This window comes from Anopheles ziemanni, chromosome 3, assembly GCF_943734765.1.
Source record: "Anopheles ziemanni chromosome 3, idAnoZiCoDA_A2_x.2, whole genome shotgun sequence".
NCBI lineage: Eukaryota > Metazoa > Arthropoda > Insecta > Diptera > Culicidae > Anopheles > Anopheles ziemanni.
In genome coordinates this window covers 31,170,959-31,307,041 of record NC_080706.1, presented here as the reverse complement: position 1 = coordinate 31,307,041, position 136,083 = coordinate 31,170,959, and the positions used below count along the sequence as shown (strand labels likewise).

The window sequence follows — 136,083 nt, the reverse complement described above, 5'->3', positions numbered from 1 at the left end:
TGTGGCCATGGTTGCATCGGCTCCAGTGCAGGGTAAGTGTTTGGTTCCGTAATGATCTATCGGAAGGTGTCCTTTCGGTCTTGCAAGAACTAACATCGGAACATCGATTTTCTCTAATACAGAGGGTGAAAGCCGTGTCGCACGGCAGGTGTCCGGCTCTGCGGCCAACGCCGGTGCGCAGTCCTTCAACCAAGGATTCGGATTCCCGGGACACGGCGGACACGGTGGACACGGTGGATTCACCGGATCGGCCGCTTCGGCAGGTAGCCAGTCGTTCAGTCAGGGTGCAGGCCATGGCTTCGGTGGATTCACCGGTTCGGCCTCCTCCGCCGGTGCTCAGTCGTTCTCGCAGGGTGCTGGTGGCTTCCCGGGCTTCGGTGGCGCAACTGGATCGGCCGCCGGCGCCGGCAGCCAGTCGTTCGGAGGATAAATCGTTCTCGCGGTGTCACATCTGACCGGTTTTCGGTCAACAGTGACCTAGTATTACATGCCCAGACAACAGCCAACGGTGAGCAAGTTACCGTTTGGCATCGCTTTTGATATTGGACCACGCACAACCAGCTTTATCGCCATAAAACCAGCTTCGTTTAAAATGTCTTCCATCAGGGGAAAAAAATAAAAAATTTGTAAAAAACTTCCTTCCTGCGATTGGCAATTTTCTTCACGATGACAACGTAATTACGTAGCTTCGGAAGGGAAACATGTGCGAAGCGACATCTGACCCAACAATAGCCGTGTGAGTGATAAGCGGAATGTAGTATGGGAATGGCACATCATCCGTTGCACAAGAGCTCCGAACGAATTGGTATGAAAAAATCACCCTAGAGAAAAGAACTGTAAAAGGATCCCAAATCTAGTTTGGCTTTCCAAAACGATGTCTCTCCACCTTTTCATCAGCCAGAAAATTAAACAGTTGTATGTTGTCAACCCTACGTTTGCATGAATAAGAAAAGTATTGCATGTAGAAAAAAGTTTCCTTTCTTGATGTAGCATTTCCAAAAGCGATACGTGGGGTCATTAAATTCCAATAAAGGGATAACCTAGCCCTGGGTGTTTACATCATGCGAATAAGTAATCTTCCCAGATTGCACAACCGAATCACAGCACAGGTTGGGTTGACTGCAGTCATATGACTGCATAAGCCAGCCGACTTGCCCCATAATCAGAGTGTCCACTGCAACAATGGAATAATAAAAATAAAGAAACATTGAGTAGGTATGTTGCAACAAAAGATGGTTAAAGCAGTTGTGAATATGCTAGTAGAACAAAAGAAAAGTTAAGTTTTAACAAGTTAACAAGTTAAAGGTGAGCACGTGCATCATCATTCTCGATGTTACTTACACAATTTTAACACATTTTAAAGTTTGTTTGTAATTACAATAAAATAAAAAGAAAGCCTAAATAAATAATATAGAAGATAAACAAGGGGAAAAAAGTTAAATTAGAACATCTCGAAAATAATGGGTAACCATTGCGAATCATATATGTTATCACTGTTGGGAGTGCAATATCTTGAAAGACTACTTTGTTATCACATACAATGGTAACTAAATAATATATACTAATAGGTAAAGATGCTGATAAACAAACAGACAATGTGAACACTCAATTTATGCTAATGATCATTATTCGAATAGGGATTTTTATGCTTCAAATGTTGTGCACAACATCAGGTTGCAAGGAAAGTTGCATGGTAGACTGAATACAAGTTGCTTACTACACAGAGTTTTTTTATCCAATAATATATCAGGATTACCTAAAAGATTCGTTTTTCGTTTCAAGAATTCAACAACGCATTTCAGAACATTTTTTTAAATTTGAACGAAATTTAGAGAATTTTTTTTTTATTATTGCAGAACAATTTTATTTAGAAAAAAAGTTTTTGTAATACGAGTTAGTCTGAAAAATACTGTACTTTTTTGACAGCTCTACATTGCAATGTTTACATACAAATTCGACCGCGACCGACAATCTTCTCCTTTTCTTACACAATTCATCCAACACACGAGTTCGTGCCTCTGGCAAGAACCTTTAGCATATTCTCATCTTCAGCTCTGTGTACCGCCTCGCACTACATTCGTTCCGGAAATAGACATCAACCGAAGTTCATATCAACATCTGGCGTCGCTACCCGATTCATCCCGCATCGTACACTCCGGGAACCGCGATCGTCACGCAAACACACACGCAAACGCTTCATTTTAAAGCACCACAAGCTGGAATCTCTCGATCAATCTGCGCCGGCCGCGAAGAGTGAGGATTGTACGTCGCGGACAAAACCGCCGACTGATGCATTTTTTACTTTGCTACACGACCGCTCGTACCAGCGGTGACTATTTCATTCCGTCATGAACTGTCCACCCGGTCGGTTCTCGCGGTAATTGAAGTGTCGGTTAGATCTTGGCTTTAGAGAATATTGTTTGAAAACGTGTTTCCGGAGTCCAGCATATTGTGTAGGAAGTTCTTGTGAAAATTGTCGAGAACTAAAGAAGTTTGGTCAGGAATTTGACGGTGTACGGAAAAAAGTTAAATAAGTGCAGGATGGTACCATCAATTTGGAGAAGTTCTAGCCGAAGTTGGCTACCAATTTTGGCGATAGTTTCTCTGGTTTGCCTCAGCGCTGCGACGGACGATGGTAAGTAGTTTTGAAATTAGACAAATTCTAACCACTAACCCTCGCGGCCAACAACTTACAAAGATGCGTCGCCGAAGCATCCGTGCCGTGGGGTCAACTGATAAGCGCGGAAGCAGATACGAAGAAGTTGGGGCTCGTGGAACGACAAATACAATCTTGCACAAGCATTTACTCCTGTAACTAACCCGCGTACTTCCGGACCCACGCACCCGGCAGCTGTGGTCGTATTGCTTCTGGAAGAAGATAACTATTTGTGATGCCGGAGCAACCATGGAAAGCAATGCTGTTTTCAGACACACAAAAAATCCTCACACGCGCTTGGTGGAGGAAATCCGTTTTTCTTCTTTTCCCCATTGACCGTTCGGCGGTTCCGCTGCACACCAAGCAAAACAGAGCAGTCACGTAGACCATGCCGCGTCTGACCGATCGTTTTGTGACCCCTCCACGAGGGATGAGATCATATGCACACCAACGCCTACTGCTACAAGGCCCGTTCGAAAGCGTGAAATAATAAACGTACGTCCACATTTCCATCAGCATGCCGCCGCCAGAGGGTTGCCGGTCTTCACATCCCTCGTGTAGCGGTTGCGAGTTGAATTACACACCATATGCACAGTGATGGTATGGCAGGGTTCATTCCCTTCCTCATATTCCTGCGGTTGTGACGGAGATGCAGTACAATGTTTATGCTATGATGTGAAAACCGGCAGCCCCAGAAATACAGCACCAGCTTTCATTAGCTACGTCTGCTCAATGAATTAAGACTGCGTGTATCATTCTACATGGTTTTGCTTGCTCAATGAGGATCGCGATTTCGCGATCGCGATCGCGAGTTGATGTCGGGGCAATTTCGAGATCACTTTTTCTCTAAAAAAAACCAGGAAGCGAATAAGTTTTATAGTTCAGCTCTTTTCAGAACCTTAAGGTACATTATAAAAAATGGTATAATTTTACCATAACGACCACAACTTACTGGTTTGTCTTAATCAGAGTTGGGAAAATTAAATTTGATGTAATTTTTATATTTTACCGCGAAGTTGATGGCTAAATAAGTATGAGTAATGGGAATATAATGTAAATTTGATTTATGGAATATAAATGTGCCTAGATTTTTTAATTTTTTTTTTTTTTTTTTTGGTTTGTCGACCTAGAACTATTATCATTAATTCGGGCTCAACCAAATTATGGATTGTTTTGTGTTTTTTTTTGTGATATGTTGATATATAAGTATCTATATGATTGTTTTTCAATTGATGCTTTTCCAGTAACCGCAAAGGAACCCCTCATTTTTACCGTGGCCAGCAATGAAACGGAAGGATACGTACGCTTCCTCCGGTCGGCGAAACATTACGAGCTGGCGGTAACGACCCTTGGCATGGGTAAACCGTGGCTGGGAGGAAACATGAAATCGGTTGGTGGTGGCTACAAAATAAATCTCCTACGGGAAGCTCTCAAACCGTACCGTGACGAACAGGATCGCGTGGTACTGTTCACCGACAGCTACGACGTGGTGTTCCTTGCCTCGTGGGAACGAATCCTGGAGAAATTTACAAGCTTCGAGGCGTCTATTGTGTTCGGTGCAGAGCCATTCTGCTGGCCGGACGAATCGCTCAAGACTAAGTATCCGCCACTGGAGGGCCGCGGAATGCGCTTTTTGAACTCTGGCTTGTTCATGGGCTACGCTGATAAGGTGTACAAAATGTTGAAAACACCCTCGAAGGATACGGAAGACGACCAGCTGTACTACACCAAGGTGTACTTGGACAAGGAGTTGCGCGAGGAGCTGAACATCAAGCTCGACCATATGGCTTCGTTGTTTCAGAATCTGAATGGGGTCGAGGAGCAGGTAGTACTGTCGCTGGAACCGACGGAGAAGGAAGCCACGCTAGCGAATACCGAGTATAGCACCAAGCCTGCGATCGTGCACGGTAACGGTCCGAGCAAGCTGGCCCTGAATAGCTATGCAAACTATCTTGCCGGTGCCTTCGTCGATGGAGAATGTAAGACGGTACATGAGAACCGCTTGACCCTTCCGGAGGATGCGGCAAAGCTCCCGCTGGTGACGATGGCCCTATTTGTAGAGAAGCCTACCCCATTCTTGGAGGAGTGGTTCGATAGGATCACCAAGCTAAATTATCCTGGCGATCGGTTGGATGTGCTCGTACACTCGAGTGTGGCCTATCATGCGGCAACGGTGAAAGCTTTCCTCGATCGACAGGAGGGACAGTACCGGTCACTGAAAGCGATTCATCCTGCGGACGACTTTACCGAGCCTGCTGCACGAACCCTAGCTGCCAAGCACTGCGAGCAGCGCGGCTGTGACTACCTGTTCGTCGTCGACTCCGAGGGCCACCTGGACAATCCGGATGTACTGCGGGCGCTACTGGAAGCGAATCGAAACGTAATTTCACCGGTCCTCACGCGTCCCGAGAAGATATGGAGCAACTTTTGGGGTGCCCTAAGCAACCAAGGATTTTACGCGCGCTCGAATGACTATATGGACATTGTGTCACGGAAACTGCTCGGCCTGTGGAATGTACCGTTTATTTCGATTGCGTACCTGGTGAAGCGGGCGATCATACCAGACGTTAGCTACGAACTGCAGGAAACCGATCCGGACATGGCCATGTGCTGGCACTTCCGCTCGAAGGGTATCTTCATGCACGTGATCAACGTCGAGCAGTACGGGCATTTGGTAGACACCGAGTACTTCGACATGACCCGTACGCATCCGGACTTTTACCAGCTGTTCAACAACCGACACGACTGGGAGCAGCGCTACCTAGCGGCGGAGTACAAGCAACAGCTGGAGGCCGACTTCGTGCCCAAGCAACCGTGCCCGGACGTGTACTGGCTTGCGATCGGTACCGAGCGATTTTGTGATGATTTACGAGAAATCGTAGAGGCCTTCGGTGAGTGGTCCGATGGTTCGCATTCGGACAAACGACTCCAGGGTGGCTACGAGGCCGTGCCCACGCGCGATATACACATGAACCAGGTTGGGCTGGAGCAAGTTTGGCTGAAGTTTTTGCAACTTTACGTGCGCCCTTTGCAGGAGAAAGTGTTCATAGGGTACTTCCACGATGTAAGTTTCTTGTACTTACGAATTCATAACCATTGCTTCGAGTTAATTTCTGGCTTCTTGTCCAAATTCCTTTTTCTAGCCACCGAGATCACTGATGAACTTTGTCGTACGCTACCGCCCGGATGAGCAACCGTCACTGCGGCCCCATCACGACTCGTCCACCTACACGATCAACATCGCCCTAAACTCGCTCGGTACCGATTACGAAGGCGGCGGCTGTCGCTTCCTGCGGTACAACTGTTCTGTGGTTGAAACACGCAAAGGCTGGATGCTGCTACATCCGGGCCGACTGACGCACTTCCACGAGGGTCTGGTAACGACGAAGGGAACCCGCTATATTATGATTTCTTTTGTGGACCCGTAAGCAGGGAGTAAGAAGATGATCGCAGTGTGACAACGCTGGCTCCATCAAGTGACTCGCCGGCCGTTTGCCCATCTCCTAAACATTCATTCGTTGTGCATTGCAAGCAGGCCATACCCTTTTCCAGTATAATCTTTTCTAGGCGGAAGAGAGCAGCATTGACTGTAGGTATTGTATAGCGTTAAGGAAGTGTGTTCATTATGTGTCTGTTTTGTTTTTGGATATTTAGCTGTGCCATGAGATTTATTTTTTTTCTCTCATCCTCTATGGAGTCAAGTGTCGATCAAACTAGGTTACAGAATAAATAAATATAATCATTTCTATTGGTATTTTGTTGCTCAACTGTTCTGAAAGAATCATCATAAAATGTTGTGAGGCTGGAAAAAATAGCTTTAGGTAATTGACAACCATATATCTTCGATTCCCTAGCTTTAAAAAAAACAACAGATCGTGTTCACAAAGTGAAGAAAAAATAGACAAATCAATTGGCATTTTCTTCATTGATTGCATAAATACATTTTTACATTATTTTAGAACATCATAAGCGTTAAAAATTGACCAATATTACATTAAACTCTAAGCAATTCCTTTTTAATAAAACTACACTTTTAATATGTAAATGCTTTGGTTATTCATATGTTATATTTTTCTTTAAATTCTCTGCTGCTTCTAAAATATTGATCGAAACGTACCATCATGGTTACAACCTTCATTGCCTTGATGAAGGATATCTGCTCGTCTGTAACTAACTCCCCGAGCCAACACTACTCCAACGTCGGTTGCGTAATGCTCCCACAGGAATGCCCTCCCACCAGCAGCTTCCTTCAGTCTCCAGACAAAACAGGATTGGTGGGAAAACGTGTCGCCTTTGCCTTTACATACATTGGCTCCGAGTAAAGTGGACGGAAATAGCTGCGTTCGAAAAATCTCATTTCTACTATGAGAATATTGACCATGTTTTCATGTTGATTCGAAAAAATGTGTCAAACATGTGTGCCCAAGGTGGTCGACTAAACCCATGGGCTATGGGCCCCAGTTACAGCCGTTCCTTGCCATTGCCGTTGGTCGAAACCTATCAAATGCATCTTCCCAGAGTGAATGCGCCAGTAGGACACAGCCGAAGGAAACCGTCGAACTAATCCTTCACAATGCACGGATACACACGCAACTATAGTATTGGCGCTGGCCGATGTGGTCTACACAGCGCGAAAACACCGAACGCGGTCCAGGTGGAGAAAGCCGGACCGATGAAATTCAATTAGTGTATAGTCGCGTTTACGTGCCCCCTCAGGGGCCAGTCCGACTCGCGACCGTTTATTGGCGGTTGGCACTGGCCAGGAAAGTTAGTTCTCGTTGGTACATCGCTGAGGGTAGTAGCCTAGAAGCAAAACGGGGCCTCACACCGGCGCGTAAAGATCGTGAAAAACTGCATGTGCTAAGTGTTGTAAGTGGTGCGAGGAACGTGTGCAACTGATCGGTGCAGTTCAAGTTCATCATCATGCCACCCAAAGATGATCCAGAGGTTTCGGCATTGAAGAAGGAAATCAATGATATGATAGCCAAGTTCCAGGTACTCCACACTCCAGATACGGTTATTCGTCACAACGGTTTAAAGATGATCAGAAGATCGATTCGTTCAAGTTTGAGGAAATTGCATTTAAAAATTTATGAGTTTTTTTTTTTTTGCTTTGCCTATACTGTGAGAGGAACATTCTTTTTATTTGCACAGAGATAGGAAATAGATGAAGTTAGTACAGATTGAACACCGTAAATATAAAGACTTTAAAAGCCTGAGAGAAACATTATGCAATTTCATAAGTTCCGATCTACTTTGCTTGATTGGTAAGGAAATGAGTGTATCTTAGTTTTTTTTTTTTAATTAGAGCTCGCTTTATTCAATTAGTCTCGAATAGTTTCTCTTTCTCTCTGTGATTCGATACTGGATAACTGACAACACGTGCACCTTGGCTAGAAACTGAATCGTACTGTCAATCTAATTAGTACCAGCCAAGGTTGAACTTTTTGGAGCAAAAAAATGTAACCAATTTTCTTCGCCCTAAACAGGAGGAACAGAAAAAGGCGGCCGACTGCACGCTGTTCGAGAAATGCGCTGACCTAGGTGACGCCCCGAAGGTACGCATCAGCACGAAAAAGTTCCTCAAGGGTCACATCAACAAGGTGAACTCGGTGCACTTTGCCGGCGACTCGCGTCACTGCGTGACCGGCTCGCTCGACGGCAAGCTGATCATATGGGACACGTGGACCGGCAACAAGGTGCAGGTCATCCCGCTCCGGTCGGCCTGGGTGATGAGCGTAGCGTACGCCGACTCCGGGAACTTCGTAGCCTGCGGCGGCATGGACAACATGTGCACCGTGTACGATCTGAACAATCGTGACGCGCAGGGTAACGCGAAGATCGTCCGCGAGCTGATGGGATACGAGGGCTTCCTGAGTTCGTGCCGCTTCCTGGACGATACTCACATTCTCACCGGTTCGGGTGATATGAAAATGTAATACCACTTATTCACACCCCCGCAGAGTGGCCTGGTAGAGTGACGACGAGTCTCGTTCTTTCGTTGGCACAGATGCATCTGGGATCTGCAGGTCGGTAAGAAGACGTCGGAATTCGATGCTCACGCTGGCGATGTCGTCTCTATCTCGATGAGCCCGGACAAAAACACCTACGTTACCGGTTCGGTAGATCGCACCTGTAAGCTGTGGGACGTCCGAGAGGACTCCCCTAAACAGACATTCTTCGGACATGAGGCGGACGTGAACAGTGTTTGCGTATGTTCGCTATCCTACCAGGATGGGGTTTTGTTCACTATCGTTATAGCCTTCTGTTTCCCTTTCAGTACCATCCGAGTGGATTCGGTTTTGCTACAGGATCGGAGGATAAGACGGCGCGCTTGTTCGACTTCCGATCGGACCAACAGATCGGACACTACGTGCCACCGAACAAAAACAGTGGTTTCACATCATGCGGTAAGATTTCGCACATCATTTTAGAGAACCCATATCGAATTTATTTACAATCTTGCAGCACTGTCGCTGAGTGGCCGATACATACTTTGTGGTTCGGACGATAACAACATTCACATTTGGGATACGATGAAAGGACAACACAATGGTAAGCTGGCAACTCGATTAAGACGATAGCAGGATCAAATATACTCAGCGTCTACTATCGTCTTCCCGTACAGGTACTCTGAGTGGCCACGAAAATCGTATAACTTCGCTCAGCATGGCACCGAACGGAATGGCGCTGGCTTCTTGCAGCTGGGATCAACACGTTCGCATTTGGGTTTAGATGAGATGAACATTTCAAAATATGCCCCCGAGTATTCTATTTGGCTCCGAAAAAAGTGATCTTGTTCGAGTTCCACAGAAGGACACCCAATCAGCGACGATTTCATACCAGAATTTCTTCCTTCCAACATTATGGCTCGTTTAAGACGTTCGACCTACCGTGTTATTCTTGTAAACTTATCTAATGGCCACGAAACACGTTATCGAAAATACACAGCTTGCTCTGTTATAAATATGTATACACGATTTAGGGTATTATTTATTCTACAATCAGCCGAAATTGTTAACTTTACTTGTTCCCACGCATAAAAGTATGATAAAAAAAATCATACATCACGTGAAACTCAAACGGTCACTATGAAGGATAATAAAGGTGCCAATGGGTAGTAATCTAATCGAAAGCGATAGAAAAATCGGTCTTAAAACTTCGCCGATCGATCGAGTACATGTTATCGGCTGTACACTCGTACACACCAGCGTCCATCTGGGTGGCCGGATCGATTTCAATCTTCGATTTTACCTTGTCCTTTCCAATGTTCCACTCGTGGACCTACAAAATCGATATACGTTTAGTAAAACCACATATAAGAAAAAATAAACGAGCAATCGCGCGACTACTTACATGCAGGTACAGGTGGCTGAAAATCTCGACGCCATCCTTGAACCAGGTTATCGTTGGCCGCGGTGTACCACGTGCTACGCATAGAAAAGCAATTTTGTGCCCAAGTACGTATTCATAGTCGAAGTGTGAGGCGAGGGTAATTTTTGCGCCCTAAAAGTTATCCACAAGAGTATGCAACGCAAGTTAGTTCTTGACAAGGGAAAAAATATTGGTTTTCTTACATTGTTGTTGTTGTAGTACTGATCTGACTCTGGATCACGGTATTTGCCAGTTATTGGGAGACCAATTTGCATCTGAAAACAAAGAAAAATTATCAGTTTTAGATGGCGCATACCCTAGTAAATGTATCTTTCGTACGACCTTACCCTGGATTTGGTACGACCTCTGGCACGACCACGTCTGGCTGCAGCGTCATCAATTGCGATGGACACCAGAATGAGAATCATGAGGCAGACACATGCTGAAGTATTTGCTGACTGACTTTTGCGATACATTTTTACCATTTCTCGAACCCTTAAAGAGAGGAAACATAGTAAATAATAAAGCTTGAGGCGTGTTTCATGAATGAACAGACATTTACCTTCTTTCTATACATCGAAAGATGTTTTATGATATAAAATATGATACAATTTTCGATTAACAATTGTCTCTTCCTCTTTCTTTCATCTTAAAGAAAACTAGGAATTTAATAAAATTACTATTTTCTATTTCGATAAATGGCATATGAAGTAAAACGATCTCACTATTGCCCGTTCGAGTTCATGGCACAGTGTTAGGTTCGGTTCTTTCTCTTAAACAAGAACATTGTTTTTGTGCTCGATGTTTCTGATTATCACTATTCGCGCATGTCGTGTATTCGAGAGTCAATCATTGTGGAGCGACAAGTTGATACTTTGGTATGGTAAGCAAAACCTTGCTTGAGTATTAAAGCGCACAAAAGGCCCACCAGTGGCGGACGCTCGTTATAGCTTAGTGAGCAGCTTGTACGCCCGGGAATCGTTGTTGAACAACGATTTCACCATAAACACCTGCAGCATGCCGACGCCGATCATAACCAGTATCTGGAAAAACGACCACACGTTCACTTTGAAGTAATTTTCCTCGGCTACATTACGATCGCGGGCCTCGTGCGAACGCAGTACGTCCTGCAGCTGGCGCGCCTTGGTGAGGTGATTGCGTACACGCTTGATCGCATCCTCCATATCCTGCACCTTCATCTCGTAGAACTCTTCCGGCGTAAGGCCCTCGAGGAGATCGATATCCGCCCACCCTGCGTCCTCCTGTTCGCCCTCCCGCTCGATAATGAGCTCGAAGAACACCGTCTTGCTGTTGGCCCGGCTAAAGCCATTGTCGAAACAAAACTTGTACTCCCCATCGTACGGCACCGGGAACCGGTGAATGTTGTCAGACTTTTTGTAATCGGCAAAAATCGTCCGGCCCGTCAGTTCAGCCAGCTCGAAGCTAATGTCTAGATCGCCATGACCACCGTCGATCACTTGATACTCGATGTCGATTATTTGCCCGGCTTTGGCTTCCTCGAAGAAACAATCCACCTTCCCCGGTGCGACACTGATGGTCATTTCTTTTTGTAGTGCCGCAACGGGTACCAATAGTTGTTGGCAGAGACAAAGGAATACTGCCGGGAACACGGCCGATGCGAGCGGAACTTTAAGATGTTTTCCAAATAGTCCCTAAAAAGTTTTGCATACGATAAATCTTCCCCGAAACAAACAACCATTCCTTTGTTTACTAACCATGGTCAAAATGGGAGTCGATGTACAGCTTCTAACTAAACAAACACTCAAACGCCGGATTCAAAAATCTATATCGCACTTTAAATATATAGCCACTTTTTCAGACGATTCTAATAAAACAAGGTGGCTTGGTTATTCTATTTTACGCTACGGAACACTTTTTTTCGTTTCTCGCAAACTGTCATCGGAAGTGGTTCTTTCATGCGTTCTAGCTACTCTTGCATCCTGCCTTCCACTAGCTCTTCAACCCCTTTCACAAGCAAAACACAGAACTGTCAAACCGTCGGAACCGCAATCACAACCTCACTTTTGGTAACGAAATTTGAACCCCAACACGCGCCGAGATTCGATGGGCATCAAGGACACGATTTAACGAACGATTTAAATTGAGCTGATGGTTGGGAATTTAAAAAAAAAAAACAGCCAAAGCCCAACACTTGAAAAGCTGCTCAATTTTGTGTATATTGTGAATTATATCCTGATTTAGAAAAAACATCCCAAATCATGAATTTAATAAATTGTTTAAAAAAAAGTTACTGCTATTTAGCGATGGAACACATATATAGTATATTCATAATAGTAGAACATTGTTCACTCCAGTCCTTGTTTCAAGTAAGTTGCTAACAAAATTGAAATAATATTCAATACCTTTCACCACATAAACACAAACGATGACTTTATCTGTTCCCAAAATCGGTTTTGAACGTAGTCCTCAGAATGGTCAACTGCAGAAATTGTGGATATCCAGCGCGTCCAACAGTTGTCTGTAAACTAAACGAACGGACACAAGAATTCTAGACCCTTAAGGCAGAAATGTTACGTTTCTGTTCAAACTTTCCACTCTACTCGCTCCATGGTCGATAACAAATTGAATCAGTGTGGGATTATTTTCATTCCATTATCCAATTGACGGTAATCGAATGCGCCACAACCAGTGTTTGGTGCCGGCGTCAACCTAAAAATCGTCGGCGTAGTGCTACTCGCAGCCATATATTACGGGCTAGTGCACTGGCGAACGATCCCGACTCTCTGCGATCAAGCGCGATCTCATTGAGGTAGGAATCGATTTGGTTTATTTTAGACCGGATGATAAGGAACACGCGTGTTAAATCGATTCTTAACTGAAATAGAATGACCTCACATAATCGTGGCGATATATAAGCTTGGGGAAATTCGTTTATTAAACTCTTCCTTATCGTTTACAACTTGCCGAAATAAATATCCCAATTCATTACAAAAAAAAAAAAAATCTAAAAGCCACCAAAAACTAAAGTTTTTGTAAAAGTTTGTTTACAACTGGTAAACCTCGACAAACTATTGCACACCTAATCCTTTGTGGTAACTGCGCGTAAAGTCTACAATCGCCCATCAGTTTTAACAGGTTGGAATGACTTTTGATTGTAAATCTTCTTGAAGACGGTTTATTAAATTCTAAAAAAAAAGACCATTAGTGGATAGTGGACACACACAAAACAACTTTTTAACTTACGCAATTTTCCCGCTTTCAATGCTACTGCATCAATAGTAGAGATGTCCCGGCTAGCATACTTTGGATTTACTGTAGGAATCCAATTGCCAACGAGCACCATTGAGTAGATGTCGGTAAAAAGATCCGTTAAAACCCATAGAGCACCGATGACCGCGGGACACCTGGCGGCATTATAGTACTGGTGTGTCCCGGTCATCTCCGTGAACAGGCCGTTCGAATAGAGCCGAACTGAAGCACAGCCAAAGAGAAATGTGACACAGTTTATATCACACTGCAGTAACGATTCTCCGTTTACAAACTGTAACCCACTACCGTGTCCGTTGTAGCTAAAAGTAAGGGGAAAAAACAATAACCGTTAAGCTACTTAAGAGTTTTGTACAAATCTACAATTGGCATCTTACATTACAACATCCGACCGGTTCAGCATATCACTATACTCAGCCTCGGTTGGTGGTTGATCGACGAGCAGCTGAAATTCAGGATACCATTCTTTGTAAAACAATTGCAAGCGAGCGCTCATTTTTTCCAGGTTTTTGTCTGTAATTTACAGATAATCAGATCCGATGTTTGTTATATATTTTAATGTTTCAATAGAGCACATACCTGGGTTGATAATTGCATAACATTTTTTTGCATTTATTGTAAGGTAACCATTCTGGATCCGTTTTTGATGCACACGATATAGCTCCATCAATACCCTGAAGCTTGAGAAACGACAAATCTCGCTAGTTGGATGTATCATCTCCCATGGCATGCTGTCGAGTAGCTCATCCACCACGACCAGCACCGGAAGAGAGTCGATTCTATCCGAAACGTTGATGAATTTACGTTTCTTGAAATCGACAAGGAATTTGTACAGTGCAACACACCGAGCGTTATCCAAATTGAGCTGCTCGCTGCTGCATAATTCGTAGATATGAATATCCTGTAATAGATCCAATCTTCGGGCCACCAGTGACACCAATCGCTGCACAATGTGCCCTATCCGATGTTCGATGCAAAACTCCTCTACTTGATTGTAAACATCTGCCTCAAGCTGAAGCATTGCCGGCGTACGAAACTTCCCTACGAAAAGGTTTGACCAAGGTCCCAGCCAGTCGCGGACTCGTTCTACAGCCAAGCTTATCAGCTGCTCTACTGCCTCGAGCCTATCGGATTGTGACTCGCTCGATGTTGTAGTCGCTGTCGATTCGTTGTTAGTGATTGCGATTCGTACCTCGGTCGGTATCGATGAGATATGTTCGAAGATATTGGGATATTTGCAGCTGGTATCGTCGGCTGGCGGGTCTAGCACCAGGAGGATCGGCTCTGCCCTTTTCCCTTCCATAGGGTCACTACAACGGTATATGGTCAGCCAGATGCGCGTTGGTTCTTTTAGTTGTTCCTCGTGCGTTAGGCAGGGGGCTAGAGGCGTGAACTCTTTGGAAACTTGCATCACGGTCCACTCGTCGGGTAGTTCGAGGCATTGTTTACAAAGTTCGGCGTACCCAGATTTTGCAGACCGTAATTCACCGCACGGCTTTGAAATGTCACAATCGCTAACCTGTTTTATGATATCAACTAAAGTGTACAATATAAATAAGGGATAAATACATCGTTACCCAATAAAAGGCCTCTCAATACCTAGATTAGTGCAGCGACGCGAACTCTCAGAATATTTCTGGCGTTTTGATTCACCAAGCGCAAGAGTTTGAAAAAAAATTGCCGAGCGATGGTCAGCGACGGCGAATGCGCTTTGAGCTCGCAGTTTACAGTCGACTGGAAAGTAACAATAGTTTATTATCACAGTAAACGTCTCAGCTAGTCTACTTACGATTTACGAGTCCGGTGTTGTGTTTAATTTGTAGCGCGTCCATTGCGAAGCCCACTATTATTGATGTGCTACGAAACCACCGTAAACAAACTTGAATGAGAAGGCAAGCAACAGTCAACGACTATTTGGAATTTTAAAGGATGCTTCTCTTTCTGTTTTTTGACACAAGGACACTTTTAGTTTATGATACTTTCTCAACTACTCCACCGCGTCGAGCAGGTCGGTCTGCTATTTCATATTTTTAATCGCAGGGGAGTAAATTCATTTTATTCTTCTTTATGAAAACTACTACTCTCATTATTTTTCACATTGCTCGTCAGATGATGCAAATTAGGTTTACTTCCAGGCAAGAATTTGCGACGATTACGAGCACTATTTCTAGAATAATCTCGACAGAAATCAAGGATTCGAGCAGTTTTGTGCCGCCCTTGGCGTTTCAGTCAATTCCATGAACCACTGTCAATTTGGTCCTCGTGCTGATCGGAGGTTATCTGTAGAGATTTTGCAAGTTGCCGGTGATTTGCGGCTAATAATTGAAGCTGTACGATAATCTGGTGTGACTGCAGATTATTTGTGTAACTCAAGAGCTACGGCAGCATTTCAACTAGTATCATCACAGTAAAATGGTAAGTGAATTTGGTTGAGTAGAACTTGCCTGCGAACGCGGCCTGTTCCAGAGGAAACTACGCTGGAGTTAGTTGTTTTATTGCAACAAGATATTATCGATTGCTGTGTCTATATATTGTACACTTTTGCCTTAGAACATCGTTATTAATTTTATAAGAAAGATTTGTATATGCTTCAGCACTAGAATAGTGCGTTCGTTACTGGAAGTTTCGTGTGGCTGTGTGGTCGGGTTTGGCTTACGTAATCTCATCTCCTGTCAGACTCGAAGCACATCTTCCGGCCCAGATAGTTTTGTTGTTCTTTTAATACTTGATAGCAATATTTAACCATGTTTTTTTTCTACTAATCTAGGCCACCAAGCGTCTATTGCCCCTTTTGGACCGTGTGCTGATTCAGCGTGCGGAAGCGCTTACCAAAACGAAGGGTGGAATCGTCATCCCGGAGAAAGCCCAGTCGAAGGTGCTCGAGGGAACAGTGGTGGCCGTTGGACCCGGTGCCCGCAATACCCAGACCGGTGAACATGTGCCATTGGGGGTGAAGGTTGGCGAGAAGGTTCTGCTGCCAGAGTACGGTGGCACCAAGGTGGAGCTGGGTGACAGCAAAGAGTACCACCTCTTCCGGGAAGCGGATATTCTGGCGAAGGTCGAATAAGATTCGGCTGGGACCACCGTCTCGGTGTGTGTGCTGCAGGACAAACCGCATCTCCCACATGCTTGCGCGCGCTTACAAGGAGTAAAGAGGAAAAACAACAGACCCAGTGACTAATCGAGATTGTCCGTTAATGCTCGTGCGCGTTAAGCGTGCGATGCAAAGCGGCCTTCAACCAAAAAGGACGAGGATGGAGAGGAAATCTACCGGTTGTTAAGACAAAAGTTCAAGATGTTCGATCGTTCGTTATGACCTAGCAACAGGTGATGGCAAAGTTGAGGTCTCTGAGATGTTTCCCCGATCGGATCGTGTCATGGACCACCAAAGACATCGAAAATTTCTTTGCTGCTCCTGCTACACGATCCGATCCTGATGGACCATCCACCACTTTCCCGTTCGTTCGAATGCTTCCTTTGGTTTTCAAGTTCAATTTGCTAGGACACTTGTTGACTAAACGCTGCAGGCGTGGAACGGTGAAATGACGGGGAAAACGTCGAGTTAGGGATGAGTGAAACGTGTATGATTTCTACAACCCTTAATAAAGTAGAGGACTATTCGAATACCGTATTCGGCTGAGTTATGGTTTCTAAAGAAATTGGAGATTATGATACGGAATCTAGTTCAAACTATTTATTTCATACATATGTCATGCTAGCGTACTGAAATGATTCTAAGTGAAAAATTTACAGAATCATCTTATGCATTGGCTTCCCCTTTACCTGTAGCCCAGTAATATTGAACAAAGCTCCAGCAGGAGCTGGTTTATCTACATAAAATGCAGACGTGACAAACAACTCGTCCAGTAAAGGGCCACCGAAAGCTACGGAAGTGATCCTTTCGACTGGCAGTTTGAATTCTTGCGAAACCTTTTGGGTGCTGTAATTTAAAAAAAGGGAAAAAAAGTGTCACAAAATAAGCAAACAAATTCGACAAATCTACTTACATTTTATCCACCTTCAGAACCTGCCAGCCACCCCAGGTGGCTACGTAAAGGTTACCGTCGACGTCAGAAGTCATACCATCGGGAACGTAACCTGGAGCAGTACCGTTGAGTCGAAAGTCGACGAACACGGTCTCGTTCTTCAAATCACCTTCCCCGTCAACATCGAACGACTTCACCTCCAGCGTTGGTGAGTCAATGTAGTACATCCGCAACGGATTGGTCGGTTCGTCCCAAGTGATACCGTTCGAAATGCCAATGTTAGCCTTCAGTGGCACCATTGTGCCATTGTCATAGCGGTAGAATTGTCCTTCACTCTGGGTAAATGCATCGCCAAATGCTCCGCGCAGCATCGTGCCGGTATACAGACGACCGGACGGATCGACCTTTCCATCGTTGAAACGAACATTGCGGTGGGACTCGCCCAGATCAGCAAGCGTCCTAACGTGACTGGCTTGTTCCGATCGACCGTCCCAGTGGATCAACAACACCCGATTGCTTTCGCCGATGACAAAGTGCTCCGGCTTTCCAGCGACGAGCACAATGAACGAAATAGTTACAGCGCCATCTGATCGTGTATACGTTGATAGTATAGTTGTAAGTCCTATTAAAGCATAATATGCTATTATAATTACCCAGTTTGGCGCTGTACGTGCGCTTTTCCTTGTAATCGTAACGCAGAATGGTGGGTGTTAAAATATCCACATAGTAGAGGCTCTGGGTATCGATATCCCAAACTGGTCCCTCACCCAACTTCGCTAGGGGACTTGGTAGCTGGGTCACCTGGTACGCCATTAAACCGTTTTTTAACAGGTTTGTACGGTGAAATAATAGAAATCAACTATATTATATAACAACGAATAATTTGCAGTTAACTGAAACACCTAAAAACTAGAAAAACACAAATAATCCACGACGCAACGTGACCAACTCTATAGGACAGACGACTCCAAATTGAATCTGATTGAATGAATTGACATGCTGCGATAAGAACTAACCAACCCACTAGCATGCCTTTGTTTGATGCTCAAGGTTGAGCTTATCAAACGATAGGGTTTCTAAATTTAATCTGTAGTGGTTTTAAATTTGAGACATAATTTAGTTTGCTTAACGCTACTCGGTACTTGGTTTATTTCACATTAAAGTTATGATCGTGTTTTATAATGACTGTGCCTGGTTTATAAAACCATCTTGTGCATAGGTTTTCCCTTTACACCCAGACCTGTAACTTTAAACAAGGCTCCAGCGGGAGCTGGTTTATCGCCTTGCAGCGAGGAAGTGACAAACAACTCGTCCAGCAGAGGACCGCCAAATGCTACGGACGTAACTTGTTCAGCTGGTATTTTGATTTCCTGTAGAACTTTCCGAGTCCTGCAAGAAAAAACAGACAGAAAATGATTATAAATCATAAAACAGACAGACTCTATTATAAACTTACTTCTTATCAACCTTCAGCACCTTCCAGCCACCCCAGGTGGCTACGTATAAGTTACCGTTGGCATCGGAAGTCATACCATCGGGTACGTAACCTGGAGCAGTACCGTTGACTCGTAAGTCGAAAAACACGGTCTCGTTCTTCAAATCACCTTCCCCGTCAACATCGAACGCCTTCACCTCTAGCGTTGGTGAGTCAATGTAGTACATCCGCAACGGATTGGTCGGTTCGTCCCATGTTAGCCCGTTCGAGATGCTAACATTTCTCTTCAGTGGCACCATTGTGCCATTGTCGTAGCGAAAGAATTGTCCGTCTTTCTGGATATTTGGATCACCAACCGATTCTAGTAGCATCGTGCCGGCATACAGACGACCCGACGGATCAACCTTTCCATCGTTGAAACGTACATGGCTTTGTGTTGTTCCTAGATCAGCAAGCGTGCTAATGTGGCTGGCTTTTTCCGACCGGCCATCCCAGTGGATCAACATAACTCGGTGGTTTTCGCCGATCACAAAATGATCAGGTTTCCCAGCAACGAGCACAAGAAACGAGATTGAATCTGCGCCATCTGATTAACATGTTTAGAAAATGTATGTAAATGCACTATTCCCATTTCTGTAACATTAAAATATTTTATTATAGTTACCCAGTTTAGCGCTGTACGTTCGGTTTTCCTTATAATCGTAACGCAGAACGGCGGGAGTGGAGATGTCCACATAGTAGAGGCTCTGGGTATCGATATCCCAAACTGGTCCCTCACCCAACTTCGCTAGGGGACTTGGTAGCTGGGTCACCTGATAAGCCATCGTAACTGTTTCCTGTTCGGAGTTACGTTCCAACAGAATGAAAGCATAATGAATATAAACATAAACGCAAATGACCTTTAATTCTTATTGAAAATTAAATTAAACTTTAATTTTTAATAAATTTTTTTAATAAACTTTAACACACCAATGAAGTTTCTTTCACTGAACTGTATGCACATTTGGATTTCGTCAAACTATAACCATGGGCACGAAACATTGCCTTCGCACTTACCTCTAGCGGCTGTCCTTGAGCAAATGCATGGAATGCACCACACCACAGCAAAACAAAGAATGCACTGAATTGCATAGAGCTCATGATTGGCGTGCACTTGAAGCGACGGTTACGCGATCGAGTGATCGTAGTTTGAATTCTAGTTAACTGCATTGTATAAAGAGCCCACGACCAAATTTAAACACTAATAGTCTGAAAATTTTGAAAAGTTTATCTTCGTTAAACGAAGTTGTCTTGAGCGTGCTTCGCTATCGAATGATTTCGGATGAATGGCCCCTTAGTCACTTCTAGCCGCGATCAAGGCCACGCGATGTGTGATCGTTTCCCACCGATTTTTTGTATTGAAACCTTCACCTCTGAATTCCGTTACTTCCTATTTTAATTGTATCTTGGTTAATGCATCCATCACCTCTAATTCTCTCTCCAAGTCATATTTTGTAAAGCAGCTAGAGCAATTCAGCTAAGCTGGACGCACTTTATTTTTTAAGATAAATGTTACTAAATCAGGGCAAACGATTATATACAAGCAGGCAAACCAGTTTTAAAATGAGACATACACTTTTTTGTGATAAGGAAAAACAAATTTCCATCATATTTACCTGTTTTAAAATAAGAGAATTAGATTTCGGTCTGAACCAAATAATTACACCGCAAAAGTAAGTTCTACCCACAGAGCGAATGATCTTTATGTGATTATAGGAAACTAGATTACTTAAAATTTTACAATTCTAAATTTTTTTAATATTAACAGACTTAAATTGAAAATGAATTGTACTGGTCGGATAAAACCAATCAATCCAGCTCTGACCTCACACCTCTACGAGTCGAAATGAGTTTTTGATGACAGTTTCCATATGACATCTGTCATTTGAGAATGCTGGTAATAGTAGGGTTGGGTATAGGTTGTGATTCCTTTTGCTCCAATCCACAGTAAAGTAGTACTGCTATATATTTCTTCCTTTCTCAAAATAAGAAGATTTCAGAAGCATTTAAGTAATATTAATTATAAAACTAAAAATATTTGCCTAGTAAAAATAGTTTCTTTTAGCATTTGATCTACCGTTGATCCGAAAAGAGAGAGTTGTTTGAAAATGAATCTAACTTCGAGCACACACCTCCAACCCGTTAAGCATTCGTTGCATTGATGAAGCAGGAATGTTTCTAGGATAACAACAAATACGTGATCGATTTGCTTTGCATCGTTTTTATCTGCAAGGTTTTGAATCACATTTGTAGTGTCGAATATCGCCGTGCTTATGGACTTGTCGGTCGTGAGGACGGTACCATGTTGTGCATTTTGTGTCCATCCGTTCGTGCGGGGGCAGAAATCTACTGGAGAATGTAGCGATTTCTAGTGCAAAACTCGCACTTTCCCGGACCCTTTTTTACCCTTGTACCAAATTTCTGCGCGCAAAAAAGGAGCAGTTGTACTTCGGTTGTCGGATGAACGAGAAATTATTGCGATTATATAATTTACTGTGTGCTCGCATCGTCCTTCCAGTGCTTTCCTCGCAGTCGTTTATAACCGTCCACCGAAACACGTAATCTTATCGTTTCGAGTCCCCGTGAGTCTCTCAAACTATCGTATGAATCGGGTGCATCAGCTGTGCTACTTCGACGCGGCACGATGGAACAATTTTCACACGATCTGACTCTGGCGCTCGAGGAAACATCCCGTACCAACTCCAGCAAGGTTCGATGGGGTGTACGGCGGCGAACCCGATCCACAGGAAATCTTCGTAAGTGCGAAACGATTGTAAATTAATTTCGCACGGTTGGCTACTATTGGACACTATTTCTATCGTTTCTGCAGCCTGTGCTCCCCAGCCTACCGAGGATAGTTCAAGCAGCCCAACGGATCCACCGGTCCACAATGTGGTGATGAACCAGGCCGACTCGCCCTGTCTCAGTGGCAGCAACAATCTCATCCAGAGTGACTCAGATGATCGACATTCCGTGGCGTTCGCGTTCAAGCTACGCCAAACACCACTCGGGGGAAATTTCGAGTCGGATTCGCTAAATGAAAACTTCAGTCCTGCCAGGTAGGAGCAAAGATAAATTTGAAGCTGAATAGTAGCGCGCAGTAATGTTGTGGAACGAACATTCACTAAACAATTTCCTCAATCTCACCAGACCCAACATGCGACGAAAGCGAAAGTATAAACGTATGGCCGTCGAGTACGAAACCACACCTTCAACGCCGCACATCAGTGGAAGCGGCAGTGCCATTTTTCCCGTAGCTGGAACGGTGAAGAAGCGCGTCTTCAAGCATTCAGCATGCCCAGACAGCTTTCGGTGCGTTTACGCCCAAACGGGTGACTTTCCTTACCATTACCAAGCCTAATTTCATCTTCTTCCTTAGGAGTACCATGTTTTTCTGTGGTAAACGTAAACGAGGACAGCGAGACCGTGGTGGCTTGGATTACGATTTTTGCAAGCAACATTCCAGTAGTGTACCGCGCCAGCGGGAATTCTTCGGCCCGAAAGTGGCTTCCTACAGTGAGTACAAGAGTCGCAACCGGGCGGCCTCCTTTTCCGCTAGCATGATGAAGTGCGAACGCATCCTGCCGCTGAACAAGACCGTCGTTTCGAAAATCGAACGCATATCGGCCGACCGCGATCGAGAACGATTGGCCCTGTTGGAGGTTTCGCGTTCAGCCGGACCAATCCCTTCACTTCCGGTAGCCGTACCGGGGGCTGGAGAGTTCAATTTCTCCATTCCTTTGCAACTCCGACCGGGAGAGACACCGGGAAATACCCTTCCGTCGGGATCGATGTTGCTTGGTGGTGGGTCGCCAGTTGTTGGTCCTCTCGGAATCCGGGGTCAGTCGTCGGGTGAAACTCATCAAGACAATGTGGGCCTACAGCAGTTTCTGCCGTTGGGTGGGAATGGAAGCAGTATCACAAACATAGCATTAAATCAACCAATGACGTCTGCAGCGACAGGAGCAGCACCCCAGTTACCTGAAGGCCGTATAAACCCCCTTCAGCAGCTTGCAGCATCTGCTGCATCGTTGGCGACGATCGGAAGACCAACACCGAGTGGACTAGGGCCAACGCCGGCGATACCGATGGCTCGGCAAACATCGTCCGATCTTCTTAAGCCATTGGTCATGCAGCCTTTCGGTCGAGCAGGTCTGGATGGCCAGCTGCCGTTTCATCCGGCACTCAGGCCCTTGATGGCGCTTGCCACAACTTCTGCCGAACCGATGCCATCGAAAGCAACAGGAAGTGCTTACCCGAAGGAAAAGCATCGACATCGTAAGTCGAAGTACATTCGCAAGAAGCAAATGCTTATGATGTCGTGCCCGGAAGGGCAGAGTCAGCTGATGGACTGCGGTGGGCAAGTGAACGACTTCCTTAGCTCCAGTTCACTCAGCTCAAGTGACTCGGAGGCGGTTCTGGCGAACGAAACCGATCACGAGGGTGACGACGAACTAACGGATTGGCCTGGAAACGAGGCCATGATCACGTTCGCCTCAAAGCATGACTTTCGCAAGGCGTACCACGGCACCCGGTCGACGGTGGGTGCTACGTCCTCTTCTACGCTCGGACGGCCAGTGCTACCCTTGATTATTGGACAGGACGACCAGGATCTTCCGGACGACGATACGCTCATGTCGTCCGATGAGTTGCTACCGACGAATACCTCCACGACGATCCCTCCAACGATGGCCGGTGGCGTTCCGTTGGGTATATCGACGGTAAACCAACGACCGCTCCAGGAGGCCCCCGCGATGACGGGTGATCATAGCATTTTCAATACACTCGACCCGAGTCTGTCGGTCGCGCCCGAAATTCCCGGCATGCCACATTCGGCCCCCTTTCTAGTCAACAACGTTGGACCGGGGATGCCGCTAGCCAATGAGATCCGCGAGATACGCGCCGGTTGTCGAAGGATTCGTGAGGAACGACCCGGATTTTCCATCATCTCGAGCGTCAACGAACTACTGTCGCGGTTAGTCATTCCCAACACTTATCTGCCGGGTGGATGTTCTAACAATATATTATTTCCTTCTCGTTTCGAATATGCTTTTAGATTCCTTCAGGACGACCAGCAACGTGAACTCACACTACACGATGTCGATGAGGCCGAGCATGATAAACTGCAAGATCTGTGCAAGTTATACTCGTTAAACGCACAACAGATCGGAGACAGTGGTGGCGTATTGGTGTTGAGCAAAACCAGGTAGATGAGACCAGCGCTTGTCCGTTAAATTTCCCGCTAAAACGTGTTGTGTTTCCTTTCACAGCAATACGATGCAATCGGTCCGAATCGATCAGTCTAACCTGCCGAAACGATTGGGTGACTTCAAACGGCGCTGCTACGGTACCGCGGATACGCTGCAATTCCACGATGGCACTGCAAGCTAAATTTTCTATCCGATCATATCCTCACAATCGCTCTGGGGGATGATGTTTGTTTTCCACTTATGAGTTTTATATTTGTTATTTTTTTTTTATCAATTGTGTTTTTTTGTTTTCACTTTGTTTAGCTAGTAGGCCTTAAGTTGAGCCATGTTTCTATCATTTTTGATCGATAGTGGATCGAAAGTGGGTCGGCAGTTTAGACGATCGACGAATGTAAAATGTTTTTAAAAATAATAAGGTTAAAACTTGGGTCATATTGCGCCCGAAAATAAGGTCACATAATACATGTTTTCGTACACGACCCGACGCGGTTGAATGAATACCTACGGACGGTGTATTTGATCGTTCGGGACATCAAACAAAGTAGCCTAATTTCAGTGCCGGTTGCCTTCCATTCTCGTACTTATTTAATGCGAGATGGGGCAAGTGAGGGAATTTTGAAGATAAGACGCCAAGATGTACAGTTTATGTATTTCTGATTAGTTTTAAGCAAAATCTACTAAAACTCAGACACACCTACACACACACATCAAGTAGGTATTAGGGGAGATGAGATGATATTATAAATTTGATTTCTGCCCACAATTCTGCTGCTCTTGCCTAGTGAAAGACATCCGCTTCTGCACGTTATGGAATAGCATTTGTTAACGAACGATATTCTTATAATATTCCTGGTAGTGCCGGGCAGGGCAGCGAGGAAACCGAGAAAGGTATGTGGGCACAAGAATGCAATGTTTTCTAAAGCAACAAGACAAAGGTATGAATAAAGCAGAACACTCTTATGCAATAAAATAAACAGCTTCGGGTGGGTTGAATTTAGTTCGAACAAGGATGACAACTTTACCTTTCGGATTGTTAATGACACTTATGATTTCTTCTGTTTTATTAAAACCAAGCCCTAACTGGACAATCGTTTCCATTCTACTTAATCGTAACAGCTGTCTTTATTCACTTCGTTTTCATTTGTACAGTATAGAGAGTGTATAGGCTGAGGAAGATAACCACTAGGGGAAAGTAGTCTCTGTAAAACGAGTGCCCGAACAGTACGTTGAATAATTTAATCTTATCTAGTAATTGTAAAAAGTAACTGAATAGTCCATAGGCCACAGGAACGCGACCACAGTTTCGTCCGTCAGTTGTATCCTGTGTTTGTTTGATCTTTGGAGCCCTTTCCATTCGTTTTACTTCCTAAGGCTATTCGACCAGTGCTGCTGCAACGCGGAGGCGAATTCGAGTGTCCTGTAGCAAACAAAAAACAACCCCCCTCCCCTGTAAAATGTTTCTTTGAGTTTAATTCGCGTTGCAGACGGTTAAAACTAAACTAGTTTGGCATCGTGAATGTTTTGACACGGACTGTGTGCGATAGAGGAGTTCGATACACGGTCGCAAGCCGTTTGGTATATGGCGTGGTTTCCGTCTATGGCCACCGGGGTTTTCCCCCTGCGTTCAAGCGTTCAGTTTTCTCGTCCGTTTGGTGAGTTTGGTCCTCGATCCATTTTGGTGTATGCTTATTTGACTGTATGTGTCGCTTTCTTGCATCTGTGGGATCCTTCTTCTTGTAACGTAAGGAATAGCGGATTTTATTCAACCGCTTGCCGCTACCACGTTGTTAACCACTGGTCATACTTTTCAGTTCGTCCACGTTGTTGCGTGCGGTCTAGCTATCTTGAATGGCGACTAAATGTTGCGGGTGTGGCGAATCTGTAAGAAAAGGAAGCCAGATTGTAGTGTATTGATTGGATTTTTTTAGTTGTTGCTCACTACAGGCAAAAGCTTTCAATTGATAAGGCGGGTTCAAGCAAAGCACTATGAATTTAGTAAAAAGGTGCTATATCAAACCAATTATATGAGAATTATGTAAGGATTTCTGAGTTTGTAAAATCAATTTCTTATAAAAGTTGTTGGGAAAACATGTTTTCAAATCGATTAATGGTACAAAATGCAATCAAAACTAAAATCATAGGATGTCTCTATACTAAAATATGTGCAAACGTGAGCATATGAGAATGCAATGAAATCTGGATGTTTCAACTAATGCGTGATGCTAATGCGAATGATAAGCTGCGAGTATCCAAATATTTTGCCGAGAAATGGGACAGAATTCGGGTCGTAACCAGAAGTAACTAGCATTTATCTGACACTACTAGAAAGATAGAAAACGACCGTTATCAACGACCGAAGAAGACAGAACATTCCGAAAGATGCAAGTACCAAGCAAAAAGAAAGTATAGAATTATGAGTTGCTGCTGCCATCGTTGATGCTGATGGTTGGTTAAGTTTTCGCCGGTCCTCCGATTACCTTGGCGCAGTCGGTTGGATTGGGGAAGGTACGGCGACTCTGGTTCGGCTATTGAGACTTGGGACACCATGGTACGACTGTGGTTGTAGCTGTACCCTGTGTCTTTCCATTTCTCTAAATAAAATGTACAGAAGCATAAACGAAAACGGGATCTAAGTGAGGATGTCTTGAGGGAGAAGTCCTAAGCTATGTGCGCTAGCTGATCCGGTATCGATGGACCGGGACGTATTGGATCAACTTTAATGTCTTTGAGAGATTGTTTCAACGTGCATTGCACGTAATTCCGTGTTGACACGTTCTTCACCGATTGAAAGCGTTATGCACGCCTTCGGAGCATTTTCCTAGCGCCAACAAGACAAGACAGGGCGACAGACACGATGACCCCTTCGAAGGTCGATCAATACGGAGGGCGATTCATTGACACGTTGACTTCAGCTATCCACCCTCCGCGTGCTCACCGAGGTTCTATCGGTGACGAGATAATTGAGCAATAAAACTGTCTTCCTAATGGAACAATGTAGAACTTTTTGTACCGACTACCACGGAACTCGGGTAAAGTAAGACCCGGTTGGTAATCAACTGAGCAAAACGGGTGGGCATGAAGGACGATGGGTGATACAGACGATAGTGCCTGGAGACTTTTTTCTCTCTAGGGCATGTAAAGCAAATGCAGTTGCACGCTGTGTCCTTCAATTGATCGTCGATCATGGCATTAAAAATTGTGAATAAATAAAACATTATTCATAGCCATTGCAAAAGGAGCAATAAACATTTCCTGGTAGAATGCTGAATGAATTTCTTCTTAATGACATTTAAAAAAAAAACTTCTCGTGACAAACAGCAGCTAGCCGCATGACAGCAACCATATCTCCGCGATAAATTTTTAAATTCTCTTACCTCCGACGCTGCTACCACCGTGCGTGAATCCCAGCAGACGACCCGGCTTGCAGAAGAGCAATATCTTGTACGCCTGCCTGTACTGTTTGTTCATGATCACGTAGATGATCGGGTTGATGCACGCGGACAGGTACAGCATAATGTAGCCGATGATGTGCAGCACTGTTACCGGGTACGAATGGGACACGGAGAATTGGCAAAGATTAGACCAAAAAGGATTACATAAGGAGCTTACACCCGCTCGCCCCCACTTACCCGGCACCGACACATTCTTATCGACGATCTTCGATATCGTGATCGGCAGGTAGCACATAACGAACGACAGGAAGATTGCCAGGACCATCTTGGTGATGCGCCATTCGTTGCGTTTCGCCTTCGCGTCCCGGGTGTCGTTGGCGGAGGTAGTGGTGGTGGTGGTACCAGCCCGACCACCTGCTACCTTCACCGCCGAGGAGCTGGCCGTGTAGCTGATGGAGTTGTTGTTGGCCGAGCTGGAGCTGGCGGACGATAGCGGGGCGGCCGGATCGACCGCCGATCGCAGGTTGTTCGGAATGCTGCATTGCGATTTGGAATGATTTTTCATACGCTTTTCCGACCTAGCAATGGTTGGGAAACGGAACCAATTATAGGAAGGCTGCTCCGAGTAGCTCAAGTATATTTCGTCTGAATTGGCACTTACGCGTGAACGACCCAGAAAATACGACTGTAGCATATTATGATGATGATGCATGGAATGAGGAAGGCAATGATGAACATTGCCGTTTTGCTGCTCCGCCCATGTTCGTCCGGCAGAATAGAGCACGTCCCAAGCTGCTTGTTGTAGCCGAACCTTCCTGAAAAACGGAGAACAAATCCCTCGTAATTACCAACCGTCTATGGGACGAGCTGAGGGATCTAGGATCTTCGTCCACTCCTTACCCCACACCCCGAATAGCGTTGGCAGCTGGAAGCCATAGGAAAACAACCAACAGGTGACGATCATTACGGCGATCCAGGTGGTTTTGTACACCTTCGCATAAATGTTGTAGTGTGCGATCATGATGTACCTGTTCCGGAAAGTTGTCAAAACATTTTTCAGCTTGAGAGTTCGTCGATTTCCAAGTCAAACGGCTTACCTATTGATGGTGATCATCGTGATGCAGAGCAACGATACGCCGACGCTGCCATACTGGATGAAGGTTATCAGCGTGCACCACAGGCTTTGTTCGCCGTGCAACAACGTCCCGCGAATAAATCGAATTGCGTTAAACGGCAGCACAATCAGACAGAAACTGCAATCGGCGATGCATAAGCTACCAGAAGTAGTTAAAAGGGATAAAAAATTAGAGCAAAATAGTATCGTCAACGATTTGGAAAAAAAGAGCTTAGAATTGGAACGTGACTTCTGGAGATAGAAGAGTATACGCCCTTTCTGCAAAAGTACTACGAGCGTCCATGGTGAATTACTATCTCTGATATATTCTATGGTTTTTATTTTCCACGTCGACATTCTTTAACGGAAACGGGCAGCGTTCTAGTCGGGCTGGGTTGGGTGTCACGTACTACTTACCTCACGATGAAGATTGCCGCCACGTTCCGCATTTTGGGGTACTTTAAGAGCGCTACGATGGTCAGCAGGTTGCCGACGATGCCCGTTATCATGATGAGTATTGTGGCCGTGGCAGCGAACGTGAGGAGTGCCCGGGAAAACCTAGTAACGGAGGGTCGAACCATAAATTGTTTAAACAAATAAAGTTTGTATGGCTTATTATCGTTAAATATCCCATCCAGTTTAAGTCTTCCTATCCCCTTCAGCTCTCATGTTTCAATAAAAAATTAGGTTAGATTCTAGAAGTTGAAAAGCCGTATGGAGTTTGAATGTAAGTTGACATGAGTAAATGGATAGCCTGACATAGCTCTTCCATGTCAGGAAGTTCGATGAGGGAAGATAAGCTACTCGCTTGAGTAGTGAAGACCTACACATACATCCGGGAATTTCCGAATGCCAAGGATCATATGGCAGCCGGCGGAGAGCCGACCCACCGAAAATCGTTCCCATCGAGACCCGGGAAACACGACACCGAATCAATAAACGATTGTTTTATTTACTCCCTTCAAGACGGCCGCAGTCTAAAGCAGTCCAAATTGACATGAACCACAAACATACAAACTTAGCGTGTCCAACGGCTGGGACTGACGAGAGTACGCTAAAGAACCACGTGGTGAAGCGCGGGTGATCCTCCGGGAGGATCGTAGCGAATGGGTTACGCTGTCGGCTCGAATCCACACATACCATCCATTGATCGGTTGTAGGGAGAAGAACAAGAAACAGGGATGCGTCTCGAAGTAACGGACTAAGGCGGTGGTAGGTCGGGTTTATTTATAAACAGAAAACTCGCGTCCAACGTACTCGCGATCAAGCCCAAGGAGTGTTGGTGGGCGGAAGGAAATGAAAATTGTGGGAGGTATTATGTACAGGCGGGCGTACAATGTGTTTCTCAGACGGTTTGGCTTGTGCTGCAGTTTATGCTGCGGACGGATGGACGATGTCGAGGGAAGACACTTGCATTTCCAGGATGATGAGTTGTCCATATTTTGCAGTTTTTCTCGTGTCTAACGAAAGGGAAATCGAGATGATGGGTTGGAGGACAACGGAAACTTATAAACTACAAATTATGTCAAAACAACTTGATCCGGATTGTGTAGAAAAATAAAACGGAGTTTATTTTCGGTAAAACTTGATTTTTTAGGCGCGCTAGGCAGCCCATAGTTAATTTGAAGAACGCGCGGGGGTTTTCTCGTAGCAAACATTGGCCAATCAGATACTAATTGATGAAAAGTAATTCGGAATTCAAATAGGAGAAATATGAAATTAGCTATCGATTTAGAGCCACAATATTCGAACTGAATCTTGAACATGGATGGAATTGTTTGATACATAAGTTGAATTTTACAAACGACAATAACCATAAACTCGCACACGGTTCTTTCTTATTTATGAATAATAACCTGGTGGACCCTGGTGTTCAAACAGATCTTTTCTACGGGAGAAATGTCATTGTCAAGCAAAGCTCTTTGCAGAGGCCGGAAGTTTCCTAACATGGATCAAATTAGATCCGACCGCATGGCATATCCGATTACCCATGCCACCGTTGCACATTTCAGCGTGCCCCGTGGACGGAGGCTGATAGTTACTTGCCGTTTTGTTTTCCAGCCGGATGTAACCGCATCCGAACCGACGTTTCAGCTTGAGAAGAACTGCACACTCCCGCATACATGCTGCCGAGTGCGAAACGTTTATACGGCCACTTGCTTTCCAAATGACGCAGACTCGCTGAACGGAACTAATCTCTTGCTTTCCTCACCTTTATGGGCGAGGGCCGAGGTTACTCCGTCTGCCCCTTTTTGTCATCCCTAGTCGTGAGAGCTAGAGTCGATTCTGAGTAGTCTTGTTATGGCATCATCAGTATTTTTGTACGCTTGAGGTAGCCAACATTTGTAAAGCCCCTTTCACTAGTTCATAGATTAAATTAAGTTAAACCGGCCCTCAAATGAAAACTTTTTTTTTTTTAACAAAACGTTCACAACACTTTGGGTGACAGGATCGACTGTATCGAAATGCAATCGAAAACTGACTAATTTCAAAAATGATGCTCTACGAAGTCCTTTATACTGATGCCACTGCAACGCTTTTGATTGTTGTGTCAGATAGTAAGGAAAGAATATTATTAGTCTTTGTTATCCACGAAATGCTTCGGTTATCACAGAATGTTACTTTTAGTTCCATTTACCATACCATTTACCACCTCCGATTAAAAGAGATAAGGATGAGTATACAAACAAAGTTTAACTACATCAAATCAGATTCTTGTTAGCGTCAACAACGTAAATTCAAAATCCGCGTCAATTCAGAAACCCGCAATACCACAAGGAACACACTCCAAACTAAGAGCTATGATCGGCAAACGGTGACGACGCCGTGGCCACGCTGTGAGTCACCTTCGGCCTGTAGGCTTTCGGTAAGAGATCACTTCAGCGTGATCGCGGAGAAGGAAATTCCGTGTGTTTGCCGTGTATGGTGGTGCGGTGAAGTTTGTCATCGCCGAGTTCCGCTGAAAACTGTACACAATCATCTGTATGATGATTAAGCAACGTGAGACTATCATCCGGTCGTCTAGCGCCAATCGGCAATTAACAAGCGCTTGGTGTTTTCGGTGCTTTTTCCGATTAGTTTCTTATGTACATTTGGCTGTTACATTTGTGGTTTGTTTGTTTGTTTGAGTTACGCAGCAAAAACATTTAATTGCCGTGTATCAAACCAATTGTGGTGCGAGGACTTTTTTATTGCTTTATAGCATTTCAGCACACTTAAACACAAATCATTTCACAAAGTCCATTGTTTTTTGTACCCGCTAATCGCGACTAGATTGAAGTTGTGTTTGGGTAGAAAATAATCTCCACCAAAGTTTCACCAACGTCGTAAGCAATCGTTACAATGAATTAATTATTATGCAAATGTACTACTGGCTCGTTCTCTCTCTCGGATATTGGCAGCGTTAATTCGAACGATGATATTAATATTCGCCCAACTTAGCATCCAATATATGCACTACACCTAATTGGACGTGGGAGACCAAAGTAGAACTCATACTGGTTGCACAAACGGTCCGAGGCCATGCTGACGTTGTAGGAAGAGTTAAAAAGTGAGGTTATAGGGCAAACCAGGGCAAGTATCGTAAACGGCCGTTCGTCCCCTTCGGGGTGGGAAGCCTGTCCTCCCACCATACACTCTCGTAAGTTAATTCGTCAATTCGGTTCAATGAGTGGCCTCCCCTTGTCGAGGCGCTGCATTGCATCGTTGGAAATTGGCGGGTCCCCTGCCTATATTAGCTGAGTTTAAAATGGACCGTTTTTGTTTTTGTTTTCTATTAGCCACAAAACTGTACCGCGCCGGGGCCAGTGGTTAGCATGGATTTGTACAACCACATCACATACACCGGGCCGGCCGCCGGAGCACAGGAAGTTCCATAAAGTTCCGCGCGCTATTCCCCTCCGTACGGATTTGTGCACAAAGTTTCATTGCTTATTTCCTTTTTTAATTCGGGACTCTCGATCGCACCGTGACGACGACGATGATGATGACGATGATGATCACGCACGTACACACGTACCACGAAGGGTGTTTTTAATGTTTAGGGTTTTTTTGTGTGTTCCGTATGCCTCATTTTATTTATTTTACCCATAAAGAATTGCCTTTCGTATGGGGTACCGTTTTCCCTTCTAGGTTTTTTTTTGCGGCGCCCCCAAAAGGTGTTTGCGTCGACGTGATTTTCCCGTTTTGGTACGCACATCAGACACGAGGGTTATTATGTATGTTGCAATATTATCTTTTCCGCTTGGTTTAGTTCTGCATTTTTTTCAAACAGGACCGCGGATGCTCGGCTAGATTCTAGACGTAAACAGTAAGTTACATCTGCAAGCGATTGGTTGTAGAATACATTCCTTGCTTAATATTTATCAATTTTGTTGAGCCATTTGTGTTTAATATTGTACTATGCTTCTTGGTCCCATAATGGTCTAATTATTTTTGTTTCATTTTGAATTGAAATGACAACATTTTAGAGAATGACTTATTTACACCTAAGTTAGTAGCGTGAACAATATTATTGTTAATATTTTCATAGCTAAATATGCACCATGTAGTATGCTATGTATTATGGTCGAAAAAGGATTTTAAAAACACACCGCAATCGCGGCAAAACTGGAACACCACTGTCGTGACCGATTTCCGTTCGCTAGCGAGCAATAAACTCGTCACTTTTGGCACTTTCCGATGCGTGCGGTTTCCATCAAAAGTTCCCCAAGACTCTTTCCGTCAGGCCGCGGCCATCGGCTACCTACCGGCTGGTTTCGTCCGGGAAGGTGCTGTACGCATCCTCCAAGCCATCGTCACCGACCGCCCCGGATGACGTTGGCAGAACGGAAGTAGCGTTTGGCCAGCCCCGTCCCTCGTCGACCGACGTCCCCGTGAGCGTTCCGTTGATGAGTTCGTTCATGGCTTCGCAAGTTTGGCGGCACTACGACTGGATGCTGAAAGGGGAAGAAAAGAGAGAGAGAGAAAAAAGAAGCCAAAGCAGCATTAGAAAGTGCAGTATCGGGAAATGGAAAATGCGGAAAACATGTGGTTGCTCATCAGCTTTTTTCTTTTGTTTTCGAAAAAAGGGAAGATGAGGAAAACGTATAGTCCAAATAAACAAATCCCAACACTGGAAACTCTGCGGCTAAGGGTGAATGAATGTGGGTTTGTTTTTCTCCTGTCCGCTCCTATGAACGTGCCGGGTTTTGGAGTGTATTTCCAGTACACATTTTCCGGAATCTGCCGGTTCCGAAGTGTAACTCGTCTGCGGAAGGCAAATGACCAGAACAATGTTTTATCGAGTGTAATTTCGTTTCTGTTTTACAACAAACACAATTTTACAAGAAGAAAATTATGCGTATCATAAACTCAATAGATAACATTGTAAAAACATTTGTTAAAGTTAATTTGGATTTTTTTTTATTGAAGTTACCAATTTTATGGGTAGACCAATTTAACCAATAAATGAAAATCATCTTCCAAACGTACCACTGTCATATATATGTCCCGATTAACCTGGACAAAGAAAACTTCAAATCGTTTGAAACTTATCAACAAACTTGTAATATTTCGCTCGCATTTCGCGTAATCAGTAGAGCCCGTGGTTTTTACACATTGAAAAAGGCTCGTTCTTTGCCGGCGTTCTCCATAAAGCGTACCGCTGCACGTAGTGAAACAGGCATACAAATGGGGCGATAAGAAAGCGAAAGGCGTGTGTGACAACTGCTGCACCACAAAGCATGTGCATTTGTGCAATGGGGCAGTGCAGTAGCCTTATCGAGCATATAGATACGAAAGACACGCGGTGATGCAACGGGTCGCAGCGGGAGATTGGACCTTTCTTTTAATGTACATTGTTTAATTTATTGGACAGCTCAGTGACGCGTTTTCCAGAGGACACAGTGTCTTGCCTCTGCCACAATGGGTGTTTGTCTTGACGGAAAAGGAGAAAAACTATGCAGAATGGTAAACAATCTATCTTTGTTGGAATGGAACTTAATGTACTCCTAATATTCATGATCCAAAACCACCACTCATGGTCGTTCGAGTACTACAAAATAGCAATACACTTGTTGAGGAGCAACATTCGTCAGTAAACTTTTCCAAGCAACAAGCAGGAGTTCAAAGATTAGCTCAACTGTAGCCACAGTGGCATTTCTTTGTTCTGAAAGTCCCTTTGGAAGTCGCAGGGCTTCGTCAAGGCAATATTCAGTTAACACATATTAAATTATCGGACACCCAGTCCCTGTGCTGGTGGCTTATAATGAAACAGAAAGTGAACGTAGCTTTGAAGGAGTGGAGAGCCATTCATGTCTTGTCTACCCTGACCGTGTACGGTACCGTGGAACATCAATGTAAGATACTCTTAATATCCAACATCAATATAAAACAGTAACACGGGTAACGGGAAACGGGGAAACAATACATATAACGCCCGCCTGATTCCTAGTGGTCGATAAGAGATCTCCGGTCGGAGTCGGACTATCAGCAAGACGTTCGTAAAGGCGCGTTTTTTCTTTGACTCGCCAGTTGACTGTTGGGTGTATCGAGATCGCTAGCTGACTCCTTTGGCCCCTTTGCCACAGTAGGTCCGCCAAACATTCGATCAACGAAATTAAATGCAATTAACACCAATTAAAAAAAGGTCACCAATGACTGCAGCAATGCGCGCAATGCGCAGTGGCCGCTGAAATGGGTGTATCCAGTAATTTCAAACCCAAGAGTAAAAATGGACTCCCATCGATCGAGCCGGATGGAAGTCGGGAGAAGCGACGCCGAAACACATCATAAACGGTAATTTTCAGATGTCGACTGATCTCTCGAGTGAGCATTATTACTTTTATTTCTGAAAATTTTATTGGCTTAGTTTTAAGGCTGACTTTCGAACAAGTTTCATTTAGAAATAGAAAGAGACCCTTTTTTCTGACACACAACAAAACAGAGTTCTCTATGACAAGGCGGTACCGTTAATGTGCCGTCTCTTTACTTGGTGACTCATATATCAGACAAAGTGCCATTTTCTCAAGGTGCATTTGGCACGTCTTTAAGGCAAACACCCGGTCCGTGTGGTGGTTGTGCGAGCTTTACGGCCTTCACATTGTACACGAAGTAATCGATGAGTCAAACGGATGAATTCCCTACCATACGACTCATGTCAAGCGTCACTTCGTTTCAAACAATTGTATGTGCCACACACAGTTGTCGTATCTGCAATAGGTTATTGACGGAAGCGCACTTAAAAACACATAAGTGTACGCAGAAAAAACACACTTTTTGGAGTTGTGTCACGTAATATAAAGAACTGAATTCAAATAATGATAGATCAGCTTTTAAAACATCTCCTCCTGCGACCTGTTTACAGGCATTCGATGACGCAGCCAACACTCGTTTGCGTTTCAATAACCACGTGGTGAAACCTGGTGTTTTGGTGGCGTTGACTTTCGGTACCGATTTCTAACAAACCCAGCGTACCAAGGGGTTTTTGGTGCAATTAATCGTGCAGTGGAACCCATAAAAAGTGAAAAGAAATAAAAACAATATACCAATGAATCAGTGCTTTCCGATCACTGCTCGACCGGGTAAGATGCTCACATATTTAATTTTCTTTACGCTTCAACTACCATCGGTGCGCATTTCTTGATGGAAGGGTTTTACTATCAACTTCCACCCCTTGGGCTAAGTGTCCTTTGGAGTAAAAAAGGCCAAGGGAATAGAAAATAAAAAAAAAGGTCAAGGGTCGCTGGGGGAAACAAAACCAAAACGGTCGTGAGTTTATGCTTGCCGCGCAAAGTCGCGTAACATGAAAAGTGTAGATAAGGAAGAGCGAGTTTTAATTACCTTGTCAATACACCGTTAACGTTTTTGATGGTGCTTTGCGGGTTAATTAAATTACTTTGGAATACAAATCTAAGTTCTAATTTCTTATTAGTGTCTTCTTCTTCTTGGCGTAACGACCTCTTGGTCATGCCTGCCCATTAAGGGCTTACGAGACTTGTTTCCCTGTTGTCGTACGTGGATAGTCAGTCCTCTCGTACAGGGGAGGGTCCGGTCTCGGTTGGGATTCGAACCCACGCCTTCGAGGTGGTGAGCACAGGCGCTCATGGGCCGATTTTCTAACCGGCGCTACCGCTCGGCTGTCGCGGACCCCCAAATTAGTGTATTTTTACATTTATTTCCAAAAGTCGTTCTTTAAAAAGTTGCATAACATTTTTCAAATCTAGTAAGTATTGCAAGAGATGAAACTTACCCTTCTTAGAAATATAACAAACAACAATCGGGACAACAACTCTATTACACTACAGGATGCAACTGTTACTCATTACCAACACCGTTGGTGGTTCCGCTGGATTGCTCTAGTGTTGGTAATAATTTATTTTTCGTCACGTTCAATCTCAAACGATGTGATAAAGCAATCTTTATCATTGCATTGATAGTAGAGAATTCCTTCACTTTACATTACACTTTTATGATTGACCGAAGAATTTGATCTAGAGGTTTAAAAATGTTAAGGCCACTGCAATTTTAGCATAACCAAAGGACAGTCGTTGCTGTAATGCCACTGTTTTTCTTCTGGCCGAGCCACGCACGAACAAACAGTTAACTCACGTGCGCACACTTTGATTGCTGTTGTATTTTGCGCCCTTTTTTCGCCCGGCGACTTTTATTGTTTTCCACTCTTCCCTTCCTTTATGTGCGATCGTTTCCGGTCGTGTAACCACCACCACCACTACATCCACCACGTGTGTCTTCTGACCGTGGCTTAGTTTGCACCGTCTTCTTCTCCAGTGCTGGCTAACTTTTGCAGCAGCATTTGGCCAACCTTGAGGCAGGTAAAGTACACCACGGTTAGCACGATCAGACGATAGCTGAAGACACTCATTGCGCCGTCGAAGGGCAGTTGCGTATAGCAAAAAGCAGGACTCTTGCCAAAAAAAAAACAAACAGCTAATGAATGCTAAACCCTACAGGACCAACAATCAATCCATCGTATCCGTTCTAGAACACACCTTATCTATCGCTTCGTCGTTTGTCGTTTGTCAAATTTTTCAAACTCACACACAAAAGCCCCCGGGGCAAACGAACTTCACTCGAGACGATAACAAATCGACCATCGACGGGACAGATTGTAGAGCAGAGTGAGGCTTTTTATTCCAAAACCCTCGTGAACTGCCTTTTTTAACCGATCAAATATTTGTCTTGTCAACGCGCATACACAACAGCCACATGTGCACGACGACGATGACGACGGCGGCTCCGCAAGCACTCAAACCGTAACGATCACTGTTTAAATCTTGGCCTCCGGGGGTTTGCGGGCCGTTCGATTTCTTATCACCTATCGGGCCCGAATCGGTCGCCTGGCGCAATTATACACACACTGCACGGAAACATACACGCTGCTCCCGGGGCCGGCAGACAACTTCTTGTGAAAATATAAACAACGAGCACGAAAAAAAAATTATGAAACCATCCGCGTGCTCTCGACTCCTTATCGTTGTCGTCGCACTGATTGCGACTGCCACTACCCCACCACCGCACTGTTGCTCACTCGTCACCGCAATGGTCGCTCTAATGCCGGTTCATCTATCTCACCTCTAATGCAAACCCCGAACGTTTGTCCGACCGTTCACGTCGGCCGCTGGAAGGCAACTAATCATAACGCGGTCATGATTCAGGCCGCAGACTGCGCGCTGCGCTTTCGGCCGCCGGCATTGCGCGGTTCGGTCCGTAGAGCGATGTTCACGGTCGCCATCGAGAGCCGGCAATTGCATACCGCACCCGCGGGTTTCACCGCTTCCAGGATGCGACCACCACCAACCGTCTCCCTCTGCGAATTCCCACTTCCCTTAACAGCCTCGGATGATCACATGTGCTGGAGACAAGAAAAAAAAGAGTAAATCACAACATACCGCGCGGGCAAAGCCTGCGCACACACACATACATAAAAGCATTTGAAGGGCTAGGCGCACCTTTCTTCCTTGGTTGGGGGTTCACACACATTCCTTCGATTCCGTACACGCTGAACAGGGCGAATATCAAGATGCTCTCTCCCTTGATCCTTTTTGGGAAAAAGCTGTACCCCTAGAGGAGCAACGTTAAGAAGGAACAGGAGTATCGTCAAAAACGATAGAAAGCGAACTCGAGAGAAGGAATCCGAGGGCAAGATGGAAAATGCAGGCGTAAATATGGGAGCACATTATGGGTTTTCCTTCCCTTCAACATGCTACCTCTGGTTGCCTGTGCGTATTATGAGTATGAGCTGGACATATTTGGAAGCTAAAGGATTTTAACTGTATAAGCGGAATGATTCAAGATCCGATAAGACCGTCCATGAAACTCAAATAAAGTAAAATGAAACAACATACACCCTTTGGGCAGGGCAACTTACAGCAGTACCTAGTAAAGCGCTGCAAGTTTTCTGAGTTTAAATTACGCACATCTCTCGGATTGTACTTTAACGCTATAATTACATTATGTTATACTAAACAATACTTTTTTTTTACTTTTTTACTAATAGCGTGCGCAGCGAGCGGACTGCGCTAGGTCTACCGAAAAAGGGAGTTTGTTATAAATTTGTGAAATAAGGGGGGCCCGTGGGCCCCCCTCATACCGCACCCCTAGGTTGATGGCGTAGCCGAATTTTGATACACTCATGTAAGTAATGCATGAGGGAGTTTATGTTGTACATCCTTTCCAGTATAATCATCATCTTTAATTTAACGAGAATTCAATTCAAACGGTTCACACAACGGCATTTGTTTCACCAATTGCATACCTTTAAGGTGCATCCGCTCACAAATGGTGTAGCCACAACAGCGATTTCGGCTGGGGGGGCTTCATTTGGGATTTTACCATCGATACTACTGCAATCCATCCATTTATGATCCGTAAAGTCGATTCGTCCTAGACATAAGGGTTAAGCAAAAGGACAATGCCCCTGTTCTATATGCAATCTAATTTACATGTGTGTTCAATGTGGGATACAAGCGCCTAAGGATATGCAATTTACACGACATGGTTGCACGTCGGTTACATTTTTGAAATGCGTCGATGTCGTTCGTATGGTTTGATGTTACAGTCAAACCTCTTTCTTGTGAGTTTCGAGTGTCGGATAGGTTTTCAAATATTTGAAATACTCAATAAAAACGGGGTTTAATGAAGTAGTTGACAGTGCATCGAGGGGTGCTGAAAACTACATAATATTTTGTATGATATTTAAACACATGCTGCTCGTTTTGATTTGAACATCGACTCATTGATCAAAGCATTGATTGCTAAAATAACATGCAGTAGTTATGCATCTACTATGAACAAGAATCCAACATTAAACACAAACACACACGAATGCATCGTTGGGCCACTCTCTGGACTAGGTTCTTCCCAGGATTCGCACAGTGCGGCAACAAAAAGGCACCACTCGAAACTTCAACTTAATTATCTAACCAGTTCCACACCTTCGGCACGCTTCCCTTTCCTTTTGCGCGAGGATCTACGTCCGTTTGGCCATTAAACAAAACAAGGAATTTCCTTTTCGTCCAGCCGTTTTGCGTCCCCAGCTGTCCGATGCCATCCGCCCCTCCTACTCCAATCAGCAACCCTCACACGTCTCTTCCACCATTGAAAACCACCACCTGCCCACCCACCAACGCGTACGCTACCATCGTTCCGGAGCGAAGTGTTTCTTCATCCTACGGCCGGCTAAATTAGTTTACATTACAAAATAAAGTAAACAATGGAACTGCATGCGTGCGTGTGCGTGTACCTGTGTGGGTGTACCGTGGTCGCATGTGTGTATGCTTGTTTGTACGTGTGCCCTATTTTAGTAGCATCCATTTACCAGGTCAGCCTTGCCGGACCGAGACGGACACAGGGCGGTCAGTGCGTTGTTGCGCTGCATTTGTCGGAGTGCGCGCCGTCGAGAATCCGGGCACGGTATTCTGAGCTGCGGTTCCAGTATCGCTGCTCCTTCGGTCACACAGCGAACCACCGTTTGGAGCGTTCGCCAGTGGCAAACCGGACCGCGATCCGATACGAACGATCCCGGGCGAGCGCAGCGTTCCACGCGGCTACTCGAAGGAGCTTCCGACTCGCGTTCTCGCGTTTAAATTGTATTTCATCTCGGCCGGACAAGATTTCGGCCCATTTTCATTTCGGACCTTTTTTTCTTCTTCGTTTCGGTTTGTTTGGTGTTTATGTGCCGTTTTGTGTGTAGCAGAAAAATTTGGGAAAATAATCACCCCTGCAAAAGAAAGAAAAAAAGAAAGGAAGGAAAAAACATAAACCGCGCTGTAACCAACCCCGCGACCGGACCGTTGTGCGCATAAATTGATTCTATTTTTATATGCACACTGTTTGGCTATTTGTTGCCGTTGTTGCCGTTTTTCTCACACAACTCCCACCGGCATCTCATCCCTTCGTTTCCTTCCAGCAGCCGGCCAGTGTAGTAGCATCAAGTATCCCGGTCGGTCGATCCCTTCGTCGGTTCGTACTCCAACGTGGCGAACGGTGCTCTGCCCCCTTCTCCCCACGCCTTAGTGCACCCTTTCTTTCTCTCAACCCATTCTGGAGTACTGTAAATACCGTACCTCCTTGCTGCTCCCGGTCACTTGAAATAAGGCAGGAGAGCGGTTACGGGAGCCCTGATACAACCCGTCACTGCGGGACGCCGGAAGGGTAGCGGACATGGAACGGTCGCTGATGAGAATGTGGTGTGCCGCGACCGGTGGGCCAACAACGTTGTCAGACTCAATTCGTCTATACACACCGCCAATCGAACCAATTGGACGGTGTTAGCTCAATCCGGAGGTCATGTGTTTGTGTGGAGTTAAATCAAGCGATTAGAGTCCAGAATTATTTAGTGCGAAAAAAGACCTACTCAAAAGCCATCAATCTAAGTGAAGGGTAGGTTTTCGAAGATATGTCCTGTTAGTGATATAACTTCTGCAAACAATTGCTCAAGAAAACACGTGCACCGAAAGCATGGCGTTTGCAAGCCTCTGAAGCATCATAGTAAGCCTGTCGATTTTTTACTTGCACTAATAATTTCAGTACCGTTTGAACCGCTAGGAAACGAGGTTGGTTGGACAAGGATACGCTGAAGTTCCGAAGATGGATCTGTTCGAAACGGGAGAGAATAGTGTCGAGACCAACCCTCATAGTTATCCACACCATCATAATCTCACCAACAATGGTAAAACACCTGTCCGTTTGTGTATGTCCATTTGATTGCGTGTTTGTGTGTGTATGTGTGCTTATGTTTGTGGGTAAGGTGATAAATGCATCCTTCCCTTTCCACCATGTGTTCCTTTGATCAACAGGATCCATCAACGGCATACCACTCTACACCGGATACCCCCGCCTGCTTCTCAACATTGCAACGATGACGTGCATTGCGTACATGGTGGTTGGAGTCCCGGGCAACCTGCTGACAATAGTGGCCTTGGTAAAGAGTAAGAAAGTACGTACTAGCGGAGAAGATCGCACCGTGGATTGAGGAGGCGGTGAAAGATTGTTTAGAAGCCGTTATCCGTTAAGGAACTGCCCGGGAAGTGTTATAAACCAGATGTAGTCACTTAAATCAGGCCAGTGATATGAAATATTCCAAAGGGCTTCGTACCCGCAATCACCACCAGCCAAGTGCTGAGTAAAAGTAGAAACAATTAGATAGCATCGAGTTTACGGCAATAATAGAGAATCGACTAGATGTTTAGCATGGAGAGTTCCAAAACAAGCTCAACCGTTTTTCCTTCCTCTAGACGCGCAACGCAACGGCCGTTTTCATTATGAATTTATCGTTTTCCGATCTGCTGTTCTGCTGCTTCAACCTGCCGCTGGCTGCGAGCACCTTCTGGCACCAGGCCTGGCTGTACGGCGATCTCTTCTGCCGGCTGCTACCGATGATGCGGTATGGTCTGTTGGCCGTCTCGTTGTTTACCATACTGGCTATCACGATCAATCGTTACATTATGATCGGCCATCAGCGGTTATATCAAAGGTACGTATCGAGTTTCGAACTCGAAATATAAAAATCTTTAGACGGTTGCCAGCCGTACGGAGAGTTTCCTGAACTTTCTCTTTTCTGATCCTTTTTCGTAGAATATATCGTACGAGACATCTATGCCTGATGGTTGCCTTTACGTGGATCCTAGGATTTGGCTCACTGCTACCGACCTGGCATGAGAAATGGGGTAAATTCGGGCTGGATGTCGTCATTCACTCTTGTTCCATACTGCCGGACAGTCAACGTAAGCAGCTGAAGCTAGCGCGGGATCCAGTGATCCAGTTCTAATCAATTTTCCTCCTTTACAGGCCATTCCCCGAAGCAGTTTCTGTTTCTAATCGCCTTTGCCCTGCCCTGTCTATGTATAATTATTTGCTACGCACGAATATTCTACATCGTTCGAAGTACCGCCCTGCGTACCAAAGACCAACCAGGCGAGCATGGTGAGGATAGTTTAGAGGACGTATCGAGCGTCGTAAGCAATCAACATTTACCGGATGTTCCGGGAGCCGTCGCAGGGTGCGCATATGTGTCGCCGAAAAAAGATAGCAGAGCTGGGTCACTGACGAACGAATGCTCGAATCCATCACCTCTGTCTTGCAGCAACTTTAGTCAACACTTGGATTGGCATTTTATCGATTCAAGTACAGATAATGAGATATTTTACGATGGAACCGTAAGGGAGGTGACTCAAAAGGAGACTTCGAGCATTGCAACACAACGGGCCACATTTATCGATCGAGGAGATTGTAACATATCAATGGTGATAATAGCTTCATTTGAACTTCACTTTTCATAGCAATGGCAATGTAACGCTTATTTCATACTTTGTTTTAGGATCCTCCTCAAACTAGTGGCAATATGGCAGAAAGTACTATCAAACCACGCAATCAGAGATACGCCAATGCTTCAGGACCGGGCGTAAGACGGAATGCGAGTAATGCTGCAAACGCAAGAAAGCGCAAAAAACATATCAACACCTCCGGAGCCTCAATCATGAGCGCAGGCAAAATGTCCGCCAAGGACCGCAAGCTGCTGCAGATGATTCTGGTGATATTCCTTGCCTTTCTGGTGTGCTACCTACCGATCACGATGGTGAAGTTGTTCCGTCCCAACATGCAGGTGTTGAATGTAGTATCCTACCTGCTGATCTATTTAACGACTTGCATCAATCCTATTATCTACGTCGTTATGTCCAGAGAATATCGTCGCGCGTATTCTGATCTTGTGCTGTGCCGGACGTTTGGGATTACGAAAACTACATGTAAACAGCAGAAAGCTGCCAACGCGCTCCGGTTTGCTCCGAAACGTTAGTCGAATTCAGCTAACAGTTTACTTTTTAGGAACTACTATATAATTTCAACGCTGCAAACTTAGAAGTAGAAAGTATGCACAATACACTAGTGGTTCGAAAACTGTTACTTTTACCCAAATTTAAATCATCGCGTCATAAGATAGTTAACATTTTATGTAAACAATCTAGTCATCGCTGTAAGTGGTGATGAAGAGGAAAAAATACTTACCATAGTTATGATATCAGTATTCGACAACAACTCTAGTCAAAAGACGTCTATCGAACCAAATGTTTAGATACCAGCGGTGCTACTCAGGGCCATGCTTTCGAAAGATTAAAATTTACATTATTTCATCACAAGGAAGGTGTTGTTTATTTATTAACTCAGATGTATCATAAGATAGAATCCACCAACGTTCTATTCATACGATTAAGCACTTTGCTTCATGACGCACTGATTTGGAATCCAACAAGGAAGAAATGTTAATTTCGATCATTACCGTTAACAATTAACGATTTCACTTTGAATTGTCTCACTATAGTGATAGCACGTATAACAGTGGCTATGATTCTCACGTAGTATAACAGATTTAAAAAATATGGTTTCATTAAGCTTTTCGCATAGTAAAAGCTACAATATGTATTTTGTGGGGCATAACTGGAGATATGTTTTTGATGTGGTCAATACTATGGAGAATATTTCCAATAAATCATTTGATCAGTTTAATTTATGAAGAAATGTTATAAAATACGATAGATTAAATAAAGCCAAGGTGGCTTCAGTGAAGTAATACAGCATAGCTTTGTAAGAATAATCTTATTGAGGCATGACAGCTGTCAAAACCTAGGTTATTTTATTTTTTTTCCTCACAATTAAATTTCTCAAAACTAGAAAAGACGGAAAAATCTTTTGTTAGACAAAGGTGTGTGTTTTGAAAAGACCTTTTATTGAAGGGCTGAACACTCTGCGCCCACAGAAACTGATCTGTAAATATACGCGTTTTTTAGAAGTGAAATAGCGTTGAAAAGTGACTGGATTGTATGCTTCCAAGACACTATCCGTCCGTCGTGCGTGCGTCGTTTGCGTCAATTGTTATTGTGCTTATTGTGTTATCGTACGTTGGCCGGTAAGGACTCCCGATCTGTTAGTGGTAAAGTGAAGTTCGTCGCGTATTATTGTCGTGAGTCACTTGAAGAACCGTGCTCCGCGAGCTTGATGCGCAACGGGGGTCTGTGGGTCGAAGTGGTTTTGCGAAGTCGGAGTCGTCTGATAGGCCTACCGTGGGGTAGGGGGAAGCGGTTTGCGAGGGGACACGAAACCGGGCACCGCGCTGCAGTTAACCGTTGCAGCAAAATTGCAGTCAGCAGCACAAATGGAGGAGAAAAAAAAGATAAAAACGCTGCAAAGAGAAATTTCGCACATCGACCTCTTTATTCGCGCGATCGAAATGATGCCGCGGTTTGTTCTGTACAGAAAAAAATGCGTGCTTGATCAACATTGTGTCTGTGTGTTGCATTTATTCTTCGTCTGGAATTGCTTTGTTTTTGGCATATCCCCCCGCCAAACAAACGCTGCCCGTTTCCCTAATTGCCCAGACAGGCGGCGTCGCATATTTTGTTTTGAAAATGCCTACGCAACGAAACCGACAACACAAACATCGTCAACGCAGATGTCGGGTGGCAAATTATAAATAAAATGAAAAAGCACCACTATTTCAAGCGCCACCACAAGAAATTCTGCCAACTTTGATGCAAAGGAAGCGCGAATGTTCTGGCGAAAATTTTCGCGACCGCGTTTTGCATTTTGATCGAGGTTGACGCCATTTGCTGATGCCATATCGGTCATTTGTTCCTGCGCGTTCTAGCGACGTGCCACGACTACCCGGTATGGATTGTTTTGATAGAAATACGCAAATTTTTGCACGACACTCTTCTGCTGTGGGGGTTTTTAAGGCCACTTTCCCCTACCCATTCCAAGCCGTCTAACGGTTCACTGAATTGGTTCAGCTGCAAGTTTATAAATTAAATCAACAAAGAAAGAGAAAAAGATTGGAATCACACACATTGGGACTGGGTTGGCTGCATCTCGATACGACGATCTCCCACCTCAACTAGTCGATCCTGTTAGCTTTACATTCCGTGTCGTTTCTTCCGGTACCGGTTTATCACTCCGCTAGACGTACGCGACAGGTTTCAGGTTCGTCGTTCTTCATAGCGGTCGTATTTCCCCTTTCTAATGCTTTCTCCCTTCTCCTCCACCCACTGCCTTCGCCGTGTTTATCCTGCTACCCAATGGGGCGAAAATCCCGTGGGATAGGGGTTCGATGGGGTGCTATGTGCAATGTGTTTTCTTACAGTTTTGTTCAAACCCCAAACCCCACGCATAACTCGATGCCAAAGGATTGCCATCGTTTCTGACTTTCCAATCCACAACAAAATATTTACCTTTTGGCCACAAAGTACATGAACCACCTTGCAATGGACATGGTATTTTTGAAGAAACAAATAGTTAGCTAGTTGAAATGTTCCTAGAATATGACACAGAGTAGTAGTAAAGGTGCTTTTGAATTCGATTCGTGAATATTTTTTATTCTAATTGTTGGAAGAGGAGTGTTATTTAAACTCATTCAAAATGTTTTTTATACACTTTTCTCGTCACGCACTTAACATTCATCTCGCCGGTTGTCCATAGGACCGCGTTGGAAAAACCAAGTGCAGGATGGGTGGGCGGATGGACGATTTGCCTTGAAAAAGACCCCTTGCCTTGTTCGCCCAGCGGATAGCTTTCGGTGCCAGATTGTTTAGTTGGTGGTTGTTTTTATTTTTGTTTGGTTTGGGCGTAGTTTTTTTCGGCTCCCCCTACTGTTGCTCAACATTTTTCATTCGCGGTCGTTTGCTTGCGTACATACATACGTTGATGATGCGCGGGTCCCGCAACCGTGTCCTATAAATAATCCCATAAAGTATCCACCGTGAGAAGATGTTCTATTTTTGCGAACCAGTAAAGAAAGAAATCAGTGCCTAAAAATAGTGCATTAAAAGTGGTGTGCTAGGGTTGCCGGCGTTGGGGAGCGTTTTTGGGGATTTTTCGTCCCTCCCCAATCTAGAGTTCCATAGCATGAATTCATAATTTTTCAACCGTCCAAAAAGTCGGATTTGGGGGAAGGTAAGGTAGGACGACACATCTGTCCGAACATCAACGGCTGTGCTCTCAACTGTAGAGGGTACTGTTATGTGATCATTTATGTTTGGAGAAATTTAATCCACTTCGATCAGCGTGATCGATGACAGGATTTGCGAAGGACACAGAAAAAAAGGAACGCTTCAAAATGGACACATCTAGGCACTTGCTCCGTCCATGATTCCACCAACCCGGTACGGTGGGACAAAATTATGACAAGAACCGTTGGAGGACACACGCCTCACGATAGCGACCGACTGATCATTTCGAGATCTATTTTTATCTGTCCCAATCCATATGTCCATCGGGTGTGGCACCACATACTACCTCTGCTCGGCGTTGCAGCTTTGCCTTAACCGTTGCTTAATCTTGCCGACCACGGCCCAACCAACACCACTATCAGCCCGTTGGCAAATAGTTGGCAGTGCGAAACACATCGCCGGTCGCACATGTCCTCGAAAAGTGGCCCAGATAAAAATAAAGAAAAAGGGAGAGAAAAATATGTATGAAAACACATTTCAGAAAAAGTATATTTTTACACCGGTTCTGATTTGCTGTTTTGTTTTGTTTTTGTGTGTTTGTAATTTTTCTGCCAAAGGGAACCGTTTTTCCGTTCGCGATATTTTCTCTCACGGACTCGCTGACGGAGAAAATGTTCGAGCCAGAAGCGTCCTACGTTTCCAAGACATTGAGGGTCATCAATGGGCGACTAGGGGGCGTACGGTATCGCTTCAGCGATCCTTGAGCAAGTGACCTCAAATGAAGCCGTTGATTAGTCATACACTTGCCATGTTACACAGTGTGTTATTTCTTCTTTGTATGTTATCGGAATTTAGAATGCAGCTGACGGCGGAAAACAAAAAGAATTATATCCGATCCAGTCATACCTTTTCCCCGTCAACAGGCGGAATGTCAAGTGGCCCTTACACACGAACGGATTGGGTGGTCTTATCTAATCCTTCGGTTGGCTAATTTCTTAATAATGCAGCGCAATAAACAACATTACGAACGATGCAATCTGTGTAGTCGTAAGTGTGTTTGGCGTTCTCCGAACACGAAATGCTTGGCGCTTGGCACCGTATTCAGCTTGAACGAGTTTCCGTTTCCGGTGAATGAATCATTTGCATATGAACTTGTATTCAAATATGAGCCACACGATGGTTTTGCACTTGACATACGATTTATGGTCATTATCTTATGGGCATTTGCGTCCAGGTTGAGATTTTATCTCCTCCAAAAGGTGTCGATCAGGTTGTACGCTTCATGTCAAGAAGATAATCAATATTCTTTCGAAGCTCCATGTCCCGCAGATCAATGCATTTGATCAATGCAATGCACACTTCGATCTTATGATGTTTTTTCCATTTCATGTTCTAATTTTTGTTTTCGTTTCTTTTGCATGTTCTAGTGTGCTTAACTGATAACACATGTTCACTGTTCCTGCCAACAGTAGTTCTTCGAGTTGTTCCATTCCTCACTTTGATGCATTAATTAATCTCACTATAACAATCCCCACCGTACGTCTCTAATTATGATCCCAAACACACCATCACAGGCGTATGAAAGCTGGGCACGATCGCGATTCGTACCGCACTTTCGTTGGCAAATCAAAATTCCCTCATTTCCTACAAAACAACATCCTTCGCGCGGCCGGCATCGCTAATTAGCGCAATTCATTCAATTATCTTTTGCAGCACACCGCGCGTCGGCGGGAGATTACGTGTTCGATTCCCGTGGCAAAAGGAGGCGGAAGGCAAAACGTGAGAAATCCATTAGACGTTGGGTCGGATTCCGACTGAACATGCCCAACCGAACGTCGATGAATTTTTGCTCGAGCGTAGTCGATTGAACGATTGTGTGCTGGCAAAAAAAAAAATCAAACGCACAAGGAAGGGCAGCAGATAGTTCCCGAAATGTGCACGGGACTCGTGGAACACGGGCTGGAGGCAGCATCTCCTATGAACAATTGATAGGGATTATACGCGTCATCGATTTCGGTGCGCGTATGTTTGGAAATGCGTGTGGAAAAACAAATAGCTGTGGCAGCGAAGTGGAACAACGCACGTTTGTGCTGAGGTTTGGATTTGCAATGTGTGCTCGTGTGTATTCAATGCGAGTGCAAAACGATCAACGTTTTACAGTAAAATGTAGGAAACACTGACATTATTTTCTAGCATTGGAGTATAGAATCCATAAAATGCTTTACTTGCGGCGACACGCATGATCGAACAGAAGTAGTTGAATTTTGGCAAATAAAAATATCCGGTACAATGTAGCATTTACTTGCTAAGCAAGTGCTAGTCGCTACATCCGCGTCTTAGGCTAAAAATGCTCGGTATAAAACAGCTTACGATCGCTCGCGTAACTCATCCAACCCCTATTTACCATTAATCTACCTCAGTTAATGCACTAAACACTTTAATTCGAGGCTTAAACATGGAAGTATATTTTTATACCGAATATGTAAGCCGTATACTAACAATCCTGCAACGGTCGTGGATAAGTCGACCGCTGTATATTACAGTTCGGTTGACTTTAAGTGAGAATCCTATTCGGTGGTTATGTCCCGAACTGACTCTTTCTTTCCAGATGACTGTGCTTTCATGCTGACATTAATTATCTAGCAACGTACCGCCAAACTCATGTACAACCAGCACGCGACCGGACCGATTGTCATTGGACGGTTGGACAACTTTCCGAGTGATGCATCAAATAGAACAGTAAGCGTTTGCGGCGCTTGGATTTAAACAACCCCTCCGACCAGCGATCCTCGGCTCGCGCGACCCGGCTCCAAGGATCTTCTTTTTCGCCCACCCGCACAAAAATAGCTCACCCACAGTCGGTGGGTTCGTGCGTGCGTGCGTACGTACATCGGCGCCGCATTGGTCCGCGCGTTCTTGTGCATTTGCCCCAGAGAGAAGGGTAGCGGACCGCGTTGCTTGGTGCAGACGAACATGCTGCTCCATTAAGTGTGCGTTATTTGATCTGCATGTCGTTTTGAATGCCCCGCTAATTGGTGTGCCGGAACGTTCCGCGCCCGAACCGAAGCTGCCAACCAGGTGACAAACGTGTTTGTTTGAACATTGGCCTTTGTATACCACTCAGCAGTTTTGTCCCCCCCCCCCCCCTCCCTCCCTCTTCTTTTTTTCTCCCCAATGTTTGTTGGTTGTTGTTTGCCCGCATAAGAAAACAGCCCAACATTCCTTCGCCGGACGCGTACGCCATCAAAATCATGCGTTTGCAGTATTTATTTTTCGTCTGTTTGTTCAATGATTAAACTAGGCTACGCTTCCGATGCGATGGGTGCGTAATGCTGCGGTTTTTACGGCGGTTATTGCATATCGGAATCCAGTCATCGCCGGTGATAGGGGGGCTTCTTTATCTTGCTTCGCTTGTGCGTTTCTTTCGCCATTCCGATCTTCCGGTATGGTTGGAAGTTTAATCAATCGAAGGTGCAGCGGTGCACGTGGTTTTTGCCTTTTCCCCCTACCGCGTCTGCACCACTCGATCGCGTTGTTGTCTTCTACTAACGATCTGTACAGCGCCTTGGCTTCTATTCGTAACGCGCCCGCGCGAGTCAGTTCCGTTCGATCGTTCGTACGTTGCTGTTGGTCCGTGTTTCCGACACGTGAAGGTAGAACGTTCTTGGCGCGGTCGGGTTGTGTGTGTGTGTGTGTGTACTGCGTCAAGCTTATCTGTCCACCGTGTTAGGTGAACTGTGTTTCTTTTTCCAGATTGTAAGAAGTGAATTTCCCTTAACTATTGCGCAAGGACAGAACGCAAGGGAAAGGATGGAAAGAGGAGGTTACGGACCGTCCGGAGTGGATTTGAGTGGTGGTGTGCATCAATGCTTTGGAGCGTGTAGTTTGTGGCCAGTGGAGGACCCGATGACTCGCTACCGGGCATCGCCAGTGCGTATGCGCACCATCAGCGGCAAACGGGAAAAAAAAGCCAACGCTAAAACCCCCGACCCGAACGGAACCTGTTCGTCCGCTCGGCGGCCAACGGAACGCGACCGCGGGCCTTAGTTTTGGGTTTGCCACCAACGCGATCGGTCCGAACGCGAACGAAAATCATCTTCATATCCTCCCCCAGCTTAACGCACCGTAAAGTGTCCTTTCCGAGTTTGGGAAGCTGCTGCTTCATAGGATAAAATAGATTAAGTTCACAGATAAATTGTGCCGATTCATTGGAAGATGGCATCCTAGTGACTAACCGGTGACTTTTCAGGCAATCGTGCCCAAGAGTTCGCCATTTTTTGGGTACTACAGACTAGACCAATGCTTGATCAAATATCCTTAAATCGTTATTTACGTTGACAAACCGTTTAAAGTGAATTGGTAACCAAGAGTATGAGGTGTATATATAGAAAATCTGATTTTCTTCTGATAGATGAGACCGTGTATGCAACTTTCCTTTTGCAAGGCTCTGAGTTTCTTTTCGTTGGCGGGTCAACACAAATCAGGTGGTCGTTCTTTTAGTGTTTCGAAACATATTTATTTCTGGTTTACCATATTGGAAAACAGTTGTGTACGTTTAGTATTACATTGTCCAGATTTTGTTCGTGGATTCAGTCCCTTAATTTGTGCTAAAGGTTTTCGGGCCGTGTTACATAATAAGCAAACTGGCAACACCCATTAAAGTGATCTAAAAAAATATGGTCTATCGAAGCTGTTTCATTCTATATATCTAACCGATTTTATCGGTTAATTCTGGTGTAATACTTGAGGTTTTAATCCATTGCTTAGTCCTTTTATCGATAAATGGACTTCGGTAATTGTAATTCCTGAAACTGTGGTGATCGCCGAGGAACGATTGGACTGTGCGAAAAATGGTGTGCTACAGCTTCGGCCAACTACTACTGATCGCGACCACCGGTACCAGGACGAACCGAGATCCGAGATGTTACGTATTCATGCGAAACGCGCGCGAGAAGATCGCAGCTGCGATCGGATGCTGCGGATAGTGATTGTTCCGTTGTCGTGCGCTCGCGCGCCTGCGCCCCAAAATTCTCTGACACTTCTCGGTGAACATTGCGGCGGTATGTTGTTGCTCGTTGGCGAGGAGAGGGGTTTTCCGAGGTAGAAAAAAGGAAAACGACGTGCCCCACCCCGTTAAAAAAACATACGGAGCGTTATACACCGTCCATCGGTTCTGTCAGGATCTCCGCCTGCCGTTCGTCGAACGGTGTCAGGAGGTCCCGAGAGAACCATAGAGAGACTGATGTGATGTGTATGTGTGTGTGTGTGTGTGTGTGTGTGTGTGTGTGTGTGTGTGTGTGTGTGAGAGAGAGAGAGAGAGAGAGAGTGAGAGAAAGAGAGAGAGGGAGAGAGTCAGAGAGATGGGGAAAATCATCGGGAAAATGATCACGTGAGAGACAGAGAGAAGATATCGGGAGTTTCAGTTGAGTGTTCAGTGAACAATTTTGTTTTTGTCTCCCCATTTTCACACCCAAGGCCCAATAGGTTAAAGGAAAATCCTCGGCTTGCGAGCGGAGGATCGAGTTTTCTCTAGACCAAACGGAAGAGAGAAAAAGAGAGAAGTAGAGAGCGGGTGAAAGTGTGTGGAAAAGTCCGAGGTGGCCCTAGTGTTGTCTAGTTCAGTTGGCTAGTGTGCACGATAGCGAGTGCCAGTGCTTGTCGGACGACGGACGTGTGTGCGGCGTGTGCCATATAGCGAGCGAGCGAGCAAGCGAGCGAGCGGAGTGATCCAGCCCGAGGAAGAAAACAGGAATCCCCAGCGATACCCCAACCGAAATGATGGAGAACGGCGGATACGTCGGCCAGTACGGCGACGACGGGGGGTACATGGAGCAGGAGGAGGAATGGGAGCGGGAGGGACTCCTCGATCCGGCCTGGGAGAAGCAGCAGAAAAAGGTGAGTGGGGCGGAAAGGTGTCCTATGGTCGCCGAACGCGAGGATCGTTCGCGTGGGGCGATCAGCAGGGGATGAGCCCTTCAGTTCAGGGTCAACCTCCTCAGGTGTTGATGGCGATCATCAGCGTGATGACGTCGGGCTCTGGTGGTGACGGTGATAGTTGATGACGCAAAGAGGGTAGCAGAAATCCTAGAGTCCCGCCAACATTCGCAACATCGCGAATGAATCGTCATACGTCGTCTTCTGGGAACGCGCTGCGTCATCGAATAAGCAAATTCCGGAGACTCCACGCTGGATATGCGGATGCAACTCCTCAACATTCCGACACAGGCACACACCTGCCGCTGAACGTCCGTTCCGCCGTGCGGTTCGTGCAGGGTGAAAAGCTGCGATCCACGGCTATTTCTGCCAACAACACTTTCACGAATGTGTGATGTAACGCACACATTCCTCCACCCCGATGTCCGTCCGCTCGTGCTTCATCTCCGAGGTCCGTGACATTGTTGCGCTTCGCGTTCTGTGCGTTTGGGCCTTGCGTATCTGGGCTTGTGATTTTGACTTGGCGGAGGACACCCGCAACCTGATGAATTCCGAGTAGACTCGATCCAAGGTTGTGTGCTACAAAAGCGAAACGTTCATCCATTGTTTCTTTGTTTGCTTCTGCAATATTGTTGATCTGGGATGGTTCAGTTAGATGATTCTACTGCTAGATCCTCTATCCAAACCTCAATCTTTATATCGCAGTTGAAGTTCTGAGATTTCCCCAAATTTCTTGAAGTACCTAGGGAGATGCACACAAAGAGCTGCCTTCTCCTATACGGCTTGTTTGTGCCCCCGTCACGTTCTTGTGTTGGAATTCAAACTTTACAAGAATAAAGGTCCAATTCAACATCAAAACAAATGTCTTTCAACCTAGACACGCACGGTGGACATTTTATTTCAAGACTCTCTAATCCCAACATCGGTGGAGGAGCAAAGATTGAATTCTGCCCGGTAAAGTAGACATGCCATAGACTTCGGAAGAGGCGACTGTCAAATGATCATAAATCAATCGGAACGTGCGTACCACCGGGCAGTGGGCAATATATTTATGACTTTCTGTTTTTTTTTTTTTTTGAAGAGAAGGAACTGGATAAACACCGTCCAAACGAAGCGATGGTGGCGGTGCGTTGCAGTCTAAACGATCGATTGGGAATGGCCTCGTCCATTTCCCCGTTTGCCGCGGGCGGAACACCACTTCACGGTACACGTTCTTGTCACTGCTACCGCTGCTTGCTCCACTTCGGTCGGTTTCGGAAGGACCGCGATCTATTTTCGAAAGCGCCGTTAACATTAGAGCTGCGTGTTGAGGGGCTGCGAATCGCGGCTTCTTCCCGTACGATCGCCGTGCGTTGCGTGCGCCGTTGACTGCCTTTTCTTTTTGTTTTGTAGTAAGCAAAAAAACACAACCCGCCTCTTTCCTATCTCCCCCCGCCGCCCCCCCGGGTCGTGACGTGCCATTTTCCTTCCTTTCGCGTCCTGCCGCCGAGACGAAGGTTCGCTCCTTGGGGTGGGGTATTTTTTTTTTTTACTTTTCGGGGGCGAACAGATTTTTCTTGGCCACCGTTTTAAAACGAAAGAAAAAGTTTTGTTATGTGTACGCAAGCGCAAGAATGGCGCCATCCCGTAGGTTACAGTACCAGAGTTGAAAAGTACTGTGCGCCTCCATCAGTATCAGGTTTTGGTGTACTTTGAGTTGTTTGAGATTTTTAGGTTTTAGAAAATTGTTTTATAAAAACAAACATGTTGGCCAAGGCGAATTACTGCTTAGAAGAATCTCATAGTTCAATCTAGATTTTTGATTCGTCTATTTGGAAATAAACCATGAAGTCCTGAATTAAGAGCTCTAAGTACTTTTGTTAAATTCCGTTCAATATATATTTCAAAAATATTGTTTAATTTTTCCATCTCTAATAGCAAATACAGACCAAATATTGGCTCGAGTATCGATTATTTGCGATCAGTTTGCTTATTTGCTGGGAGATAAGCGCGACCAGGTCTCAGATACTGAACCTTATACGTTTTATCGGAAACGGGCGTGCCCGGCGCGGAATGTAGATGCACTTTTTGGCAAATACTTTGGTGCAAATATTGCAATTGCACTGGTGGTCGGTACATTCTTCCGTCGCCGCCGGGTGGATGGTAACGCTTGCCGACGATGCTGCGGGGCTTTACCCTGCTCTCGCGCCGTGTGATCGCTGGCATTAGTGCCGTCTCGTGGTTGTTTGGCCCGCTCGAGAGAGGGGGGCAATTAAATTCGGCCCCCGTCGAAGCAGAAGAAGGGCTCAATTTACTGCACGGTGCAGACCGTGGCATCTCGCGGTCGTGTCTCGCCATCGATGCCATCGCGAAAATGCGAGGGTCTTATCGTGCGCGGGTGAAGTATAATTAGGGGTCAGCGGGGGTTGAAGATTGGGAGCTGATGTATGCTGGCGCCTCGCTGGTGTTTGACGCCATTTAACCTCTTTTCTCTTGAGAGTATTGTTGTGCTTTTCTTCTTTCTGTATAAACTATCGGAATCGATCAACATTTCGTGCGACAGGCGGGGGTTTTGTCTGTTCTCTCTCTCTCTTTCTCACTCCATATTCTTGACTTCATGGCTGGATGGTGGTAAGTGAAGTAATCGTTCACGAGAATTGGATAACGGGTTACGAAGCGACAACGACGACGACGGTGACGACTACTTAAACCGTTCCTAGACGCACCCCGTTCCCCGAGGACGGAAGCGGGCGCACTTGCAACATCCAATGGTGGGACACGCGGGGCAGAGAAGTGTGTGAGTGTGCCTTGTGGCGGGGTGGGGTGAGTTTTACCACCCCTGAGAAAATGTGGTTAAGGACAACTAAAATTAGACTATGAAGCAGCACAACACCGAGCGTAGGCCAGAGGAAGGCGTGAGCAAGGCGGGCAAGTAAAGCAAAAGAAAAAAAAAAAGGAAAAAACCCAAACCAAGAGATCAACATGCGAAGGAAAATATCACGCACGAATACACTGCAAGTTGTTGAACTGTGGTTGACGATCATTCGCCCGACTTCGGCCTAATGGAAGGATTTTGTAGGAAAGCACCTTGTTCGACATTAGCCTGAGGGTAGGAACATGCATTGTTTGGCTCGCGTACCATATCTCTCTGCTAGGCGAGGGCTAGATTATGATATGTGCAATAGAATGTGGGCAACAATTATCCCCCCTTTGGGATTTCTTCCAGTCTCTTAACGAGAGCGAGAGACACGGTGACAGTTAGTATTTCAAGGAGCGATTTTTCCTCTTCACTATGCGCATGGGGCTTGTCGGTGGTTGAGCATTAATTTCCTACTGGTAGGTAGCTTCGCTCACGCTTAAGGTAGCGTAGCTGCGCAGGCGCTGGTGCGTCCTTTTGCGTGCTATTTGCGTACTCTGCACACACCGTAGCTCGTGGTGGCTAAAAATATCCACCAATATACATATCCACTAGTCGCCCGATGGCGGCGAGATCGTGTGTGAGGGTGTGCTCTTCTTGTAGCCACGAGACCCAGCGGTTCCCCTATGTGCTGTCCTGCCAAGCATTTTGCAGCATAAGAAGACACAGTATTACCCAGACAGCTTCATACTTTTACTCTGCCGTACGAAGGATTGGTAGAGTTTCTTGCGATTTGTCAGGCGGGAACAGAATGAGAAAAGGGAAAGAGATCGAAGGGATACTGTGTGCGTACGGAACACATTTTGACATTGGGGAATCCAAAATCACCACCTGTCCGACCTGGATATGAGATTGACTTAAGCGTAGACATTTTTCACAGTCACAAAGATCTTATACCTATTACTAAGGTTCTCCTGTGTCCAGACTCTTTAAGTTTTGTAATTAGTAGGCATGGAGATGACGGTTTCAATTTGCTTGCAAACAGTCGCTCCACACTCCCCAACATCATTCCCCATTACACAACGGTCATTGGAAGTGATCGTTCGGTGCTTCTGAAAAATAGAAAGCAAAAGCGCTCCGTCCAGGTTGTTGCACGCTGTACCGGCACAACATCTCCGGGGTGTGAGATTTTCGTACGTATTTTTAGCACTTTTTCCACGGACAAACCACCCCATTTTGGAGCGCTTTGGTGGAGCACGCGATGGGCGATGATGAGCCGAACGGTTGCGGAATCCCCGAGCGGTTTGGGGCATCATCGTCGTCGGCTTGCGTCGGCGCTTCGGATTGACCCTGCACGGAAGCCGGCCGCTGGATTGGAGGCTGCTGTGAAAATTTAGGTGGGTGTTAACGGATATTTGGGGATTCGTTTTCCACCCACCCCCCCACCCTCTCGGGATCAGCAGAAGCGCCGGGTGGTGTATGGAAAACGGACTCGCCCATGAACGCAAGACCAACGGAGGGAAGGCGGGAAAATTACAATCCCAGAAAATGTTCGACGTCCATACGGCGCGCGACCAGCGTTTCATGGTGGGGCAAAGCATGCGTTCAGTATTTATAGAACCGACAAGTTTTCAAAACGAACTTGGACCACGGAGAACCCCCCGTGTCCGAGGGGTGGAATGGGCCCCCGGGTGGTGGGGACAGGCGAAAAATATGCCGTAATTTTTCGGCCATCTCGCACGCCAGATTTTCCCATTGCCATCTCTCATCTCGCGCGCTGTCGTCGCCACCGTGTTTCGGTCGTCCTCGATTTCCGCTCGCTAGCGGAACCTGCTTGTTGGTTTCTGCTTGGTGGTCGCCTTACCTTTTGGGGGGCCTTTGGGAGAAGCGACGAACTGGTCATCACCCGATCCGATGTAGCCCACAAACGATACCAAGAGCGAAGCATTTATGAAGAAGTGATAGAAGTATGAACAATTAGCAATGGAAAATATCTTAATCTATGCAGGAAATTAACCGCAAACAAGTGTTGGTCCTAATTAAAACTTGCTTTTCAGTACAATGTGTTTTCTCTAACAACTATTCTCATCCCATTTCTCCTCTTTCTCCCTCTCTCGATGCAGACCTTCACCGCCTGGTGCAACAGCCATCTGCGCAAAGCCGGTACCTCGATCGACAACATCGAGGATGATTTTCGTAACGGACTCAAACTCATGCTCCTGCTGGAGGTCATCTCCGGAGAAACCCTGCCAAAGCCCGACCGCGGCAAGATGCGTTTCCATAAGGTAGGTGAACAGTATGCCGGAGGACCAGAATGCACTGATCCGAAACGACAGGCCACCCATTTGTTCTACGCTATATGATTTACGACACCGGGAGGATCTGTAATGCATCTTCGGCTGGCTTTGCGTCGGGGCCGTTAATAAATAACTGTCGTCGGTGATAAATGTCCCGCCGTTGCGTAGGGCTTCGCCGAAAAAAGTGTATTTTAAGCCGCCCTGAGACGCAACTGTCCGGTAGGTGCTTAGGCCGATTTATCAAACAAACCTGAGTGGATGCGAAGTGTTACGATGGCGCAGTTTTCGCAACGTCTGTATGAAAAATTACTTTCACAAAATTCTTTTCATGTAGCGGGACTGCACTGTTAACCTTTACATCTGATTGTGATAAAGGAAAAACTGTAGAGCAAACAACAAGTAAACAGTTTGACGTCAATATATTTGAATGTCATAGTCCGAATGTAAAAAAAAACCTACCGTTGTGTTGGAGCTCACGTTCGATTGAGATCTACAGTCAGCAGGTTATCAACATTGAACGTGAATATTTATTACTGCAAGCCAGGCAATCACCCAATGAGGTTATCTGGTGTTAATGTGCAACAAATTGGTCCAATATCTCTTACGATGGTGCGGTTCAACTGCTGGTTCGTCGTTTTGATTGATTACCGAACCACCCGTCATTCGCTTATCATCCATTTCTGTGGAAGCAAGTGAATCAGACCTGGCAAGGCAAAGGAGATACTGCTTGTATCGCACGACAGGAGAGCTCCTTGGTGTGAATCGGTGCTGCCTGTTCCTACGTCATCCATGTCACGCGTGTGTGTGTACGTGTGGAAGAGTACGTAAGGGTTTTCCCTAAGCTACCTTGACAGCACCTTAGACTTCAGCTAGAATCGCAGCTGAACTAGCAAACCGATTGACAGGTGAACAGGGCGGCCAAGGTCGTCGTTCAACTGGGCGGTGTTTCAGTTCAGCCGGGTGAACATGTGGCCCTTGCGAGAGATCTGTGGCCGGGTTTCACCGTCGTCGGATTCACCTTCGCTCACTTCGGGGAGGTTCAGAACCGATGGGCGGGGTGTGTGTTGTGTGCCCACGCGCACATGGCGAAAGCTGTGTGGACAGCTGACGACGGTGTGCGACCAAGCACAGACACTCGCACACACGAGTCTAATGGACCGAAGGTGTTGCTTATTTGGGCCATGGCACCATCCATCCCACCTGCAACCCATTTCTCGCTATGTTCGAGTACGAGAGATGGGGCAACAGGGACAACTCCCCCATTTTGGATCCTTGCGATCGTGCACAGCATAAAGGTAGCACAGCGGCAGCGGACAGGTACGGTCAATGTTATAATCTAATAAATCATTCGTGTCTTGGAATGCATCCAAAAGTGGCCCGACGAGGGAATGGGGGCCAAATGGGAAAATTACTACGAACAAATATTTCCCCCCCCCCGGCGCACTTCCATCCCATGCTCTGGGATTCGAATTCAAGGGTTTCCAACTGGCTACCTCTGCTGGATGCTGCTTGGCACGTGCTACTGAAAGGCGCCAGAAAGCGGAGGTGGTAGGACATTTTTGTTCAATGAAACTTTCGTTACCTGACTCATTAGCGCACGGTTGACAGATTTTAGGACCACACACAGCAACAAACACCTTCAAGAACGCGCACCACTTGTTGCTCCCCTTGCTTTGGCAGATTTTATTTGGCAGCTTCTGATTGAAACGGAAGGTCTTTCCTTTTGGTCGTTTTTCGCGTTTTTTTACTGGTGCCAAGGATGACAAAAATATTTAGGCTGTAGAACGAGGGGGAAAATAACAGGCGATGTTTTTCTGGCATGATTTCATTGCATTTAAAAATAATTTGAATAATTTCGTAGTAAATAATAACATTTGAAGTTAAAAAAACACATTACTAGTAATTTTGATTTGAAGGGCAAATCGAGTTGAGTGATTTTTCCGATAAAATCAGACTTATTTTGACGATGAACTCGGCGACTGATTCATCGGCGTAAGCTATTTATCGAATAAAATCAATCCAATTGATAAAAATTAAATATGATTCTGCATTATATATTAAATAATCGTAAATGTAAGGTTTTCGGGGTGATGCTTTAGGGTGACTCCACTACTTGGATGAGGTGATGCACCAAAAGTGATGCAAAACCTTACTTTTGTATGGGACCACACCAAACGCTCATCCCATTGCATTGCACTGATTGCCTTAGCAACAGGCTCGCTTGAGGGGAAATCAAAGGATCGCTATAGAAACCACACACCTCTTGAGGAGAAATGGAAGGATCGCTATAGCAATCATTTTTACTAAGTAAACTATCTCGCCTGGGGAAATCTACTGACCTGGGAGGAGAGGGTGAACCGGTTTACCGAAACGGTTTAAAAATTTGTAAATGGAAAAGAATACCATTACGCAGCTCCAGTCACGAGATTTATGAATGGCGTTAAATTGAACATGCGTTCCAGGGTTACACCATATCAGAAATATATTTTTTAACATGAGTTTAAGAAAATTTACTCGCATGGTTTTTCTCGCTGCTTGAAACAAAAAACAGGAAAAAATAACAAAGAAAAATTTCCATTAAAATGTGGAACAGGACATTAGCAGATACGCGAAACGCACGGTGTTACGTACAGGTTGAAACAAAAACAAGCAAAGCATACGCACAAAACAAAACCCATATAAACACAGCTGCACACAAATTACAAATAACGTGCTGTAGGTAAGTGGTCTTTTTCGAGTTTACGTAATATGCGATCAATTTCTGCATTTCCTGAGACACACCTAACAACAGAAACATAATTCACAGTGGCCTGGAACTTCACACAATAACGAAAGGTGATTTTGGTAGACATTTTGAAGCAAATGTAGTTTTTCTACTTAAGTTAGTTGTCTTTGCTTTTCAGTTCATAAGATTTGATTGTTACCATTTAATGAACAACGGCATGTAGCAAACCATTGGCGAATATCATATGTCTAGCAGGATTTTAAAGATGACCAAGTTTTTCCTTGAATTTTCTGTACAAACATTTTTTCAACCTTAATTAGGAACGGTATTTAAACATGCAATGGTCTGACTGTGCACACTTAATTTTAAACTGCAATGGTCTGATACTTATACGTAGTAAGATAATCGTACTTATACTGCAACATTTTTAACATGTACGAAATCAGTAGGAATCGAAAACGTATCCTTCATTGAAAGTAGGATATGTTATCAGATAAGCCGGGCAAGATAAATGAAGAAGAGTGTCCTCTTCCAAACGAAAACAAAACCATTGGCGTTTCTCACTCTTTGTATGTTATTCTATGTTTAAAACAACCCCTTTGAACAATTGGAACAACGGGCAAAGGAGATATTTTAATTTGATAGATAATGGAGTTTTAAATTATGCGAAATCTAAAAATTTCTTTTGCAATAAACCTATATTACCCGGGCACCGTATTTAGTAGGTAGAAAAGCCGGGACCGACTCATTATTCAATTATTGATGCTTGGAAAATGACGGGTATTGTCCCTGTAATTTTTCTTTGACTAGAATTGGCTTGATGATAGTTAAGAAATTATTATACCCCGTCAATGTAAAACACATTCCTCAAGTAAAGCCTTTAGTGACCAAAAGTACCTTTTCTGGCCCGTTAAATATTTCATTATCTTTCAGCCATGAGCATGTCATAAGTCAGCCGCTGAGCCAATATCATATCAGAATAACCGGGATTTGGATTAGCCTCTCACAGTTTGATAGAGCGGCTGAAACTTCAACCCGGGCTGAGTCTTTTAATACAAAAGGATAATATTATTTATTATTAATTCACTTGAGTTAAATACAAATTCTCTCCAAAATATTGGCCCGTCTAACCGGGCTAAGAATTTTAAGAATAAAATCGGGGATTTATTCTCAATTATTGGGCCATGGTCATGTCATAAGCCCACCATTGGGCTAATAGCATACCAGAAAACCCTGCAGAAGTATTACCCACTCTCAGTATGATACAACTTGAATCTTCTAACCGGGATGAAGCTTTGAGTAAAACAACGTTTTTCTTGGATCTATCGCAATTTTACTAGATTTTGATGCCACTTCTTTCATCAACATGGGCCCGTGTAACCGGGCCTTTTTACCTAGTATTCTAAAATCTTTTTTCACTCACTTTAGAGTTATCCCATTCCGTGAATCGTAAAATGGTGTTGTGTATCATTTAAATTATAAGTCTTAAACGGTTTAATTTCATAATTCTTATTTATCTTCTGAGTGCAATTACAGTTCATTGGAAAAATATTAAAATAAAAATCAATAAAATTTCATTGTATTCCTCTATGAATTTCCTCCTCTCGGCTTATGAAGGTCGAACTACGATAAATATCAATTGTTTATTTTAAATTAAAAATGCATGCTTTCTTATGGCATACCTTTTTATAAACGAATCCTACAAGGTTTTATTTTTGATACGAACCAATTTTATAGATCTTGGGTTATGATATAATTGATCAAGTACATAATTATGTCAGGATGTGTATATGACTTGTAATTAACATGTTCGGAGAATAAAGAAACTGTGATTTTGATTAATTTCCGCCATCCTAAGATCATGTTATGGGTTATGGGAACCTTATGTTTTGATGTTTATACCACGATAAATATAACCTTATGATTCGTCAAACTACATTTTAATTTGACCTGACGGCCGTTCAACCCCCGCCCGGTCGTCTCCGACACCAAGCTCCCTGCCTAGACGCGCGTGGTGAGACAGCATCAACCGTCCTGTGCACCATTGATGAAAAGTGAGCACCGTTTCTGGCGGCGGCCCTACCAGAGCACGACGACCGAAGAAGCGCGAAATGCTGCGCCGTGCTGGCAAGCAGCGAATATTTTAAGACTTCTGAATCATCCACCTGTTTTGTTGGCTTAATAATGAGATGGTGGGACCGGTTGGATGGGCGGCAACACAAACAGCCACAGCGGAACGGGGTCGGGAAACGACCGGACGACCTGGTATTATGCTTTCCCGATGGCCGATCACTTTCTTTCCCTTCCGTTGCGGACGGCAATAAAGACGGCGTGTGGGGTGTCTTTGGGGGGGTTCGTTGGGTGAGACATTTTTGGGTTCTGATTTCATCGCGCGAAAGAATCGCCAATGTAAACGGACCGACGGCACATTCTCCCAATGAACACAATGTTTGTGTGTGTATGTGTGTGTGTGTATGTGTGTGTGTGTGTCTGTGTGCCCTGTGCGTGAAGGGTAGTAATCGGTTTGCGCGGGAACAAATGCGCATGAACCACTTTCCGGCGGCTGGCCTCAGGAGAGACCGGTGGCAAACCCGATATCCCTGGTGATGGTTTTCCCTCTCTCTGGGGCGTCACGTCGAGCTGTCGCGCATTCCAACGCAACCCCGTTGGACCGCCATAGGTAGACATTCAATCTTATCGTGTTGCCCTTTCGTCGGTTTACCGCAATGCTGCGCCAACGCCGGTTCCGGCAAGTTTGCAGCCGATCGGCGGTGTTTGGGAGGTGGCACACAAAATCGGCGGGCGAAGGCCCGTGAGCCTAGCTTTGACAGTCTTGCTTGCTGCACAACAAAATGGAAGCTCCTGTGATGCTTCGATCGCCGGGTTTCAACCGCAAATGCCAGCGCACATCCTTAACGTCTAGCGTGTAATGCAATCCCAATAAATATGCCCGGTCACGGGAGCGAAGGAACCGATCGCGTTTCGTAACTCCCGAGGTGTCTCAAAACTTACGAATCCACACGCTGCACCACAACAGTTGCATCAATGCCTGCGCCAAAGTTAGGCAATCTGGCACGATCCGGTTTCGTAATCGATGCTATTTTTGTCCCGCCACTATTGCGATCGACAAGGAAAACCTGGGTTCGATTTATTGAACCCCGCTCTCGGTGACCGGGGGGGAAGGTGAAACATGCGGTGTACGCGTTGATTATTGTTATTGGAAATTGATCCGGGAAATGGCTATTTTGTTTCCTCCGAAAATCATCTACATTCCCGACTGATCACGTAAATAATTAGGTAATATTTTGTGGATTTAAACCGGAAAAGTAGAATGATATAGGATTTGAAGTAAACTTCTTAAACCTGTTTCAATTTGGCGCTTCATAAATCTGATTTGAAGATTAATGTTTCTTAATGCATTTTCCCTTTTGCCCTTCGCAGATCGCCAACGTCAACAAGGCACTGGACTTTATCGCGTCGAAGGGCGTGAAGCTGGTGTCGATCGGTGCGGAGGAAATCGTCGACGGCAACCTGAAGATGACCCTCGGTATGATCTGGACCATCATCCTGCGATTCGCCATCCAGGACATCTCGGTGGAGGAGATGACCGCCAAGGAGGGTCTGCTGCTTTGGTGCCAGCGTAAGACCGCCCCGTACAAGAACGTCAACGTGCAGAACTTCCACCTTAGCTTCAAGGTATGGATGATACTATTTCATCGAGTGTGCTAGACGGGTATTTATTTCTCCCTTTTCTCGCCTTTCACTCAACAGGATGGTCTTGCCTTCTGCGCCCTTATCCATCGCCATAGACCCGATCTGATCGATTACTCCAAACTGTCGAAGGACAATCCGCTGGAGAATCTCAACACGGCGTTCGATGTCGCTGAGAAGTATCTCGACATTCCACGAATGCTTGACCCCGACGGTAAGTTGCACGGTCGAAGATGATCTGCTGGCCAATGTCTGCGCCGGGAATGGTTACATTCTGCGGTCCCGTACGATTGACAGTGACATGTGTCACAAAGCATTTCTAGTGGGCCGACCACTACTAGCCCAACCATAACCGTTTAATGTTCCGCTGGTGATGGTGATAATACATATGTGGTATTTCTTTGCCTACGCCATTATCTAGATCTGATCAACACGCCGAAGCCAGATGAGCGTGCCATCATGACGTACGTGTCGTGCTACTACCACGCCTTCCAGGGAGCACAGCAGGTTGGATACGAATGCTTCAAGCCATACCGATTAGTGCCTGCTAAGCGTTGTTGTTGGCCTACCGCCTAAAAGAGTAACCCAAAAGCGTGCGGTCTTGATGTTTTTCCCGTTGTATGCGTCTTTTGTCTCGTCTAACGAATGGTTCTCCTGTTGCGAATTTCGTGTTTGTTCGAGTTTGTATGATGTTTCCTAAAAACTACTAACCCGTTATCGTGATCGGTTTTGTCCGGGAAAAGTAGACCATATGGTACAACCTGATGGCGCCGGTGGTGTTGTTGCTGCTATCTGCTTAGATTGTGTAACACTTGCGGAGAGGTGTTGCTACGACGCAAGTGAACCTACTGACCAATTTCCGTCGAACCATACATCTTTTTAGACCACCTTGACACACAGAACAAGCTAGAAAATGTGAGCTACAAAAATCAAGCACAATAAGCCTCTCTTCTAAAAACGATACTTCTCAGACGTCAGCATGACACATCTTTCCTCCGAAAACTGACAGACATTCTACACCTTCGTAACAATCACTCATCAATGGGATGCTTTACGGGCGTCATTGCAAAAAAGCGCGCGTGGAGGCAACAACACCACTAGAATCGGCAACGGTTGTTGCTCGTAGCGTCAAGCCGTTGTTTGCGGTCCATCGGGGTTTTTTTTTCTCTCGTCTTGTTTGTTCCTCCGGGCTTAAGTCTATTTTTACAGGTCATCTGAAGGAAAAACTGCGTCCGCCGATTGCCGACCGATTGGTGGAAGCTGTTGAATAACTTAACCACAAATTTGAACCCGAATTGTTTGTTATTTCAGATTGTTCATTCAGTGCTAACCATAGTCATAAGCGAGAAATGTGTTTTAATCTTACTACCAGTAACCGAACCTACTTACCACTCGACTGCGTTGGGTAGGGAATTGCGTTTGTTACATGCCCTAGTTCCAGCCATTGTTTTTAAGTGTTCTTGTTGTAAACCGTTGTTGTGAGTGTATTTTTTCTTTTTCTCTTTTTTTTCTTTTTTTTTCTTTCTCTCCTATTGCTTTCACCCGCGCGCGCGCTGTGCCTTGTCTCATTGTCTGCCAACAATTACACTCGCACACACATAAAAAATATATTTAAAAAAACACGAAATCAACAAACGCCACGACACACACCTGCGCGACACCCTCATACGACAAATCTAGACTTACAAAACACCGCCATGCCCGATGAACGCGCCGTTATGACATACGTTTCATCTTACTACCATTGCTTCAGCGGGGCCCAAAAGGTCTGTTGTTACTATTTCTTAAACTGCAATATTTGTTTTAAGACACACATTTTTTCCATCATATACTAGCGCCAGCGTACGGCTCAGCTATTTTTTTATGTGTTTTGAGATGTTTTTTTAAAGTTTCGATTGTGCTTTTTGATTCAATTTATTTTGTTGTCAAAAGATATTTTGTTTTATGGTTTATGTTTTTGCTAAAAGCACATTTTTATAACGCTTGATAGGGGTTTCTGTATATGTTGTTAAGTAAATGTGTTATAATTTTGTCAATTTTATTACAGATTTGTCCCTGCCTCGGGCAATAAGTTTGTTTGTGTTGTTTTCTTCTTTGATGGAATATACTTAACAAACTGCAGGGCTTTTTGTGTTACTGTTTATATAGTAATAGTATTTTAAGGACTAGAGCGCACATTTAAATTTTCCGGATAAAGCCAAATTGTCACAAGAAAAATTTAATGTTCAATTTTCATATGGTTGAATAGAACTTTTCTAGTTTATAGGATTTATTAAACACAGCACTTTGGAAAAGTTAGATAGAACATGATAACTTGAGGTGTTTAATTACAAATGATTTCAAAATCCTTATGTGTTCAACCAATTTTACCATCTCTCGGTGTAAAGCTAATGTAAATCCTTAAGTTTGTATTGATAATGTTGGCAACAACACGCGCTATGATTTGTAAAATAGTTCCACCGTGGAAAAACTGTACGCTATGATCAGGAAACTTTTTAGAGAAATTTCAAATTACGTAAATTAGCTATTGCGTAAAAGATGTTGTTTGGGAATTCTAATCGCGGTTTTAATTTCTTTCGATACGATAACTCTAGGCTGAGACCGCTGCCAACCGTATCTGCAAGGTGCTGAAGGTCAACCAGGAGAATGAACGACTCATGGAGGAGTACGAGCGATTGGCCAGCGATGTAAGTATTTTGCATCGTGCGACGTCCATAGTCGATGGTGTGATGAACTGGGATCCTGTTTTATTTTACTAGCTTTTGGAATGGATCCGCCGTACGATGCCGTGGCTCAACTCGAGACAATCGGACAGCACGCTAGCCGGCGTGCAGAAGAAGCTGGAGGAGTACAGAACGTACCGCCGCAAGCACAAGCCGCCACGCGTTGAGCAGAAGGCGAAGTTGGAGACGAACTTCAACACGCTGCAGACTAAGCTGCGTCTGTCGAATCGCCCGGCGTACATGCCGACCGAGGGCAAGATGGTGTCGGACATCACCAACGCCTGGAAGGGCCTCGAGCACGCCGAGAAGTCGTTCGAAGAGTGGCTGCTGGCCGAAACGATGCGCCTGGAGCGCCTGGAACATCTGGCGCAGAAGTTCAAGCACAAGGCCGACACGCACGAGGACTGGACCAAGGGCAAGGAGGAGATGCTGCAGTCGCAGGACTTCCGCAACTGCAAGCTGAACGAGCTGAAGGCGCTGAAGAAGAAGCACGAAGCGTTCGAGTCGGATTTGGCCGCACACCAGGATCGCGTCGAGCAGATTGCGGCGATCGCGCAGGAGCTGAAGTGAGTAGAATCTTCAGTGGCCATCGCGTAGCTGTGGTTTTAACGATCGGTATCCATTTTGTTTACAGCACTCTGGAGTATCACGATTGCGCTTCGGTGAATGCTCGCTGTCAGCGCATCTGCGACCAGTGGGATCGCCTGGGCGTGCTTACCCAGCGCCGCTGCCAGGGACTGGATGAGGCCGAGCGCATCCTTGAGAAAATCGATCTGCTGCACCTGGAGTTTGCCAAGCGTGCGGCACCGTTCAACAACTGGCTCGATGGAGCCCGCGAGGATCTCGTGGACATGTTCATCGTGCACACGATGGAGGAGATCCAGGGCCTGATCCAGGCCCACGATCAGTTCAAGGCAACGCTCGGCGAGGCGGACAAGGAGTTCAATGTCATCATCGGGCTGGTGCGTGACGCCGAAGCGATCGTTAAGCAGGAACAGGTGCCCGGTGGTCTGGTTAACCCCTACACCACCCTGTCGGCCGATCTGATCAGCCGGAAGTGGTCGGAGGTGCGAGCCCTGGTGCCGCAGCGCGACCAGACGCTGGCGAACGAACTGCGCAAGCAGCAGAACAACGAGATGCTGCGTCGCCAGTTCGCCGAGAAGGCGAACGCCGTCGGACCGTGGATCGAGCGGCAGATGGACGCCGTGACGGCCATCGGTATGGGCATCTCGGGCTCGCTCGAGGAGCAGCTGCACCGTCTGAAGGAGTACGAGCAGGCGGTGTACGCGTACAAGCCCAGCATCGAGGAGCTGGAGAAGATCCACCAGTCCGTCCAGGAGTCGATGATCTTCGAGAACCGTTACACGCACTACACGATGGAGACGCTCCGCGTTGGCTGGGAACAGCTGCTGACGTCGATCAACAGAAATATCAACGAGGTAAGAGATCCGTTACCATGGTTACGAGGTAAACACCTGGTTAAATTATTTTTCAAATTTTTCCTCTCTAGGTGGAGAATCAGATTCTGACCCGCGACTCGAAGGGTATTACACAGGAGCAGCTGACCGAGTTCCGCTCGAGCTTCAACCACTTCGACAAGAACCGAACTGGCCGGCTGGCGCCGGAGGAGTTCAAATCGTGCCTGGTTTCGCTCGGCTACTCGATCGGCAAGGACAAGCAGGGCGACATGGACTTCCAGCGCATCCTGGCCGTGGTCGACCCGAACTCATCCGGTTATGTGCAGTTCGATGCGTTCCTCGACTTCATGACGCGAGAAAGCACCGACACCGATACGGCGGAACAGGTTATCGACTCGTTCAGAATTTTGGCATCCGACAGGGTAAGTAGTAGCCACCACAGAGTAAGGTTTACCACCGAGACTTGTGTTTAATCGACCTCCCTTCTCCCTCCATCAGCCTTACATTCTTCCCGATGAGCTGCGCCGTGAGCTGCCACCGGATCAGGCGGAATACTGCATCCAAAGAATGCCACCGTACAAGGGCCCGAACGCCATCCCCGGAGCACTGGACTACATGTCCTTCAGTACGGCGCTGTACGGTGAGAGTGACCTCTAAAAGTCGATGCCGTCGACGAGGTTGATGACCGCACGACACGCGTTTGCGGTGGCGCACTAGCGCCGGGACTGGCAGCTGCAACAACATTACTATACTGACGACATGATACGTTGCGATACGTTACGAATGCATGTCCCTGCCGGGGCCAACAACGGTTGATTCACCTCCTGTTTTTATTGCCGTTTTTTTTTTAATTATTATTATTTCTAACGTCATTACGAGAGATGTTCCGCAAGGATGTTGATGGAAAGCAACCAATCCCCAAAAAGAAAAAAAAAAAACAATTCGCCATTATCACGCAGCCATTATTCGGGGCGCAGGGTCGGTCGCTACCGGTTGGCGTGGATTTGTGTTTAGGATCTTTTTAATTTTTCATTTTACCTTCGTTTTGTTTGGTGGTAGTAAAAGAAAGATCATCCTCGCGATAGAGAGAGAGAGTCAATAAAATCGAAAGAAAGAATGATCGAGTGTGGGAGAAATGGCGAGTGAGCGCGGCCAAATCGAGCAAAGTCATACAAGATACAGATATGGAATGAAAAGGAGGGGGGAATAGTGCACTTAAGGAACAAACTGGCAACGGGAGCTGCGAAGAACACCACTATATGGAGACAATCGGAACAGGGGGAGAAAAAATGAGAACAAAAACAACAAGCAGTGCGCGAACCCTAATCACCCGACGAAGAGATAATGAATGAGAAACCATTTTATTTTATTGCATATTTATTACGATTATGATTACGATTATTACTATTATTATTATTATTTTCTTTTTTCTTCAACAAGATGATGATAATGATGATAGTGATGACGAGAGAGGGATAGGGAAGGAGAGATCGATGGGTGATCGTCGACAAACAAACAAGAAGAAGAAACAAAAAACATCAATTGATGAATTCTTTGGAACTCTTATTTATATAATAAAAAGAAACACACAAAAAAAGGACAAAGAACAACACAAAAATATACAAAAAAAAACAACAACAACAACTAAACCTTACAACACAATTCTAACAAACCAAAGTGTGCAACAGTTTTCCTCTTTCATTATGATTTGGTTATTTCTCCTTTTGGCTTGGCTAGGGGTAGGGGGAGAAAAGGGATCTAGGGTTGTGGTCCACTTTGTATGCTTGTTCTGGATATTCAGATACTTTTAACCTGTTTAAAAAGGAGCTTCTCATTTATTTCTTTTATTTTAAAGGGCCGCTTTCACGAATTACCTTTAGTGATCGATTACAAAACGCATGTTTTTCATTACTATCTGATGTTTCTAACACAGTAAAAACACGGTTTTATTCAATGGTTCGTCTTGCTTCACTTTTTACTTCTCTATGTACAATTTAGCTCAACTACAAAATATTCAACAAGCATTAAATAGGACTACGGGATCTTATCTACAATATGAATCGCACGGTCCGACTGCGGCCACTGGCGAAAGTAACAGTTACACATAAAAAGAAAAAAAAAACAATACTAAACAGCCAAGACCTAGCTGAGGTTCTTGCTAACGGCTTGGTTCTTTGCTTGCTCCCACCGCCGGCAGCAAACTGTCGAGGGACGTGAGCTTTAGATCCCGATAGAAGTCGCCGTAGTATTTGCAGGCCGTTTTACATCCCGAGTACTGTAATGAGACGTAGCAAAGAACGAGAAGGTTGATTAGTAACACGATTATATTCCCAGCGGCGTATTATTTGGATGTTGCTTATGGTACTTACGCAAATCACATCGCTGCACATCAGGTTCCTCACGATACGTTTTTCCTCGTGGAGGATCTTGCAGTAGTCCCAGCACATGAAACAATTCGGCCGATCGGTACACTCGTCTGTCACGATGATGTTGTTGATCTCGTCCTGCAGATGCATCGCAAGGCAGATGGCACGACACTGGCGTACCGGTTCTGCCATCGGTGCATTGAAGTCACTGATCCGGTGCACGATACGGCCCGCCGTAAGACTCATGGTACAGCAGAGAAACACGGTAATACGGAGGATAAACGGAGCGAGTTTGATTGCGTTGTACTGCATCATTTTCGATGCTCTGCTTCTTTTCGAGTTGCTGTCTTTGATCGTCTAGCACGCACTAATGCTTTAAAACGGCTGGGTTCGAAACTTTGGTCAGCCTTCCTCACCGAATACTATGCTGCGGTAGCCTTTCTCCTCTCTAGTCATGCACACACTGCAACCGTCAGGACACGAATGAGCTTTCAGAAGTGCTGGCACGTTCCTTTCTAATGGCTGCCCTGGGTCAAGTCAAGGTACATCTCTTACCGCAATGGCCCGCATGAAGCACCATTTAGGGTACACCCTGGCCAGTGGTTAGCCGTTTTTATAATGCCCTCGAAAGGGTTGTTGGGTGTACGCGTCATTCATTCATAAAACGAGCGTCGTGAGGGTAGATCCGGGCAGCCATTTGGGAAAAATACCGGAAACATTTGGCCATCCCTCTTTCGAGGCACTGTACTACTGGGGGCCTTTGGTGCGAGCAGGTAGGAAGGATCGGTCTACCAGGGGTAGAGGACTGGGCACCATCAGCAGCAGTAGGGTCCATAAGAGTTCGGCACATTTTTTGCATCAACCTGAGCCGACCGAGCGAAAGAGACCAGTGAATGATTTTCCCATCGGCAAAACCGGCCGGAAATCGATGTGCTGTATGGGAAAAGTACTTTAGGAAGTGTTCCCCGAGTGCCGGTGCTGAAGGATCTCCTATCCACTTACCCTTTACTGTCAATCGGAAATGCGAGAATGAAAAGCGGATATGCTACGGACGGAAACAAAACAGGAAGTTCAAAAGAACTCTCAAGGAAGGCATGGCGACAGATTGTAGCTCTTGTTTCTACGAACAGATGGACGTGGAACAGAAAATGGCGGAAATGGTGCAAAGAAATAAGATTGTCTGTTGTTTATTATGAAACAGAAGAGATCGAAGGACTGTACAAGGACTTTTGAAAATGCTTAATGTTTATTGGCGAAAGTACCGACTCTAGGCACGTGTTGTTTGGTTTTTCCAACTCTTTCCTTGTGTATATCGTCAAATGTTGAAGCAATTGTAAGATTTTCCACATTTTTGTTCATTATTTGACTGGAAAAATATGCCTATTCATTCGCTGTCCTTCGGTTAGTTGGTCCTTGATGACTGTGTAGTTTAGGCGCTACAGTCCACCAGTATACTGAACATTACCAATGGTAGTCCGCACATTTTCATGGTGAAAAAAAAAAATATTGTCGTCAATTGACTACCCCGAGCCGAGAAGGCGTCCAGTAATAGATAGTCACGGGTACATCTACCATAAAAAAGAACGCATAAATGGGCAAGTCAATGAACGTTGTGCTGGTATTTCCCGTTCATTGATGAATGCTGGACGTGTCGAACCGTCCTCACCGGGACCCGCACCGATCCGCCCTCCCTGTCACCATCCTTTGCTTGACCCAAAGGTAAGTGTTGGGTCCTCCAGCTGTCCATTGTGACGACAATGACGACGACGACGACAACGCCTTCCTGTGGTCGCATTATCGTTTTTCAAAACATAAACAAAAATCCCCGCAAACCCCCCGTAAAACTGGCCCGTGGCGGGAAGGGGCAGGTAGTCTTGGTAAAGGTGGTGGCCCCGCAATCGTTTGTGGTTTGTGGTCGCAGTGAAGAGATCCCTGCGCCCATCCTAGCGCCATTTTATACCCTGCGGGAAAAACGGACGTTACCTATTGTTGTTCGTGGTACCACCACCGTATATATTTTTTTAAGTCTGTCTGTCTTATGTTATTTTTTTAACCACACCGGCGAGCGAGAGCGAAGAAGCGGGGCTAACGCGAGGTCTGGGGGAAGCTTTTTAACTTCCTGTCCCTTCGGGATGCATTTATGAATGAAAGATCGTCGAAGATTTCAGGGGTTGTAACAACGGTTATGATTTATTTCGGTGCAATACTATTCCGAAGCCAAAAGTATGGCTAGCTAGGCTCCCATCCTACTTTACAGCTTGACTACTTGATACTTTCGCTCCACTAGAAACTACCAACACGATCATTTCCCCATCCATATACATAGAGGTTAAAGTTCTTGGAACACTTTCTACGCCTAATTTAATAAAATAAGAAATAACGAAATCTTAGCCTGATGTCCGCATCGCTTCAAAGCTTCAGCAGGACGTTGTCGGTCTTGGAGAAGGCCGTCCACTCCTTGCGGCGTGTGTTATCGTAGGCGTAGTGCAAAGGCAACGTTGACTGCGTGCCGGTCACGACCAGCTCCACCTTCTGCTGCTCCTTGTGGAGCGCGCTGTTTAAAGATGTGTAGTAGGCCACGTTCTGCGCGGCCAGTATGGCGGAAAAGTGGTTTCGCACGTGCGCGTTCAGATCGGACTCGGCATCGAAAGCGTTATCACAGTACTCGCACAGGAAGATGGACCGCAGCGGTGGCTGATCGGTGCCGATGCTCGCCGTGTCCACGCTCCTGCGTGGTTCCTGTTGCTTGGTTCGTTTCGACCGTTTCGGTGAGGTCACTGGCGGTTCTTCCGAGGCCGGCTCGACGCACCAGACCTCCGACCCGTCCGCGCCTTCGTGCATCGCGAGCCGGGGCTTCGGATAGTCCTTGCTTTCGGCGAGGAAAATTTGCAAATTTTCAGTATTTTTGTTGTACGCAGCGGAGTGTACCTCCCGATGGCGGTTCGGTTCGTCAGCCTGCGGGGTGTAGGTGCAGAGTGGGCACGCCGTTCCCCTGCCACTCGCATGGCGATCCTCGTGCTCCACCACGTGGCAGCGATCGAAGAATCGTGCCGGACACTTGGAGCAGTAGAACATGACGGTCGGGACCGGATCGAGCAAGGTCGTGGGAGCAATGTTGTACGAACCCTCCCGCTGCTGCTGGCCGTTGCTGATGTGCGCCTCCAGATGCTCCGTCAGCTGCTCGACGGATTCCGCGTGGAACTGGCACGATACGCAGTTCAGCTGGTCGCCGGGAACGGCCGGGGCTACCGTGCCGCTGCTTACCAGCACGGTCGAGCTGTCGCCCACTAAGCTTACCAAGTCGGCCGGATCCTTGTCGAAGATTTCCACGATCGGTTCGAGCGTGCTGCCCACGGGGTAGCCCAGTTCCTCGTAGTTGAAGGGTGCGAGGGGTGGTGGAGCGATCGGTGCGGAACCCGCAAGCGACTCGCTTGAAGCGGTGTTGGAAAGCTGGCCGTCCTCCACGACGTAGATAGAGTTTTGAATCTGTTTCGTGTGCCTTTGGGCTTGGCCACCGCCTTCTCCGTCCGATGGGTCGTCTCTTTCTGAATTTATGTGTTCAATCAAAACATTCCCGTTGTGCTTCAGCCGGCAATGTCTCTGTCAGAATGACAACGGAAAACGGAATGAAGCAGAAAAACGTAAATGGCCTGCCGCTGTCAAAAGTTCACGTCGGTAAAGTAAGTGTTTTAGATGCAAAACAGTTATAAAGCATGAAAAAATGAGTTTAAGTGTTATTTGAAAGTCCGAATCGCTGTGTTTGAACTTTAGTATTACTAGTTGATAAACAAACGCAATCCATAACCATTAGTGAACGTAGTCATTCAATGCAACACACCAGTAAACAGTTGTCTATGGAATTTATAAGGTTAGTACATCAATAACATTTGCTTGTTTAACTCATGCAGAAATCATGTCAATACCATTTTTAACATATTCAAGTAAGTCTGGAGGTGTAAACAGTTGTAGTCATGCAACAGATTTTGGTTGCTTTTCCAATGACAAAGGAAAAAAACATGTACGATGGTAAAAGGAAAGTGTACCTGAATAACATGTTTCCAGTTAGAAACCTGGTGGCAATGGCCACAGCGGTACGGTGCGTTATGGCGCCACGTGGGCACCGGCATCCGCTGCGAGCCACCTTCACCACCTTCACCCGGTCCCTGCGCTTCCGCCGGGTTGGTACGGTCACCAGCACCGCTAGTGGTTAGTAGTGGAGTCCCGTTAGTAGAGCTTTCGCCGCTAGGGTTAGCTGCACTTTTGCTAAGGCTACCGAGCGCCGCCGGGGTCGGCGGCACCGGCGTGGGGCCGGAAACAATGTTCACTGGCGTACAATTTCTTGGCTGCGGTGGCGTGTTACTTTCGATCGGTGCTGGTGGCGGTGCCCCATTTGCGTCGGTTTCGCTTACATCGTCCTGCAGCTGCACGAACGTCTGCCCGGCGTGTGCGGACGTCGCGTGCAGTAGCAGTTCCTCGGTAGATGAAGTCCTGCAATAGAGCGAAAGGTCGTTGGGATGTAAGTAAATTTGACGCGCGCTGGGTGGACTGTTGGACGCATACCTGAGCCCACAAAGGTGACATTTCAAGTGAAAGTCTCCGTGCTGCTTCGGGTCATTGCCGCTCGGTACCTCGTCGCCTATTTGTTTGGTGAGCAGCGTCTTGTAGCCGGGAATGTTGGCAAACGCCTTCAGATCGATATTGTACGTGCTGCAGGCCGCTATCAGATCCGAGATCGTGTTCTCGGCGGTCGGCTTGGGGTACGTCACCGGCTCCTTCACGCTATTGTCCGCAATCTGCATTAGCGTGATGTACTTGTTGTATTTCGTGTAGTTCCTGCGGCCCGTCTCATCGTTCATCAGGACACCCGCATTCTTGTGGCTCGGATCACGGATCGTCTTGAGCCGGATGTGCTTGGTGATGTCCCAGCGCCAGTTGGAGCGGTACGAACAGAGTGAACACTCGAACGGCTTCTTGTTCAGGTGGCCCACGATGTGCACGTGAAAGCGCGAAGCCGTCGAGGCCCAGAACGAACAGTGTGGACACTTGAACACCTTCTTCGTCACCGTGTTCGGAGCGTTCGCATCGTTGGTCGGTAGCTTGCTGGTGACCTCGCCGTACCCGGGTGCCGTTTCGATGCCGCAATAGGTTTCCGTCCGGCTCTCCAGTATCTCGACATCATCGTCTTCGGTCGGGTGGGTCGACTGTTTCCCGTCCTGTTCGCTGACCTGCCCACTGGCCGCACTATCTGACCCACCGTAGCTCAGCTCCAGCAGACTTTTCCACACCTCGTTCGACGCACTGTCGCCCGTTTCACTTTGCGGAAACAAATTCTGCTGCGTTTCATCGATTGACTTCTGCAGCAACGACGTGAAAAGATCCTCCTTGTGGGCTGCATCGATGTGGTTTGCCAAATCGGACGTCGTTGCGTAGGACAGCTCACAGAAGGTACATTTCATTTGTGAGTCTAGAACTATCGGCATCTGGTTGGTCATTGCGTTGCTGGACGATTGCTGGCATTCCGAGGTGGAATTTTCCTGCGGCATCAGCAACGACATTGGAACCGGCTTGAGAAGGTCCTTTTCTGACCTGACGGCAACTGTTGGCGGTGAGGCGAGCGGTATGAGGTTGGGGATAGGTCTTGGCCTTTTTCTGGGCGTCAGTTCGTTTTCTTCCATCGATCGTCTTACGTTCTTGCCTGGTTCTCCGAACTGGATAGTATCCTGGAAACATAATTTTTATTCAAATAACAGAAACAATATAATAATGATAAAAGTAATGTCAAAATTAAACTGATGACTATTGCCAAATTCGATTATTTTTTGTAAACATATGTTATGAAGTGTAAAACGATTTTTAAATATTTTGGTATGGAAATTATCCTACCATGTCGGATGTGTTGACAGCGTTGTGCAAATGATCCATTTCAATTTTTAAGGCGTTCCGTACAAGCTCGGCGTTAGCTACAAACAAACGAAACCCCGTAATACACGGTAGCATATTAGTTGGGGAACACGTGCTGACATTGGCCTGTGGGCAAGGTAATTACCGGCAATTGACGAGTTCCACGAGTTTGCTAACTGCTTCAAAAGTTTTTGTAAGTCGGACGCAACAAGTTGCTGGCCGTATTGGGTATTCCACTCGCTTGGCGCTAGCTGGCCAAAGAAAGCATTTACCGTCGTCAGCAGGTCCACGTTATCTTTGCCCTCTCTGGAGAATTCCTCACGCTTAACAGTGGTCCGACTGGCAGGTTCCACGATACCGTGCACCATCCGCATGTGGCGCACCAGCTTCTGATGGTGTTTCGATGCGTACAGGCATCGTTGGCACTCGTTGATGCTAATCTTCTCGCCGTGCGTATCGCGTAGGTGCGTCAGATAGCGTCGAGGATTCTGCGTAGCGTAGGCGCAACTAGGGCACGAGTAGTTACGCTTCACTTTGCACTGGGGCAGCTGTTCGCGCCCACCGTTTCGGTTCCAGCCGTTTCGCTGCCTCGACAAGGTTTTCACCACTAGGTCACTGGACGGTAGGAGTGTTTCGCTGTCGACTGCCTGCTGCTGCGACGGTTCGATTTTCACCTCAGTCTTGATGGTTCGTTCACCGAGTACTTCCTGCTCCTGGCCGCTAACCACTTGTCGCACGATTAGTTTGTCCCCGGAGCGTCGCACCATGGATGGTACGTCCATGCTTGGGTTCGCGTGTACGACGGAGGCGAAAGGGTTTCCTGCAAGATGGGTAGTAAAAAGCAGGCAACGATTAGGTAATGTGAGGATGAGCGAAATTTGCAAACAACACCGCACACCAGCACGTGCACCGATGCCAACGACGCCTACCATGTTCGGCAACGTAGTAGCCCGTTTTTTCACTACACACAATTAAAAGGCGTTATTCAAAAATAAAACCAGATGACCCATTCTCGACGAAAGCCAACGAATATTTACACGGGGCTCTTGTTTTTGCTCATCGCAACAGAACTTGGCTGGTCTCGGTATTTCTGTACACGAATGACATTTTAAACGCATGCGCCTCTGTACCAGGTTACAGGGTTAGTAACGATGCCAGTAATACCGCAACTAAACAAGCCCTCGTCAGCTGATGGAGTTTGACAGTCCCCCAATGATAACGGCGATAATAATGATTTTAAAATGTTCCACAAATTCGTACACGTGCACGTGAGCGGTTGGACCGTATCGTTGTGTATCGGTGAGGATGTGTTGAGCATCCAACTAATAAAGTATAATGTCAAACGGGTGCTACTTTGACGCCGAATGTAAATGGAATCCCACCGTTCTTGAGAGCCGTTGCTAATAAACTTCTGAAGCGAGTGTATTGCAGCAGAAGGACGCAGCGTCTAGTCGCATTAAGATCACAACTAGATGCGAAGGCCAACCAGACTTGGTTCTTGATTGGCTCCACCAGTCACGTGTCATCGAGTCTAGATTCTCGTCGAATGCTCGCTCGCACGTTTAATGTGTTTTTTTTTCTTTTTCGTTTCGTTGCACATGATCTGCATCAGATGTGCCCCAGCACGCTTTGTACAGTTCCTGCTCCAGAATATCGGTAGAATCTAAACGGATGAACTACTGGCCCGGTTGATGTGTCGCCATCGTGCCCATGGTGTGACTGTAGTGTGTTAGTTATGCTACGGAATCAAACATTTTTTAAATACAGACCATGTGTGCGCGCTCCTTCAAACTGCTGCGCTCCGTTGTGTGACAGTGTGTGGCGAAACCGCTGTGGGGAGCGTAAAGAAAGTGTGCCCCGTTCTAATCGCGCAAACAACCCCAAACAAGAGTCTTGCACAACAACTAGCTCCCTTTTATCAGCGCGTTTTTCTGCTGATAAGCTGCGCACCGTAACCGAGTCCCGAGAGGTGCTGTAATCTTTCCTCCGCAGCGCCCTATACTACACTGGAAGGTCTTCGTGAGCCCGAACGTTTGTGCAAATGAACTGAACGTCGTTCACCGACACACGGTTGTGGGGCTGCAGATGGTTTGTGTACCGATGATGGGTCTAAAAATAGGGAACAACCAATTCACTTCATTTAGAATGATTGCCACAGCAACGATCCGCTGCTGCTGGTTGTGCTGCGCTGCTACTGCTGCTGTTGCTGGCCTTGGTTGTGCAGATACAGTCTTAGATCGATCCAGCACCAAAGAGATCGCGATCGTGACGAGTTAGTCCCGAAGAGCAGCGACTTACTGAAGCAAAAAATGTGTGCCTCTCTGGAGCAGCGACAGTCAGTTCGTCTGAAATCGCTGATTGATGCAGATTACTTCTTCTACGCAGCATTCGAAGACAGCGGTAGCGCGATCGAGCTGTGGACGTATACCAACTCACTTCTGGCGCACAGCGTTTGGCTCCATACAATCCGTCTCCGTGTTCGCGTTCTAATGCACTGAATCTTCTCCAGCAACTCGACGGGACATGGATACTGCAATTGCCTGCAGTACTGAGGAGAAGCTGGTGGAAAAGAGCAGAAAAGCCCCCACCCGTCACTGTACGAGCACAATTACACACATGCATGCATCAGTGAAGTGCGCGAGTGATACTACAATGCCGCGGGTTGCTGCCGGTCGCGCACATTATTATCGCTGTTAGATTTGTTTGGACCACCTCCGCCTTTCTCGTTCTGTCCCCTTCTTCTCACCCGGTTGTATGATGCATTTGCGGTGATATTCGCGATACACACTCACACACCGCTGCAGCGCTGACCTTAGCCCAAGTGCACTGTTGCGACATGTGCGCGGTTGGATCAATGATGAATGCTGTAGGCGCACAAGCTACAGCTAAAGTCTGCTTATTGAGCACAAGAACGTTGCTCACAGTTGGCGTTGGTATGATCACTTGCAGCATGTGGTGGATTCTAGGTTGATTCGAGCAGCTCTTGGGTGGGGTTGCTTTGATCATAGGCGTGACGGCGAACGAAGAAGATGCTGTGCGTTGCACGATTCGAGCAGTTGGGTGAATATGATTTACTCGCGGGAAAATGTGGGGAATTTCCTTGCCAGCAAACGGGGTTTCTAGAGTACCCACGTGCTTCCGTTATTCTTGGCGCTTGGAAGTCAACCATATGCGAAACCCTGACGGAGTAACAATAAAAAAAGTGTATGAAAACCAATTCGGAAATTGCACAAAAACTCATAACAATCCTGCAGTCCGATATAACACAACTCAGGACACCTGAAACTTTGTCCTACCTAAAGTTCCTCTAAATCTTTTCAAAAATCCTATCTCAAAGAAAGTGAATTACATTTATTTTACCACAACATATGTATTAGTACAGGCTGGCCCCGGTTTTCGTCAGCCTCGGTTTTCGTCGTTTGACAAATCGTTCGAAGCTGGTGTATAGTAGCGTGCTTTGTTCTTTACTCATATGATTCAAGGCTTTTTTATGACAGAAGATCCAAACATGGACTCATAAACAAGTGGTACAGGTTTTCTGCTTCAAACTACTTTGCTCAATCAAAAATATCTTCCAATTGAAGCACTGAATGTATTATTGTAAACCTATACGGAACTACATTATTGTAAACCTACATGGAAACCAAAGAAGTAAAACGGAATATAAAACGGTTGGTGGCCATTGATTTGATGATAAAATACACACACTTTGTTAAAGTTTCAAGAACACCTTCATATCAACCACTAAAAATTCAGACGAGAATAATGTACACATCCAACGTTTGCTTTGTGTCAGTCAAGTCTTGAGTAGGTATTATAAACGTAAGAACTGTAGTCCGCTAGCCTCGGTTTACGTCGCTGTCAAAGTCCCGTTTGGTGACGAAAACCGGGGCCATCCTGTATACTAAATTTCTCATGAAAAATTGAGATCAAACACTAGGCCCGGATAAGATGTCGTTTTCTCTTTTCTCAATCGATCAAAAGCAAGAGATATTTTCTTCAGTTTTAATATCTCTCAACATAAAGCCTTTGGAAGCAACATCAGGCGCAAACTCCAAACACATGTTGATTAAGTCATTAGAAAATATGTTGAACGAGACCGACCGGCAACGCGAATCCCACGATCATCGTGTCGGCATGGTCTGCGCTCTTACATCTTTCGCAGACTTTCAAACTTTGCAACGGAACCCTTGTCACGCCGATTCGGATAATCAATGAGCCAAGATTCATTGCCGGGCAGTTTAATTTAATTTAGCAAGAAAAAGGGCAAACCCTGCGCGCTCAAAGAAAAAAGCAAAATCCCTTGGAGGATTAACAAGACGCAAGAATGGGAGCTCTTTTTTTTCTCTCTTCCTAGCGCCGGTGACAAAGGAATGAACGAAAAGAAAACCGCATCACACAAACCAAGAGCCACCACTACCTTTCCTCCCGATCACCTCTCCAGCCATTCCTTTCCTTTGGCATCAATCTCATTTACACTTGTTTATTATTTTCATCGAACCGTGCGCTCTGTTATTAAATATAATAAATCACGAAAGATCAGGTGATTTGAAGTGTTTCCGCGGCTTGAGATCGGGTTGGCAGCGGGGTATATCGTCTTTTTGCTTCCAATGATGTCCCCTTTGGGTCTTCCGCCCCTTAAGCTGCGCCTTCTTGAACATAAAATATATGCTGCTAACCCTTTTGCAGCATTAGCGAACAAATGTTTTTTGCCTTCTCGCGTTTCGTTTGTTTTCGTTCGCCGAACGGATTTCTTCATTTGGCCACGCGGAAATTTTCATTCATTCCTTTCGGTGTTCCTTCTTTTTTTTTGTACGGTTGGTGCCCTAACAGTTGGTTTGGACTTAATGTTTGACCAAATGTTGCCAAAGCCCAAATGTTCTTTTTATTATCTTATCGTTTTCAACGATCCTATTTGCGGTAGTGTGGGTTTTTACGGGTTTTATTTTTATACCCATTGATTTTCTTGTGGCACTGTTAAATTACTGTTCACACTAACAGACAATGCGTTGCTGATGCCTTCAATCGACTTTATTGCAAGAAATATCGCTTAATCTGCTAGCATGGAAACGCAGAAGTCATTTTTATTATCATCCCATTATTAAGGTAGATGTTTAAAAAGAACTAGTAAGCCCTTAATGGGCATTAAATTACAATATACTTTGGCCCCATGGAGTAGTATTGCTGACAATTATCAATTTCAGATTAGGATATTTAAACGAAAAGAAAAGAATTATCCCCCAAAAAAATCTCCTTTTGCACGCTTCGTCAAGGTACGTTCCCAAATAAGAACATCGATCCGTTGATGATCCGTTATGAAGAGGGAAAAGAAATGATCCACCAAAAAGAAAGATAACCATGCCGAGGCGCACACCCATGAGCATTATAAAGCCATTATCCGACGGTTCCGATGCCATTATTGCCCTGGGAAAGTAAAGGGGTTAGTTGAGGGGGGTTGAACTGGCGTGTTTGGGCGTGAACCTGCGAAACATCGCGGGTTCCTCAGGTCGGAGAAAGGAGGTGGCTTTGAGTGAGAAGACACGAGACGAATTACTTACTTATGTGGCGCTACAACCGCTGAGCGGTCTTGGCCTGACGAAGCTCCATCCGAAACCGCTCACGGTCGCTCGCCACGCTGCACGAAAAATTAATTTTTGGATTTCAGAAAAATGAAACATGTTTTCTTAAACTACAAGATGAAACTAAGAAATGACCCAAAAACTAGAGCCTCTGTTCTTCCAGGTTCTGAGAAACAGCCCGTCAAAATCAAGATTTGTGAAAATATTGCGTGAAAAATTTAAAAAAATCCATCAACTTTGAAGGTCTGTAACACCTCAGCACAGTTTTGGAAAGGTATATTATCCTGCTTTATAATTGTTCACAGTTTGAGTAAATTGAAATTGAATGTCAAAAAATATTAAGCATTGTTTCGCAAAACTCCCGGAAAATTTTTCAATTTTCTGTTTTTAACCTTACGCCATCGCTAAGGATTGTGAAAGATTGTAATATGATGCATCCCCACTTATAGTCTAGAATATTTTGTAACAATAAATGATAGTTTTGTTTGCGCATACGCGCGCATCTTTACGTTATTCAGCACTTTATATGTGAAGCTTATAGTTTATCACCTACTAGGCGTCTCCATCATACCATATGCAACATCGTGTGTGGTAAGAAATATTTGAAATTATCATTCAATGAAAAATGTGAAACAGGGTAGTGGTTGAACATCACGTAAAAGGAGAAAGACAAGCCAAGTCACTGCAAAGAATGAAAATTGGTTTGGTTTGCTTTGAATGTATTAGGTCGCTTTTACTTGTTCTACAGCTCACAAACCCATCTTTTTATACCCAGAATTCCTCGGAATAATGTACCCTACACTAACATTTTGTTTTGTTTGTACCCTTTCATATCATATACGTTTTGATATCATAAACGTTTTGATAAACAATGCTTCTTGCAAGGAAAACATTTGGTATGCGTTGAAGTTCATTGAAAGTAAAGTAAGCATCAAACCGTAAGCATCAATCACACTGCGTGTAGACTATATACAAATGCAGAAATCAAATACAAATACAAAAAGCAGAAATCTTGCGGCACCTTTCATCTTCTTTGTGTGATTCACTAAGCGTCGTACTATTGTGCTCGTGGGGCATTGACGGATCTAGTGGACATAGCATTTACAATCAACCGCTTCATGGTTCCGGAGAAAATACTGCATCAGACAGTGATTTACTAGTATCGGCATTAACTCCTATTCGTCTTTTGTTCATTAGTGACAATTCAGATATCATCTGGAAAACTTGATGCCCCAAAGTGTTGGTTCTGCAGGCCAATTGTGATCAAGTTTGCGAAAGATTCAAAAGAAAAAGTTATACAAATAGTATACGAAATCAAAAGCCAAATAACCAGGTTTGTTCCTTATACAATTCAGCTAAATGAAACAAGTAATGTGGCGGTAAACTATTCATTTTACATGAGCTTAATGGATGGAAAAGTTTTGGCATATTTAACCGACACTCTGTCTATGCAAACATGTTGTATATGTGGTGTAAAACCAACAGAAATGAACAGTGTAGAGCACTTAGAAAATCTATTCCAAATCCTGAGAATTTATCTTATGGAATATCTTCACTGCACTGTTGGATGAGATTTTTCGAATGCTTGCTTCACATTTCGTACAGAATTGAATTTTAAAAAATGGAATGTTACTAAAAATTATAAAAACATATACAATGATCGAAAAAAATTGTGTTGGAAAAGATGTACAAGGAATTTGGTGTTAAAGTAAATGAACCAAGGCAAGTTGGTGGAAATAGTGCGACGGGAAATGTTTGTCGTCGGGCTTTTTCAAACATAGAAAAATTGAGCGATATTTTGTAAATAGAAACAGAACTTATAGAAAGGTTTCGAAATATTTTAATAACCATCAACTGTTTACAGCCTTTAAATCCTAAAACTATTTGTATATAGTGTAAAGACACATACATGTTTTACATACATCATTATAATTAGTACAAAATGCCTTCTACTGTCCATAAAGTTCTTGCGCATGTAGGTGAAATCATTGTAAATCTTAGGAGAGGAAGCAGTAGAAGGTAGAAATAAAATATACAGACAGGATAGAAGAGAACACGCCCGTAAAATATAACGAGAATTCAATATTAAAGACATTTTTATGAGAGCATTACAATCATCCGATCCATACATTTCAACAATATCTCTGGCTAAATCGTTGAAAAATAAAAAACAAATCCCATACACAGACGCAATAAATTCTTCGTAGATTACAGCCCCTCAAATAGTAACAGACCCTTGTCAATTCAAAAATAAGAATATGATGGTACAAGCTCAGAATGGTTCAGAAGTTATGTCCGCGTTAGATGCTTTGAATATCAATTATTTTCCAGATAAAAATATTTTCAATTAAAGTTTGTTTTATATCAAACTAAAAAAAATCTTTAAGTTAATATGAATAAAAAAGATTGAAAAAATAATGCACCCATAGAAAAGTCCAAAAATATGTGGTTTTTGCAGCGCCACCTGGCGGGATTGTCCAGAAAGATCATAATTTCGTGTAATATAATAGTATTACACGATATTACAATGGAAAAATTGCAAAACAATTGATACCGAATTTTATCCCGGCAATTTGCTCTTTTCGCTCCATAGTGCGCTGGTCCAATTCCGTATCCCGGCTTTATTGGCGGCTTCGTCTACGCCATCCTTCCACCTCAATTGAGGCCTACCACGCCTTCTCTGTCCTTGGGGACAGCCTAAAAGGACTTTACGGGCTGGGTCGTCCGGTGCCATTCTCATGATATGACCAGCCCACCGGAGCCTGGCGAGTCTAATTCGCTGTACGACAGTAAGGTCGCCGTACAGCACGTAGAGCTCGTCGTTATAGCGGCTCCTCCATTGTCCCTCCTCACATACGGGGCCAAAAATCCTCCTGAGCATCTTCCTCTCGAACACGGCTAAGAGGGTTTCGTCAGATTTGGACAGAGTCCATGTCTCGGAGGCGTAAGTGAGCACTGGTACTATGTATGTTCGGTATAGTCCCAGCTTCGACTGTCTTGACAGGTATCGTGAGTGGAAGCGATTTCTCAGACTGTAATATGACCTGTTGGCTGCCAGCACCCTAGCGCGAATTTCATTTTCAATGTTGTTGTCGGTGCTGACCTTTGACCCAAGATAGGTGAAATTTTGGACGACTTGAAAAGTGCGTTCACCTACTTGTACGTCACCCCCGCGTAGGCTTTCGGCAATTGTTGGCGGGGCCGCTGATGGTGCCACCATCATCTTGGTTTTTCCCTCGTTTATCTGCAGTCCGAGGTTATTCGCCGCTTGCTCGATCCTTTGGTATGCTTCTGCTACATAGGAGAGTCTTCTACCAATAATATCAATATCATCAGCGTATGCCAGGATCTGGATTGACTTATAGAAGATGGTCCCCGAAGTTTCCACCTCCGAGTGTCGGATGGCCCTCTCTAGCGCTAGGTTGAAGAGTATGCAGGCAAGCCCATCCCCTTGGCGCAGTCCCTTGGTGGTAGCAAAGGAACTTGAAAGTTTTCCATCCGCCTTCACCTGACAAGTGACGTTGGTCATGGTCATTCTTACAAGTCTGATTAATTTAGCCGGGATTCCAAATGAGCTCATGGCTTGATACAGTTTTACCCTGGCTATGCTATCATATGCGGCTTTAAAGTCAATGAAGAGATGGAAAGTCTTTTCGAAAGTCGAGACGAATTAAGCCGGGCGATAATTGAGATGAAAGCTTGAATGGAATAATTTCAAGAAAACAACTTAATTTGAAAATGGACATTTGGAAGAAAAATTTAGGGATCGAATGAAACAAAAAATGGAGAAGCAACAGCAAATTTACACAAAAACACGACAGCTTATTGATGCCATGTATGCTTTCCATCGGTCGGTGTTACGTACCCTTCTGCCTAATGTTGTATTTTGGTGGTGGATCAACATTGTGGTTAGTTTTATGTAATGGGTGCTACTTTCCGAGGGTCCTTCCATTCAATTTGACTGCGTTGATTTTGTCTTCAGCATTTTCCCTTTGCAAAGTGAATAAAAATGAACGAATCATCCATGAAACATCTGTAGAAGGTTGATTGACGATTTGGCATAAAAAATTACCATTACTATGGTGCAAATAACTCTTCCGGTTGATTTAATAAGATATATTTTGTGTTACGTTTTTGCGATATTTTTCCTTTGCCTTAATGAATAACAGAAAGTCCCGTTTCTAATTGACCCTAATTGGGTTGTTGACGTTGATTCAAGGTTTGTAACGGTTGTTTGATAAGCAGCTGTGAACAGCTGGTTTTAAGTGATTACCTTTGATGCTCGGTTTTTCTTTTCATAAGCAACATGAATTATGGTTCATCGGTGATGAACTAAATAGATGAAAGTAAAGGATCTGTGAATGCAAAGGAAATGAACAAAGGAATATAATATAAAATAATTGTTATAAAGCTTGTGTCTAGAATGTTTTTAAAAGTTGACACCCTCTATAACCAGTTATGTCTTAATCTCATCATTCAATGGCATCTGCAAACTAATCAAGATATGTAATGCGCTCTCGAGCTCTGAAGTTCATCAGTTTTATTTTAGTGCCTTGGAGCATTAGAGTGGCTCAATCAAACATTCAAACATTCAGCCGAACCAGTCATATTATTTCACACTGCCATTTACCTATTGCGTGTCACTTTAACTTTTCCAATTCAAATAAATTTATTATTTATTGCCAGTGGATGAAAACTAAAAACACATGGAAAACAATGCAGTATGTTGAAAATTTGTCAAGTTTTTTTTTTGCTGAAACTGCTGTCAATTTTGTTCCCGTGCGTTATGCACATTTGGTGTTGAAAGATGTCAGTATCAAATTGAAGGGCATCGGATCTATTTTTTTCTACTTTCTTTCCACTTTCGTTAATGTTTCCTAAAAACAAACAAATACACACGTACGAAGTTTTACATTATTTTGATGGATTTCTTCTTATAAAGGAATCACATTTTGGAGCACGCTGCCGACACATAATTCTGAGCGAGCGTCCAAGTACCGCTGGTATCTTTCAACCATCCATAAGTCATTAACCTGCAGTTAAAACCGAAGCTTGACCATTCGTTACAGGTCGAACATATCGTGTGATATTGTTTGTAATGTTCTCTAGCAGTGTTGATAGTTGAATCAAACAGTTTACTTAAAATAAAAATCTTCTCAGACGATCTCGCTTCATATCGCTCGGCAAACACAGAGCTGCTTGTGTGCTTTACCATGGTTGGTAAAAGAGTAAATGAGGCCCCGGGCTAGATTCTCCTCTTCCTACTAGTGATGAGAATAACAACTCTTTTTAGAGATTTGAATCAGAGTGAATAATCATAACGATAATTCGAATCTTTAAGTCACTCTTTTGTGATTTAAAACGTGTAAAATGATTTATTAACCTTCTAGGTGATTTGAAACCTTAACTGGGATTCTAATCCCAAAAGAATGAACTAGTGGGTAAAAGAGTCACTAGTCGCCATAGAGATTCGAATCCCAAGTTGTGATTCGAATCCCAAGTTGTGTTTCGAATCCCAAGTTGTGATTCGAATCCCAGTTTGGGAATCACTATATGGGATTCGAAACCCAAAAGAATGAACGAGTGGGTAAAAGAGTCACTAGTCGCCCATGTAGTGATCCCAAACTGGGATTCGAATCACAACTTGGGATTCGAATCTCTATGGCGACTAGCGACTCTTTTACCAAATCGTTCATTCTTTTGGGATTCGAATCCCAGTTAAGGATTCAAATCAAAGGGAGTCACAAAAACTATCTGTTAGGATTTAAATCGTTCATTCGATATTAAGATTTGAGTCACTCACTCATTCTCACTCAGAGCGCACATCACTACTTCCTACTGGTTCACATTAAGCGCCTGAAGCTATGCAAAGCGCGACGCATGCATACTTTTCAAATATTTGATCGCTAACGGTTCGCTTAAAAGAACATAACGGTTTAAACTAATCACGCAGTGGAGGTTGAATGCGGGTTAATATACTTTTATATGTTAAGTTACTGTAAGTTACTAGTAACTAAACTATACCACACATGATGGACAGCATGAAACAATGAGTTTAGTCGAAGAAATGAGTTGGAAACGGCGGCGCGCCCGCAGCGAGCGGACTGCGCTAGGTCTACTGAAAAAGGGCCCGTGGGCCCCCCTCATACCGCACCCCTAGGTTGATTGCGTAGCCGAAATTAACGGTACACACAACGATTCAAATACTCGTACCCACGATCGAAAACATGGCGGCCGGGGCCTCATTGACTCTTTTACCGAAAAATCGATTAACTTGACCTTTTTTCTACAGCTGTTGTTAACGATTGTCAGTTACTGACAGTTCAAGGCGGCACGGTAAATATGTCAAAAAGCGAGACGCGCGAAAGTAACCACTGTCAAACCGCGAAAGTTATAAATAAACCAAATTTAAAGGACATGGCAACGATTCTTAACTTTTATTTAAATATTTGTTGACAATAAACATTTTTTACAGTATGGACCAATGAAGATTAGGCACCTTAAGCCAGAAAAAAATAAAATGTTAGCACGTTGTTACACGTGCTTGGTGATGTGATGTGCTTCGAAGCTCAACGTTTTTGAACGCAAACATGAAACATTCGAATTAAATGGGTTAACAATTGTACATATGCTGTGTGAGATGCAATCTTAAAATGCTACGGCTCTTATGGGTAAGGTTTGAAATATTAACGCCTAGAAGATGTTTCCTAACCGTACCAGGCCTTTTTAAGGCCCTCCAAAAACCGTTCCATTACGTGCTCCGTTCAGTTCGTTCAGCGAACCTAAGGAAACGGAAGAAAAACATTCTAGCATCAAATTCACTGCGCAACCAAGTCCAACTCACGTTCATTCTCACATTCCCTCAGCTGTGCCTGCAGCGTGGCCACGTAGTCATCGTACTGCGCCTGGAAGAAGTTCCCGGCGTACAGGTTGGTAAGCTCGTACTTGCGCGTGAAGTTGCGTGTCGAAAAATATCGCCGGACCGGGCCACACTGGTTGGAAATCCGTGGTTCGCCGGAAAAGTCCAGCTTCTGCAGGTGCTCGAACACCAGCAACACAAACCGATGCAGTCCAGTGCCGCGGGGCGTTACGGCACCCAGATACTCGACCATCGTTTCACCCCGGTCGATGTCGTTGCCGGGAATGTTGCCCACGGCCCAGTGAATAAACTCTCGGTAGCGTGGATCATCCCGGGAGGGCACATCGGGATCGGTCAGGATCAGCGTATACAGCGCTCGCTCGTTCGAGTTCCACGTGACTACCGGTGGGTTGCGGATTTGCGTAGGAGTTAACCGATTTCCACCCTCCGCCTGGCGGCCACTTTTAAACGAAACCCGTGCCCAGCAGTCAGGCGCCTCGTCCACCACATCCGGTACTACCTCGAACGAGGCAAACGATCGGTACACGTGCGCATCGTTCAAAATGTCCGAGGCGTGCGTCCCGAGCAGGACCAGAGCAACCACTAGCACACAAAAGCAAACACGATGCACCAGCGCCGTCTTCATTTCGAACGTTCAGCGATTGACGGGAAAAGTAATCAAACTGTCGCCCGCACGGTGGTGAGATTTTCCTTTTAAACAACACCACCACCGCCACCAGTTCGGTGGAAAACCGTGGCGAAAACTGGTTCTACCTTATATGAACCTCGGATGGCTGAGGCTGTGTGGCGCATACTAGAATAGTCCCTCCGCGCTAAAAAGTGAACGTTTGCCACTAGCAGATGTTTGAGTTGAGCCACCGTATGGGCGGTTATTGACCGCTCGGACGATTATCTAACGCACAATTCTGTAACGCATAAACGCAGTATTCTGTTTTGTTGGGCATGCTTGAGAAATGCAAACGAGAATGATGATTAGAGCGAGGCTCGGTGCGCGTGACACAGTACGAACCCTAATTGGAGTGATAATGACACGAAAGACAGCTACGATCTACGTCTTACCACCGGCCCTTGATGGGCTGAAAAACCACATTTCTTGTGTTCATCCCCCTGCCGCTAATGAGTCATTAAATTCTTTGCACAACTCGTTAATCAGAAATGTAAACCTCTTGTACCTTTTTTATTGCCATTGTGAAAAATTCCATTGCAGAAAAAAGAAAATCATATTAATCCTTATCACTACTCCGTACCGGATGAGAGCTGAGCGTGAAGCGTCGGTACGTAGTCGTCATACTGTGCCTGGTAGAAGTTTCCGGCCACCAGCTCGCCCAACCCGTACTGCTTCACAAACTCTCGGTGCTTGTAGTTCAAACGATGGTTGCGACTGCGGTTTGAGACGCGCGGGGCCTTCGAGAAGTCAATGCGACCGGTCGGTTGCTTGTACACGAGAAACACGTACCGATGCAGTCCGGATCCGTTCGGTGGGCCCGATCCGACAAAGCCATACATATGGTCACCATCCTCCACCTTCGTGCCGGGAATGTTCCCAACCAGCCAGTGGCCAATCTCGCGGAACTTGGGCTCCTGGCGGTTCGGTGCGTCCGGGTCAACCATGAAGAGCGTATAGAACGCGTCCGGTTCAGTGGTCCATTCGACTTTCGGTTGGTCCTTAACCTGCGTCGGTCGGAGCTCGTTTCCTCCCTCGACCGTCACGCCACTTGGGTAGGAGATCTGTGGGAAAAAAAACAATGTTCAATTTACTACTACTCTTATGAGCATCGGAATGTTTATCACATGAAACGACGACCGCACGACCCTACCTTGGCGAACTCCTTCGGTGCGACGTCGATCACGTCGGGAATCACTTCATGCTCGGTGAAAACCTGTTGAATGTCGGTCATGTTGGACGGCGTTGTTGTCGTTGTTACGTCACCGAAGGTAGCCCTAGCAGCGTCCAGCACCAAACACAGCCACAGCAAAACTGATGCCCTCGGTAAAACTCGTACCATCATAACGTATCGGATTGTCATTCGTTCGCCAGATTGCTTATCAACGTCTAACTACTTCAGATACTCTGTTACTTTTTATTCTACTCTTGCCACGTGCTTCTTCTCTTCACTTACTGCCAGATGGAACGTACACTGGTGGTGATAAGAAATGGTCAGCTTGATATGACCACTTTCGGTTTCTTTTTTAACTCGGGTGTCTTAGCGGACGCTCCCCTATGCTCTGACAATGACAATCAAGTGCAATCGGGATCTCCGTCTCGCGGCTCAGCATCGTCAACACAGTACAAACCGGTTCGCGTTTCGTGGTTTGTGTGAAAACACAGATCGCGTTGATCATTGTACAGGGAGCAACGATCACATTTCGTTTGGGGCGTAATTGTATGTTAGCCGGTTGATCTACTCACTTTCTGACACTTACCTGTTCACAGTCGAGATAAGTCCTTCCAGTTTAATGAGAATAGCAATGTGTGAAGTGCTGATTGTCCTAAAAAACAAAGAAAAATAATGGAACAGATATACCTGTTACATCTAGCAACATATTAGATATGGCTTCTGTCTTATGCTATCCAAAATAAAGAATTAAATGATGAATTAGATCCAATTGAGATCTCATGTTCATTCTACGATTCCCCAAATGAGGTTTGAGTTTAATGTTAAATTAATTAAGAATTATTTAACTTGTTGTACCGAGGCCCAAACTAGTTTACAATGTTACATCAAATAATAAAAAACGAAATAAATAACCCTGATTTGTTTATTGGGGTGGTTGTGGTTTGATAATTTCAAATTTTATAATTTGTAAAAATTAGTTAAATAAGTCGTCTATATATATATTTGCTTTGGAAATGCCTCGAATAAAGTTGTTTCTTTTTTAATTTAACTAGGAAAATTTTCATCTATTGGTTTCAAAAATGTTTTGCATTCGCAAATGCACTGCAATGCGCTATTTTCTAATAATATATTCAAACAAATTCAATCATAGATCTTCACAAAGCAAGTTGCTACTGCTTGGTGTAACAAACTTCATAAATAGCGATTTAATAATGGTACATTGGATTTTTATGCAAATTTGCAAACGAAAGTGACTTTTAAATTAATGTTAAGGACTGCTGGTGTTATCATAAGTATGAAGGCCTTCATACACTTGTACTAGAAATTTCTCATGGCGATAAGATGGAACCCAAGTAATTCTATCTATTTAATTAAATATTGCGGCCTACATATATTTCCATAGTTTCAGTTATCAACATTAGACCCGGTATGGGTGAAAAACTGGAATTGAATATTGGCTTTTTTATTTCTTTTCGCTTAAGTACGATGATACCTTTCGAATCAGAGCTAACACATGCGGATACATCGGATTTTGTTGTTATAATGTTATATTTTGCTTCCAGGAGGTTGCCAGTGGTAGAAATTTACATAATCTATCATCCAAAGCCTGACTTGCGATACTTTGTGCGCGATGCCTTTTTCTCTCCAAAGTGACGAACAATTACCAGCATCCAGCGAGCCAATTACAACGAACCGCTTCCGCTTAAAACCGTTTGCACAATTTGGCAGCATCCAAAAAAAACGAAGACAACAATGTGTTTTCGTCGCTAGCCAAAACAGACGGCGCTGTTTGTTGCATTTAACACCAACTGTTTTGGTTCCGACGATCGCCGGAACGGTACTTGCCTCGTGTATCCTTCCCGTGTTTTCCGTTCCCGTTGCACTGTTACTGTTTTGGCTTAAAATAATCGTTCCGGGCTGCAAATGCTCGCCCAATGTATAAACGATGCTCTACCCCGAACGGCAGGCACCCTTAAATTATGCTAATGGTTACGTTCTAATACAAAGTTTTGTTTTACATAAAATCGCGTTTTTTTTTGCATGGTTGTTTGTTTGTTCATTCCTTCCTTTTCACAACTCTCACTCGTTCTTTGTGTTTTTTAGGTATCCCTCTCTCACACGCCCTATGTATATATCACTCCGTTACGATGCACCCTTTCGATGCATCCTTTCCGATGTCAAAAGGATCCTTTCTTGGATGCACCGGATCTCTTCGCCGGCACTTTCCCCTGCTTCTCCACGAAACGAACGCCATGCAGACGAGCTGATGATGATCGACTTCGAGCGCGTCTGTGTCCGTGTAGAATGCAATCGCCATTCCCAACGCACAGGTGAGTATATAGGAGCATAAGAATTCCCTTTGCTTCACGTCGCTTTAGTTCGCCTTCCCTCCCTCTGGTCGGTCCGGTGTCTGCCTCCTGGCGACGTTATATTGCGATTTCACGTTAGTTACCTAGCCCCCTTTACGGTGTCCATTTAGGTTCGCACGAAATACGGTGTATTATTATTATTGCTCCTTTTTTTCCACTGCTAAATCTTTCCTCGCAGATTCGGTTTTTGCGTCGTAGCCTCTTTCGAGGTTTTGTTTTGCAGGACGACCAGCTCGAAGCACACGGGATCTCGATTGGGGTCCATCTGGTGTCGACGGTCCCGGACGGTTGCCGGAGTATCCTTCGAAATGCAGCAAAAGTCTTATGAGATCGTAAAGTTTAACGACCTTTCCTTGTGTTGCTTCTGAAGATGGTTTTTTGAACTTTTTTTTTAATGGCGATTCTTTTTTCTTTGTTCCTACCTCCGTACAATGGAAAACTTTCGGAAGAAAGCACCCCGTAGCGAAGGATCTCGCGAATATTGTGGGAAACGATGTGACACCTAGAATGCATTCTGGAAGTGTCCCAGCTGACGATAGAGTTTGGGGACGTAGTCGTCGAACTGGGCCTGGAAGAAGTTCCCGGCTACCGGAAGACCCAGTTCGTACTTTTCCGAGAATTTGTGCGTCGAAAACTTGCCCCGGCCTTGGGTGCTCCTGGTTTACGGGGAGATACGAATTCAACTGTATCACATTTGTCACCAACCACAACCCCCTGGGGCTTACCTATTGGAGAGCCTCGACTCCTTGAAGTAGATCTTCTCGTTTTGCCGATAGAGTAGAAACACGTACCGGTGAAGACCCGTCTTGCGTGGTGGCGCAGCTCCAATGTAATCGGACAGCGTGTCACCCTTGGTAAGATCCAGCCCGGGTATGTTCACCACGAGCCAGTGGTGCCACTCGCGGAACTTCGGTGCCGTCCGGCTCGGCGCATCCGGATCGGTCAGGATGAGGGTGTAGTAAGCGTTCGGTTCCGCCTCGGGCCAGCTGACCTCCGGCACGTGCTTTACCTCCGTCGGTGTCAGCACATTCCCGAGGTTTACCCGCAATCCACCCGGGTAGACGACGTGCAGGAGACTGTCCGGTGGCACCGGCACCACGTCCGGTACGATTTTGTGGTTGCGCATATCGCGCACAAAGTCCGACATCTTGCTGGAACCTCGAGCGAACTTCAACTGTCGCCGCTACCGTAGAACTCGGTTCCCGAAAAACCCAAACCGATGGCCCTCGGATCCAGTGACACGGAATATACTGCAAAATTTGTTCGCCTCACCCACACTGCAAACCGCCTTGGCGTGGCGTTCTGGGAAGGGAAAATTATGATGGCCTTAACACGAAAGTGGAATCGGTAGTCGGCAACTCCCCTTCTAGGTTTGTAGGTCGTTACGTGATTTCTCGATATCCTTTGCAGGAAGGAACTCAATGGCTCGAGCCCGGCGCTGCACTGTGGGAATGTCGCGTGGCGTCGCTTCGGGCAATAGTTTCGACCGGCTCGCGATGTCTACAGCTCACGCAAAAAGTTGCAGTTCCTAAAGCGCAGACTAGCGAATAAAACTCATTTAAAACTTTTCCCGAAACCCCTTGCGATAGTTTCCGTGTGCCATTTGATTGAATACCAGCGTACGGGCTGTTCCGGCGGTGGCTGAGCGCGTGGAGCGAGGGGTTCTTCAAAGGTGTGACATAAAGCAGTTCCCTCCCCTAGTGTACTAACAGAAAATTCAATTCCAATAAAACACTTTTGAACCTGTTCCTCCACGGTGGAGGTGGATCCAGTTTTGACCAGCGACGAATGCAGCGCACCGCCTACTATGCCATTTGTCATCACGTATCGCAGGGCAAGTCGCTTCCGCAAGGTTACCATGTTAACCGGAAATAAACGTGAAAGTGAACTAGATTACACCTTTCGATTGTTTCGCAACTTGCTAACGTGGTGGTGGTGGTGAGGGAGGAGGAAAAAGAACCGTCGTTTTGGACCTGCCACACCAACAAACCGCCAACGCCGTTGCTGTCGAGCGAGGCGCTTTTTAACAGCCCTACACCTCGCACCTTCCAGCAACCTTCTACGGTAGCAATGTTATCGAAACCTGCGAACAACTGGCAACGGACTAGGGAATTGCTAACTCCGCTGGTTCCCTTACTCCCTAAAACAACAAAAGTCTGCGACAAAACTGTGGAAGACCCAGTGGAGGGGTCGGGAATAACTTGTAGGCGCTATGGGAAGTAAAAGAAAAGGCTACACCAGGGCTTCGATTCGCTTTTTTATGTTTTATTGTAACACGGTGATTTTGTGCTGGTGGAACCAAAACAAGTTGTGAAGGGGATGAAGAAAGAGGTGTCAGTGTGGGTGAGATTTTGTGTATTTGAGCGGGAAGGCACACGGGATACGGGACGGGATACCGAAACCAGGGAGACAAGGAGGGATAAGGGACTAGGATGGGAACATAAGGGGGATGGGATGGCGCAGGGTCCGCTCACGTGTCCGTAAAGGTGGCGTAGAGCTCCGGGACGTAGTCGTCGTACTGGGCCTGGTAGAAGTTGCCAGCGATCGGTGTTCCGAGCGCGTACATCGAGACAAAGTCCGACAGCGACCACTTGCCACGGTTCGGATTCCTACGAAGGTTGTGGAATTCGGAGTCAGTTCGATGTCCGCAATCTGTACGCTTAGGCCGCACTGGGGTGATACTTACTGGCTGCTTAGGATCGTCTCGTTGAAGGTCACCTTCGAGGGTTGCTTGTACACGAGAAACACGTACCGGTGCAGGCCGGTTCCCTGCGGCGGTCCGGAGCCAACGTAGTCCGCAAGCACTTCGCCTTGGTCCACCTCTTTGCCTGGGATGTTACCGACGAGCCAATGCTTCCAGGAGCGCATCTCCGGATTGCTGCGCGACGGTGCGTCCGGATCGGCCATCACCAGCGTGTAGAGTGTGTCCGGTTCGGTCGGCCAGCAGACCGTCGGCCGGTCCTTCACCTGGGTCGGCGTCAGCTCGTTCCCGAGCGATACCTCTACCTTCGAGGGATACTTCACCTGGATCGTGTGCTCCGGGGCAACGTCGACGAGGTCCGCCACGAGATCGTTGCGTTCGAATGCTTCACTGGCCGGACTGGTCGCCAGCTGAACCTGGGACGGTAGTAGCACCAGCACGGTCACCGCCAGGGTAACCGCGGACGTCACGCGCAGCTCCAGCTTGGTCATCCTGTGTTCGCTCAGGCAGGGCACAACAAAGACTGTTCGCTCAGCCAGACAGACAGCTAGCGGGAACGTCTTCCTTTTGCGACTCTTGCGACTTTCTTAGTCCCCCTAAGCTTCTTGCGTCCGGCGTCTGTCTGTACGCACCTTTCTCCGCGCGTTCCTCACCCGTCGTAGTGGCGATGGTTCGGGCACACCGACCGGTTATGTAAAGCACTTCCCAGATGCTCGCTTATATACAGTCACTTTTTCGATAGAGACAAAGCGCGAACGAGCGCGAAACAATGCTGAAGGAGGATAGAAGAGCGTATCACAATCGAACAGAGGCACACTCACACAACGGTACGGTCGTCTCGCCGAAGGTTGTATAGCGCGGTCAATCAAACCCCCTATGCCTTCCCCCTCCTTTCCATTCTAACCATCCAACCCCTCACGAAAGCCCTCACGCTTCCCCATCGATCATCTGCTATATCCAACCCTTCGTTTCCGGCCGTACACCATCCGCTTTTCCGACGATCATCGTCATCGCACACAACCGTACCATTCCGCTTTCCGATCTCGCGATCTCCCGCCAGTCTCCCGCCGCTAACCCCGCTGTTTGTGTGTATGTTTTTCTTCCCTTCTTCAAGGCCTACCCACTCCACACCTCGTCTATCGCGTTTGCGGACAATCATATGTTTGGCTAGATGGAACAGTGGTGGGCAAAAGTTTCGGTGCACGAGGTGTTATTTTCCGAATCCAAATGCCAAAAAGGCAGACAAGGATGGAAAACGGCCTCCGGCCTGGGGAAAATTTTCCATAGTTCAACGTTTGCGTGCTATAGTCGTTTCTATTGTAAGCCGGTTGCATGCTAGCACACATTTATCATTATGGTTTTAGTGAAAAGTGCACCACCGGCTCGTTCTATATCACCACGCGGAAAAGCGTGCAATTGTGCCGCATTAATTGATTTTTAATGGAACGCTGCGGTTGGGTGTATAGATTATGCAAACAATACTGCCCTTAAGCGATGCATTTCGGTTAGATGCAATTCCAGAATCCATTTAAACTGATCTTTAATGTTTCGGCCACAATTGGGAAACCTGTTGGATTATTAGCTTTGATATCTAGTAGTATTGCTGTCTTGTCTTCCAAGGTTCAGTTTAAAAAAATTTCTTTTCGCTTTTACCAAATGCTATTTCGGATGTTGTGACTGTTTGTTGATAAACAAAGGTAAATGGGACAAAATTGAAATCTGTCGCATTTTTAATTATCGCACTGTCATAACCATTACGTTTAGTTACTATTATCTCGCGGACAACGGCAAGCGCTTACATCCATTCAAAGCAAGTGCACATGAATGAGATGAGATAATTGTCTGACGTCACCTCGCAATCATATTCCCAATGTTTTCTGTACCTGTTTGTCTGCATATCACATTACACGAACGATTGAAGGGAGATATGAATGAACAATACTTACTACCATCATGGAATGTTACAAATGGGATAAAGTGTTATTGTTTCTAGTTAATGTCAGACTAGTGCCTCTATTAGGAAGGAAAGGACGTATCTTGATAGACCTTTACAAAAAATAAGAAGACATTTTCTTTAATAAATGTTGATTAGATAAATATGTTGAAGGTTTCAATATTTGTCGTTTTACAGGTACTTGGAACATTTAAAAAAAAAAAGTAATATTCATACACCAAATTCCCACTTACTGCATTGTCGTTTATTTAAAATAAAAATAATCTTCATCTGACACGATAACGTACAAGTGGATAATCATTTGCTCTCCTGTTGTCCTAGATAGATCTTAACCGTCATCCTAAATGCCGTGTCACATAATAACTCGATCGCGCGGCCAACCCGGTCGGTCCCTACAATATATTGCGATGTATGCGTATGTGTATGTGTGTACGTGGGTAGTGGCAGATGTGTGTTTTCCTTTTTTTCTGTCCTTACTAATCCCTATTCCACCAGCTGCCACTTGCCCTACCGTAGGATATATTAGTACTTTAAAATCGAGTTCTACTACTTAGCTATCGTTTCGCACCATCTCTCCGTACCTCTCTGCTTAGCTTAGCTCTATTTTTAAGGTAAGAGCATTTTTTGATAAAAAAAACTACTACGTTTGTTATTTAGCTAAAAAAAACCGTACAATTGAAAAAAAAAACAAACAAAAAAATCCTAGACTAAGAGGGTTGTTGAAATTTCGAAACTCGGACTGTCGAACGTCGCGGAAGGTTTTGATAGTAAAGTATTAAGGAATAAAATTAACTAGCACTTTTACACTTGTAGGAGTCTTTCACTCCTGTTGCTGAACGTTTGATCAATCTCTAGAAGGGAACTCCTTGCATCTACCCATGCTTGCCGTGGCGTACGCTCTTCTTCCGCAGCAGCGACTGGCAGTTGAGCAGGAAGACAAACATGGTCAGGGCGAAGAACACTATGCAGGTGAGCAAGAGCCCAAGAACGGTGGAGGCGTACATGTCGGTTGCGTCTAGGACGTGGTCACGCGGAAGCAGCTGATGATCAGCCAGGACGAAGGTACCGTTCGGTGGGTGGCACTGTGTCGTGATGATGATATCCTGATGATGAAGCTACGGGGAGACACAAATAGAATGTTTATAATATCGGTTTCAACTGTAACCGCTTTATGTCTCACCTTGTTTGGACACTGCCGTTGGCTACTGATACTCTGCAACGTTTCGAGGCTGTACTCGCTTTCGGTGAGCAGCGGAGTGAGCCATTTCTGGGGAGTTAGCAGCTCCATCCATCGAAGGTACTCGGGAACGTTCGCGACATGAACGGCGAACCCACCGACGGACGCCATAAGCAGAAGGACCAGGGTGGTGACAATCGAAGCCGTTATTCCACATGGAATCAGATGGGATATGAATAACACCAGTGTCTGTATGGCCATAAGGTAGAGCAGCATGTAGCCTATTGGTGAACGAAAAGCGTCAAGAACATTAGGTATGTTGGGTGTTTTGGAACACTTGTGTAAGGAAGTCTCTCGATCTTACCCATATACAGATAGATGCCGGTGTCGTTGTTGGTTGTGTAGGAGTACAAACCCGCCATGCTGTGGGCGGGTAGTAGGTATGCCAACCATATGCACAAACTAGGCATGACGCTCAGCGTGCCCTGGATGATGATGTATAGAAATCTACCGTAGAGTCCCAGCTTTAGGTCTTTCTCCGCGTGGCGACGGTCCTCCTGGACGTCGCGTATCTGAAGCAGCAACAGTGGCCACAGTGCGACCATCATCATGCAATGGTGATAGCTAATAATTATAGAACATTGGATTAGATGCAGTCTGTCCGTGCTCTTGTGCTGGAGTTACTGCCTTACCCCAGGCGATCGTTCAGATTCAGCTGTGGATCTGACGCAGGAACGTCCCAGAAGATACATCCGATGAAAAGGGATAGAATTGCGGCAAGAATCAACCGGCTGATCCAGGTGAGCAGAGAACCGGGCTGCTTGTAGGACATGTATCTGAAAGAATACTGGATGTTAGCATCCGGAAGTAGGTTGGTAATCGCTGCCTGAGACTTACCTCTTGCCCAGGGCGTTTATTTGACCAAAGAAGCCGGCGCTCTTGGTTGGCTCGGGTAAGTTAGCGACGGGAGCGGCCAGTGGGGGTTCGGCGTTGACGTGGTCCCACGAGTTGGCAAGGGACTCGATGCGAGCGGACGACTCGAGCAGGGCCGCTGCCGACAGATCGTCGAGTGTTACCAGATCTAGGTAGTAGTCGGCAGGGTTCTTGAACGGTGGACAAGGATATCCGAGCTGGCCCATATGGCGCGGCAGGTCGGCCCGGCTGCCCGAGTAAACGGTGCGACCTCCGGACAGCAGCAGCACTCCGGAACACATCGAGAGGATCTCGAAGGTCGGTGGCTGCAGTGTCATCACAACGATCCGACCAGCACTGCACCACTGGCGCAGATACTCGACCAGGAAGAACGTGTCGAAGATGTCCATATTGATCGTGGTCTGGTCGAGCAGCAGTATGGACGCCTGCGTCAGCAGCTGGCAGGCCACGTTCAGTCTTTGCTTTTCCGAGTGCGTCAGCCGGGACACGTTGGCCGAACGAACTGCCGTCAGCCCGAGGTCCTCCACCAGGATGTCGATGCGTTCCTTCAGATCGCTACGATCGTACGGTCCTCGCAGGGCCGCTGCGAACGACAGCGTACTCTGGACGCTCATACGCGGATCGAGTGGTGCCGAATCGAGTGCCGGGACGTAACCACAAAGCTGGCGCAGGATACGCCGGTTCACCTGCTGACCGTTGACCAGGATCTCGCCACCCATGCGTTGCCGCACGCCGGCCAACGCCTCCACCAGCGCCGTACCCTCACGCTGCGAGGTGGCCATGATGGCGAACAGATCTCCAGCCTTCGCCTGCAACGAAACGCCGCGCAATCCGGGCAGCACGTCCAGACAGTGCACCTGAATGTTGGGATACACCAGACCGGCCAGCGAGTGCCGCCGGCTTTGGGTGGCATAGATGTCCTCCGGATACAGTCGCGTCTCGCCGTACGTCGGCGAATCATCGTAGTCCCACTCGGCCAGCAGATCAGCTTCGCTCTGGGAGCGCAGGTTGTGATGCCGCAAGTTGGTGGCGTACGGATTGTACACATGCGTTCCGGCTATACTTGCGCGGCTGTTGGCTTGCTTTAGCGCAGCCAGTGGGATACCCTGGGCACGGGAGCTTGGCCGCGAATTGGTCGCCCCGATCGCACGAAAGTCGGATTCACTACGATACTTCCTGGAGGGTGAGAAAAGACACCGATTCATATTAGCAAAAGCGACCTACAAGACATCCTTCCAACTCACCTTAGATTAGCTGGCACTCGACCCCGATTCGTTTCGTTATCGCTACTGTCGTAGCCGGAAGAGCCAGGGCCGGGACCGGTGCTGTCCCGGTAGCCCCGGTTCACTCTGCCGCGCCCGTTTGCCTTGGAAGAGTTGCGCCCGGGTCGTCCGTTTGCCATCGGTTGGCCACCGTTCGGTGGGAAGACCCGTGGTAGGCCAAACTTGAGGTAGGTGTACATGTTCGAGTTGATCGGGTTCTGCTTCGGGCCGTAGCGTGGATGGTTCAGGATCGCCGTGTCCCGCTGGTGATACTGAGAGCCGTACGGTTTGGGCGATTTATCCGACGATCCGAGGGCCGAGTCGGCAAAGTCCGAGTTTAGGTTCTGGCTGCAATTGGGAGTTGGGGAGTGTTCGTGAGTGGACCTTCTATTAATGGTATGTCAGTATGCTATAAATCGAAAGTAATTGTAGGGATATGTCAACACTGCTCTGAGCATGATTGAAAGCTACCAGGAAGGTGACTATAAAGTATTTAAATCAAACGATACCACCCCCATAAAGTATCGGATAAATTCAATATGTAAGATCCTAACAAAGAGTTCCCTTTATGGTGTTTTTAGACAGTTGAATTGTTAAATTACACCACCATAAACCAAACGCTGCCCATGTTTAGGTCATGCTCCACAAAAGCGAGAACCCGTCCCTTTAGCGTGGTCTAACCACTTTTACCACAGCCTACTACCTAGCAGAGCAGTAAAAACGAAACCCTTTGCCAAGCGTAAAACCAATAAAACGCTACGCTACAAACAATTTGGACACACCACAACACATCGTGGCTAATTGCACTTTGCATTCCAATGGCATCGCCACTGGCGTTGCACAACGCTGTAAAACCTTCGCCGGCGTAAAGTGTCACGCGGCGGGTCTCTTGGGCTGTAGGCCGCCGTAGCCTACCTTGTGGCCCACATTGCTGCAAATCGGAGGGCGTTTGGAAGGCCCGCCGAAGGTCACCGAAGTGAATGACATACCCTTTCCCCCCAGGCCGAGCGGGTGCAGATTCTAGACGCCTGTGTCGCCGCTAGACGCACGGTCTTTGACGCGACGGAAATGCTTTCCCAGTGTTTTGTGTCTCGATTCGGCGGAATTGCTTGATCAGCGGGCCTTTGCAACGGTCGTTGTCTTATATGTATACATTTTACGCCAAGGTTACGATCGTGGGCGGAGACAATCGATTGGGCGGTGGAACGCAAGCATTAGATCAGGGATCGGCACACGTTTTCCAAAAAGAGCCAGATGATTTAAGAGAAACCGAAGGCGCGGGCCGGATGCTTTAAACGATGCTTTAATGTTTACAACCCCTTTGTTATGGAGAGAAGAACTTTCTAAATGGCAAAAGTTATATAAAAAGTGGAAAAAGATAAAGTATTTAAAATGTTATCGATAAACATATAACTGGAACACCTCGTTAAACAATTTTCATCTTCATTTTTGGGAAGAAAACAAACCTGGCAAATCCGATAAAAATTGGGATGGGTTTTTTGTATGAAGCACTAAAATTTTGGCCGGATTTGGCCCGCGGGCCGCACTTTGCCGACCCCTGCATTAGATCGTACGGGGAGAGTATCCGTTCCGTTGCCAAATGGGAACCTTCCCGCCAGCCTTAAAAGTTGACGCAATGCGATCGACGGCCACAAGTCGTCATTATAGTTGCCGATCGTGTAATACCGTTCGGTAATCGCTTTTAGGGCAGTGTCGATCAAAACCCATCGACGTCTCATGAGAAAAATTGTCATCCGAATTGAAACACAAACACAAAAAGTGGCTCCACCCAAACGAGCCAAGTAGCGAGCGGTTTGTTTTTGCTCAGCTCGCACCTCAGACCAACCCTGATTGGGTAATATTAGATTGGGTTTATGCTTTTTTCAACTTGTAAGTAAACCTCAATAGATCGATTCCAACAACCCTTCTATCGGTCGATCGCTGACGAGATGCTTCTAAAAGTCGATCAAATCGAGCGAACGCGTCGAAATCAGGTCACAATCAAACCACCTCACGAATCGATCCGGATCCGTCTTACCACATCGATACCAAAGAAGGGAAGCTTTTCCTCTCGGTTTGGCGTAGCGGGAGGGGGGGGAGGAACTGTGAATAAGAAGGCAGCGAGCTGAACCGTTTTACGCACCGGTCCGTTCGTTTGGGCATTCTGAAAAAACGTTTTCCCGCTTCATTCGACCGATAATGGGTGGCTTAGGCAATAAAACCCCCGTAGGGTTTCACCGAAATGCTTTCTTTCTGAATGTTTTTTACTTTTTTTTACATTTACCTAAGTGGGCGAGAACTTTTCTTCGAGTGTATCCGAGGAGTAAGCATACAAATCAAATTGGCCAGCGTTTTATCCGTTCTCATGCTTCCTCAACGATTTCCCGGCGCAAATTTCCCACTTGATCGTTTGGAAAAGCAATTGCACCCAAAAAAACCTAATCTTACCGATAGATGGACCAGGCGTGCAGATCGTCGGTGGCCCCGGGTGGAAGTGTTCCGTGCATCCCGTGCGGCACGGAGTACCGCCGATCTTCGCGTTGCTGCTGCTGAAGCTGGTGTTGCTGCTGCTGCTGATGCTGCTGCTGCTGCTTGGCGGTGCTCATTTTGCGCAGTTCCATACCATGCAGGACGGGAGAGGCCTAGGGGATGGAGCGGGAAAAGCAAGAAAACCTCATGTAATTAGGGAAAATTCGTACATTAGAGCTGCGTTGGCAGCGCCTAGGGACGCGTTTCGATTTCATCGCTCTTTAGCGCGAAGAATAGAGAAACTATTGACGATGAAAGGGAAGGGAAAGCCGAATATAATTTTAAAAACCTCCATTCCCGGTTCGGGGTAATGATTGTTATTAGAAGGAAATTGCACTGTTGGCGAATTTTATTTTTATGTTCATGGTTCTGGCCGTTGACGTTCAATGCAGATCTTTATTTTTCCTACTTAAAAATATGACGTAGAAAATTGGTTTAATCCCGTTACCCCTTCTTAAATGTATGTTTAAAAAGATTATTGAGTTGAAGAAGTAATTCCTTTCTTGAAAATAAATGTAATTTTGCCCATTTCCTTCCTCACACCAGAATCAAAATTGAACAACGGTGTTGTTCTCCCATTTCTTAGCCTTACAGGAAATGTCGCATAATCAATCTTTCAAATCGACGCTGACGGTTTTGTTTCTCAATCTCGATAGACTGAAAACTTTTTACCATTTGCAAGGGCTTCATCTCCGGTTCCGGTTTTTATGTTTTTCTTCTGGCCTACCTGGTGTGTTCCGTAAGATAAACGGAGCGACTACGATCGGTCGATCACCGGGTGGAAGCTTGGTTATATATTTCTTCTGTCGCACGAAAGGCTACGTCACAACGCGTCGGCGGAATGGATTATTATAAGTAGCAATCCATTAGTCAGCGAGTTGATGGACATTCCATACGGTTGATTTCATCATCATCATCAACACCATCACGATTTCCCTAGGCAACGACGATCGAAGCTTTGGCTTAAAACGTATATCTTATCCTCTCAACCTAAGGAGGTCACTTTTTGTACCAAGTTTTAGCCTCTTGGGCCACCTTCGGAAAGCTTTTAACTCCATCACTTTTGATTTCCACAATTGCTTATCAATAAATCATAGCCAACGTGGCCGAGGGAGTAAAGTTATACGAAAAATAAAAGCATTATAGCACACAGCTTGCCGGCTGGGCACGTGTTTTCACTGCTCACCGACTGGAAAACGAACCCGTCTTTGGTCATTTGGAGCACACGTTGCGCAACCACGACCGTTATCGTGCCAATCGTGGACGAACGAGGAGTTTCGGTTTTCCTTCGCTGATGGACTCACTGCCAAAGAATTGAAGCCGAGTTTGCAGCAGCAGAAAGTCAAACAATAATTTCACCGACAACAAACAACTGCGCGAGCGAAAGATTTCGTTGTAGTTGGATGCATTTGGCAAAATCCGTCAGCAATAGCGTCACCTGGCTGCGGTCTGAAACGAAACCTCGTCCTGGGTAAGGTAGGACAATAGGGAGTAGACTGTTCAAAGTGCGATAGGAAGTGCCAACGGTAGCGCATAACAGCATGCATCACCACGTATGCAGCAGATACAATCCCGCCACAAACAATAGCCCGGCGTTGTTGTCATGTTGCATGATACACCTTACTGTTTCTTTCCTGCTTGGGGCCGGCTTGTTTGACAGGCAACCATTAATCGCGGGCACAACATCGACGCCCATCACTTTCTTCACGATCGCTATTGATGTCGATCAACTTTCACCTACTCCCGTGCGGACATTCTTTGTGCAAGCGCTTGTGCCACCACCCGGTTTGGCCACTTCTGGCGCAGACTTAGACGAGCACCGCGCAGATTTAATCACCGGCTGTCGCTAGTGACTTTGCCAGTGCGCTGAAGAGAAGGGTTTTGGCCATGATGGTAGTGATTATATTGGAGACGTGTTGAAAGGTTTTGCTTAGGAAAACTGAAAAAAACAATACGTAGTTTTGAACATCATGCCACAAAGGCGAAACAAAGACACTTGTCTTGTTAAAAAATAAATTTATGAATATAGCGATGATTTTATTACTGTTGTATAATAGAGTGCATAGAATAAGTCAATTAAATTATCAACGAAATAGTTGATTAGGTTGTTGACAAAAGGCATTAAATAGATTGAACATAAACACAAATTTATTGTTACCTCACTTAAAAGGAAAAGGCAGCTTGAGCTTTGAAGTGGTGAATCCCAAAGAGATGTTTTTCCAAGTTGATGTTTGCATCAAAGTGTTGCTCATGATTTGGCAAAATTTTAACCAGTTTCCGTTTTGAAGGATGCTGACTAAGGTAAACATGAGCTCAGCGATGCTAATTTAAATTTACTGGTCATGCAAAGATGACAGATTTTAGCCACAAAGTTTGCTCATTTCTTACCCTTCCCATGGGTCTCTTTTTCTTTTCCTCCCCTCAAGCGCAAAATAAATGCACGACATGACTTCTGCCGATTGCATTTCCGGCAACAGTGATTCTTTTCGCATCCTCCACCGTCTTCTCAAAACACCACCAAGCGGAGAGTAAACGGTCAGCGTCATGCAAGCCATTTCTTCGAAGCATGTCACGGCTGGGAGTTTCCGCCGGCACATCCACCGCGGTTAGTCATGCTGGTCTGGTGCGCCGGCGGGGTGTGATGCAGCAGCGGGACGCGTTTTTGAAGTGTCCGTTATCATCCGTGCCGTTCGGATGAAGAAATTACGGCCATTGCGTGACCGTAGCTTCGTGGGGCATCTTCAGGTTGCAGGTGGTTGTGGTTCACACACAAACACACACACGCACACACACACACACACACACACACACACACACTCTCCATGCATCCCTTGGCCTTGTGCGGGGATGTTCCGTTCCTCGGAATGCCACAATTTACTCACTTTATCACGTACAGTTAGTGCACGCACAAGCACACAAACACATATGCGGACTGGGGACAAAATTCCGTTACAATCAGAAGAAAGCATTTCCCTGCCTCAGGGGACCACTGATACGCGAACCCCTCGGGAAGGGACGAATGGAGGAAGGAGTTTTCAGCCTAGAACTCCCTGCTTTTCCGAAAGAAGACAACGTGTTTTTTCATTAACACTATTTTCTCTTTTTTATCGAATCCCTGCCCTTTAACAGCTTCGAGAATGCCGTAGAACGGCAGCTTGTTTTTCTCTACTCCCATTCTCTCATTTGCATCCACCATTCCGTCGTCGGTTAGCAGAAACCAGCTGCAGCTTAAGGCTGTGTGTCGAAGGTGTAACGTTACTTTTCCCCCCGGTTGCCGGACCGCTCTATGCACCGGGTGGAAAACAATCATATCTGAGGAAGACCCCAACAGGAAAAAAAACCTTCCCTTTAAACGGTAAAGAAGTTACATAAACTGCATCACGAACTCTTCACCCACACGGTTGTCTCAATATGTTCTGCCTCGGTGCAGAACTTCCTTCCGAAACTTTCCCGGCGAAGTGCACGAAGAAGGGAAAACTCAATCGACCGACGAACGCTTAATTAGGTTCGTTTGCATTTGGCGAAGCAGAGCAAAAAAATCCCCAAGTAGTTCCAACGGCGAATATGCCCTAGGCGCCGATTCCCTTTGCAACAACTTAAGAAGCAGGTAGGCTCTAACGCAGTGATGTCAAACTCGTTTCTCCTCGCGGGCCGCATTTCCTCCCAAAATAGGTTCGCGGGCCAAACCATATAATTGATTGGATTGATAAAAATATGTTCTTATCAATGTGGTTTTATCTTAACAGACAATCATGTTTTACATTTTCACATTTTTTCATATTAAATTACTTCTTATAAAATCTACTAATTTTGAGTAAAAGAGAGGGTTTGTCGCTCAATCGTTTTCCAAATTTTAACGAATTCAAATCAAGTTTATTGAAACATATGTTGCAGTTCAACACTATTGTGTATTTCGGTAAAGATTTTAGAAAAGTAAAGGTATATAATTACAATAGCTAACTTATTGCTCCACATATGTTATTTTGTTTGGAATGGTCTTGTAGTTCATTACGTTTGTTTTCTATAAACACTATTTCTCCACTTGTTTAGAAAAATCTGCGTAAAACCTTTGCTGTTGTCAACCGCTATATGTCGGCGTGATGTGGATCAATGTTGCATATCACTTTCTTATTGAAATTGTTTAAATTGACAATCGTTCAGTTCACTTGCAATTCGCAGTTCGTGATACGATTTACATTAAATATTTTGCTATTGAAAGGAAAGCCAATACTCAAGGATCCAAACTTTCGATGTATTGTTTCAAAGGGGTCGCGGGCCGCACCCAATGTTCTTGCGGGCCGCATGTGGCCCGCGGGCCCCATGTTTGACATCCCTGCTCTAACGCTTTCGATTTTGCCTACGGTCTGCCTTACGGAGAGCATGGTTTCTGTGAGGCGATTTTTTTCTCCCGGTTAGTTTTTTATTCAAACCCACTCAGTTAACCTCACTTTCACGATTCATCATCATAAACCCAACGGTGCGGAAGCTGTGCCGGGTGGGCGGAAGGGTTCGATGGAGAGCGGGTAGATCGAGGAATAATTAGCTGGGAAAGTTTTGCTATTGTTTTACCCACCCCGGCCCGGCTCCGACGTTCGACGTTTGGCGGCGTTTGAACGGTTTACGATCGACGAGTTGTTGAGCGGAAAGATAAACATTGCCGATCTCCGTTGCTAAGTTGCATTATTTTATGGCCTTCACAATTTTTTTTTATGTAGGTCATTCTTTTAAAAATCGTTTCATATTAATCGTTTAACAATTCTTTAAATACTCCTAATCTGTATCACATCGAATAAGCAACATGTGTAATTTATTTGGCGTCTCACAAAACTCTGTTCCATTTTCAAAAGATAACTGTCTCGAACGTTACAAGACCCTGGTCATGATAAGCTAAAAACAACTTCTGCTCCGTCCAATGTCCAGTGATGCTCGTCGTGGTGGAAGCATCATGTGGTAATTTTTGTGTCCCGATTGCAGACGTTCCCGATCAAGGTCCGGTCGTCACTCGCCGGACCGGTACTGGTAGGTAAATAGAGGAAGAAACCTACGGCGCGTAGAAGAGGCAGAAGAAAATATCTAAAATAAAATAAACAAACACGTTTCGTCCATTCTTCGAACGTAACACACTTTTTGCCCGACTTCCTACCGACCTACAGTCCGGCTCGCGCGATGTTTCCGAGACAGGCCCGGTCTCTTCTGAAACCCCCTGAACGCTCTAATTGCCGGACGGCCAGGACGGAGGGAACCGGAGGGTCCGAGCGGGCACCGGTTTGGCAGCATACCGGTTTATGATGGTTCCCCTGCCTTCCGTCCGAGCGGACGGCGCAGCCGCCGTCTTAAGGAAACGGCCCGAGACGAACGGTCATCTTGCGAAGCATCGGTATACCGTCCATGTTCGCATCATCCGAGGACGATGCATAAACCAGGGTCTGGGATGCACGATGTTGCCGATTTGACCGGCTTGCCAACCTCTTTCCGCCGTCCGGTGCAAATCGATGCGTACGTGAAACATAATTCCCGGGCCCGTTTACACCGGACAAGGCTTTGCATCTCTTTCCTTCCCCGCCCTGGTGTATGTGCACTAGTTTTCCCCTCAACGGAAAATCGTCCGGACGTTGGTTCGGTTTGCTCGTTCAGGGTGCGAATTAGATTCGGAATATGCCTATTTACCTGCGTTCAGGTTGTGGAGAGCTTAAGAGGGACTAACTATTTATAAGAGTTTTTCATTTTTGCATCGATATCAAATGTTTTGAATATGTTGTTTCTTTTTACTGCAAACAATTGCTTCGCTGGCACTTTATCACAAACAGTTTACTGCTTAGAAAAATTAAATGTTTAATTTCTCTTTATTTTTGAGGAGCTAAGTTTTATATTCCGCTTCTCTAATCCATGTCATTAATTGGTAAATTAACTAAACAAATTAAGTCAATTTTTGTTGCCTTCTAAGATTAGGTCTTAAAGACAATTTCGAATGTGAAAACTATCGCTTTTTCGTATGAAAATCATGTAACGCGTGGCGGTGGAAATTGGTCTCTAATTAAGCTCAACCACGCACCACGTCAGCTTGGATTTTCGTACGTGCCGCAGAAAACCGACATTAGAAATTTGATCTCCGGGTCATTTAAATATGTATCTCGCCGTTGCGAAAGCATGCCCGACGCGGCAAAACAGTAATCATGCTAATCAGTAGCGATCCTTTCGGCATACCGCATACGATCAAGTGACACGCCGGGACCGGGGCCTCGGACGTGTTGCGGTCTGTGGTCGATCATTTTCGCGATGATGATTGAGCCGGAAGAAACGGCAGTGAAAGTGTTACACACACGTTCCATCGGCACGCGGACGTTGGTTCGAGGTCGGGCTGAGGCTTTTCTTCTTTTCGCTCACAATCCTTTTCACTCCAAGTGTGTGTGTGTGCGCGCGCGCGCGCGTCCGTAAACTTTCATCACAAATATTTTCCTTTTTCTGTCCATTCCATCCTCTGCCGGAGGCTTTTTTCTTGTTTTGAGTGATTTTATTCTTTCTCCTTTTGTGCGTCTTCGAACATTGGTGGCATCGAATCGGCATTGATCTTGGTGCCTTTCGCGACAGAAGTGCCGAACAGTGTCATTGAAGCAAGCCTCGAGGGGCCAGACCGTTTCCCTTGACCGACACTCCGACCCCGAAATGGGAATAAAAAGAGAGGCGATCTCCTCCGTTTGCCTCCGGGAGTAAAATTGATGGATTTTTGATGGCATGAAAGTTGGTGCACCGATTCGCCGAGGACTATCCGAGGTGGGTTGGGTGGGTTTATTCAAAAGGTTACTGATATAAACATCAATTTTATGATGACGTTTCACGATGCAGCGATGTATTTTTGGAATTTGTTTTTTTTTGTGGTGCAAAATGATGTTGAATATTGCCTGCGATTGGAAACAATTTCGAAACCCATCGCCCAAGGGAAACACCTGCCCTCAACAATGGCACTGCTTTAATAGCTCCATAAAAAGGTTGTTTTCGAATCCATCAAACCACAGAAACCAGAGCGAAACCCATTGGCTATAAAAATGCTTCATTAGTAAATCATTAGCTATTCACAGCCGTAAACATTCAAGTTCACGCTGCATGAGGGGGATCTCTCCACGGTTTGAACTTCACGCAAACGCGATCGAACGAGCGTGCATTTTCCGTGCACGATTTTCCCGCTTGATGTGAAAACACAACATTTTTCGATCACGAGCGCCACACGCCCGAGGTCAGGCAAATTATAATTATGCCGCACAAGAATGGAATCGTTACGGCAGCGATCGTATCGAAAGCCCGAAACCCGACCGAAGGCAAACCAGCTCCGAGCCTTGCCAATCGGAGGCCAATGTCAGGGTGTTTGGGAAGGCCTCAATCAAATCGAACAAGCACCAATGGGTTCGTTCGGGTGCGTCATTGTAACGGCGCTTCATCTTGAAGTCCCGGGAAAGTGGCATAAAGCCCGGCTGTTTTCTTTCGCCACTTCCCGGTCGGCGAAGAGCGGTTCCCGCGATCGGGACTTGAGCAAAAGGGCACTGGCCGGCCGAGTGGGGATCCGATTCCGGCCCAGTTGGTGGCCGCCGATCAGCTGCTTAAAGAGGAGATGAGTTTTTTTGGCCGCACTAACGGGAGTTGATCTCGCCCGGGAGAGGGTGCAAAGTTTGGTGGAATTCGCTATCGGGGTGTGTTTATTCCACACTCCACCAAACCGTTTCCCTGCTTCCAGTCGGTCTGGGGATGTTCCTATTTAAGCTTGTAGCATCCTCCAATTGAGATCGAGTTCGCTTGATCGAGGTATGCGTTTTGGACGGTAATTATTTTTTCCCTCCCCCGGGAAAACCCATCACTGATCGGTTGTTTTTGGCCCAGGTAAAGAAAAAGCCAGCCTGTTCCCGCCGGGGCCGAGGCGTTGATTATTTTAAAAATCCAGTACGACCTACTAACACCGAGACCATCGGCGAGAACATAGGCTAGGCCGCGATTTTGGCCCCGTTTTCCTTTATAACGCTTTTGGTTGGTTTTTTTTTCCAACCACCCCAAGCTACTCGGAGAAATTGGAGGGCGAAGAAAACCTCACACCCGAAGCGTATCGAAGAGGGAAGTGTGTAACGTAACGCGATAACAAGGTTCAATATTTAAATTACATCATACGATAATAATGCGTGTGCGGAACAAAAACATAATCAGCTAAAGTGGGCTCGTTTGGCTCGCGGGATCCCTTTGGGAGATCAGCATGCTTTCCTCGATCGATCCAACACAAGAGGAAGTATTATCGCGACCGAGCGATCTGGCCAACCGGTATGGAAGGGTGTTTCAGTAGACAGACTTACATCGAAGGACCGCCTGATGGGTTATTACCGACAGTTACATAACGAATCGCAGTGACATTTGTGTCGATCCAGCTGCGTTAAAGTATTTGTGAGGAGGAAAAACCTACCCGACGGTGCGTGAGCGTAGCAAATTGGGAAGTAATGTAAGCAAAGTAGGTTCTGTAATATCCGTTTGCGAAGTTAAATCTTGAATCTCCACCGTATCGCCGGTGGAAAATCAGATGACCAAAGATGCTTGCATCACCAGCAGTCGGGGAAAAGAAAATGCACACCCAGGAGGGTTGAACTTGTCGCCCCCGGGGATGCACAGTGGACAAGAAAAGAAAGAAAATTAGTACGGAATGGCCCCGATTTTCCACCGGAGAGTTCCAATGGTGGACCACCGACTACTTTTGTCACCGTTTCGCTGGCTGCTGGTCAACCGGGACAAGTTCGCGATGCCTTCGGAGTGTGTGGCTCGACAATGGAAACCATTTCCGGCCCGCCCGGTTCAACCCGGCGTGGCAAATCGTCAATCGACGATTGTCCGTGACCGACGAACCCGAAGATGGGTGTGTGCATCGGCCGTCTTGACCTGAAAAGGGCCTTCGCGCGCTGCGAGTGCTCCAAGCCGACGCTTGCGAAAGCCCCGTTCAAGTTCGGTGGAACGCAGCCGATGCCATGGAACGAAAGATTTCAATGCCACGTTAAGCTACGAACCTCGATGTTTTCCTTTACGAAACCGGGTGCGCTGACTTTGAACCTTCTAATCAATTCTCGTATGCCGTGTTTACAGTGCGCTGGATGCTGTGAACCTTCGTGGCTTCTTCTCTCCCTACTTCCCGCCCCCGTTGCCCATGGCGTGATGGGAGTTTTCGCGAAAGTATGCCCAAAAAAAAAACGCAATTAGAAACAATGGTCGGCGAAAATCGGTAGAGACGCGTTTGAAGAAGATGATTATGATGATGATCATCATATCTGTAGGCCTAATGAACGTGCCGTATAAGAGCTGCACCGGCTGTTTCGCCGAATACTAGACCCTTGGGATTCAACCACTTCATGGAGGGAAAAGGTAAAACGATCGTAATGAAATTCCACAACGCGAATTAGCTAAACGCCCGTGAACGTGACTCGCCCCGAAACTGCCTTGGTTTGACGGGGGTCCGTCAGCCTCGACGCGGTGAAAGATGAGACCGAGAGTGAGAGTATAGGTGACAAAATTGGAGCATGGGAACCACCACCACCCCCGCTGGTGGGAGAAAGTACAGGTTTATGGGAGTTTGTTTGGCCTCCCCAGACACGCCACGAAGGTAAGTCAAGGTAAAAGGGCGCCGGAAGATGGTGTCACTTTTCCCGAGCGTTGCTGACTTTGTGCTCGAATGGCTCCAATCAAGCTATTTGACAAGTATCGCACCTAATTGCTCGCCTTGAGATCGCGTGCATGGGTGGAGTCGGCTTGGGTGAAATGCTTACCTTTTGACACACAAGTGAACTATCAGCCGAGCAAGGGTCGAAAGTCTTGAGAATTCGTGAAGGTGTTCGTCGGCGGTAGAAAAACTACAGGAGAGTGGCGTTGCAGCCGATTATGATTTTAATGATAGTATCGTCTGAATGGATTCCCTTAGCTGCGAAGCTTTCTATAGAAGTGTTAATGGTTCATGATAATCAGTTTTTGATTTTACGATTTCATCAAGGCATTAGTGGTTTACCCACACGAAAACAAAACCCCAGCGCCTATGATTTATAGTATCTTGGAAAGGCTAATTTAAGCTTTCTGCAGTTTCTATGGCGATTGCAGTTTAATTGCGTCGTGGTGAGAGGTGCATGAAAACTTTCAATTTTAAACTCATACCGTTTATTTGCTGATATTTGCTAAATTATGCTGGTGCCATAAAAATAATCCTCCTGAAAGAAGGCATACAGAGGTTATGTTTAAAAGTGCAATAGTGTTTCTTTTTTATTAAACTTCTGTTTTGCAAACATAATTCCCTTCATGAATGCGGTTTTTAACAGTATCATCTGTTTGCTATTTACCTGCATTCCAAGCTAGACTAAAACAAAGTTCCCTTCCGCACAAGAAAATAGAAAAATGCAGAACCTAAGTCCGTGAACCGCACCAACAATGGACGATAAAATTTAATTACTAAACATTGCGAACCTTGAATTTCGAGCCCAAACAAAACCGAGAGCGAAAACGTAAATCCGGAATGCGCTTGCACCGGAACAACACTCAACAAGGCCACTATGTCTATCTAGCGGTGGTTGCCACCTGTTGTTGAGCGTACATTTGTGGAAATTCCCTTCCGGGTGTTGTTCCTATTCTTGTTTTTTGATTTTTTCATTATTTGTCATCTTTTCCCAGCATTGATTTATTTATTTGTGGGATCGGCTTTGTGCTATGTCTCCCGATAGAATATAACATTTTAGACCCATCCCTATTTTTGCTGCATTTCTCTGCCTTTGTTCGTAAAATACTACTGCACTCATCTGGGGTAAATGAAAGAAAATTCTATTCAAACCACTCCTCAAACGACGACACAAAGCCTCCAAATAATGTCGGTCGATGAGCGCACGGAAAGAGGCGGGAAAATATTGACATGATCGAACTGACCACATCGAAAGGTCGCTCGATCGTCATCAGTCTTGCGAAACCAACAAACCAAACAAAGAAAAAAATCGAATCGTTGGCCACCCTTTTAATGCAACTGTTTGTCGCTAGCGATATAAATAAACGACCCACAGTCGCGATCCAGCCAAGTGTCCCACAACCCGTACCCGTTTCTGCCCGGCAAAACAAACCCCGATGGCCTTATTGCGTCGGTTTTTGTTTGGTTTCAATTAAATGCCACCACAAAACTTCGAGCTACAGCGCCAAACCTCGGACGCACTAAAGTGAGGTAGTAATTAAAAGCTTGAGAAACGCCCGGAAAAAGAAGCCCGTTCTCCACCGAAGACACTCAGCGTCGGGGTCGAGGCTCCCAATGGCCGCAGCGACCATCGTTCGGAAAACGCTCCCGGTAGCGCACGAATGGATGGTCCGTCCGTCCGCAGGCTGACATTTTGTTAGAATACTGATGAGTTTCCGTCCGGATCTTCCGGTGAAGGAAACGGCTTGAAGGGGGTTTCTTTTTGCCATTCAAGGAAAGATGCGCTCGGAATGGGGAAATAAACTGCGAGGGTATGTTGGTTCGGTTGATGAGAAGCAAGAATGGAAAGTGATTCATTCGACGCTAGGCGTAAAAGATTTGAGCGTTCTTTGTTTGAAAATGCATAAAGTTAACAAAGGATTTTAGTTTCCAAGTTTATTCGCAAATAAAATCTGTGAGTATTATATGAATGAAAATAAAAGAATATATTAGGTGATGTAATAAAAATTACAAAGAAGCGATGTATTACGCATTTATGTTAACTGCATCATTAATCAACTCCCCTCCTTCTCAAAAACACTGCACTACGAATGTCAATGTGTCAACGTCGAGACATTTCCATCGTAATCTCGTTGGGTTCCGCTGCGTCGGCGTAGCAGATGGTTGCACTTGAACCGCACGGAACAAAATGGCAACCGGTCGCTGCTGCAACTGGATGCAATTCATGCGGGCGTATCACAATCCCAGGGCCGAATGCAACCTCTTCATACGAACCCGGTTCCAGTGGGGCCAGGTTTTATTCCGGATTTGGTCGACTCGACTAGGAATGCAGTTTCAGCTTAGGTCCAGTTTGACGGTTCCTCTTGACTGCTACTGGCCGACCGACCGGTTCGGTTTTGCTCCACCATTCCTCCGATGCGTCAGTTCGACCGAGATTTGAGTGAAGTTGCAGCACAACAGGGCCTGAACGGGGTGTGCATTTGTGCAAACGTTGCATTATGCAATGCACGGCCGAAGAAGACGTCGTCGAGGATGGCGATAGTAAATGACTTGGCCACGATATCGCCGTTAGGTTGGGTTTGATAATCTTTCCTCCCCCCAGCCCGAGAGGCCACAGAACAGCCCAACGTTCGGTGCGGCTGCAGCTGATGTTGCTGTCAAGAGTCGGATAGAAACACATTCCCGGCCACCATTGCATTGTGCTGCATTGTGGATTGATTCGGTCTCGTTTCGGTATTTTTCTTCCATTTTACACTTCTCTATTTTTATAAGTTGGAGTTTTAGCCGCCATAAAAATACTGCATTGAATCAATGTTTAGTGCTTTGGGCTTAGCATTTGATGTCAGTGTTTTGGATTTTTTTTTCTCTCGTTTCGTTTGGAATTTAGCCACCTCCACCGGGTGTTTTTGGCGAATGTCCGTTCTGCACGGGTAAGTTTTACGACCTTGAGAAACACCTTTTGGTGCATGCGCCGTGCAGGGTTTTTACTGAAAAAAATCGCGGGCTCACCGTTTAGTTTGTCCGCTCGTTTTCATTGCGTTATGTCATGCCGTTGTCGTTACTTCGCTTTGGTTTATTTCTATGATCAAATCAAATAAAAACTGTACTAGCTTTCGCTTCGCCAGTGGAACCCGTTGCCCGTTTGTTATTTAACTTCACATCTGTGGAATGATTTTACTTCCCTCGTCCCATGATTTGCTCTCCGTGAAATGGTTTCATAAATTTAGGAATGATTAAAACACAAATTACTCTTTACAGTATTATCGAAAACTTTAATTGTGGAAAAAATAATTATCTTATCATACGATAAATCGTTTCGTTTTTCTTCTTAACCTCTACTTGTCTCTCTGCATCTCACCTACTTGCGTACGGAACGTTTTATCGTGTTGGCTCAATGCATCCATTACAATATTTCTTGCCCGACGGTTTAAAGTGACAGTTCCATTCCCACACTGATGGATCGCATCGTGATTGTATAAGTTCAGAAAAACTAAACTGATAAAAAAAAAAACAACGAACTCTATCTAATGAGAGAAACGCGCCAGAGACGTTACAAATAGAGCTTGGCTAGATCGCTTTTTTTCGCCTCCATCAATCTCACCGCTAAAGTAAACCTTTTTTTGTATCTTTCCTACTGAGGTATGCTGATCTGCAGACAGCAACCTCAACACCGGTAGCACACTGGGTAAGTTGTTGGATCGATGTAAAAGAAAAAAATCGGTCCGGTATGATCCCATTAAAGTAAAAGTTCTCCTGCGGGTCTACAATAAAGCCGAACCGTGGACGGAGCCTCACGTGGACGGAGTCGGCAAGATGGTCCAATCGAAATGTAAAGCCAGCGGAGAAAGACAAATTAGGCCCCGCGAGTTGAGTTCCCGGGTGGAACGCAAACGAAAGAACGACACTGCGAGCCCGGGTTCAATCGTGCTTCGATGCTTTTGGATGGCCGAATGGCGCTACGGGCTACAAATTGAGAGCACCCAAGTTGGCCAATGGCCGTGTGATTTCCAGTAAATTGCTGGTTTGTTGTTTTACTGCCACGGGAAGGCATTGGTCGTCGGTGACGTCGTGTTTTTGTGTTGCGGTTGCAACTGTCTGTGGCCCATTTGTGGTGAAGGGTAACGCGGTGGCATCGGAATCGAGTGTGGACGTCCAGAGGTTACACTACTGGCAAGACATCGCAAGCAAAGCATAAACCCTGAACCATTGTTGCTACCTTCATATGTCGCTTGTCTTCCAAAGTGATGTTATTTATAGGTCCGGGAGTTGCTAGAGATTTAATTCCGACTCTTCACTTCATATATTTTATCCACAATATAAGAAGAATGTTTGTAGAACACTGAATGAAAAACACTCTCCCGCACGTACCGAAACCAACACGCCATCATTAAGCTCCAAACGCTCCGCCATGCCACGGACACATCGCGTCATGATCGACCGGTCGAAATGTAACTGTAAACGGTGCAGACTCGTAAAACGGCTTACGAACACCACCGTCGTTGGACCGGGAACCGTGATATGCTTCTTTGCGCCAGCGGGTAGAAAAAAAAAACCCGAAACGATCGCCGTTTTCTTACGAGATCCGCATGCTTCGAAGCATTTGACAGCTTTGCCATGAGGTGGGCAGCGGTGGGGAAATGGGTGAGGATCGCGGGCAGTGTTTCGAAGTGCTTTTCTAACGTCCGCCAGAGCTGGCGAGGTGAGGCTGTGATGGTTTGTCTGAGGGCGACATTACAAGCACGCGGGCGAGTGAATTGGACAATGTTTAGAAATAAAGCTCAGAGAGCATAAGAAACGGTTTATTCGAGATTTGTGCAAGCATTCTAATGCGAAACAAATGCTATGCAGTTCTTTAATTTAAATAAATAATTATTTTCATTCTCACACAATCATTTAACAAATATAAAATCTGTTTGATTCCTTTCAAATTTCACACGCGGCAGCAAAAAATGTTTTCCAAGAAACATAAGATGTTTGATCAAGCAAAAATTTCTTCGACACAAGTGTGTTCTTAACATACACATACACTCAGAATAGGTAAACGAACGATTGAAAGTATATTCTACTCTTTGAGACCACCTCAAATTTAAAGAGTTCTTCTAGAAGATACGCCAGAGCTCAACAGGCTATTGAACATCAGACATCAGTCGAAAGTGGCGCGATTCGCGTGTCGTACCGTTCTCTGCCGTTTTCCTACGGCCGTCGCTTTTCTCTTCTCGTGAACGGAACAGTTTTCCCGGTGGAATAGCTCCAGCCGTGCGTTTGAGTGGAGCTTTGTTTAGGCACTTCTCCGTTCGTTGGCTCAACTCCTTTGGCGAGCTCCTCAACTGGCGAGCAAACGTTGCCAGCGTCAGAACTGCTGGTCCTCTTCTGCTGGCGACTGAGCAAAACCCTGGCCCAAGACGGTGGACGGTAGTGGTTCATAGAAATGAAGCAACCGTGGGGAAAGTGGTGGAAAGAATTTCCACTCGTCTTCCGTCTTGTACGTGGAACGAAACGGGCGAATCTTTGCAGCTCGTCAGAAGGAAAAGAACGAAAGGGGCAGACGCGGAGGGGGGCACAAAACAACAAAATAAAAACTTCCAGCCATGACACGGTGGTCGGGAAAAGTCGCTGAACTTTTGCGAGCGCGATAAGCGAGCGAGCCCGGAGGAAAAGCAAACTAACGTACGCAAGCTCGTTCACCGACACAACGTGTCGTAAGTTCCAAGATCTTTGCCTACGAAGGAGGAAAAAAAACATACTAGGAATCGTTGACGTTGTGGGGAAGCTAGGTGGGTGTGTTGGTGCATGTGCCGTGAATGTAGCAACAGCTTCCTACCATAAGAGGAACGTTGTGCAAGATGACGTTACCAAACGTTTGTTGGCTTGGCATGAATTAAATATGGCCTTGTTACCCTTTTCTGGACATCAGGAAACTGTCAATACTGTCAAAACATAAACAATCATAGAAAAAAAGCATAGACCAGGTCTGGCATAGGCAAGTTCATGATCAGTGTGCACTTTTCTAAAACTATCCGCGATCGAACTAAAGCCACGCCAGAGATGCTTTCCACATTTGGCGGTGCATATAGTGAACATTTTTCCATCTCTTTCTTATATCGTCTCCCTAGTTCTCCATCTTTCTTCCGCCCAGTGGCATCCCCTAGAAGGTTTCGGCATGTCCGCCCACCGCAGCACTTTAATAACAACGTTCGCAACCTTGGCGAAGCAAAGCGCGGCCGAAGAACGAAGCCCGAAGCCACCGGGAGTCAGCAACCGGAAGGGAAGGTCCATAGCGGGACGGTTAGGCAACGTTATAGTTCGTTCACGTGATGGCAAAATAAAAAAAAACACTACACACTCACACATACACCAAACCAGGGAATGATCGTTCGCGGATCGTTCGGTTTGTGGCGCTTTTTTTCCAAAAGGCGTCCGCAGGCCACAACTCCCATTCCGGCCGCGCTAGTCGTTCGATTTCTCGCCGTTTTCTCCGAAGACAACCGACGTGGACACGAGCGCGGGTGTGGTTGTGCCATTGACCTTTCGGTGTTGGCTCTTTCCAGCGAGACTTCTGCTCTCGCATCCTGGTGCGTGATCTCCAAAAGGTGGACCGCGGATTTATGTTCCGATCATTTTCAATCGGTAAGGTACCACGAATGTAATTATATATTCTTGCTGGTCATTTGCAAAAATTTACAATCCAGTGTTTATTTTTACTCTTTTAATCTTTTCCTTTTAAGAGTTGTCAAAACTGGCAGAAATAATCAACCGGAGATGATGCAATGAAACTATTCAAAGAAACATCGATCATAAATAACAGGTCAAAACTACACAGATTTGCCTCTTAAAATCATTCGAAAATAACGAAAAACTGTTAAAATTAAAGCCCTCCAAAGTGCGTCATCAAGTGACGATTCATTTCGCTTGCCCATTTTCCACAGTTATCTCATATCTAGGTTAAATATCGGAAGTACGGCACAATGGGATGGATCATTTCGCCAAAGAACACTTGAAAGCAAAACACCACGCTTTCGAGTGAGAGTTTGGCCGGGGAAAATGCCCACCCCAATCTTGTGGCCACACGATAAAACCCCTTCCGCGCTCCTTCCCCGCGCCTCGCGTTCTTGTGCAGCTCGTTATATCTTTATTCTAATGTTTGCTTCCCCCGCCAGCCAGCGCTTGCGGTACTTTAAAAGCGCGTTTATGCATCATTACTCATCGTGTTTATCGGATCGAATTCTTGGGAGGGAAAGCTAACTGTACCGGCGGCATTCGGTGTCCATCTCAGAGTGAGCCTGAAGTTTCTGATCCGAAGGCGAAGTGGTGTGAGAGAAATTGACGGTTTGGATAAGCGTTTTCTTTTGAGAGGAAGAAAGAACAAGTGATAGTCAGATTAAAGGGTTCGTAAGCTTCATTATGTGATTCTCCACCGGTGGAGATTTTCTTTGGAACCGGTGGATTTCTAGTGTCTTATTGAATAACGATCGTATTGTATGTTTTCTTTTCTTTAAGCCGACCAGTTGGTGCGATCAACTTGTTCTATGGGTTTTTGAAAATTCACTTAAGCTCTTTAGACGAATACCTGTACGGAACCTATGGGAACAACTCCAACAAACTTCAAAAAGGCCCTCTTTATAGGATGCTTTTACCAATCCATGTGACTGAAGCGCTACAATTAGCATACCACCGAAGCCAGTGGACGATGTAAGAAATCGATTCTCTTCGGAAAATCATTCCCCCCCCGAACCGACGAATTCCAAACGGAGCGTCACGCTGGGTGGAGATTTTTCCCGCGAACCGGTTTAGGAACCCGGAACGCAGCATCGGGGGGAAGTACGTATGGACGTCGTTTTCGGGAATTATTTATTCCCGTAGGCGACAGACCCATTAGCCGCGACCGATTGCGCAGGGAAAGTTGAGTGACCGGTCGCCGGCCGATCTGGTCGTTCTTCGTGTCGGCGTGTTTTAGTGGTTGACTTCCTTCTCGCCTCGCGGAAACTTTCGGAACTATTTTTACACGCTCCAACATAAACTTTCGATCGCGAGCGCTAGCGAGTTTACTACCAGGCTGCCAAATAAAGCCTTCGCGCCTATGCCAACATACGGCGGGGCCGAACTTATTGGCCGGTCAACGTGTGTCGAAAGTGAAAGAAAGTTTTGTTTATTGGTTCGCTCGCAAAGTTTTGCCTCTCGTGACATTTGTTTATGGACACACAGATATTTGACACTTTTGTAGCTCGCCGGCTCCGGAAGGCACTGCCCGAAGCGCAACTTTTTTCGTTTTTGAGGAAAAGTTACTCTACTTTGTCACGAGGGGAAAGTTCATCCGGACGGATGGTGTGTTTAGACTGAGCATAAAGACTAACAAATAGGTTCCTCACAAACAGGAAGCTGAAATAAATTTGATCATTATCTTTTCTCAAGTTCAAACACGAAAAGGTAAAATAAATTTATTTCCAAACTCCAAACATGACTAGGAAGAATTAGGGATCCCTGTCATGTTCGAGACGAACCCAAAAACACCCCAATAGCACATGATCTTCCAGCTACAACCTACAAGTGGCACTCGTGGCAATGCATCGACCGTAGCCGGAGGATGACGTGTTGCCGAACAACAACCCGCGTCGAACCGCGTCGAACCGGCTCAGCTGTCCGGTACGGCCACAATTAAGCGGATTCAAATCACCGGTCCGTACCCGGCAAGGCAGGGTGAACCGGGAGAGAACCGAGCGCCAAAGCCGAGACCCAACAATTAGCCCACTCCACGCCAGAAGAACTCCAGCGGAACTGCTTTCGACGTCAACGGTGCCTCGCTAACGGGCACCCACGGGTGCGCTACTGAACACTTGTCATTCTCCCCGGTCCCGGTGGGGTTTTTCTTCACGGGGTGTCTCTGTAGCCTTTTCCCTCCTCCCCGTGCAAGCAATTCCAGAGGGATGATAAAGCGACTGTAGAGCGCAAGAAAGACACCGACTCCATGCTGTACTGTTGAAAGCCGGGGTGCTTTATGTCGGGCGATTTTTCATTACCCTACGAACGGTCGGGCTCGTGTTACCGGAAAGATGGAACATGACCATCAGTCCTGGTCAGGTTGAAATTGTTACACAGCCACCTGCTGATAAAGAACCGTGCTTTTGGACGGTTCTACGGGTTGAATGAAGGCGGTGCGAAGGAAAACACGAGAAAACTGTTGGATGATTAAGGAAAACTACCGTCATGACGTGATGGTAAGGAAAGATATCGTCCATCATGAGATTTGTTATCAAGAACAGGATTGAATGGCAAAAGAAAAGACGATTAAAACCCTTAATTTGTAGCGTTAAATACTTTCAAACAGTGCGTACCTGTTGCGAGCTACGGTTATTAAATATAATTCATGTGCCATTGCTTTGCTTCAGTTCATTGATTCTTTTTGAGAATATTTGTTGGATTGAAGAAATGCTATTATTAATTATTTTTTAAAGTCATTTTAAGGTAGGTTTTGGGTTGAAAATATAAAACGTATTTTAGTATCGAGTATGTTAAACGAGCATCATAAACGATGGCTATTAGAAATACGTACATAAATACATAATATTGGTTTTAATCATACGTTTGTGGGGTTCTCTAGGAAATTATAATAGCTATCATAAATTTATCAAACGCTTCTTCGTGATGAATGTCAAAGAAAATGAACACAATGGACAGAAATTGAAGGTAGGAATAACATTTTCTTCAAATCATTATAATCATCTTTACCATTATCGTCAGCAGCAGCAGAAACATAGTTTGTCGTCTTTCACCACTTCAACCATTTCAGTTAAATCTCTACCCCGGCGACTAGCGTGCGATGTTGACCTCAAACTTTAGCTGCGCTTCCTCCGCCCGGGGTTTGAAATGCCTCCCCGGGCACCAGAAGGCACGAGCTAACAAAAGTCCTCGAAACAGGTTTAACCTACCAGCGTCCGGCAAAAGAAAGCCTTGCACCCGGACACGCAAAGCAGCCATTTCATCCTCGGCACCATTTATCATCCGTCTTGGCCGCTCGCTGTAAAAGCGTCTCGAGCGGGGAGGTGGGGGGAAGCCATGGCGCCGGCCGGTCGGTGGCCCCGGTCGGTCGTAGAAGATTTTACTACAGTTTGCTTTCCACTGGCACGCGGGGCAACAACAATCTTGCACTTGTGCGCGTCGCTCTGCGTCGGGTTCGTCACTTGTTTTGTTTCGCATCCAATCGGTTGAAGTCTTTCGTTTCGTATCGCACCGGGCTGCTTGTTTCGAAGCGTTCCGTGGTGGAGTACACTTTCAGCACTCGTATCAGAACAATCGAATGCATTTTTACAATCTCAGGGCGTGGGGAAAAACATCTCGCGTTTGCACATGCTGCATACATTAGGCGGCGTGTTGTGTGTGTTTTATGCGACGACCGGCGTCGTCAGACTAAAAAATTCCCACACGACATTCCACGGCGCTGTCGCCAGTCGGAAGGAATTTCTTTTCTTTCTTTTTGTTTGGGGGAAAGTTTCACTCTCTTCGGAGGCGAATGTGTGGCGTTTCACTTTCGGATCGTTTGCAAGACGGAAGAAATGTACGTTTGGCGTGCCACCGACGCGCACACCAGCGCACAAACAAGTGGCTCCGAAAACTATAGGGCTTTATGGGGGAGAAATCCGTATGCTTGCAAACAAAAACCCTCAGCTCGTACCGACGACACGAGCGACGATCGATTGAATTGTTTTCCGATAGGTTACTTTATCTTTTTTTTTTTGCTTGGAGGAAGGACAATTACACCGTACGTTCCAACAGCCGAGAAGAAAGTGCACCCTTTCGCCCCCTTCGGGGCATCCGAAGGCTTCCACTCGAAGACACCACACTCTACCGGCAGCCAGGAACCCTTTCCCGCTCGCTCAAGAAGTTGACGCGCGATCGATCGTGATGGTGGAGGATGGAAATTGTGAAACACCGGTTGCTAATTGCTTTTGGGTATTTCTCCGGCAGTGGAGAAAAGCAAAGCGCAAGCAGCAGCCTCCAAATTGAGCCCGGCCTGATGGTTTACGGTGATGTGAGAATTATAATCTCAATCGTCGCTGGCGAAGAAGAAAGGGCACATCGAAAAAGGGGAACGACATTAAGGTGCTTTAATGTATGGCTCAGCTGCGTGTGGTATCGGCTCGGAACAGAGGATGATGGTGCATTCCAGCGTATTTTTAACGATCGAAAACATAAAACAACCGTTCGACGGTCCGTACTCACGAAACCGTTATGGAAGATGCGTTGGAATTTTTTCGTACTAATCGAAAATCGGGGGATAATATTCAAAGGATTTGTGTCAAGCTGGATTTAACGTATGACATTCAATACGGTTATCCGCTAAGTATCCGTTCAATGCCAGATATGTTATTTTGCTTAATTTGGCAAAGGTTATACATCTAACGGAAGTGTTAACGGAAGTTTTGGTAACTAGAAAGATATGATTCGTGTTTGAGTTGTTTTATGTTATGTAAGTTTAAGTTGATTCGTCAATATTTCTGCTAAGTAGTAGCCTGTTTCCTTTAAGGGTTAACCACTCTCATACCAATTCTTCGCGATCATTAAAACGGTCGCGGTGATATCTTGACAAATTGAATGACTTCTCGCATCGCTCGTGCGCTCGTAATCGAGCTCCTCATCCTTTTCCTTTTTGGCCATGGTTTATTCATATTATATGCCACGTCGGTGGGTCGATTTCTGGAAGAAATTCCTGAACCCACCATGAAATCGCGTCCGACGTGAGCAGCATCGGAAACCGAACCACGCACTCGCTGATGGACCGTCAGTGGCCGATGTTGGGCAAATATTGAACGTAAAGCAAAAGCAAAAACTACCCAAATGGGCTAAATTTCTCTTTTGTACCCGAAACGCTCAAAAACCTTCTCCAACAACTTCTTGTTTGCAAACGAACGAGAACGAGAAAATAACAAAAAAAATATGCAAAAATAAATAAGTAAAATCCCTGCCTGCTTCCCCGCTAACCCGTTGCGTTTGCGTATTTTTGTGTGTGTCCATTTACATGAACATGGCGCATGAGCATGTTTTCGTCGTCGTGCGCGCTTCGCGCGAATTTGGTTGAGGTTGGAGTAGCAAAAAAAAAGCAACTCCCAGAAATCAACCACCAGCGGCAAACACGGAAAATCATCTAACCCCATTTCTACAGCCCAATCGAGCCGAACTGATCCGATGGGCCTCGGCGCCACTGAATGGCGACTGGAGGGTAACGCAGGAGGGAGAAAAGCATTGAACAAAAACCACCAACGTACGATTGTTGAAATAGAACCTACGTCCACCTGCCTACCACTGCTTTCCGCCCAATGCTTTAAATTTCTACGAAATTTTCCATCGAAAAAAGTTTCGTAGGGGTAATTTTGGAAAATCTCTCAACCTCAACCAAACAGCCCTTCTTAATATCGCAGCACCGATTTTCCCGATGCTCGAGGCACCGGAAATGAAAGATGATCGATCGATTTTCATGCCGCTGAGAAATGAGATTCGATCTGATAGAGCTCCGAGTTGCACCGGGTGAAAAAAAAGGAAAAATGCGGGGAAAAGCTGGGAAACCATCATAAATTCACCAGCGGAAACCCGAATGCAAGGAGTTTGGTGAAAATCGATTCGATGCTATTTTTTTCTTGCGATGAGCAGTCGTGGCTCGGCCGCATTGTGGTTTATTCTTTCGCCACCCATCTCAGTGAAATCATAACCATCATCAGCGCGTCGGTGTGTGTAGATATCTGCCACCTATCAATTTCTGGCCAGCGAAAGAAATGCCTTACCAGCACCGTTCGAAGTAGCGCAAATAAAATTGGGGTAAATTGAAATATTATTTAATTGGCCATTTGTTTACGCACGTGCTGCCCGCGGGACCGGAAGGGTACTGGAGAGGGGTGGGTTAAAATTGGGTACAACTCCAACACACCGGCTACGATGCTGAAGTTGAAAAGAAAGCGGCAAGCTGGAGTGTTTCCAAAATTCCGCATTTTGAATCAATAGCAACGCGCGCCTTTTCCGATGGGGAAATATTGAAAGGGTAGAGAAAAACTGCATTTCGATCGGAAATGGTTCATCTGACGATCGGGCGGTCACGGCCGTTATCGTACCGTTTCCGAGCAGCTGCGTGTGTATGTGGCTCGTTTTCCAAACCATCTTTCATGCTCTTTCATGCTGCATTCCCTGGAAACACCCTCCAGTGGAAAAGCTCCCGCTTGTGTTTGGGGAATCTCTTTTTTTCGGGAAAGCGAACCCCGGTTTTGGAGGTACGTCAAACGATCGCTCATCGGGAACGTTTTGCAGCCCGCTGTTGGTGCACGATTATTTGCCTCTTTTTATCCGGGCCCCGTGGCTTGAAACTAGGCCACTAGGGGGATCGTTCTCCGGGAGGCGTTTCTATGCTTTATGTTCGACCATCTTTATCGAACGTGGCTTCGATGGGGGGTAACGCTTTTATGAGGGTTTGCTGAGCTAAATTCGATCTAACGCGGATGAGGGACGTGCTGGCGCGCCAGAAGATACAAATGTTGTTCAGCTACCGAAGAGGAGCTTGTTTTACTTTTAATTGATGCGATAATGAGTAAAGTGTACCAACATACTTTGCTGCCGGATAAAAAGATCGCTTTGTTATTATTCGTAGTTATTGTGACTTCTACGGAGGTAAAATCGGTACCACGAGAAAGAAAAGCTACCATCGTTTCGAACAGAGGAAATGTAGGCCACATTGAAATCCCACATCTGTTCCTTGTTTGATAACTCCTCCCAATTTAATTTGATGGCAACAAAACTTTGGCAAACGATCAAATGAAAATCGTGCCCTTCAAATGTTTGTATTTGTCCACAGTAGAATGGGGAAATGACCCCAACGAGACGCCATACAATAAACAAATATAGTGCGTGTAGGACTGTTGAGAGTTGAAAACATTGTACAATCAACAATGCACAAACATTTGCTGCTGGAAGTGCAATCGAGCCTGTTCCGTGTGAAGATTTGCACGTCTCGGAATTTAAAGCCGACAGCGCGCTGGTCCAAAAATTTTGTGTTTCGAAACGACACGAAATGTTTTTTTCCACAGAGCAGCGCGCGGAGGTCACCGGTTCGTCATGCAGGTGTATTTCCGAAGTTATGAAAACACTGCACTGCTTATCTCGCGAACAAAAGCTCTCAAAGGGCTGCCGTTGAAACATGGCACGTTCTAGGAAGCGATCCAGCGATAGGGTGCTGCGAGAGAGGAATTTTCAACGGGGACTCAGACCCTTTTTCCGGTGCCTTTGCTTCAACCCCTTTCGGAATGCACCCGCATCACGCTAAACGTAACAATCCGTGGAGCAACAAACGCTAATCGCCCGTGGCTAATCGGAAACCCCGAAACGGGTTTATTGAGCGTAGGGAGTCCTTTTTGAGCACCAGCGGCTTCTTTTCTTTATTTTACGAGAGCCACATTCCACGGTACGCGTTTTATCAATCGTTAAGTGCATTACGATCGGCGTTGTGTTGTGCTCGTTGCAAACGGTCGGCCGCATCGGGTATCATATAAATTTATTTCCAAACAGAAAACCCACCGTCAACCGACAACATAACCGTCTAACCTTGTGCCCCTCAATGGCGGTGAAATAAAGGCAATGTGTTTCAAGTATTTAGTTGGCCACCCCGCTCGGAGGTGAGGCTTCTGGCGCACACATTTGGTAATGTTTTTATGTTTTCTTAATAGTTACACGTTCTTGTAAACCAGCGAACCAACGCGAAGACCCCACCGAGCTACCGGCTAGGGGGGGCTCTGCTCGCACGTGAAATGAAAATAATAAAACCTCACGGAAAACCGCGTGACCTCATTGGTTTCGGTCGCCCTAAGGTTGGGTGTGTTATTTTCCTTCAAGTTCGTTTTGACAAAACGAAAACCGGCGCAGGGCAGAAGGAGCATAAGTGTGCGGTTCGGAAGAGCTAGCAACACGGACGGGTAAAACTATGAGCCACCGCACGTAACCGCAACATCATCATCGTCATCATCAGCACGATCATCATTCGTCTGCAAGGGTGCGATCATCTTCACAGGGATAACACGCTCCCGTGATCACCAAGTTCAGCGCAACCGACGCAGAAAACGGTAAGCCACCGACGGAGGCGAGGCGGCGGAGTTTTGTCAAAGAAAAGCGCGCGGTCTCCCCTCGGACGTGGTTCGGTTGCTTTCGGGTTCATCCATAATTCATGGGGCGGCCCGCGAGCTTTGGGCTTTTCTTCTCGCCTTTCGCAGCACCGGAATGGTGGTGACCGGAAAATGGTCACCACGCGCCGAAGGAAAGCACCCGAGACACCTTGGGGTAGAACCTTGAGTTACTTTTCGGTTTTCGAGGCGTTTTTTCCGAATCGGGCTTGGCAGACACAACATTGCTCTTCACGCAAGGTGCTCGTGTGGTCGCTTGGGGAAGGAAATGGCTTGATTTGCATTTGATTAATTATGGCCCTTTGGAAACGACACTGGCCGAGGTGCAATTATAACAGATCTTCAACTGCGAGAGAAGGTGTTGGTATATCGAGGAGTGGGAAGTATGCTTCGATCGTTTAGGCGATTTTAAAAAGAATCATTTTTATGCTTAGCATCACACCTTGATGAATAATTAAGTCATTAATTAATTTATTTTAAAGAATACCTTTTCTTCACTGTTCATAATGACAAATAAGAATCGTACTCTATGGTTCCGCGGTCATTTCAACAAATTAATATGTTGTGCTGCCCTATCCACTTATTTTATGGTTTTATGTTTATGTCTGCATGGGTAAGAAATGAAAGATAGGTTGATTCTATTGGCGCATATAATACATATGCAAGTTATGATGTTTAAATCAATTCAATTCATTATCTTTACTTAGTGCCGATGTTAATAAATGTTTAAAAAAAACTTTCATCTCTAAACGTGAGTTTTGTTTTATACTGATTTTAAGTAAAATTTACTTAATTTTTACCTTTACCTTACCTTTTATTTATTTAAATTGTGCTGCTTATCGAGTTGACCCGAGTCTTTCTCTTCAGTTCTCCCACCCACGTTGCACACGTTCCGTTGACTTTTCTGTTGACAGACGATCTGAACCACCACCTTGCCGACCGATCACTCAGTTCCGATGACTTTCAGAGGCTGCTTGTTGTTGTTTTACTCACGAGAAAAATCCTCATTCACTTTCTCGAAGCCACACCTCGCTCGCTGGGTCACATGGGCCGGGTTCCCGGGACACCGAAACTCAAACTGGACCACATTAATCACCGCTTCCGGGGTGTGGGAAAAGAAAATTGATGATCACTTGTTTTGGGCGCGCGGTCGCACGGCTTTTCACTCTTGGCAGTGGACAAAAACGCCCGCCCGGTCGGCTTTGGCCGTCGAAGCCGAAGCAAATTTCCGAACACTTGGGTTTTTTCTGGCTTTCCTACCTCGCTTTCCCCGCGCTCGAGGGTCACGGCGCTAGGCTGCTGGGCTGAGGGCCGAGGTCGCTCGTAACATTTTACCACCGAAACCAGGTTAACTGTTTAACATTCTTGACCCATGTCTGGGATATCTGCTTCGTTTTTTTTTTGTCTCCACCCCTCCCGGCGCACAATTTTCTCACCACTTTCTTTTTTCACACTTGTTTTTCTTTCTGTTACCGGCGTCGGGTCGATCACGAATCGAAAGGAAACTGTTTGGCCACTTCTAGATCAAAAAGAATCAAATAAAAATAAATTGATTAAAACCTGTCCGAAGAAGATTCTGGTCCGATTCGGTTCCTTCGTAATATCACAAGCTTTGAAATGTCGTTTCATCTTCACCGCAGTTCTTATGAGCGATCGGCTCGGAATAAGCCGTTGTCACTTCGATCGCTCCAAAGGTTGAAACATTTAAATGCATCGAACGTTTTTCTTTCGGCATTTTCCTTCACGCCGGGCTTTCTTCTGGCGTTCGATCAGAACCGCAGCGCAAACGTTTATCCCATCTTCGCTTTTCACTTTGTCCTCGTCGCGGGCTCAAGAACGGGTTCTTCTCGGCGATATGCTTTCGTCGGATTCGCCTGGTCGCTTGGCATTAAAAAAAAAAAAAACAAACCTTAGCCCGCGCACCAGACCAACACATCGACGCCACTAGGAGAAAAGGTGCAGGGATGATGATGTTCCACCTTGACTTCCTTTTACGGGTCGCTTCTCTGCGTACGCGTGTGGACAAATGTTGCCTTGTGGTCGTTGGACTCCGCCACCGCAGCGGGTTTCTACTTGTTTCTCGTTTTTGCGCTGCAAACACCTACGGTCTTGCAAACGCAAGAAGCAAGCGGTGAGGCTGCGATCAGCAACATTTTTAAAGCAATCGTTTACACATGACAGGCATACACGGTGGTGTCTGCAGCTAAGACCATGTGGGTTAAAAAGCCAATGCACAGAATTATGCATTGCAAAAGCAAAGATGCAGCGGTTGGTGTGCAGTTGTGCAACAAATCAAGAGCTGTTCTATACCAGGTGAATCATCGAACCTTTAAAAAATTCTAATTTCCAAGCACACACACACACACACGCACGTGGACATAAATGCACAGTGAGTTTTAGATTGATGGAATGACAAAAAAAAACTCTCGCCTAGCTCGAAGATTAACAGCGTGGACAGCAAAAGTGAAACAATGGCATTTAACCTTCAAAAAATGGACTCGTTTTATGGCGACAGCAGCAGTTTTGCATTTTTAATTTAAGCACTCTATGTGCTGAGAGGAAAACAAAGAGAACGAAAAAAGGCAACACACCAACGCTTGTTGGGGTTTGAAAAAAAGAATAAATCCCCGTCACCATCAACCGCCATCAGTGTCGATCATTTGACAGAATCTCATCGGATCGCGTCAAAGTGTGGTGAAGAAGTTTCCTTGCTTTACGTTTCTATGCTTCTCACTCGCGAAGAACGGCTGACGGAAGAATCATTGGCCGGAATCTGATCGTCCATCGAAGCGCGAAGAAAACTGTCGGTTCTTTGGCTTTTCTGGGTTTTGGTACACACTCCCGAAATGATCTTAAAAACACACCTTCTGCACCTAAAACGCCGAAAAGGTAGTTCCACTTTATCCGTTGCTTGTGTCACTATGCAAAGAGCACAATTGTTTCACCTCACTTTTAACTGGTTTTCTGTGATAACCGCTAGTGCACATTCGAGTATTTTTCCAGAGATTTTCCAATCACTACGATAGCTACTGCTTCTACTCGTCTGCTGCTGCTGCTGCTAGCTGGCAGCGAAGCGAAACTACAACTAACCACCTCGGGACGCCATGTTGGTTCGGCAGGCTCCAGCGGATCGATCGCACTCGCGCTCACACGACCCGCACACACGCACACCGCGAAAAATGGGCGCCGGATTGCGTCGCTGGTTGCGTCCACGGCGATCATTGTGATGGTGCACCGCGATCGCGCACGGCGTGAGCAAAAGGTAAACATTGCGCTGGCAAAAAATAGGCTTCCCCTAGAGGGCCGTGTGATACAATGTGGCATTTTTCAAAACCTAGATTTTAGTTTTTTAAAAGTTTTCTATTCTATTGCACTAAAAATTAAGACAGTTTTTATTTTCATCACTTAAAGTAATCTACAAATATTTCGATTGCACAGTTTTGTTTTTTTCGAAACTATCTTTAAACACATTGCATCGTTTTTCTTACTTTGAAATACGAACGAGATGTTTTTAGAAAAATCTTCTGTAACCCCATTTTTTACACAAGTTACATCCTCTTACCAACACAAACTTCAACCCGTTTTGTGTGCCCGTCTACGTAGAGGTATTCGGATCAAATCCGGTCCAGAGAGCCCCCAAAGGGAGGGAGGAAACGAACGAACTCACTCGGATCGTGGCCGCGGAGTCATGCTCGATGCAGTCGCGATCGTAACGTCACCGGTGGAGGTTGTTGCCTGTTGTCCAGGTCCACGCAGCAGCCAAGTCCATAAACATCCCTTTTGTTTGGCAACTCTCGCGAGTGGTATTTGGTGATTCGCGATCGTGCGAGTGTGCTTTCTATATTTTTCCTGTTGTTTTTGCTCGGGTTCGTCGCTTGTGTTTCGCTTGCAGCATGATCGGTAGCGACTACGTGCTCGAAGCGCACAACATCTACCACACGACCGAGGTATGTAGACGTAGCGGTGAGCGCCTGGTTCCAGCGAGTACTCCGCGAACGTGCTCTGCATCGCGGCCCGTTGCGGTATTCTTGTTGGGAACTCAAGGTTCCGCGCTTGCACGGTCGTTGAAGTCGTTTGTTTTGATCTCGCTCTGTTGTTCCGTTGTAGGTCGATACGGGCGGTTGTTTCAATGGCGGTGGACAGTCGGCCCTGGTGCTGAAGGGGGTGCATCTGACGGTGCACAGTGGTGAGGTTATGGCCATCCTCGGCTCGAAGGGAAGCGGCAAACGGGCGCTGCTGGATGTCATTGCCCGGCGCTCGGAGGGCTCGTCCCGTGGACAGGTCTTGCTGAACGGTGCACCTCTTACAAAATCGTTGTTCCAGCAGCGTTGTGGCTACGTGACACATGCCTGTGACTTTATTCCCGGCCTGACGGTTTCCCAAACACTTCACTACACGCCCACGATTGTACGTAACCCAATCCGTACAAAACTCAGATGATCAGTGACATTTGATCTATTTTTTCGTTTCAGCTTGGTGGTTACCTGAAGAGTTCCAAAGTGCGTCAAGTGCTAGCGGATCTCGCACTATCCCAAGTTTCCCACAAGAAGGTGGAAAATTTGAACATCAGTGAAAAGCGTCGGCTTGCGATCGGAATTCAGCTCGTACGTGATCCGGTGATGCTGCTTTTGGACGAACCAACGCAAGGGCTGGATCCACTAAGTGCATACCTCCTGATTAGCATTCTGTCAAATTCGGCCAAAAAGACCGGGTGCGGGATTCTACTTTCACTTGAAAAGCCCCGATCGGACGTGTTTCCCTTTTTGGACAGGTGAGGAAATATGAGCGCACTTTTCGATCTCCATTTAACTTCCAATTATTGTTTCATTTTAGGGCACTTTTTCTGTGCTTGGGTGGAGCCGTGTATTCTGGTGGTACCCGTGCTATGCTTGAGTATTTCCATGGAATCGGCTTTCCATGCCCGCAGCTCGAGAATCCACTAATGTACTATCTCTGCCTGTCCACAGTGGATCGAAGGTAGGTGGCTTTCAATCTTCTCTATAGTATACTTTTTGTTCAGTCATTTCTAGAAACATTACATTATATGTCAGGCAGTTTATGTTTGATAGCAGATATGACTTTGGATAAGTTATAATACATAACAGAAGAAAATCTTTTCTGTACGATCATCTGGATGAGAAAGACTCGAATTGATAAGCGTTTCAAAAGCTTATTCCAAGATAGGCCTATGTAACCATCCAAAAGTGTATTTCAATATGTGTCTATTTAACCTTTCAATACACAACAAAAATGGTCGATATACTCATTCGTTCTTGCAATTTGGGTCTAAATTATCCACATGTATTTTTTTTTCAAAGTTATAATTGTTTTTTTAGAATATATTATTGTATATTTTAAATATTTTCATTTAATATTGTCAACTTACTGTCATTTTATGTCAACTGTCAATTGTGTACGCATTCACCATCCGGATGCATTCAAAGGGGTTTTAAATGGAATGTTTTTCATTGTATGTTTATGAAACATTCAATGTGCGTACATTATTATTTGATCGTTTTTAATGATGAGTACGGGGTCCGCGACAGCCGAGCGGTAGCGCCGGTTAGAAAATCGGCCCATGAGCGCCGGGGCTCACCACCTCGACGGCGTGAGTTCGAATCCCAACCGAGACCAGACCCTCCCCTGTACGAGAGGACTGACTATCCACGTACAACAGGGAAACAAGTCTCGTAAGCCCTTAACGGGCAGGCATGACCAAGAGGTCGTTACGCCAAGAAGAAGAAGAATGATGAGTACAATCAAACAATTTCATTTTGAAAATCAAAGAATCTGAAAGCTAAATCCGGAATTTTAGCTCAATTTTAGGTAAAGAGTTTGATGTGCAATGCAAAATGGCATCAAATACGCTTTAAAAACTATGTTATATATTATTTTTGATATTTTTGTGACATTAAAAAAATGGCTTGTAAACTTAAACAAAACCGTATTCGAATTGTTCAGCTTCAATTCGAGGAATACGCTAGACAGTTCTACTCAGCTGTGTTTTTTATAGACTGTTATTAGATATAGACTTAGAAATTTCCTTCAAATAGAAGATGTGAAACGACAGGCAGAAGAAGCCTACATGTTTTACCCATGAATTACCAATGATTCATCTCATCTCACCTTGGTTCACCGGGCCGGGATCTTCATCTCGAAGATCGCGGGTGTTACTCATCTCACTTGAGCCCGTTTCCATCTCACCGCCATATCGAAGCATTCACGACGCGGGAATAGAAGTTTGCTCACGCCGCGTGTTTTCGATGGGGTGGGCATATGTCGCACCGCGATGAAGGGGTGCATCGCTGTATTTGTGGAGCATCATCCCCGAAGCCAACAACCCCCGCCGCCATGGGAGGAAGCGGATGACGACCGGACCCCGCATATGGATGATGTGCGTGCGTCCGGTTCGAAGTTGAACGTTCTTGATTCTTGGCGTGCGTTTGCACTACCGTGCGCACCAATACGCGTGCACGAAGAGGACACTTGCCTTTCAGGTGGGCAGCGGGTACATGTCGTGCGGCCATTACGAAAAGGTGCACAAAGGAGACATCCAATGGGGACCGACAACAACAAAAAAAACATAGGCATAGAAGCAATCAGCTTTTCATCTCAAGCCGGGTCGGGCGGTTAGAATGGAACGCAAACACGCAAAATGGCAAACCATGTTAGGGCAGCGTCACGAACGAGGTTGGTTTTTGTTTTAAAAAAATATCATGCATGTTGAATGTGGCAAAACTAGAAAATGTATAAAATGAAAGGCAAGAGATTCGAATGCTGTAATGTGAATACTATGTGTTTTGGTATAATGGGAAGATGATTGTTTATATATAAATTGTTTTAAACATAACAACATCATTGGATATGATATGATATTTTTTAACACGAGCAACATTCTATTGAAAATAAAAATGTAATACTTTAGGGGTTTTATAACATTAAATTGTTAACACAAAGTGATAAAGTTACTATGAAACTTTGTAGTTTATATTTGAAACTATTAGTTCACAAAATAATTTTTGTCGTTTCACATAACCTTCGCTTTGCCGCTTTTAAAAACACGAAGCCATGACCACGACGCAGCAAGAAGGTTGTGAAAAAGACACGCTCAGCCAAACGACACTTCGTTCCAACCTGGTTCGAAAAGGATCGTTCTTTTTCCATTTTCTGGAATGTACGCCGGTGTCAGACGGAGGGATGCTGGGGACGTAGAAGGAAAAAGAAATCAAGACGAAG

General features: G+C 45.7%; 21 protein-coding genes across 22 annotated transcripts in view; 8 read left to right on the top strand and 13 right to left on the bottom strand.

The window, feature by feature from the left end:
* Window positions 1-430, top strand: part of LOC131284544 (uncharacterized) — a 468-nt gene extending 38 nt beyond the window's left edge. Inside the window, exons 1-2 of the mRNA XM_058313405.1 lie at window positions 1-32; window positions 123-430. The exon at window positions 1-32 is cut by the window's left edge and continues 38 nt beyond it. Coding sequence (XP_058169388.1) covers window positions 1-32; window positions 123-430 — 340 coding nt within the window. The remainder of the gene's footprint in view (window positions 33-122) is intronic.
* Window positions 431-2,541: 2,111 nt separating this feature from the next.
* On the top strand, window positions 2,542-6,394 carry LOC131284542 (procollagen-lysine,2-oxoglutarate 5-dioxygenase). Its single transcript, XM_058313401.1, has 3 exons — window positions 2,542-2,635; window positions 3,901-5,720; window positions 5,800-6,394. Exons 1-3 carry the CDS (start codon window positions 2,542-2,544, stop codon window positions 6,082-6,084), a joined length of 2,199 nt encoding a protein of 732 aa, XP_058169384.1. The 3' UTR covers window positions 6,085-6,394.
* A 1,185-nt stretch (window positions 6,395-7,579) lies between these two features.
* Window positions 7,580-9,391, top strand: LOC131287539 (guanine nucleotide-binding protein subunit beta-2). Its single transcript, XM_058316596.1, has 6 exons — window positions 7,580-7,651; window positions 8,146-8,591; window positions 8,667-8,868; window positions 8,937-9,066; window positions 9,125-9,211; window positions 9,285-9,391. Exons 1-6 carry the CDS (start codon window positions 7,580-7,582, stop codon window positions 9,389-9,391), a joined length of 1,044 nt encoding a protein of 347 aa, XP_058172579.1.
* Window positions 9,392-9,668: 277 nt separating this feature from the next.
* On the bottom strand, window positions 9,669-10,506 carry LOC131284541 (immunoglobulin domain-containing protein oig-4-like). Its single transcript, XM_058313399.1, has 4 exons — window positions 10,378-10,506; window positions 10,234-10,305; window positions 10,013-10,162; window positions 9,669-9,940 (listed from the first exon to the last, which is right to left on the bottom strand). The coding sequence occupies exons 1-4, from the start codon at window positions 10,504-10,506 to the stop codon at window positions 9,782-9,784; spliced, it is 510 nt and encodes a 169-aa protein (XP_058169382.1). The 3' UTR covers window positions 9,669-9,781.
* A 181-nt stretch (window positions 10,507-10,687) lies between these two features.
* On the bottom strand, window positions 10,688-12,621 carry LOC131284540 (transmembrane emp24 domain-containing protein 5-like). The gene is made up of 2 exons (XM_058313398.1): window positions 12,613-12,621; window positions 10,688-11,703 (listed from the first exon to the last, which is right to left on the bottom strand). The coding sequence occupies exons 1-2, from the start codon at window positions 12,619-12,621 to the stop codon at window positions 10,975-10,977; spliced, it is 738 nt and encodes a 245-aa protein (XP_058169381.1). The 3' UTR covers window positions 10,688-10,974.
* Window positions 12,622-13,031: 410 nt separating this feature from the next.
* Window positions 13,032-15,111, bottom strand: LOC131284539 (uncharacterized). The gene is made up of 6 exons (XM_058313397.1): window positions 15,069-15,111; window positions 14,879-15,013; window positions 13,859-14,815; window positions 13,657-13,792; window positions 13,256-13,581; window positions 13,032-13,197 (listed from the first exon to the last, which is right to left on the bottom strand). The coding sequence occupies exons 1-6, from the start codon at window positions 15,109-15,111 to the stop codon at window positions 13,034-13,036; spliced, it is 1,761 nt and encodes a 586-aa protein (XP_058169380.1). The 3' UTR covers window positions 13,032-13,033.
* A 426-nt stretch (window positions 15,112-15,537) lies between these two features.
* On the top strand, window positions 15,538-16,904 carry LOC131289818 (10 kDa heat shock protein, mitochondrial). The gene is made up of 2 exons (XM_058319151.1): window positions 15,538-15,694; window positions 16,047-16,904. The coding sequence occupies exons 1-2, from the start codon at window positions 15,692-15,694 to the stop codon at window positions 16,344-16,346; spliced, it is 303 nt and encodes a 100-aa protein (XP_058175134.1). The 5' UTR covers window positions 15,538-15,691; the 3' UTR covers window positions 16,347-16,904.
* A 122-nt stretch (window positions 16,905-17,026) lies between these two features.
* LOC131284537 (regucalcin-like) lies at window positions 17,027-18,078 on the bottom strand. The gene is made up of 3 exons (XM_058313396.1): window positions 17,919-18,078; window positions 17,287-17,851; window positions 17,027-17,219 (listed from the first exon to the last, which is right to left on the bottom strand). The coding sequence occupies exons 1-3, from the start codon at window positions 18,076-18,078 to the stop codon at window positions 17,027-17,029; spliced, it is 918 nt and encodes a 305-aa protein (XP_058169379.1).
* A 366-nt stretch (window positions 18,079-18,444) lies between these two features.
* Window positions 18,445-19,542, bottom strand: LOC131287797 (regucalcin-like). Its single transcript, XM_058316881.1, has 3 exons — window positions 19,365-19,542; window positions 18,722-19,286; window positions 18,445-18,654 (listed from the first exon to the last, which is right to left on the bottom strand). Exons 1-3 carry the CDS (start codon window positions 19,522-19,524, stop codon window positions 18,462-18,464), a joined length of 918 nt encoding a protein of 305 aa, XP_058172864.1. The 5' UTR covers window positions 19,525-19,542; the 3' UTR covers window positions 18,445-18,461.
* Window positions 19,543-21,176: 1,634 nt separating this feature from the next.
* Window positions 21,177-24,201, top strand: LOC131286789 (uncharacterized). The gene is made up of 6 exons (XM_058315788.1): window positions 21,177-21,495; window positions 21,570-21,798; window positions 21,890-22,051; window positions 22,119-23,714; window positions 23,796-23,945; window positions 24,010-24,201. The coding sequence occupies exons 1-6, from the start codon at window positions 21,384-21,386 to the stop codon at window positions 24,128-24,130; spliced, it is 2,370 nt and encodes a 789-aa protein (XP_058171771.1). The 5' UTR covers window positions 21,177-21,383; the 3' UTR covers window positions 24,131-24,201.
* Window positions 24,202-25,784: 1,583 nt separating this feature from the next.
* Window positions 25,785-33,383, bottom strand: LOC131286489 (G-protein coupled receptor moody). The gene is made up of 9 exons (XM_058315449.1): window positions 33,204-33,383; window positions 28,873-29,013; window positions 28,439-28,615; window positions 28,242-28,369; window positions 28,003-28,156; window positions 27,579-27,919; window positions 27,324-27,485; window positions 26,427-26,540; window positions 25,785-25,828 (listed from the first exon to the last, which is right to left on the bottom strand). The coding sequence occupies exons 1-9, from the start codon at window positions 33,356-33,358 to the stop codon at window positions 25,785-25,787; spliced, it is 1,416 nt and encodes a 471-aa protein (XP_058171432.1). The 5' UTR covers window positions 33,359-33,383.
* Window positions 33,384-41,544: 8,161 nt separating this feature from the next.
* Window positions 41,545-43,750, top strand: LOC131284536 (G-protein coupled receptor moody). Its single transcript, XM_058313395.1, has 6 exons — window positions 41,545-41,626; window positions 41,754-41,893; window positions 42,192-42,430; window positions 42,532-42,680; window positions 42,745-43,199; window positions 43,274-43,750. The coding sequence occupies exons 1-6, from the start codon at window positions 41,545-41,547 to the stop codon at window positions 43,748-43,750; spliced, it is 1,542 nt and encodes a 513-aa protein (XP_058169378.1).
* A 1,070-nt stretch (window positions 43,751-44,820) lies between these two features.
* Window positions 44,821-70,160, top strand: LOC131288381 (alpha-actinin, sarcomeric). Of its 2 annotated transcripts, none has more exons than XM_058317512.1 (11): window positions 44,821-44,857; window positions 52,368-52,787; window positions 57,786-57,947; window positions 64,126-64,380; window positions 64,456-64,609; window positions 66,076-66,161; window positions 66,990-67,082; window positions 67,155-67,684; window positions 67,753-68,557; window positions 68,629-68,958; window positions 69,035-70,160. In XM_058317512.1, the coding sequence occupies exons 2-11, from the start codon at window positions 52,668-52,670 to the stop codon at window positions 69,191-69,193; spliced, it is 2,694 nt and encodes an 897-aa protein (XP_058173495.1). In that variant the 5' UTR covers window positions 44,821-44,857; window positions 52,368-52,667; the 3' UTR covers window positions 69,194-70,160. The 2 variants fall into 2 exon arrangements, with proteins under 2 accessions (XP_058173495.1, XP_058173494.1); XM_058317511.1 differs by lacking the exon at window positions 66,076-66,161 and adding an exon at window positions 64,817-64,902.
* A 534-nt stretch (window positions 70,161-70,694) lies between these two features.
* Window positions 70,695-71,217, bottom strand: LOC131284535 (uncharacterized). Its single transcript, XM_058313394.1, has 2 exons — window positions 70,906-71,217; window positions 70,695-70,811 (listed from the first exon to the last, which is right to left on the bottom strand). The coding sequence occupies exons 1-2, from the start codon at window positions 71,215-71,217 to the stop codon at window positions 70,695-70,697; spliced, it is 429 nt and encodes a 142-aa protein (XP_058169377.1).
* Window positions 71,218-73,164: 1,947 nt separating this feature from the next.
* LOC131287944 (uncharacterized) lies at window positions 73,165-77,585 on the bottom strand. Its single transcript, XM_058317039.1, has 5 exons — window positions 76,949-77,585; window positions 76,786-76,862; window positions 75,463-76,622; window positions 74,946-75,390; window positions 73,165-74,502 (listed from the first exon to the last, which is right to left on the bottom strand). The coding sequence occupies exons 1-5, from the start codon at window positions 77,583-77,585 to the stop codon at window positions 73,312-73,314; spliced, it is 3,510 nt and encodes a 1,169-aa protein (XP_058173022.1). The 3' UTR covers window positions 73,165-73,311.
* Window positions 77,586-89,108: 11,523 nt separating this feature from the next.
* LOC131284534 (protein D3-like) lies at window positions 89,109-89,887 on the bottom strand. Its single transcript, XM_058313393.1, has 2 exons — window positions 89,227-89,887; window positions 89,109-89,164 (listed from the first exon to the last, which is right to left on the bottom strand). Exons 1-2 carry the CDS (start codon window positions 89,885-89,887, stop codon window positions 89,109-89,111), a joined length of 717 nt encoding a protein of 238 aa, XP_058169376.1.
* Window positions 89,888-90,441: 554 nt separating this feature from the next.
* Window positions 90,442-91,295, bottom strand: LOC131286704 (protein D3-like). Its single transcript, XM_058315693.1, has 2 exons — window positions 91,080-91,295; window positions 90,442-90,990 (listed from the first exon to the last, which is right to left on the bottom strand). The coding sequence occupies exons 1-2, from the start codon at window positions 91,287-91,289 to the stop codon at window positions 90,499-90,501; spliced, it is 702 nt and encodes a 233-aa protein (XP_058171676.1). The 5' UTR covers window positions 91,290-91,295; the 3' UTR covers window positions 90,442-90,498.
* Window positions 91,296-93,971: 2,676 nt separating this feature from the next.
* Window positions 93,972-94,631, bottom strand: LOC131286372 (protein D3-like). Its single transcript, XM_058315319.1, has 2 exons — window positions 94,195-94,631; window positions 93,972-94,125 (listed from the first exon to the last, which is right to left on the bottom strand). The coding sequence occupies exons 1-2, from the start codon at window positions 94,614-94,616 to the stop codon at window positions 93,972-93,974; spliced, it is 576 nt and encodes a 191-aa protein (XP_058171302.1). The 5' UTR covers window positions 94,617-94,631.
* A 1,308-nt stretch (window positions 94,632-95,939) lies between these two features.
* Window positions 95,940-96,661, bottom strand: LOC131284533 (protein D3-like). The gene is made up of 2 exons (XM_058313392.1): window positions 96,156-96,661; window positions 95,940-96,078 (listed from the first exon to the last, which is right to left on the bottom strand). Exons 1-2 carry the CDS (start codon window positions 96,659-96,661, stop codon window positions 95,940-95,942), a joined length of 645 nt encoding a protein of 214 aa, XP_058169375.1.
* A 2,335-nt stretch (window positions 96,662-98,996) lies between these two features.
* LOC131284532 (ATP-binding cassette sub-family G member 8) lies at window positions 98,997-104,117 on the bottom strand. The gene is made up of 7 exons (XM_058313391.1): window positions 103,945-104,117; window positions 101,479-101,844; window positions 100,199-101,410; window positions 99,994-100,137; window positions 99,666-99,925; window positions 99,290-99,582; window positions 98,997-99,227 (listed from the first exon to the last, which is right to left on the bottom strand). Exons 1-7 carry the CDS (start codon window positions 104,115-104,117, stop codon window positions 98,997-98,999), a joined length of 2,679 nt encoding a protein of 892 aa, XP_058169374.1.
* Window positions 104,118-132,740: 28,623 nt separating this feature from the next.
* Window positions 132,741-136,083, top strand: part of LOC131289405 (ATP-binding cassette sub-family G member 5) — a 12,140-nt gene continuing 8,797 nt past the window's right edge. The window contains exons 1-4 of the mRNA XM_058318654.1: window positions 132,741-132,794; window positions 132,955-133,254; window positions 133,320-133,618; window positions 133,681-133,824. Coding sequence (XP_058174637.1) covers window positions 132,741-132,794; window positions 132,955-133,254; window positions 133,320-133,618; window positions 133,681-133,824 — 797 coding nt within the window. The remainder of the gene's footprint in view (window positions 132,795-132,954; window positions 133,255-133,319; window positions 133,619-133,680; window positions 133,825-136,083) is intronic.

What these genes read in the sequence shown, in the direction of transcription:
- LOC131287797 (XM_058316881.1), bottom strand. Translation starts at nt 19,524, where the DNA reads ATGGCTTATCAGGTGACCCAGCTACCAAGTCCCCTAGCGAAGTTGGGT. An exon ending in AACGTACAGCGCTAAACTGG is followed by an intron (nt 19,287 to 19,364) that starts GTAACTATAATA and finishes CATGTTAATCAG; the next exon opens with ATGGCGCAGATTCAATCTCG. An exon ending in GTGCTGAAGGTTGATAAGAA is followed by an intron (nt 18,655 to 18,721) that starts GTAAGTTTATAA and finishes TTTTTCTTGCAG; the next exon opens with GACTCGGAAAGTTCTACAGG.
- LOC131284533 (XM_058313392.1), bottom strand. Translation starts at nt 96,661, where the DNA reads ATGACCAAGCTGGAGCTGCGCGTGACGTCCGCGGTTACCCTGGCGGTG. An exon ending in GAGACGATCCTAAGCAGCCA is followed by an intron (nt 96,079 to 96,155) that starts GTAAGTATCACC and finishes CAACCTTCGTAG; the next exon opens with GAATCCGAACCGTGGCAAGT.
- LOC131284537 (XM_058313396.1), bottom strand. Translation starts at nt 18,078, where the DNA reads ATGGCGTACCAGGTGACCCAGCTACCAAGTCCCCTAGCGAAGTTGGGT. An exon ending in CACGTACAGCGCCAAACTGG is followed by an intron (nt 17,852 to 17,918) that starts GTAATTATAATA and finishes ATACACGATCAG; the next exon opens with ATGGCGCTGTAACTATTTCG. An exon ending in GTTCTGAAGGTGGATAAAAT is followed by an intron (nt 17,220 to 17,286) that starts GTAAGTAGATTT and finishes TTTAAATTACAG; the next exon opens with CACCCAAAAGGTTTCGCAAG.
- LOC131286489 (XM_058315449.1), bottom strand. Translation starts at nt 33,358, where the DNA reads ATGAACGAACTCATCAACGGAACGCTCACGGGGACGTCGGTCGACGAG. An exon ending in CGGTGGTAGCAGCGTCGGAG is followed by an intron (nt 26,541 to 27,323) that starts GTAAGAGAATTT and finishes CATTTTATTTAG; the next exon opens with AGAAATGGAAAGACACAGGG. An exon ending in ATCCAACCGACTGCGCCAAG is followed by an intron (nt 25,829 to 26,426) that starts GTAATCGGAGGA and finishes CTTTTCTTACAG; the next exon opens with ATTCGCCACACCCGCAACAT.
- LOC131284541 (XM_058313399.1), bottom strand. Translation starts at nt 10,506, where the DNA reads ATGTATCGCAAAAGTCAGTCAGCAAATACTTCAGCATGTGTCTGCCTC. An exon ending in GAGGTCGTACCAAATCCAGG is followed by an intron (nt 10,306 to 10,377) that starts GTAAGGTCGTAC and finishes CTTTGTTTTCAG; the next exon opens with ATGCAAATTGGTCTCCCAAT. An exon ending in AGTACTACAACAACAACAAT is followed by an intron (nt 10,163 to 10,233) that starts GTAAGAAAACCA and finishes GATAACTTTTAG; the next exon opens with GGCGCAAAAATTACCCTCGC.
- LOC131284536 (XM_058313395.1), top strand. Translation starts at nt 41,545, where the DNA reads ATGGATCTGTTCGAAACGGGAGAGAATAGTGTCGAGACCAACCCTCAT. An exon ending in TCATAATCTCACCAACAATG is followed by an intron (nt 41,627 to 41,753) that starts GTAAAACACCTG and finishes TTTGATCAACAG; the next exon opens with GATCCATCAACGGCATACCA. An exon ending in CCTTGGTAAAGAGTAAGAAA is followed by an intron (nt 41,894 to 42,191) that starts GTACGTACTAGC and finishes TCCTTCCTCTAG; the next exon opens with ACGCGCAACGCAACGGCCGT.
- LOC131284535 (XM_058313394.1), bottom strand. Translation starts at nt 71,217, where the DNA reads ATGATGCAGTACAACGCAATCAAACTCGCTCCGTTTATCCTCCGTATT. An exon ending in TGTGCAGCGATGTGATTTGC is followed by an intron (nt 70,812 to 70,905) that starts GTAAGTACCATA and finishes GTCTCATTACAG; the next exon opens with TACTCGGGATGTAAAACGGC.
- LOC131284542 (XM_058313401.1), top strand. Translation starts at nt 2,542, where the DNA reads ATGGTACCATCAATTTGGAGAAGTTCTAGCCGAAGTTGGCTACCAATT. An exon ending in CAGCGCTGCGACGGACGATG is followed by an intron (nt 2,636 to 3,900) that starts GTAAGTAGTTTT and finishes ATGCTTTTCCAG; the next exon opens with TAACCGCAAAGGAACCCCTC. An exon ending in TCATAGGGTACTTCCACGAT is followed by an intron (nt 5,721 to 5,799) that starts GTAAGTTTCTTG and finishes TCCTTTTTCTAG; the next exon opens with CCACCGAGATCACTGATGAA.
- LOC131284534 (XM_058313393.1), bottom strand. Translation starts at nt 89,887, where the DNA reads ATGAAGACGGCGCTGGTGCATCGTGTTTGCTTTTGTGTGCTAGTGGTT. An exon ending in GAGGGAATGTGAGAATGAAC is followed by an intron (nt 89,165 to 89,226) that starts GTGAGTTGGACT and finishes CCGTTTCCTTAG; the next exon opens with GTTCGCTGAACGAACTGAAC.
- LOC131284539 (XM_058313397.1), bottom strand. Translation starts at nt 15,111, where the DNA reads ATGGACGCGCTACAAATTAAACACAACACCGGACTCGTAAATC. An exon ending in GCGTCGCTGCACTAATCTAG is followed by an intron (nt 14,816 to 14,878) that starts GTATTGAGAGGC and finishes TGTACACTTTAG; the next exon opens with TTGATATCATAAAACAGGTT. An exon ending in AACCGGTCGGATGTTGTAAT is followed by an intron (nt 13,582 to 13,656) that starts GTAAGATGCCAA and finishes CCTTACTTTTAG; the next exon opens with CTACAACGGACACGGTAGTG.
- LOC131287944 (XM_058317039.1), bottom strand. Translation starts at nt 77,585, where the DNA reads ATGGACGTACCATCCATGGTGCGACGCTCCGGGGACAAACTAATCGTG. An exon ending in GTGGAACTCGTCAATTGCCG is followed by an intron (nt 76,863 to 76,948) that starts GTAATTACCTTG and finishes GTTTGTTTGTAG; the next exon opens with CTAACGCCGAGCTTGTACGG. An exon ending in TGTCACCTTTGTGGGCTCAG is followed by an intron (nt 75,391 to 75,462) that starts GTATGCGTCCAA and finishes GCTCTATTGCAG; the next exon opens with GACTTCATCTACCGAGGAAC.
- LOC131286704 (XM_058315693.1), bottom strand. Translation starts at nt 91,289, where the DNA reads ATGACAATCCGATACGTTATGATGGTACGAGTTTTACCGAGGGCATCA. An exon ending in CACCGAAGGAGTTCGCCAAG is followed by an intron (nt 90,991 to 91,079) that starts GTAGGGTCGTGC and finishes TTTTTCCCACAG; the next exon opens with ATCTCCTACCCAAGTGGCGT.
- LOC131287539 (XM_058316596.1), top strand. Translation starts at nt 7,580, where the DNA reads ATGCCACCCAAAGATGATCCAGAGGTTTCGGCATTGAAGAAGGAAATC. An exon ending in GGTTCGGGTGATATGAAAAT is followed by an intron (nt 8,592 to 8,666) that starts GTAATACCACTT and finishes TCGTTGGCACAG; the next exon opens with ATGCATCTGGGATCTGCAGG. An exon ending in GATGAAAGGACAACACAATG is followed by an intron (nt 9,212 to 9,284) that starts GTAAGCTGGCAA and finishes CTTCCCGTACAG; the next exon opens with GTACTCTGAGTGGCCACGAA.
- LOC131288381 (XM_058317512.1), top strand. Translation starts at nt 52,668, where the DNA reads ATGATGGAGAACGGCGGATACGTCGGCCAGTACGGCGACGACGGGGGG. An exon ending in GGGAGAAGCAGCAGAAAAAG is followed by an intron (nt 52,788 to 57,785) that starts GTGAGTGGGGCG and finishes CTCTCGATGCAG; the next exon opens with ACCTTCACCGCCTGGTGCAA. An exon ending in GCGATCGCGCAGGAGCTGAA is followed by an intron (nt 67,685 to 67,752) that starts GTGAGTAGAATC and finishes TTTTGTTTACAG; the next exon opens with CACTCTGGAGTATCACGATT.
- LOC131286372 (XM_058315319.1), bottom strand. Translation starts at nt 94,616, where the DNA reads ATGTCGGACTTTGTGCGCGATATGCGCAACCACAAAATCGTACCGGAC. An exon ending in GAGTCGAGGCTCTCCAATAG is followed by an intron (nt 94,126 to 94,194) that starts GTAAGCCCCAGG and finishes CCCGTAAACCAG; the next exon opens with GAGCACCCAAGGCCGGGGCA.
- LOC131284532 (XM_058313391.1), bottom strand. Translation starts at nt 104,117, where the DNA reads ATGGAACTGCGCAAAATGAGCACCGCCAAGCAGCAGCAGCAGCATCAG. An exon ending in CACGCCTGGTCCATCTATCG is followed by an intron (nt 101,845 to 103,944) that starts GTAAGATTAGGT and finishes TCCCAATTGCAG; the next exon opens with CCAGAACCTAAACTCGGACT. An exon ending in AATCTGAACGATCGCCTGGG is followed by an intron (nt 99,926 to 99,993) that starts GTAAGGCAGTAA and finishes TATAATTATTAG; the next exon opens with CTATCACCATTGCATGATGA.
- LOC131286789 (XM_058315788.1), top strand. Translation starts at nt 21,384, where the DNA reads ATGGAACAATTTTCACACGATCTGACTCTGGCGCTCGAGGAAACATCC. An exon ending in GAAAACTTCAGTCCTGCCAG is followed by an intron (nt 21,799 to 21,889) that starts GTAGGAGCAAAG and finishes CAATCTCACCAG; the next exon opens with ACCCAACATGCGACGAAAGC. An exon ending in GCATGCCCAGACAGCTTTCG is followed by an intron (nt 22,052 to 22,118) that starts GTGCGTTTACGC and finishes CTTCTTCCTTAG; the next exon opens with GAGTACCATGTTTTTCTGTG.